Source organism: Canis lupus, chromosome 26 (genome assembly GCF_011100685.1).
Source record: "Canis lupus familiaris isolate Mischka breed German Shepherd chromosome 26, alternate assembly UU_Cfam_GSD_1.0, whole genome shotgun sequence".
Classification (NCBI taxonomy): domain Eukaryota; kingdom Metazoa; phylum Chordata; class Mammalia; order Carnivora; family Canidae; genus Canis; species Canis lupus.
Window position 1 is genome coordinate 38,939,715 of NC_049247.1, and position 137,590 is coordinate 39,077,304.

Consider the following 137,590-nt stretch of genomic DNA (forward strand, 5'->3'; position numbering starts at 1 on the left):
ATTCCACAGGACACATAGAGGACACGGGGCATCTCACATCCTTATTCCTTTAAATCAAGTGGGTTGAGCCTACTTTCCGAGGCTTTGAAGAAATCCAAGATTGCTCAAGCTCCCTGGGGTTTCCCCTGCCTTGGGATACACCAGAACCCTTGGCACCTGGCACACATCACTCTACGCCTGGGAGCTACCATGGTCATTAGCATCTTCCTTATCATTATTCCAAAACGTGCCAACACAAAGCGTGGCAGCTTGCTGAAGTGTACATTCCCCACACTCACACCAGAGCATGTGAGGACCTGGGGAGCTGCGTGGTGATAAACCCTCCAGATGATTCTGAAGCTGGTATCCACGGCCACTTTGAGAAAGGGTGATTTTTGACCTTTCTGATCTAGAAGCTCGAACAAGAAGCATTTCTCTGGCTCCAAAGGCAGTTTTGGACTCGTATGAATGCGTTTGTGGAGTGCCCGGCTGGCTCAGTCGGTAAAGCACGGGACTCTTGATCTCGGGGTCATGAGCTTGAGCCCCACACTGGGTCTGGAGCCTACTTTAAAAAAATTAATAAAATATTTAAAATAAATGAATAAATGCATCTGAGTTTGCAAATCTAGAAATTCTTCACATAAAATTAAGGAGGCTGTGTGGCACGTGGGTGGCTCAGTCAATTAAGCATCTGCTTTCAGCTCAGGTCCTGACCCCAGGGGTCCTGGGATCAAGCCCGGCATTGGGCTCCCTGCTCAGGGGGGCGTCTGCTTGTTCCTCCCTCCTACCCATTTCTGCTCACGCTCTCGCTCTCTCGCTCTCTTTCTTGCTCTCTCTCAAATGAATAAACAATATATTTTTTTAAAAAAATAATAAAGCTGTAAAACAAATAATATTCCTGACCTTAATGGCTCTACTCTCTCAACAGTGACACTTACTTCTCAATAGGCAATTTTCTGGCCAGAACTATCTGCTCATTTCTATTCTCGGCACAAAACCTGAAAAAGACCTTATGGTACACAACCCATGAAATAGGAACAGATTCACGCACGTGTCTGAATTGCTGCTACCGGAGTTCTGACCTACTACATTTTCTACCCCAGATTTTTCTTCCTTGGTCATCAATATTTGCTTGTTTCTTTTATTTTAACTACTGTGTGCTCGATGGGGATGATATCACTGCCTCCTTCCAGCAAAATTACTTCTTGGAGGGAGAAGAAAAATTGAATTTTTATTAATATAGCCCAGATATAAATGCAGTACATAAAGGGATATTCAGTGTATCTGTGCTGCTACAGTTTCATGGAGAAGGGTCAATTAGGGAAGGATGTCTACAAAGTTTCCTCAAAAAGAAAAAGGAAGAAAAGTTTGAGAAATACTGCTTCACTTGAATTCAATCTTAGTTTCCTAATTTTTAAAATAAACAACTTTTATGGAGCCCCTGGGTGGCTCGGCCGGCAAAGCGCCTGCCTTCGTTTCAGGTCATGATCTCACGGTCCTGGAATCGAGTTCTGCATCAGGCTCCCTGCTCAGCAGGGCATCTGCTTCTCCCTCTCCTTCTGCCCCTCCCTCTGCTGGTGTTCCCTCTCCCTCTCTAACAAATAAATGAAATCTCTAAAAAGAATGATATAAATAAACAAATTTTAAATTTTGGAAACAGAGAAGAAACTACTTTCTAAGAATCCTACCTGTAGCCGTATCAAACACATGGTTGGCACTCGGTGTTGCAGGGGGTAGTCTGAGCCCTTTATATGTATTAACTCCTCCAACAGGGTCAACCATCCATGACCACATTAAACCCAACAACGGTTTAACAGATGAGGAAGCTGAGGGACAGAGGCATAAGGAACTCGCCAGGATGAGACAACTAATAAATGGCAGTATGAGGGTCAAAACCCAGGGCGCTTGGCCTCAGAATCTGTTACTAGAGCCACACTGTGTTTTCTGGCCTCTCTTTGGGCATACAGCCTTCCAATCTTTCCATGGGTGTGTGCACACCTCAGCTCAGGGCCTGACCCCGGGGTCCCGGAATCGAATCCCATGTCGGGCTCCCTGCATGGTGTCTGCTTCTCCCTCTGCCTGGGTCTCTGCCTCTCTCTCTGTGTGTGTGTCTCATGAATAAAAAACGAAAATCTTAAAAATAAAAAAAAAGAAAGAAAGAAAGATAAAAAGAAAGCAATCAAACCCAGCAGAGCCGGGAAAAGCTCTTTTACTTCCCTATTCACAGTAACTCAGATAGAGGACTTGCTCTAGCAAGAGGGCTATCCCTACTGATAACTGTGCTGTGGTAGGAACCAGGCGTGGTAGCGGGGAGGGACCCAGCAAGGGCCGTTTGATCAAAGTCCTCTGGGTCTTGTGGTTTCTGAAGGGCCCAGTGCGCATTTGCTCCTTTATCTTCCAGTGAGTTGCATTCCTTCCCTTTGAAGTCCCAGACCTCTGTCCTGTGTTCCTCAGTTCGAACTCCCATAGATACTTCATTTTGCCTGTCTTTGGAATTTCCACAACTGTGTGGATTCCACAAACTCATAAATTTAAGTGAGTAGTTTAATTTAAAAATTAAATTGATTTTCTCCTGTTGATCTGTCATGGGTCAGTGTCAGTTTGATTCCTCTTCTAGCTGGAAGGACCTTGAAAGGCAGAGAGAGTTTCTTCCTCCCAACATCAGTGAACCACACAAGAGGTTCGAGGATCCAAGATGGAAGATTCTATTCATCTTCAGACATTTGATGTCCCTCAAAGTTTAACCCCAGTGCAGGTGGAGGCCTACAATGTTACAGCCACTCTGGAAAATCTTCTGGAAGTTTCTACTGCACTTCTACACGTGAATATCTTACAACCAGAAAATTTCACTCTTGGCATATACTTACCCAAAATGTAAGTAGGAAAGACAGAAGAAAAGTTCAAGTGGAATTATTTGCAATGGACAAAAGTTGGACTCCACGGACTGCAGAAGAGATACATAAAATCTGGTATAGCAACATAATGGGATACCATACAGCAATACAGAGGAGCAGACTATTGTCACATGCAAAAGCATGGGTGAGTCCCAGAGCCATAATGTGGGGTGAAGAAGCCAGACCCAGAGGGTGTGTACATACAACCCCATTTTTCTGACGTTCAAAAGGGCGAACTAATGTACTAGCATCAGAGTAGTGGCTCTCTTTGAGGAAGGGAAGGAAATGGTAATTGGCAGGCACTTGAGAGGGTTTCTGGGTATCGGCAAAGTTTTAGTTCTTCACGCGGGGCACGATTTCACAGGTATATTCACTTTAGGGTTATTAATTGAGCTTATAATCCACACACTTTTCTACACGTATGTTACTCTTAAACATAACATACTCGTCCAGATTTCTACAGAACGAATAGACTAAAATCTCCAGCAAATATGGTTTTCTAGGACCCTCTCCCCTCCGAGCTGCTTCCTCATTCCCACCTGCGCACCATCCTCTTAGAGAATGTTCCAATCTCCAGGCTTGCCTTCTCCTTGCTGCCCCAGCTGGTGGCAACTGAGTCACTGCCTGCCGTTATGGTCGGCCTCGCACACCTGTTACACACACGCTTCCTCCCAGCCCTGAATCACCCAACGGCGTGAGAAGTCATCTTAGTTGAGAAATATGATAGGAACAGCTGGAATCTGGCCACATTGATCTTCTTTTCCTAGAAGGATTCTGCTGTGCCCAAACAACGCACCCAACACAGTTAGGGAAAAGCAGAACTATAATTACTACTAAGAGTGCCATCTGGTGTATTTTTTGCCAAGTGGCACCAACATCTCCGCTAAGAGCTCTGGAACTTAAAGCCTTTCCCTAAAGAATATCATACATCTCTGTCTTTGGATTTAACCTTTGACAAAGTCCTAAGAATTCCCATTATATTGAGAAATATAGAATAACTACTTAATAATGGACCTTGGTCTGTTGTTGTTTTTGTTGTTGTTTTTCCTGTCATCCCAATCAAGCTATGTTTGGGGACTTTTCCACTATGGAAACTGTAGGAAAACAAATATTGGATTTCCCAGACTCTCTTTACCTCAGGCATCACGTGACCTAGGGGCCACCGGTTAGAAGCACCTGTCACCTGAGCTTAGAATTGGAAGCTCAGGGGTTACCTGGGGGGCTCAGTCGGTGAAGCAGCTGCCTTCAGCTCGGGTCATGATCTCAGGGTCCCGGGATCGTGTAGGGCTCCCTGCTCAGTGGGGAGTCTGCTTCTCCCTCTCCCTCTGCCCATTCCCTGCCCCATTCATGCTCTCTCTCTCTCAAGTAAATAAATAAAATCTTTAAAAATGAGGAAAGAAAAGAAATAGATGCTCAGAAGAGAAAAAGCTGAGACTGCCATTTCCGTTCTCACGACTGTCTCCCATCTAAAGACAGCAATGGCAGCGATTCCAGCAGCAAGCGCAAAAACTAAAAGATAGGAGAATTTGCCCTACTTGCAGGCTAATAGATTCGTCTGCCACAGTTCCATGGATGCAGCTAGGAGACACTACGTTGGTCAGAGACAATGGACTCTATCAGAGCATGGCACATCAGCAGCGTGAATATCAGCATATAAACGAGTTCCCCGTGGCCCTAATTCTTGTGGGAGCAAAGCAGATGGGCCAAAGAGATGCCTGGGCACACAGGAGAACACACTGGATCTTTTATAATGGGCAGTAGTCACGTCTACCCCTTTGCTCTGCAGGGAAATACAATCTTTACCTTCCAAGGCCTCTGCTGTGCAAGCATTCTTTTCTAATTTTTATTTCTATTCAGTTAATTAGCATATAGTGTATTATTAGTTTCAGAGGTAGAGTTCAGTGATTCATCAGTTGGATATAACACCCCGTGCTCATGACATCATCTTGCCAGACACGTCTCCAAAGGCAAGGGAAACGAACGCAAAAAAGAACTATTGGGACTTCATCAAGATAAAAAGCTTATTTCGCACAGCCAAGGAAACAGTCAACGCAACCAAAAGTCAACACCCCACAGAATGGGAGACGATATCTGCAAATGTCTTATAAGATAAAGGGCTGGTATCCGAGATCTATAAAGAGCTTATCAAACTCGACACCCAAAGGACAAATGATCCTGTCAAGAAATGGGCGGAAGACACGAACAGAAATTTATTCAAAGAAGACCTACAAATGGCCAACAGACATACGCAAGCACCCTTGACGGATGGTCTGGAACAAGGGCGGCCAATGGAGAAACGTGTCCTAGCACAGGGTTGACGACCGGTGTTGATGAAATCGGAGGTGTTAATTGCGGTGACTCAACTGAACAATGGTGCCAGTGGTGTCTCCACCAGACCAGTTCTGCAGCATTATCTCCAGCATGGCCCCGGCTGCGTCGGCTACACACCTGGTTCTTGGACCCATCTGGAGTTAGTCAGCTCTGGCGGATATTTTCTTGGCTTCTTTCACTCACACCTGCCTACCCTGACTAACACACTGAAGAAGCCATGACTTTTCATTGGAAAATGCCTACACGTGCCCAACTCTTGCCCTTTGTTTCGGTTGGTTCCTTTAGTCTCTTAGATATTAGGTAAACCATCTACCCATCCACCAAAGCCAGGTGTGAGATCTCTCCGGAGTCCAGTCTTAAAGGGAAATGAAGTGGGATTTGTACGGCCCGAAGATCCTGCTCCTGAGGTAAGATCCCCTGGTCGTACGCGTTCTGAACGTAGGATCCCCGGCCTGCAGGTTTCTAGGACCTGGAGATTTTGTCTTAATCTAGGATGTAAAGAGACGCAGCCTCATGAGGCCCGCTGATGAGTCTATGCATGTGTTGATGTGTACTCCCCAGCAGAGCTCCCTAGGATAGTGTCTCACGGTTCTTGCCTTGTGATTCCTGGATGGCTGGATAATGACCAAGTTTTCACGTGTCTTGGTTAGTCTATGCTTCCTTTGCTGAGAATCATTAAAAAAAAAAAAAAAAAAAAAGTGATGCCTGAAGGATTGTCTCCCAAACAGTTCGTAACTGGACATTGGTTTTCTTACCCAAAAATGTTACAGTTTTTGCATTGTCCTGATAGTAAAAAATACTTTTCCAGCAGGTTCCCGAGATGGACCGTACATACTGCGTCATCTTGCCCCTGCGGTCTGCTGCCTTGATGATATTTGAACTGCACATTTCAAGTTAATCGCATATCAAGTTATTCGCCCTCTTGTGGGGACTCCTAAACTGCTGGAGCAGGGAGGGGCTTACGGGGCCGTCTTCCGGTTTACTGCTCAGTTTTAAAAGAAGGACGGAAATCTCACATGCTATATACGTTTTAATGCCTTTTGTTTCCTTTAAAAACATGCCATTTGTTAAATTTATTTTGAAGCAGTGAAGTGATCCTTGCTTATTTTTTTTTATTGGAAAATAAAAGAACCTGTTTTTAAAAAGTCATCCCAACAGTATTGGCTATCCATGCCTACAAGCATTTTTTTTTCCAGACGCTCATTTCTGCGTGTGTATTTTTACATGCTTTAAATAAAAGTATATATTTCACTTACTTGTTGGTAATTTCTCCACTCAGCTGCCTGTTATTACTTCTTTTTCTTAACATGCTCACCGCTTCTAAAGATGACCCCCTTCTTTCCCGAGTGGTGAGGAAGGTTAATGCTTTTATGAAGCAGTTTTCAGATTTTTTAAAAAAATTGTATTTATTTAGTTAGTTTTCAGATTTTAAGGTGCTTACAAATTTATTTCTCATTTTCATGTACAGAGTCATACACACGTTCGGATGGGAAGGTAAGGAGTACAATGCATGTGGCTGCGAGGAAATGTAAAGTCAGGCTTACGTGTCCGAAATGATGTAAGTGAACGCTGGGCTGGAACTTCTAGACCAACATGGCACTAATGTGCCCCAGAACTATGCGTCTGCAGGAAGAGAAAAGAATACAAGCATTCCTACTGGGAAATGGACCAGTCATGCAGGATCAGGGTGATAGACGTCCCTGAAAAGTGTCGAGACCAGCACTATTTAAAATAACAAAGCTATCTAATCTTTGTTGAGTGTTCACTCAGTGCCAGGAACCTGCCTTAAATGCACTGCAGTATTTAATCACCCTCAAACATTAAACCAGGTATTATCACCACTTGAGGCTTAGAGAAGTTGAGTGGCTTATCTTAAAGCGCTTGCAAGTGACCCAGCAGGACTCTTATGGCATCTGCCGCAGTGCTGGCGCTTAAAAGTCACCCCGTGGCAACCTGTGGAGCTGACCCAGTTGGGTGTAAAAATTATATTGTAAGAAGTTATGTTGTATATTTAAAGGGGCCCCTGGGTGGTTCAGTCGGGCAAGCGTCTGACTCTTGGTCTCCGTTCAGGTTGTGATCTCAGGGTCATGAGATTGGGTCCCTCCTCTTAGTGCAGAGTCTGCTTGTCCCTGTTGCTCCCCCGTCACAAATGGTCTCCTGTGCCCCAAAGCCTGGGGTGACAGGGGAAAAAGGATCCTCTTGTCATAAGGAGGCTGCTGTGGGAGGCAGATGTGAATACTAGACACACACAGAGAGGCAGAGACACAGGCAGAGGGAGATGCAGGCTCCATGCAGGGACCCCGACGCCAGACTCGATCCCAGGACCCTGGGGTCACGCCTTGAGCCAAAGGCAGGCGCTCAACCGCTGAGCTACCAAGGCGGCCCTTAAATTTGTGCTCTTATACAAGTAATAGATGTTCTTTGCAGAAATGTTGGGGAAAACGGGAAAAATAACACAGAAAAATTACAGAGGGGGGAAATAAAGATCACACACAAGTCCGTTCCCCACCCACCGTCCAAGTGCTTCTGGAATTGAAATCGTCCCGCGGGCACCGGCGTCGTGGTAGGGACGTGATTCCTCCTGCGCGGCCTCCTTTAGGCTGAGTCAGTACAGACGTAATCAAGCCAAATCAGAGCTTAAGGAAGCACCTGCTGAAAGATGCCTGTGTCTCCTGAGCGCGGCCCGCGCCGCCGACATCTCCTTTTGGCTCCGCCATCGGGGCTGGAAGAGTAACCAGGGCTTCTAAGCAGAGCGCAGCGTCGTCTAGGAAAGGGAGCTCGGGTGTCTGCACGCTGGATGGCCCCGAAGTGCCGAGACAGACCCTGTCCTCTTCTACCCACCTCCCAGCGCCTCCCTCCTATCACCGTGGCTAATGAACTCGGGGTCACCCAGGGGTGTCTCTCCGCTGACTCTGCCCGTCTCGCTGGCTAATCAGGAAACCTCTCCTACGACCAGCTGTGATGAGAACTTTGCACCGGGGCCACAGGAGCTGATGACCATGCCGAGCACCAGAGCAGCGAATCCTGACAAACTCCCCGTGAGGTAGTATGACTATCCCTGGCCTTGGTTTCTGTTTTGGTTTTTTCTTTTCTTTTCTTTTTTTTTTAAGATTTTATTTATTTATTCATGAGAGACTCAGAGACAGAGAGGCAGAGACACAGGCAGAGGGAGAAACAGGCTCCTTGCGGGGACCCCGATGTGGGACTCGATTCCAGGACCCCGGGGTCACGCCCTGGGCTGAAGGCCATGCTAAACCGCTGGGCCACCCAGGCTGCGCCCCCCTTTTTTTTTTTTAAGATTTTGTTTATTTATTTGAGAATTAGAGAGAAAGAGAGAGAGATCCTGAGCTGGGGGGGTGGGAGACAGAAACAATCTCAAGCAGACTCAGTGCAGAGCCTGACATGGGGCTCGATCTCACAACCCTGAGATCATGACCTGAGCTCAAATCAAGGGTCAGATACGCAACCAACTTAGCCCCCCAGGCATCCCTTAGGATCCTTGTCTTATAGATGGGAAAACTGAGATTCAGAGGAGTTCACTAAACAGCTCAAAGGTCGCAGAGCTGCAACCTGTGGAACCCAGATTCAAACCCAAGGCTGTCTCACTCCAAACGCCTGCTCTTAACCGATGTAGGTAGCAGACTCTCTAGTAAATAGACTCACTTCCTACAGACGTGGCACATGTTCTAACGGCCCACGTAGGAGGACAGCCCTGGACCAAGACCGTTGGAGGACGTCATTCACTCAGCCTTATGTCTCTAAATATCCCACCTTGAGACTAAAATCCACTGCTATAAGGTCAACAAGTGCTGTTTGGTCGAGTACAGATGCTGTCGAATGCTTTTCCTGTGTCCCAGAAGCACCTCGGCCTGATGGACTCTATCAAATCAAACCACTCGGTGTGGGGATGGCCACAGTGTATCCTTGACTCCAGACTTTCCATCCTTTCCTTGTGTCTCGGATGAATCGTGTGCGTCAAGGATGCAAATTCATGCATATTCTCCGGCTCCCACCAGCTTCTTAGTCTTGGAGACGTAGCAGGAGGTGGTGAGAGGCCCCTCGCTTGCTGACTTCATCCTGGTTTCTCTTTCCTTGGAGGGAATCTGGGTCCCCCGAGAATAGATCAGTGGAAAGAGTCTAGGAAGCCTTAGAGATTTATAGCAAAGAGAGGGGCCTGGTGTAGATGAGGAGCACAGCGTAATCCTAGAGGGATCGCCGTTTATAAGACATTAAGAATGAGGAAAAAAAATAATCAACATTGTGAAAACGACCCTTTTGGCGTTTTTGTGACACACACGCAGCGATGCTTTAGATCCTACTTCAAGTCTGGATGCGGGATGGATATTCCTTTGGATGTGAAAGTGTGCTGGGAGGTTAAGGAAGTCGTGGAACATGATCGAGTTCGGCCTTCTTCCTCCAGAAGAGGAGTCCTCGCGGGAGCCCGTCCCGACTCCTTCAGGATCTTACTCTTCGCCTTCTCTTTTCCATAGTCGGTGGCTGGTGTCTTCCTCTTTCTACAGGCTCCTGCCCTCAGCCGCCCCTCCTCGCAGGCAGAAGCCGCCAGGCTCCGAGGACCCTCTGACTGCCAACCGGTCTCTTGCCATCCGTGGGGATACGGGTCCGTGGTTGGCACCGCAGTCCTACCCCAACCCTCGCCCCGTCCCCTGGCCCACGGGCCCACTGCTCCCCCGGAAGCGTTCGCTCCTGCGGCTGCCCAGGGCCGTGGACATCGGTGGAGGCTCAGGCCTTGCTCACGCATGGTCCCTGAGGCTTTCACCCACTGTCTGGGTCTCGCTCATCACTCTTCAGCAGGGCACCCCCACGTCTACATTTCAAGGCTAATTCCGTGGGGTCATGAGGTTGGCACGTCCAGCTGGCTCTTCGCCACGTTACGCGGCCTGTATCATGGCCCGCCTCGGAGACCTTGGTGCGACCCCTCCTGTGCTTGGTGGGGCGCTACTCGCTCTCCCCACCTGGCTTCACTTACCCTGGGACTCTGACTCCATGAGCTACTCAAGCCGCTGGGGCCTGGAGGAGCGAATGGACTTGCCTTTGGAGCCCAAACCGTCCCCCAGTCTTTGCGATCAGTGACTCTGCCACCTAATCCTCCACTTCCACAAATTCACTCAGTCCTTTGTAGGACGTAACAGATGCCCCTCGTCTCTAGGCGGCACCTGAGTCCCACCCCGACCCTGATCTCTACTGCCCCGGGGTTTGCCCATTTGCAGTGCAGCCCCCACGCCCTCTGGGGTCCATTTCTAGACACACAAGGAGCTTCCATCCCTGCCTGCGCACCCGGCCTTCCCCCCGCGGGGCTGCTGAGAGAGCCCACCGGCGTGATGTCGGGGAACGTCCATGCAGTCAGTCAAGGAAAGACCCAATCACACGGGCTGGGGGCGAGCTGACCACGTCTCCCGACGGTCACGGGACAGACGCACACAGTCCTCAGCGGCCTTGACAAGTTACCGCCACCTTCTAAGATTTCGTCTCCTCCTCCGTGAGCAGGAGGCTGGGCCGGCCCGCGTCCGTGGTACCTCCCGATTCCCAAACTCAAAGACTCTGCTGTTCAGAGTGCACTGTTTTCCACCTCAAGGAGTGATAGATTTTTCTGATTAAAATAAAAACAGTAAGTCAGAGAAAGGCAGTATCACCAAGCTTCCTCTCTCAGGAAGGGGCGTGTGTTTCTCTGTGTTCAGTCTCGGGCGTTTAATCAGAGACACTGGGTAAGTACAAAGAATCCTGTAGCTTCTAAGAGACTCAGGGGAAACTATGCGCTTCCTTATTTTTTCTTCTAGCATTTTTTTTTAATTCATAAGAGACACAGAGAGAGGCAGAGACCCAGGCAGAGGGAGAAGCAGGCTCCCTGCAGGGAGCCCGACGCAGAACTCGATCCCAGGACCCCAGGGTCACGCCCTGGGCCAAAGGCAGACGCTAGCCACTGAGCCTCCCAGGAGCCCCTAAAATAGAATCTAAAAAACCAAGAAGGAGAGAGAGATGTCGCTCGCCCCGACCCATGCGAGGACACAGCAGGAAGCTGAGCCTCTGCAAGCCAGGAGGGGAGCTCCACGGAAAGGAATCGGCCGGCCCCTCCACTGTGACTTCCGCTCCCAGAGCCGAGAGAAGAGACTTCCGTCGTCCAGAGCCACGAGTCGGGGGTGCTCTGTGACGGCAGCCGAGCAGGCTAAGACGGAAGTGTCACCTCGCTTGCCAGCCTGAGTCGTAAGCCCAGCAGCACATGCATTTAGAGATCTGCTATTTTTGCTACGTGTCCTTGGAAAAGGTCATGTCTTTGCTTATATAGCCATAGATTGAAGAATTCTGTTTTAAAATTGTACTATTAAAAAATACATACATACATAAAAAATAAATATAAACAAATATAAATAAATAAATAAATAAATTAATTAATTAATTAAAAATCGTACTATTCACTCCTGTAAAAACTTCGGTGCGTACTTTTTTTTTTCACTTCTATAAACAGAAGACAGCTTCTTTCTCTGCTGACCAAAGGAATTTTAAATTTAAAGAGCCAACATAAGGCCATCCTGTGTGTTTCTCTGTTCCTCCTTCAGAAGGACACCGCTCGGGCCTACTGAACAGCTCTTAACGGTCACGGCCTGCCACGGAAGGATCGTCCCAGGGGACAGGCCACCGTCGTAGGGTAGGTGTGACGGTGAGGGCCAGCCGCTGTTGGACCGCTGCCCGTCCCCTGCACCTTCCTGTCCTTCCACACGCATTCTTTGTATCTGTCAACGAACGAGCCTGCAGGAAAACAGGTGTTTAGGAAAAAAAAAAAAAAAACCTAACAACACCGCAGACACTAATATTTTTTTCAAGTAGGCTCTATGCCCAACGTGGGGCTTGAACTCACAACCCGGAGATCCGGAGATCAAGAGTCACATCTCTACCGGCTGAGCCAGCCAGGTGCCCCTAGTAACATTGGACAACATCTCTGGTCCCCAAATCCAGGGATCAGATAACATCAGCCGAAGAGAGAATTTACGTTTTCGTCAAAGGTCTGCTTGGGTGTCGAGATGTCTGACAGCAAGTCTTAGACCCACGAAGTACACGAGGGCTTGCAGGATGCTGGCGTAGTCACTGGCTGCTTCTGCGCTCCCCGAAGCCTGCATTCCCATATTTCCAGGGGAAAACCAAGCTCAGGAAGACAGAAAAGCCCCGGATCCGGGAATTTGCAAGGCTCACCGGGTGTGCATAGGCCCACAGGAGCCTGACGGACATAAAATAATCCCAGCCCGGAGCAACTACCCGCAAGGGAGCTCTGAACTCTCACAGACGGGAAAAGTCAAGTGTGCCCGCAGCGCCTGTTTTTGGAGCACTTACGTCCTGGGATCCAGGACGCAGACTGGTTGCCTCGTTCTGATAGGATTCCTCAGACGAGGACTCGGTCGTTTAGAACCTCCTGGCTCCGCGGTGTGCGGGACTTCCTGGCACGCTCTTCCAATGACCCTGCAGACCATCGGGGACTCCAGGGAGCTTTGAGGGCCACTGGGATGAACAACAGCAAACCCCCTAATTTTAAGAACATGTGGTTTTGGAACGTGATGATGCCCGAGGCGCACGTTTTTAGGCACATATTCCCTGGGGTGAACGTACCTCCCAGTGGAAGCGTCTGAGCACCAGAGCTCTGGCCTTTCCCTTGACTTGGCAGCCAGGACGTTGCAGACAAAGACCAAAGACTCCAGGCCGTGCAGACTCAGCAAGGCCCCCGGGTGAGGATGGTTGTCACCCGGCCCCGGGACTATTGCTTTACGTGCAGACGCCGGCCACAGGGGTGCGCAAATGTAACTGTGGTTTCCTACCTTCAACCCTTAATCTTTGTACCGTGAGTTCCAACAAATAGGATTCTCGGAGGAGGTCAACAGATGTGGCCATTAGCGACCCTTCCAAACTCTTGGACTCTGGGGGCCGCAGAGAGGCCACACCCCACAGAGCAGCCACCCAGCGGCCGACGAGGGCGTCTTGGTCTTGACACCAGCGTCCTGTGGTTCCTCCACCTTCTCAGATCTACCTCCCACATCCCGGGACCGGAAAGTACCTGACGGCGGACTCCGGGTTAGTCCTCCAACAAGAAGGACGGTCAGTGGGTTGCCACATGCCGCAGTTAGAACGCAGCCTTACGTACTAAAGCAACGGCCAAGGCCTCGCTTCTCTGCGTGCCATCACCTCAGCAGGCGGCAGAGGAATCTCAGTCCCTGAACTCATCACCGTGAGGCAGGGCGGCCCCTCCTTCCTCCCTCCCTCCCTTCTTTCTAGGTCCGTTCCTACCTCAAATACTGATTATGAGCCCATGATGAATGAGGCCCTGTGATAAACAGAACCTCATATTTTTTCAGGCTACCAATTCTGTTTATTTTTAATTATTAAATATTCTTTTTTCCTCCAGAAGAGGCAGGCAGGCCCTTTAGAGGACATGAAAGTCCTAGTAAAGTGCAAAGCAGGCAAGCATAATTGCCCGTGGCCGATCTCCAGGGGTAATTTTAATAAATTCTAGATTTTCTTCCTGTGATTCGACCTAGTTGGGGCCATACGCGGGCGCCATCTTGTATCATTACCGTTGGATCACGGGCAGCCGCAATGTCGTTTGGAGCTCACCATAAAGCTGACTCGAGCCTAAAGCTGATGAGCAATGTCTCAAGGAGAAATCTTTTTTTTTTCCCAAGGAGAAATCTTATTTCCCGTTTCAGATTTCCATAGGCCCAATGCCTTCCTGGAAGTGGAATTACTTGGGGGAAAGGCTCCATTTCCCAGCTTCTGTTAACAGACCGAGACTCCTCTCCGCGGCCGTGCATCAAAGGCTGAGGGGCTCCTTTCCCTGCCCCCCACCAGTACTGAGGGGGTGTTCATTTACACACCGTCCTCGCTAATACTGTTATCCTACATTAAAAAAAACAATGCATGTCGGACTCATAGTGACATGAAATCTTTAAAAGTGCATGTAAAGGGGAGCGTGGGTGACTTGAGGGTCGAACATCTGACTTCCTTCCCCTCTGGCCAGTCATGTCTCCGGGTCCTGGGGTCAGCCCCATTCAGCAGGTGGGGTGGGGTGGGGTCCTTCTTGTCCCTCTTTGTCTGCTCCTTCCCCGTTTGTGTTCTCTCTGTCTCTCAAATAAATAAAATCTTTTTTTTTTTTAAGTGCAAGTAAAATTATGGAACACTTTAAAATTCCAAGATAAAAGCTGAACAAATCTACTTGTGCCCACTTCTCATTAATTCCATTAGTGAAAAGGAGGCCGGGCTGACACATCCCGAAAGTCACTGCGTCGGAGTTTTGGTGGCAAACGCTGAAACCAGTTCCGATGACTTCATCAGAAGAGAGACGTCTTGGAGGGGCAGCAGGTAGGAGACCCAGGTTCACCACACAGGCAGGGGAACTTGGTAGTTGGCATCCGAACATGTCACAGCACCCGGGACGCCACTGGTATCGCCACTGGGTTTGTCCAAATGTCACTTCTGGCACCGCTGCCCAGGGCCGCAAAACCCCCCCGTATATAATGATGATACTTTTTCCAGAATGTCTGTTGTTTGAGTCATAGACTCTGGCTTCAAGGGCCTGGATGGGAATCTCCGATGGGATGGACTTAGGTCACACGACAGCGCCATCCATGCTGGAGGATGGAGACAGGGAGCCTTGGGCCGTTCTGGCTTTTTGGAGAGTTTGGAGTCTGGGTAGGAAGCCTTGGGTCAATGACCACTCTGAATATTTATGTAAACTTGTTTGTTTCATCATATTTTGTTAGAAATCTGGTTAATCTTAATCACAACTGATTTTTTTTTTTTTAGGTTGTCTGATAGGTCATGGGATGTCTAGTCCAGAACGGCAGACTCCAGGGTGAATCACATCCTCAAAAGTCAGTGGGGCGGGGGGTACAGGAGTGGGGGAGACCGTGGAAAACCCAGGAGCATCCTCCCAGGGTAAAGGGGACGCCTGCATCCGGCTCTGGCTGACCGTTACTAGAACCCCCGTGAGCCGAGGGTCACGGCTTGTTCAACGTTCCAGAACGTGCGGAAAGTCTGAGTTTCTGTGAAATTCTCTGATTTTAAAATTTGGAACTGAATCCGAAATCAGAAGAGCAATGACACCGTTGCTTTTCAAAAATGAGGGCTGCAGGCCGCCTCCAGGAGTTTTTTTATTTTATTTTTATTTATTTATTTTTAAACCTTTGCATTTTAAGAGTTGAAGGGGGGGGGTGGGGACGGCGGGGTGGGGCGGTGGAGCCTCGGCCTTTGGCCCAGGGCGTGACCCGGGTCCCGCATGGGGCCTGCTCCTGCCTCCGCCTGGGTCTCTGCCTCTCTCTGTGTGTCTCATGAATAAATAAGTAAAGATATTTTAAAAATACATTAAAAAAGAAATGCAAACGCGGGGACGAGGCCCTGGAGGTGGCCGTGCTGGGCCCGGGCCGCTCAGCCGCTCAGCCGGGCAGCCCCGCCGCTCCCAGGGCGCGACCCGAGGGGCCAGGAGGAGCCGCGCCGCGGGGGGGGGCCCGGGGGGGGGGGGGGGGGGGGGGGCGGGGGGCGGGGCTCCCCGCGTGCGGCACCTGCGACCTCGGGGGGGGCGGGGGGGATCGGGACGCGCAGCCACGGCCCTCCCCGCCGCCCCGCCGAGAGCTCTGGGGCCCCGCCCGGCGCGGGTTCGGGGCTGGGGGCGGGGCGGTCCTGCAGGAGGCCGGGCGGGGCGCGGCTGCACGGCCCGGATGCGGGGGCCCCAGGGGCAGCGCCGCCGCGGGGAGGAGCCGGCGGGCGGTGAGCGCGCGGGGCCGGGGGGGGGCGGGGGGGCCCGGGGGCGACCCCTCGGCGGGGTGGGGGGGCGGGGTCGCGGGGACCGGGCCGGGCCGGGCCGACGCTCCGCGGGGGGGTGGTCCCCGGCCCCGACCCGGTGGGGCCCCGCGGGCGGGCGTCGCTCTGTGCCCCCCGGAGGCCCCGGCGCCATCCACGCGGCCGAGGCGGAGCCGGAGAGGCCAGGGCAGGGGCGCGCAGGGGTGCGCAGGGGCGCGCAGCCAACCACCCAGGAGCCGAGCGGGGGGCGGGGGGCGGGGGCGGGGGCTCCCGGGACCCGGCCGAGGTCGGCAGCGCAGCCCCCCGCGGGGCGCAGGCCCAGGGCGGGGGCGGGGCCGCCGCGCTGGGCCCGGGGTCAGCCCCAAGGTCACCGGGGCAGGCCTGCGCCGAGCCCCCTGGACGCCGCCTCCTGCTCTCCTGCTCCCGCGGGGCCGCCCGTTCCGGGCCCCTCGCCCCCCGGCGCCCCCCCAGGGTCCGTGTCCGCGCGTCAGGGCCTCGGAGGAAGAGGCTCCCCGCCCCCCGCTCCCCGCTCCCCGCCCCCCGCTCCGGGGCCGGCGGCAGGTCGGCGGCAGGTCCTGGGGCGCAGCTGACGCGACTGGCCTAGATAGACGTTGGTGCAGCCGCTGCCGCTTTTTACTCTTTGACTTTCCGTGCACGGGACGTGGCTGAGCAGGGCTTGGGCACAGCCCCGTACGGACACTTCCCAGGCCTGCTTGACGGGCACGACCCAGGAAGTCAGAAAGGAAAGAAAAAGAAAAAGAAAAGCCTGGTAGCTCTTGCTCACTACAGGAGGGGAGGAGGAGCGTGAGAGGCGCCGGGGATCCCCCCACCCCCAAAGGTACGTTCACCAGCAAGACGCATCTTCCTCCTCTGGCTTCATGACTCTGCGACACCAGCGCTCTTTACTCCAGCCTGTGTGGGATTCGCGACTACCAGGGTGGGAACGGTGACAAATGACTCAGTGTGATCCTCGGGAGTATTGGAGTCAGCGTGAGGTCCCTGGGGCTAGACGGTCACAGCTGCCCGGCCAGTGCTGGGGACTGACCACCCTCCAGTGCGGCTCGTTCCTCGCCCCAACATGCTACAAGGTACCCGTCACCTCCTCCAACCGGAGCCCGACCCACCCAGGCCAACCTCGTCAGGACCCAGGACCCCAGGCCCCAGGCACGTCAGGACCCCACCAGGACAAAGGCAGCGGTCAGCACCCCGTGGGCACCTGTCGCCTGCCCGTTCCAGCCACCCACACGCAGCCAGGCAGCAGGACACATGAGCAACGTTCAGAAGCCCGGAGCTGAACCAGAACATCAGAACATCCGGCTCGGGAATGATCTGGATGCAGCCACACCGGACGCTGTTTGCATTTGCAGGCAGATCAGGTGAACTTCCAGTACAGTCGTGCACCCCCGCGCGAGTGGGGAGCCAGGTAAGCGTCTGGCGGACTGCTAAGTCCGCCCAGCACGTGGTGTCTGGCTTTCAAAAATTTTAAATGAAGTCCGTGTTGTTTGTCCGTGGATGCGGTTGCTCTAGGGACCTTAGATCCGACCGCAGGTTACTTGGTGGCTTACGGTTATCAACAGCAGCGCCTCGGTGTAAGTGCAGTGATTCATATCCGCCTTGGTTTGCTCCGGCCTTTTTTTTTTTTTCCAAAGGTTTTATTTATTGATTCATGAGAGAGACAGAGAGAGAGGCAGGGACCCAGGCAGAGGGAGAAGCAGGCTCCCTGCAGGGAGCCCCATGTGGGACTCAATCCCGGGACCCCAGGGTCACGCCCTGGGCCCAAGGCAGATGCTCCACCCCAGAGGCCCCCCTGCCCCCCCCCCCCCCACGCCGCTCTACTTAGCCGTTTAAGGTACTCATGGAAGTGGGTGCGGTATCTGAGCTCAACTATTAAGGCTGTTAGACCTTTTTTTTTTCTTTCCTTCTTCTTCTTCTTCTTTTTTTTTTTTTTAAACAACGTCAGTTTCCGTCCCCAGTCCCTAGATGTTTGCCCTGTGGCTCATGATCTAGTTTCAGGGTCAAAGGTCAGAACGCTGCCTGAAATGTCCCCGGATGTTAGGGTGTTAGCCTTCTAGTGCGCATCAAGAATGTGCATTTTCTCTGACGTCCTTCCCCGTGTGTCTTTCACTCAAGCTTGTTTCATTCTGAGCAAAAAAAATCAGGTGAGATCCTGAAGCGTCTTCTGCTGGGCTGTGTGCGAAGTAAATATGTCAAATAAAACATCGCTCATCACCGTTTGGAGGTAACATAGGAGCCGCTCTTGGCGCAGCCATGGGTGGCCGGTGAGCACCTGCTGGGCCCACAGGCACTGCAGCCCCGTCCCCGGGCAGCCTGTTTGTCCCCTGCCCCGAGGGCCCTGCGTGGCCCGGGAGGGGGTTTCAGGAGGTGAGGCGGCCAATTGCCGGGAGGTTCCTTGAGAGATGTGGGCTGACACCACAAGATGTGGGTGGCCTTGCAGGGGACGATGGTGGCCTTGCAAGGGACAGTCTGGCAGGGGGAGGATGGAAGGGAGGGAGGGCGGTGGGATGTCGCGTCGCAGAGTGACAGGCCTGCCGGGCATCCCAGCGACACTGGGGAGGGAACCACCCAGACCTGCCTCAGTGCCCGGCAGGAACTTGCCGTCGCTGTCCCCCGGCCGGCTCGCAGATGCCTGGCAGAGGCCTAGGAAGAAAGGGTGGCCCTTGGATGTGTGGCAGAGCCGGACGCTGCGCAAAACCGTCACGCGCGCCACCTCACGGGCTGCCGAGCGCCGAGAAGCTCGAGTCTCTCCTGGCGCCGATGGCCACGTGTCCTCGGGCAGCTCACGGGCGCCTACGAGCCCGGGCCTCTTCGTTTCTCGGCCGGGTGTCCCGTTGTGTGTCCCCAGCCTCAGGGCAGGGCTCGGTGGGCGCACAGGGAAGGGCGTCTCGGGGTTCCCGGCGTCCTGGGTGCTGTCGGCGTTGTCACCGTGGCCCCTAGAGCGATGGCACGCAGTGGGCGTCCCTGACGGATGAAGAACCCGCAGACCCGAGCACCAGGCCACCTAGGATGGCAGTGGGCTGTGGGCAGACGGCGGCCCGGCCCTGGCCCCCCATGCGGCCTGCACACGGGCTGGGCCTGCACACGGGCTGGGCATGCACATGGGCCGGGCCTGCGGGCTCCGGCGTCCTGTCACTTCCCCCGTGGAGTAGGCCGTGTCTGCGCAGCATTGCTCTGGGGACCACCGCCGAAGCCCCCGCCAGCTGTCCTGGGCGTCCGGGTGTTGTGCGGGGAGCTCCCGGTCACGAGGCCCCACGTGTGTTCCCACATGGGCTTGGGAAGCCGCTGGACTGCGGTTGGCGTGGGCCCTGGTGCATCTCGGCGCCCGGGCTCCTGCTGGGGGGGCTGCACACGAGGCCTCCGTGGTGTGAGGGAGCAGTGTCGTGTGCGTGTGTGCGGACACGGTGTGACGCGTGTCGCATGCTGACCGTCCTCTGACACGCTCACCTGTCCGGGCCGCGCACTGCTGCGTGTCTGTGGGGCGGAGCCGTCCGTGCCGCCCGCCCGTGTCCACCCCAGCGCCGCGCACCCTCCCTTCCTGGCCGCGGTGGCCTTACGAGGACGTGTCCTAGCCGTCGTGCCCACGGCCCCCGGCGCTCAGACCGCCGTCGTGGTCACGGACCGAGCCTCGCGGGGTCCGCGCAGACCCGCCCCCCCCACGCTCACTGGCTCCTCTCCCTCTCCAATCAATTAAAAAAAATAACCGTTTTCATTCAGAATATTATCTGGACTTAGAGCCGAGCGATTTTAGCTATTTTTAGACTCGTGGAAGTAACGCGGTTTAGGGGTAAGAGGCGCGTTCTAACGGGGGAGGCAGCCAGACGGCGGGTGGGCAGGTGGGTCCGCGGGTGGCCGCTCCCCTGAACCACTGGGCCTCAGGCCTGTTCTCACAGCGACTCCCAGGCAGCGCCTTGCCGCGCGGTCCTGCCTGCTCGTGGACGGGGTGACGGGGTGACGGGCGCTGCTTCGGGGAAAGCCCTCACGCCTCGAATCTCACCTGTCCCCACACCGCGCCGCGCGGCCTCACGTTCCGCATCAGTCACACGGTCCCATGTCACGGGCGTTCAGTTCTTCTTAAAGAGCTGTGGGGTCTCGTTTTTGTTTTTTTGATTTTGTGAGTTTAAACCCGACGTAAGAAGACGGCCGAGCTTCCCCGCAGGCTCCGGACGCGGCCTCCCGGGCGCCCACCCGCCGCAGGGCAGGAGCCGCGGGGCCTCGGTGTCTCTCCACACTCCCGCCCCGCTTCTGGCCCCTCGTGCGTCGCTGGGCCACAGGCCACACCAGCCCTCATCCCCACGGCCCCCAGGACGCCAGCGAGGCAGGAGCCAAACGTCTCCTAAATCAAACAGGAAACCTTGTTAAGGTTGAAGGAATTTGGGCGCCCGGGGGCTCAGCAGCTGAGCATCTCCCTGCGGCCCAGAGCGTGACCCCGGGGTCCTGGGATGGAGTCTCACGTCGAGCTCACTGCAGGGAGCCTGCTTTTCCCTCTGCCTGCATCTCTGCCTCTCCCCGTGGGTCTCTTAAAAGAATAAAATAAAAGCATGTCAGACTTCTAAAAAAATACATGGAATTTCTGTATATCCTTTATCCCCCCTCCTCGAAATATTAACAGTCTACGTGATCACAGTAGTTCTCAAAATCGGGAGAGTAATACCATCCCCTTGTTATTGTCCGATGCACAGATCTTATTCGCATTTATTTCCCCAGCGTCCTTCCGATCCAGGATTGGGTCCCCTGCAGGACTGTGCCTGGCATTCAGTTGTCTCGTCTCTGTGGACTCTTTTATTTTATTTTATTATTTCTTAAACATTTTATTTATTTACTCATGAGAGACCCAGAGAGAGAGGCAGAGACCCAGGCAGACGGAGAAGCAGCTCCCTGCGGGGAGCCCGATGCAGAACTCGATCCCGGGCCCCCAGGGTCACAGCCTGGGCTGAAGGCAGCCGCTCCCCCCTCCGGAGCCTCCCACGGGCCCTTAGTGGTGTCTTTGAATCTGGAACAGTCCCTCCCTGTCTTCCATCATCTTGACACTTGTGAAGAGCAGTAGCCGTTGGCTTTATGGAACGGCCTCCACCCGTGTGGCCTGACGTTTCTTCATGAGTGTGCGAGTGCGTGCGGTGCACAGCGGCAGGCGGGTGTGGACCGGGCGGCGGGCACACGGAGCTGTCTCCAGGGCTCACCAGGTTTTGTGCGATTGACGAGCGGTTGGCGCTGTTCAGGAGGAGGGGACCTTTCCTCGGCACAAGTCGCAAGTGCCACCCTGATGTGGTGACTGTCTGTGCCAGCGTCCGCGCCGGCGGTTCCGCTGCCTGCTTTTGCTCCGGAACCCCAGGAGGTCCGCTCAGCTTCCAAGGTTTGGGGCTCTCCCACACTCCCCCCAGTAGCTGCGTGTCCCCCTCCAGGCTTCGCGTCGCAGAGTTGCGAGTTACATAAGAAGCTCAGGGTAATTGAGGCTTCGCCTGATGCAAAGGGAAACTGTAGCCGTGTCTAAACTCCTCGCAGAAACGTGAATTCCACACAGATTCAAAACTATCCAACCGTGGGCGCCTGGGGGCTCCGTCGGTGAAGCGTCTGCCTTCGGCTCCGGTCATGCTCTCGCGGTCCCGGGTTCGAGCCCCGTGTCGGGCTCCCAGCTCAGTGGGAAGTCGGCTTCTCCCTCTGCCTCTGCCTGCAGCTCCCTCTGCTTGTGCGCTCTCTCAGATAAATAAACGACATCTTAAAAAATATACACAAAACTACTGGAAGAAGAGATTGGTGAACCCATTAAGGAATATTTTTGGCATTAGTGAGTTTGAAGACCTTTTATAAAAATGATGAAAAAACTCAGATACCATAGGGAAAAGATGGAACCATCTTACAGGCTGAAATGTAAACATTTTGTACAAAACTTAAACATCCTTCGACCGAAAATGCCACCTAAACTAAGAAATGTCGGACGGAGGATGGAAATAGAAAATGCACCATTTTCAGACGCACGGTAATCATTGTTCAGGCAACAATCACCTTTCGATGCTAAAATTAGGGGCCAAGGTGTATTTGCAGGTTCCTGAAGTTACTCACAAAGGAAAAATATAGAATCTTTACAAGGAAAGGGCCTGGCAGCCGTGATTTAAACAAGAGATCCAAGTTGACGTCACCAGTGATGGGGCAAAAGCTGCCTCCCCGTGCACTGAGGAGGACACGCTTGTTTCTGAAGGTTTGCTTTGTTTTTTTTTTCCAGAAAAAGAATGCATAGCTGTCTCTGTTTCCTGTATTTTGTCTCAGTAGCGGTTACCATGCATCTCTGCCTCACCCTGCCCCTCGCAGAATGTTTGTGTCGGAAGATCCATTAGGATCTGTCTCTCTGGTCACTGTTGCGTCGCTAGCGCCTAGCACAGGCCGTTGGTTCATAAATAACGTCGTATACACAAACCGACGACTGGATTTACTGGGAGCCAGCGGTATTTGCAGGAAAGATGTAGTTAGCCTTGGGGCATCCCGGGTGCGAGATCAGTTGGGTGTCCCGGTGGAAGCAGATGGAAGAGATTTGAAGTCACGGTGCTGAGGCTCAGATGGAGCGTCAGTCCGAGTCATGACAAGACGTGTCCCGGGGAAGGAATGAAGGTGTGTTAGCAGGAAAGGCAGGACACGGAGAGTTGAGATGCAGGGTGAGGACGGGTGTTGGGGGACAGACACCTCTGCTTCGCAGAGCCCACGGCAGGAGCTTGTTCCACGGCAGAAAACACGCAGCTGATCCAGGCCAGGCTTTCAGGAGGTTGCTCGTAACTGCCTTGGAACAGTGTGGCCGATGTCGTGAGCCTCGGGTCTGGGTGTGCGTCCAGAACTGCTGGGCGGCCTGATGAGAATAGAGACCTGGCAACCACTCTCCTGCTCTACCAAGGAGTTGTGGTGGAGGTGGTCGAGGAGCCACACTCGGAGGCAGCCCCGCGTCAGAGCGGGGGCGTCGGCCGTGGGCCTGGAGACCGGAGGGGGTGAGAGCTGAGCACACAGGCCCGGCAGCTGAGGCCACGTGCGGGGCTCGCTGAGCACCATCAGGGGGGTGGCCAGGCCAGCCTGAGGAAGGACACGGCCTATTTTGCGTTGGCCTCCTGCATCGATGAGGTTTTCTCGTGCAAAACCCAAACCGTGAGAGCTGCCGTGCGGGGGACGCGTGGAACGGCCGCGGTTCCTGTGGTCGGGGAGCATCGGAGACCATCGGAGACGTGCTCCTCCATTTCTCCAAAAGGAGAGCTTTTGCTTTTGAGTAGTCGTGCCGGGCTCAGGGCATCTTGGTCATGGCCCGTCCTCAGGAAATTCATGAGAATGAAATTAAATTGATTAATAATGCCCGAGCACTGACCTTGCATCTCTGAGCTTCAGGCAACTGGCAGGCAAAAAGATGATGTTATTTTAAAAATTTATTCTGACTCACTGTGCCTCGTGGAATTAGATAACTCCTGGATGGTATTTTGTTACAAGCTTATTGCAGCAAAAAAGGGAAGTATGTTAAAATATACATTAAAGCTGAGTGGCTTACGGGTGGCTTCTTTTCTTTTCTTTTTTGGGGGGGGAGGTGGCTTATTTTTAGAAGGCATCATTTCCAGGAAATTTTAGTACCTCTCTAGAAGAATAACAAAATCAACATGCTCATGTGGATTTAAGATGACAAAATAATTGCGCACAAATGTGAATTTCTCCCCGAGAGCTCAAATTCATTCTCTTAAGTGTTTTATGATGCGTATCAATCAGACCGTCTCATTAAGGGAAAAAAAAAAATGGAATCCTAAATTAGCACATTTGTGAGCACATGAAATGCCCTTTGAGCACTGAGGGGGGCTCTTGATGGGATGAGCACAGGCGGTCAGTCCACAGCCAGCCAGTCATTCTGCATAAAATATAAGTGAAGGGAATCAACACCCTTTTATCTTTTTGGCAGAGAGAAGATTGTGGATCAGATAGTTGTTATGCTGAACTGAAATGTCATCTCTTCCTTTTCTCTGCTTAAGTACATTTACTGGCAAATCATAGAACATAGACAACTAGGAACAATCCTCAAGAAGTGAGGATTAAGGGTCTCAGTTGATTAAGCACCTGCTTTCGGCTCAGGTCACGATCTCAGGGTCCCGGGATCAAGCCCCACGTCGGGCTCCCTGCTCAGCGGGGCGGCTGCTTCTCCGTCCTGCCCCCACTCAGACTGTCTCTCAAATAAACAGAATCTTTAAAAAAAAAAAAAAAAAAAGTAGCTAAAAATGAACTGGTATCTTAATTCTAGATATGGTGAGAGTAATGAAATAATAAAAATAAGGACAGAAGTTAATAAAAATAAGGTTGCAGGATGAACCAACCCAAAGTTAATTCTTTGAAAAACATTTTCCAAAAAAAAGAAAAGAAAAAAAAACGTTAGCCAAGTAGCTAAATTTCTGACAATGTTAACCCAGGAAGAAAGAGGAAAACCCATAAATAGCATTAGGAATGAATAGGGAGGCATAACTACAGACCCACTATTTACTTATTTAAAAATCTATTTATTTGAGAGCGAGTGGGGAGGACGGGGCACACAGAGAGAGCATCTCAAGCAGACTCTCCCCGCCCCCCCCAGCGTGAGCCTCATCGAGCCCGTGACCCTGGGATCACGACCTGAGCTGAAACCAAGGGTTTGACACCTCACCGGCTGAGGCGCAGGCGCCCCGGGACCCGTGAATAATTGAGACCCTCTGAGGAGAGCTCTGATTATCTGCATTTGAAAAACAGATAAAATGGGACACAATTAGAAAACTTGAGCTAACTAAAATGGGCTCCAGGAGAAAGCAGAAAACCTGAATATTCCAATGACCCTTAAAGCATCCAGCCAATCTGTGACGTTTCTCCCCAGCCGCCCGGCCCCCCACGCCGCCAGCCACCTCCCTGTGTTCGTGGTCCAGGTCATCGAAGGCGTGACATGTCACGTCCGCATCCTGTCATTCTTATCCAAGCACCAAGACCGGCCTTGCCCTGATTTCAGCATCAACTATCAAATGCTGCTTGAGCCGACGCCAGGGATCCTCTGCCCCTACTTCGGAGTCCCCGCCTCGCCACTTGCTCGGGTTGCTCACCTGTTCTGCGCCTGGGCTTCCTCACCGGGGCACGCGGATGGTGCTGTGGCCCGTCGCTGACACCGAGCATCGGGCTCTGGGTTACACAGCGTCCTTTCTCCTTGCCTGCCCTTCTCCGCCCCTGTGCAGGGGGAGAGGCTGCGGTCCTGCAGTTTGTGCCTGGAGCCCGGGTGGGAGCCCCGGTGCTGGGACCCTGCACCTCTGGGCTCCATGGGCCCGACCGGCTCAGGCCTTGGAGCCTGGGTGGGAGCCCGATGTGAGACTTGATCCCAGGACCTGGGGACTCGGCCTAGGCCCGAGGTGGACATTGCACCCCGCAGCCCCACAGGCACCCCTGACGCTCCCTTTTCACCCCAGGGTGGCATCTAGAGCCGCTGCCACCCTGCCCTCCAGGGCCATGAGCGACACTTGGACCTCCCTTTGGGACCCCAGGCTCCAATTCAAGAGGAATCGTGCTCTTGGGCCGTGACTCTGGGGAATGTGAGGTGTTGGCTGGGAGGCGGACCTGCCCCGTCCCCCCAGTGGGACCCGCCTGTGCCGTCGCCCTGGGCCCAGCTGGGGGTGCTCAGGGCTTCCTGCGGCTCCTGCCCGGCTCCCCCCTGCGGGCAGTGCTCACAGCTCAGCTCGACTAGCAATCCAGGCCCCCCCGCCCCCACCCCTGTCCCCCTTAGAAGGCCGTGTAGGCAGGAGCGAGCTGGGTGTCGGCGGCCACGCGGGGAGGGGCTGGGGCAGCAGCGGCGCTGGGTGCGGTGAGGTCACAGCCAGGTGCCCCCCAGGGTGCAGGGAGGTAGGGGCGGCTTCAGGTGACCCTGGGCACTCCTGTGGAACGCTTGCCGGGGTTGGAGCCGCCGCAAGGGGCACCCTGTGTCCGTGCAGACCGTGAGCCTGGAAGAGCACGGCAGGTACCCACGGCAGGTGGACGGACGGGCAGGTGGATGGGGCGGCTGCGGGGCAGGCGGGGCCTTGAAGGCCGTGTCACCCTGCCTCTGCCGTCACCCTGCCTCCGCCGAGCCTGGAGCCTGCACTTCCAGAGGAGCCCAGGTGTGACTGCAGGTGGTGGCAGCACTGCCTCTCGCCCCAGGGGGTCCTCCCCGCCCTCCGCATCCTCCCCGCCCTCTACATCCTCCCCGTCCTCCCCACCCTCCTCATCCTCCCTGATCTTCTCCGTCCTCCCCAGGCTCCTCCTCATCCTCCCCTGCACCCGGCACCCAGCGTGCAGGTGGCCCAGCGGAGCACCGGGCAAGGGGGCCTGATGGAGGCCCTGTTTGCTGGTCCTGGGTGGGGCAGGACGGGGATCCCGCTGCCCCAACGGACCCGGCCTCGAGGGGGGGGGGCATCTGTGCGGCGTGGACTCAGCTAAGCCAGTGAGACGCTGCCTTTCTCTTCTTGCTTTGCCACGGCTCGGACTCCTGATGGGCGTCCCTGCCTGCCTGCTCCTGCTCCCCCCTCCCCTCCTCTCCCTCCTCCCACCTCCCCCCACTCCCGTCTCCCCACCCCCGTCTTCTCACCCCCATCTCCCCCTCTCCCCATCTCCCCTTCTCTAACCCTCTCTCCCCCCTCCCCCCTTTCCTCCCCCCTCCCCCTTTCCTCCTCCCCCTTCCCCCTCCCCCCTCCACTTCCCCCTCCCCCCTCCACTTTCCCCTCCCCCAGGCTCCATAACGGTCCCAACAAAAGCTGAGACTCGTCACCTCGGGTGTGCAAGGGACTTTCCCGGGCACCCCACTCCGCACCCCACTCCGCCTGCTGACCCGCTTGAGTTCTCGGGAGGCCCTGAGTCGTTCCTGCCACCGTCACCTGCACTTACTACCTGTGGGTTTGTAGCCGGGTCCTCCGCTCGGTGCCCACCTGGGGGACAGGTGTAGGGGCTCATCGGGGCTGTTTCGACTCCCGAGGGGCAGGGGGGTGCATCCGTGATCCTGCAGCTGAGCAATGTCCATGGCTGAGTCTGCAGGGCTGGCAGGGGAGCTGTTGGGCCCCCAGAGCTTTCACCTGATTAGGCCAGGCCCGCCCCGAGCTCTCTGTAGCAGGAGTTGGTGCGCTGGTTAGACATCCTCCTACATCCACACAACCCCTCATCCGGGGCGTCACACCAACATGCAGGTGAGGTCCCTCGGTGACAAGTCGGCCGCCTCTCGTCCACACTCAGAGGGAAGGTGCCACACCCTGGGGACCCGGAGGCAGGGCTCCACCTGCCGGCTCCAGGCTCCCGGCCCCCACAGCCTGGCCTTTGTCCCTTGGAGCCACGTCCTGAGTGCGGGAGCACAGCAGCGTGCCAGCAGGCCGCGTGTCCCCCGGCCGCTCCTGAAGGTCCGCTTGGAAGAGGGTCCATGGCCGCCTGCGGCTCCGTCCCGGGCTCCATCCTGGGGCTCCGTCTTGGGGCTCCGTCCTGGGGCTCCGTCCTGGGCTCTGTCCTGGGCTCCATCCCGGGCTCTGTCCTGGGCTCCATCCCGGGGCTCCGTCCCGGGCTCCGTCCTGGGCTCCGTCCTGGGCTCCGTCCTGCGGTTCCATCCTGCGCTCCGTCCTGGGCTCTGTCCTGCGGCTCTGTCTGGGGTCTGTCCTGGGTTCCATCCTGCGTCTCTGGCCTTGGCTATGGCCTCGGCTCCGTCCTGGGCTCCGTCCTGCGGCTCCATCCTGTGGCTCCATATGGGGTTCCATCCTGGGCTCCACCCAGGGCTCCGTCCCGGGCTCCGTCCTGCAGCTCCGTCCTGGGGTCCATCCTCGGCGCGAGGCCCCCACAGCCGAGCACTCAGGGCACACGGTCCCTGCGGTTTGTGTTCCGCAGTCAGATGCTCAGAAAGTAACTGTGGCTCTGCTTGTCTCTGCGCAGATGAAGTGACCGGGACACAGCGCGAGTGGGTCCTCTGCGGCCGACGACATGGACCAGCCGTTCACCGTGGCCTCCCTGGTATGTGGCGCCCGCTGCTGCCCCCGTGGGGCCTAAAGCCCCAGCGACCAATCGGCAGGTGCGAACCGAGGTGGTGGCGGCGCGGCGTCCACCCTGCGCGCAGCCCTCTGCCAAGTGGCTCCTGAGCCGGCTAAATAACTCGTTTTGATCCACAAGAGTGCGAGCCTGCAGTGGACCAGGCCACCCTCGGGTGCCGTCCTCTGTCCCGGCCGTGGGTGCCTGCAGCGCAGGCTGTGCGGCCAGCCTCTGACCCCGCGGCCCAGGGCTCCGGGGCACGGTGGGACCGTGTGCCCACACGTGTGTCGCGCTTCCCTTTATGCCCATCATGCCCGTGCAGTGGCTGTACAAAGAGCAGGAGCCCGAGGGCGCCGGGCCGGGGGCTCAGGGACGTGCGGGGGGCCCAGTCGCCCCGGGGAGGTGGCCCGGTTCTGCACACAGCACAGCCGAGCAGTATGTGGGACGCCCTCAGCCCATTGGGGCCTGATGGACGCACGCGGGCCTGACCGTCACCCCTCGACGGCCGGCAGGATCGGGGACCGCAGAGCAAACAGGCCCCGGCCCGCGGCGTCCTCAGGATGCTCGGTTGCCCCTGACGCTGGCAGCTGAGCCCCATCGCGCCTCCGGCGGCCGGCGGGTTTCTAGGGGGTCCTGCAGGGACGATGAAATGTTCACGGCTGGCCACCGTGAAGGGAGCACGAAGGCCTCTCCCCGGGAGATTTTGTATTTTCCTTCGAGATCCACGAACCCAGCTTCTAGGTCGATGGAGACACTAGGCTCTTTCCCAGTTTCCTTCTGAAATCACTTCTGAGTCTGGGAAGCTAGGACCAGTCAGTGCAGGAAACGGAAATCTTACTTTTACTTTCAGGGAGAAAGAGAACCCGGTTCTGTCCGCCTTGCACGTCTCCGTGTGTCCCTCCGTGCTCAGCGCCTGTGCTGCGAGGGACGGTCCTGGGGAGCAGGGCTGGGTGGACGCTGTGCACAAATAACCACTGTTCGGGGCAGGCCGTGCAGTAGTGAAAAGTGAGCAGACCACTTGTGCGCGTCCCGGGGGCTGGAAACCCCCTTTGGAAACGTGCTTACTTCCAGAGTTAGTTTTTTTAAAAATTTCCGATCATTTTCTGATGTCACTGGGGCCCTGCGGTCGGTTGAACCGCGAGGGGCAAGCGGTGGCCCAGGCCACGTGCAGCCCCCCAGTGCCTGCAGCTGCACCCCTGCCCGGGGCAGCGTCCGGGCCAAAGCCTGTGGGGGTGCGGCAGGTTGGCTACTCGGAAGCGTGCCCCGAGCTGGGGTGGCGCCGGAGGAGGAGCTGCTGTGGGTGCTGCGGCCAGCACCACCCCCCGCACCGGGCCTCAGTTGCTTCCAGGTGCCGGAGTGGGGATCCGGGGGCGCCTTGCTGTCGGTGATGGAGCCCTGGAAGCTCCAGGTTGCCCCGTGGCCGTGAGGGGTCGCAGGATGCCTTCAGGGGAGGCAGCGGGGCGCTGGGGCCGCCTGGGCTGGGGACCGGCAGGGGTCCTGGGCACGCCTCCGCAGGGGTCCCTCCCCGCCACCGCAGGGGCCACCGAGAGAAGCAGCTGTCGGGTCTCTGGTTCTGTCGCTAGGGGGTCGCCGCCCGGGTGCAGGGCCGGCTCACGACACGCTGGGGGGTGTCTCCCGGCCCCCGTGCCGCGCCGTGGGTGAGCGCAGCCGGTCCCCGGCCTGAGGGTCGCACGTGGCCGCCGCCCCCCGCAGGGCTCAGGCCTTGCTGCCCGGCCCGCGAGCCTGAGGTGCCCGCCAGGAGGCCGCCGGCAGCAGGAGACAGAAAGCTGTCGGCCTCGGCCTTCCCGGAGGCCGGCCTCTGCGCTGAGCAGGTACCCTGGGGCGCACGTTGTGTTCTCCCCGGACGTGTGCAGATGCTATTTTCACGCACAAAACACAAGCGTGTGACCTCGTGTCACTGGTTCTGCGGGCGATCCCGCGCATTGTCCCCGGCCAGGGCCTGTGCCCGTCACGGGCTGTGAGCACTCGGGCGCTCGCAGAGCCTTTTTATGTTAAAAAGAAATCGGAGGGGGGCGGCCACGCGGCTCGGCGTCTGCCCTGGGCGCAGGGCGTGACCCCGGGGTCCTGGGATCGAGTCCTGCCTCGGGCCCCCCCGCTTGGGGGGGATCCGGCTTCTCCTCGGCTCCCGCCCTGCTCGTGCCCTCCATCCCTCGCTCTCTGTTAAGTAAATAGACAAAATCTTTAAAAACCAAAAAAAAAAAAAAAAAGGAAGAGGAGGTGGCCCTCTGCCCAGAAAGGCTGCTCTGGGACTGGGCGGGGGGGCTCAGTGGCCGAGGCCGCAGGGGTCCCCAAGGCGCCTGCTGTGCAAGGGACGCCCATCCCTGGAGACCCTGAAGGAGACCGCGGCTTGGAGGTGCCCCGGGCCCCGCGCAGGCGACAGCCCCCCACCCCCGCCCGCCCTCTTCTCCCGGCCCGGGGGGCTCACCTGTGAGGACATGCGTGGCCGCGCCCGCGCCCCAGGGGGACGCACCGCAGCACCTGCGCCGCCACTGGGGACCCTGCTGGCTCCCCGGGGTGCACGGCCGCGCCTCCCCTCAGGGTCCCCCCCTGCGCGTCCCGAGAGGCGCGGGGTCGCCGTGCCGCGCCGCCTGCTGGGGCTCAGGGCCTCTGGCCTTGCCTTGCAGAGGAGGCTGGCGGCCCTGCCCGACCACACGGACGTGTCGCTGAGCCCAGAGGAGCGCGTCCGCGCCCTGAGCAAGCTCGGGGCCAACATCGCCATCACGGAGGACATCGCCCCGCGCCGCTACTTCCGGTCCGGGGTGGAGATGGAGAGGATGGCGTCTGTGTACCTGGAGGAGGGGAACCTGGAAAACGCCTTTGTCCTGTACAATAAATTCATAACGTAAGTCTGGCCTGAGAAGCCTGGCCCAGGGCCGCGTGGGGGGCAGGCGCCTTGCTGGGGCCGGGGACGCGGGACGACCCTGAGCCCGACCCCGCGGCCGCGACCTCCAGACGCGCTGAGTGGCGGGGTTTACGCTGCCGGGTACTGTGCGCAGGGCCCCGCGGCCTCCCTGGGCTCCGGGACCGCCGTCCCCTCGCTCGGCCAGAGAAGTGGCTTCCAGGGCCCTGCCCTTGGCGGCCTCCCGGGGAAGCGTGTGGCGCGCTGCTCTGCGCACGGGAGCGGGAGCGTCGTGGGCAGGAGCTTATCCAGATGCGGCCACGGCGCCCGGGCCGCCGCGGACCCTGTACCCGCGCTTGTAGGGCTGGCGCCGGGCCGCGTCCCACCACGGGCCGATTCCGGGCAGGGAGCAGCCCTCAGCTGCCCTCTAAGTCAGTGGGTTTTTAAAGATTTATTTAGGGGCACCCGGGGGCTCAGGGGTGGAGAGTCTGCCTTGGGCCCAGGGCCTGCCCGGGGGGCTCAGGGGACGGGGAGGGGGCGTGGGTTGGGGTTGGGCTCAGCGGTTGAGCATCTGTCTTGAGTTCCAGCCATGACCCCCGGGTCCCGGGATTGAGTCCTACGTCGGGCCCCCAGAGCGTGCTTCCCGTCTGCCTAGGTCTCTGCCTCACTTCGCCTGAGAACACAGAGGGGGATGGTTGGCAGCACTCGCCTGCCTGGGCAACCCCTGGCTTCTAGGGAGCCCACAGGTCGTGTGCAACGGGAAGCAGCTGGGCATCCCTGACAATACGCGTTACCCGAGAACCTGAGTTTCTGAGCCCTAAGTGACCGATTGCCCGGGTCTGGTTCCCTCTGCTGGCGTTTTTGCACATGTTCCCGGGGGAACTAAGCAAGAGGACACTGGCGACGGAGGCATCCCCATTAGTTGAGCAGAGATGGCATCCGCGGCCCATCGTGATCCATCGAGGAAGGACTCCTCAGGCCCCGAACAGATGTCTACTGAGTGCAGATTGTGGGCTGGACGCTCTTCTACGGGTTAGGGCTGCTCAGTAAGGACCAAACCCCAGAATCCCTGCGCCTGGCGATGCAAATCTTCATTTCATGGGGATGTGATCCATGTGGTTTGCTCTAAGGATTTCCCTTCACCTCTGCTGTCCTTTGTTCCTCGAAAAGGTGATGAAAAGTAGTGGGCTCCTAATTAGCACCTCGTAATCCACTAGGGACTCTGGCCATCGTGTCCCTTAGTGGGCTTCCCGTTAAGGATCCGACACAGACCCCAGGCCGCTCCTGCTTCGTCAGGGGTCGAAGTCTTTTTCAGTGGTGAGCACAGATGACCTTGGTCTTCCCGACTCTTGACATTTCTACAAATCCTCTGTGTTGCCAGCGGCACATGTGTGCGGGGTGCTCTGGGGGGCATCAGGGGGTGCCCAGGACCTGACAAGGGCCAGGGCGTGGGGAGCATCCTGACCCTCTTAGTGCTTCATCCGCTGAGCTTGCTCCCCTGTGACACCAAGATCACACCCACCCCGGCCCTTGGTGGAAAGGCTGATGGAACGAATGTAGGTGAAACAGTAACGAGTCAAGGATGTTCTTTTAGAAAAGGAGTGTCGTTCTGTTAGAAACCGTCACAGATGGTATGCCTGGCAGCTCAGTCAGTTGAGTGTCGGACTCTTGATTTAGGCGCAGATCGTGACCTCAGGGTTGTGAGTTCGAGGGCTCCGCACTCAGCAGGGAGTCTGCTTCTCTCCCTCCCCACTCCCCGGCCCTTCCCCTTGCTCATGAGCAGCCCCCCTCTTAAAATAAATGAAGTCTAAAAAAAAAAAACCCTAAAAACAAAAAAATTAAACTATCATTGAGCTCTTTTCTTTTTTTTTAAGATGTTATTTATTTATTCATGAGAGACAGGCAGAGACCCAGGCAGACGGAGAGGCAGGCTACATGCAGGAGCCCAACGTGGGACTCGATCTCAGGACCCCGGGGTCACGCCCTGGGCTGAAGGCAGACCCCCCACCGCTGAGCCCCCCGAGGCGCCCATCATGGAGCTTTTTCCCCCACATAATGCTGAGGATGTGTTCTCTTTGTGTAGCTTGTTCGTGGAAAAGCTTCCCAGCCATCGAGATTACCAGCAATGTGCGGTCCCCGAGAAGCAGGATATTATGAAGGTAGGTGGGGTCGATGCTCCCCCGGGGGATCAAATGCTGCAGGAGGCTCCCTTATTGATCTCCTCCTCCTCCTCCTTCCCCTCCTCTTCCTCCCCTCCTTCCTCCCATCCTCTGGGGAGTTCGAGCACAGAAAATTCATTCCATTAGCCAAGATGTTTCGATTCCTTCTTGGGCCTTTAATCACTGAACGGAGCCAGCATGGGATGTCTAATTGAATCCTGGACGGGGTCGGGGGAGAGAGAAAAGAAAAAATCAAGAATGTGCTCAGTGGCTTTGTGGTGTGAAGAAGGAATCGCTGGCTGTTCTCCCCACAGGCGGCGAGGAAGGTGGTCCCAGGCCCCAGAACTGTCTGAGAGTCACTGTGGCTGGGGTGGACTCTTCCATACGGTTCTGAGCCCAAAAACCGTTTGAAAATCGGTGTTGATTATTAAGGCGGCCCCGAAGTTCTACTTCTTGTCCTGTAGAACCCCCAAAGCAGGGTGTTATGAAGGTCCTGTGGGGGACTGGCTGAAGGCGGATCAAATATTTGAGGGGTGCCCTAAAGGTCTCAAGGAAAAGGAAGATGGTAGTTGAAAAGTTACGTATTCACCGTCCACATTGGCCACTGATGGAGCTTCAGGTATTTTTAGCTGAGACTATAGCCTTTTAAATAATATTTTTAAAATGTTTCCCACCTGTCTGTCTTTAGTTTGGGTCACTCTTACACGGGGTAAGACAGTGGGCGCAAAGCCGGCCACAGCACGAAATCTTAGCGCCCAACGACACGTGGCCTACAGGTAGTGGGAGACGGGCTCTCACCAGCGTGTCCGGCCTGGGGCTGCCGCCAGGAGCTCAGATGCTGTCAAACGGTCACCGCCGTTTCCTAAATTCCGGGAGACGCTGATCTGAAGGGCCACTCATTGCAAGGCCTCGTGTAGCATTTCCACTGAGTTCTCTCGTTCGTTCAAGCCCACGGGGGCCCCCAAGCCGACTCTCCTGCTCTCAGTTAGTTTTATTCTTATTTTTGTCCGTAGGATAAAGCTCTCCCAAAGCTAATGGTTCATGCCTGTGGAGTGAAGGGGGCGGGCGGGTGACGAAAGATTAAGAGAAAGGAAGTGTTAGCGGAAGAGCCTGGCCAGAGTCAGAGGACTTGGATCCTGGTGGTAACGGGCAGTCGCTGCTGCGCAGGACCTGGAGTCTCCGTGGGCCTCCGTTCCCTCGTGTCTGAGAAGGAGGGTGGTGCTTGGATGAATCCGATTTTCTCGGAGAAGGCGTTTGGGATCTGGATCCCCCGCCCTTCCCCTAAGCCTGTCGATTGAGGGGACCTGGGAGGCGGCCCGGGGTATGTGGATCCTCAGGGGCGTCCGTGCCTCCTCATGGCCGAGCCTGGCGGCCCGGCCCCCGGGGCGCCTCTGTCCCTCCTGGTGCCCCGCGGACCGCACGCGGTGAGTGTGTGGCCACAGACCCGCTGTCCGGGGACGGGTGCCGCGCAGACCGCCTGCCGGCCTCGCAGAAGGGGAGAAGGGGCGCCGCTCTCCCCGGCCTCTCCCCGGCCTCCTGGGTCGTGTGCCGGAGCCACGGCAGACGGGCTCCGTTCCCACCATCACCTCCGGTTACTCGTGTCCTGATGTCTAACGCACGTGCCAGCTGTTTTTCTTTCTCAGCTGATGACCTGAGAGACTGTACCGAGGATCCCGCTAACCAATGTGTGTACATATATTTTTAAAAGAAACTGAAGGAGATTGCATTCCCGAGGACAGATGAATTGAAAAAGGACCTTTTAAAGAAATATAATGTAGAGTACCAAGAATATTTGCAAAGCAAAGTAAGTTCAACTGGTATATTTGTTTCGTGACTGTTTTCTGTGCGAATATTTTTTGAATTTCATTTTCATGTGAGTTTTGCAAGTGTCATGTGCATTTAAATTAAAAATTAAAGACGCAGTGATGGAAGAGCAATAAAAAATTCATGTCGACGTGCAAGTTAAGCGCTTGCACCAAACATGGCATAATTTTATTTCCCTGCAATATCTGATCATGTGATGCTTTAGAAAATAAATTTCCTACAGTGATTTAAATGGAGCCTTTGACCAACTCTTGCCGCTGGGACCATGGGGCGGGCGGCGGCTCTTTGGTGGTGACTGGAGGCGGCGGAGGCAGGGGAACGGGAGGTGGTTTCCAATGCATCTTATTATTTTGGCCTTGGAAACGCCAAGGTTGCCTTGAGAGGGAATAACCGCTGACCATATGAGATGTGGTCGTAGCACCAATGGCTGGTGGCTTCTGGGTCGTCACCACAGAAAGAGGGACAGCGACAGTGAGGTCTCGGGTTGAGAGGCCTTGGAGATGCCATCGGCCCGTCTCTAGGACCTCCAGTTTAATGCTTGAGCTCCTCCCGTGTTTGCCATTGTTGTGTAGGTGGCTCTGCTTTTCGTTCCATTGCGCGCTTGTGTGCTTTGGACTTGTCACTCGTGCTGTCACCTTGGCTCAGTGTCATGAACTGCGAGCACGGCCCGGGAACATCGCTGCGAGTCAGCTGGGAGTGCAGGGCTCGGCTGTGGGGCAGAGAGGGCGTCCCTCAGGTGCGGAGGGTGAGGACTCGGGTCGACTTGCCCGGTGAAGAGAGGAGAATGATCTCGGAGGCTTAGGCAAGGCGACCGCGCGGAGAGAAGGGCCCGGGCCGGTCCCCCTTCACGCCGGCGAGCGCAAGGTCGTCCCCCCGCAGGGTCCCGGGCGGAAGGGCCTGGCCAGCCCTAATGCTGCCCGTGTGTCACAGTGGCCGGCAGGATCCCCGGGGCTCCCTCGGGAGGCGTCTCGCAGAGACGGAGCACGGCCCGGGTGGCAGGCGTCCCCCGGGGCTTGTTGGACCCCTGCGCCTGCTGAGTCAGGCCCGGCCCTTCCGACCAGACCGCGGTGGCTCGGGGCCGCCAGGTGCTGCGAGGGGGTGCCCACCCCCCTCAAGCTAGTTTTCATCAGAAACACCTGAGGAGCTAATTGAAGATTCCTAGTCTCTGACCAGATACTGCCTGGAGGGGTTTGGACCCCGCGATGTCCTTGGGAGCCCCGGGGAGCGGAGGGCTGGGCGGCCGCGGCTCGGGGGATCTGGGCGGCCTGGGCCTGCTGCCCTGAGCAGGTGGACGGCGTTGGCCGTGGCGCTCGCGTCCCCACGGGCACATCGCAGCGTCTGCCTCTCCGCCGCCAGCCTGGAACCGGCTGGTCCCAGTTTGGTGACGTTGCCTTGGAAACTAACCTCTTGTTCTGCAACCCCGTTTTCCAGAACAAGTATAAGGCCGAAATCCTGAAACAGCTGGAGCATCAGAGCCTGATCGAGGCCGAAAGGAAGCGGGTGGCCCGGATGCGGCAGCAGCAGCTGGAGTCGGAGCAGTTCCTGTTCTTCGAGGACCAGCTCAAGAAGCAAGAATTAGCTCGGGGCCAGATGCGGAGCCAGGAAGGCCCGGCGCCGCCGGAGCAGATCGACGGGGGCGCCGTGTCCTGCTTCTCCGCGCAGCGCGAAGAGTCCCTGCTCGGTGCCTTCGCAGACCTGCCCGCTCCCAGCCGCGCCGCCAGCTGTGCCGGCCACTCTCCGCCCGTGACCCGGGCCCTGAAGCCTGCCGCCACCCTGAGCGCCGTGCAGAGTAAGTGACCGTCCCCGGGCGGCCCTCCCGGGACCCGAGCGCGCAGCGGTGTCGTTGCCCCTTGGCGCAGCCCTCGGGTCGCGGCCTGCAGCGTCCGGTACAGAGACGGGGGGAGGGGGCGGGGGCATTGCAAGCCTTCGGTTTCTGGCCTGTGTTCAACCCCGAGCCGCGGGAGCGTTAGAGGCGAACACCCGCAGGCAAGGTGCTGGGCAGGTTGCGTGACCTTCGCTTACACCCGCAAAGCCGGTGCCCAGACTGCCGTGCGCGGGGGCTGTGGCCGGCAGGTGGCCTGCGGGGGCCCGGCTTCGCCCCCTTCCCGGAGCCCAGCAGTGGCCGCCCCACCCGAGACGCGGCCGGATGGCGTTTGCTTCCGGTCGCCTGAGGAGTCAGGAGAGGCAGCCGCTTAACGCGTTCCCCTCCCGCCAATCGCTGCTAAGATCAGCGCCCCAGTACCGACCCCGGCGTCCGCGGAGACGCAGGGTCACAGGGGAGCCGAGCGGGGAACGTCCGCCGTAGGGGCAGAGCGGGCCTGGCTTGCGCCACCCGCGTGGTCCCGGCCCGGCCCCACCGTCCTCGCTGAGCTCGCCTCTCGGGCTGCGGAAGTACAGGGAGCACCCGGGACGCCACGTCCCTGTATTTCTCTTGGCCCCGTCGCGCCGACGCAGCTCTGGTGGCCGGGACGCGGGAACGTGTCTTTAGCTCTTTCTGCCTTTGCTCTCTCGTAGACTTAGTGGTTGAAGGCCTGCGGCGTGTAGTTTTACCGAGAGACCTTTGCCACAAATTTCTGCTGCTGGCGGAATCTAATACAGTGAGAGGAATAGAAACCTGTGGAATTCTCTGTGGAAAACTGGTACGGCCTGTGTTCCTGTCCTCCCGCCCAGCACACACGCGGGGGCGCCACTGACGGGTGACTAGCACGGCAGGGTAGAATCACCCCGAGGGCCGCACACATGACGACGTGGCCGACGTAGTCCACTGACAGCTGTCGTCACTAACGGACTGACGCTTCCGGGACACGGGACGCAGGAGCCAGTCGTAAATGCATCGAGCCACGTATTAAGTCTCGGTCTAAAAAAATGAGGGACCCGGGGTGCCTGCGCGGTGCAGCCTGTTGAGCGTCCGAGTCTTGGTTTCAGTTCAGGTCATGATGTCAAGGTCGTGGGATCCAGCAGGGAGTCTACTTAGGGTCTCTTCCTCTGCCTCTGTCCTGAGCCCTGCTCGCTCACGCTCTCTCTCTCTAAGATAAATACAATCTCTAAAATAAAGAACAATGATGGATGTCAGGTCTTCGGATTCCCTAGACCACACCCCCGCCGCAGCTGTCACTGTGACGGACGGTCACGTCGTTAACTCTGCAGGCGTCGTCTGGCCTCCCTTTCGCAGAAATGCGCGGAGTAAGACCAGGGTTTGGCTATTTTCCTTAGTTTCAGGTGGTAGTTTCGGCCAGCTGACCTCTCAGCACGGGCCCTATTTACGTTACGGAGGATTTTATCCAAATTATGTGATGAAAGATAATGTGAATATAGAAGGAGGACAAGCGACGGAAGACACGTTGGATCTGCACCTGCAAGGAGGGCGAGTCACGTCTTGTGGAAAGTGCCCTTTGTGGCGTCACTTGGGTCCGGGCACGTTTTCCCCCTAAACACTGAGCCGGGGAACCGTGACTTAACTGACCGTTTCACTGAGCACACGTCCTCCCTGCCGCACTCCCGCTCCTCTCTGGTCCTCCAGGAGACAGGGTGACAGCAGCCGCACACCTGCCGCGTCCTCACCCCCACCTGGTTCGCCTCCCCGGCGGCGTGCGGTGGATGCTCCCTCAAGACATAGGTCCTACCTGGTTGGCTTGATGGTGCATCGCCGTCCACACGCCACTCCCTCCTTCATCACACAGCCGCGCGCGAAGCAGCTGTCGGCGGTCGTAGCCTCGCGTGGCTGTGACCTCGGCCCTGCGGTGCCCCGGGGGCGCCTCTGAAGGAGCGGCTGGGTGCCTCCTGTCGGCGGGGCTGGCCTGCTCATGGGAGGACGGGGTGGCCCGGCCACTGGGGACTGGGCGCTGCTCTCCTCTGGGACGTCGGGGCGATCCTGAGATGGGCCGTTCGCCCGGGCCCGAAGGCATAAAGTCAGCCAGGACGGGGTGACGAGCGCGGAGGCGCGGAGGGGAGAGCCGCAGTGGAGGCCGCAGGATGTGCACCCCGTCTGCAAGAGAGCCCCAGCCCCAAGGGAAGGTGGCGCGGGGGGGACAGCCCGCCCGGCATGAGCACCCCCACCTGAGCCCCCTCCACCCCTTCCCCTGAAGGCAGTAATGTGGGGGCTTTCCTTTTTCTCTAAATGCAAACCCAAAACATTACCTTAATGGTGGAGAACTAAGTCCCTGTGAGTCCACTCAGTAGCAGAAGAGATTTGGGGAAGGACGTGAAGTTATGTACAGTCACATACGAACGAGACCTTTGACCCCGCACACCGCTGAGTGCCCCCAGCACAACCACGGACTCCCCATAGCATCCCCCCTCCAAATGCACTTGCTGTTTTGTTGTGATCTCTGAGTTTTTCCACCGCAAACGTAACATATCAAGACGTTGTTTGTTGACTGACCCCTCGCAGACCAGCCCGGGACGCTCACTCCTGTCTACTGTACGTTTTCCATCGTGAGAATAGGTTTCGGGCCCCCGAGAACGGCCCCCAGGCTTCTGGCAGGTCAGCCACTGTGACGTGTGAGGCTCTCAGGGTCCGCGGCGGGGGGCTGCGGGCTGCGGGTCGTCTCTCGTCTCGCCGTGAAACGCCCTGCTTCCAGCTCAGCCTGCGGGGTCTTGCCGTTTTTCCCTCTCAGATGCTGGTTATTCTTTCCGCTACTTGTTTTTCAGATGCACAATGAATTCACCATCACGCATGTGATCGTGCCAAAGCAGTCTGCGGGGCCGGACTACTGCGATGTGGAGAACGTGGAGGAACTATTCGGCGTGCAGGACCAACACGGCCTCCTCACGCTGGGCTGGATCCATGTACGTGGGGCCTCGGGGTTCGGTGTCTTTTCCACGGGTGTGGGGGGGCGGGGGCCGCGTTCCTCGAGGAAATGGAGCTTCCTTGGAATCGTTTCTTCTTTCTGGGTTTCAAGCACCATGAGTGTCTCCACGGCGTCGGGCTGGGTCTGCTGCCAAGTCCGATTGAGCAGTGCTCTGCTCTGCTCTTTTCCCTCACCGTCCAGTGTCGAGACAGAGAAACAGAAATTGGGTGACCCCCTTCGATGATTTTATGTGGCCTGACGGGGACCACGTCAGGTTTTTAACGGACTTGATGAGACACGTATTGATATTCTCTTTCTCTTTGTCGTGGGCCAACAGTGCGTTGTTCTAAGAGAACTTCCAAAACATTTTTTTTGGTATTTTATTAATTTATTCATGAGAAAGAGAAGCAGAGGGAGGAGCAGTCTCCCCACGCGGCAGGGAGCCCATGCGGGACTCAATCCCAGGACCTGAGATCACGACCTGAGCTGAAGGCAGACGCTCCCCCCACGGAGCCTCCCAGGTGCCCCGGAAAAAGTTTCTTTTAAGCAAATGTTTTTATATATCAAACAGGGGCCATTCATCCTTCTGCTTCTCCCCCGCAGGCCAGGGAGGAAGGTACCACTGTGTAAACAGCCGCGGTGGAGCAATCCTGGGTTCCAGCACCTACCAGGCCATCGTAGGCGTGAGAAAGAGCTTATGAATTTTTTTTTTAAAGACTTATTCATTCATGAGAGACCCAGGCAGAGGGAGAAGCAGGCTCCCTGCAGGGAGCCCGATATGGGACTCGATCCCAGGCCCCCGGGGTCACGCCCTGAGCTGAAGGCAGACGCTCAGCCACGGAGCCCCCCAGGCACCCCGAAAGGGCTTATGAATGAAAACACCCACGTTCAGATCTCAACTCTGCTCAGAATTCATTACAGGAACGTGGGCCCGTTAGGTAAGCGATCCATGCATCTGTGTCACCATCCACAGAGCAGCCGTCACGGTAACCAGCTTACCCCGGCCTGTGTTAGAGGAGAGGAGTCCGTGAATTCCGTGGCACGATTCCTAGGTGAACACAGCACTTTCCTCGTGTCTAAGAGTCGAATGAGATAACATGTGGGGTGACCTGCTCAGAGCCTGGCCCGCCATCGCAGCCAGTGGCACCTGCGGCCATCAGCGTCCAGGGCAGGGCCATGCCTTGGTCCTTCTATCCGTCGGGGTGGCGGCTGCATCGCTCTCCACGGAGGAGCGGTTATTCTGGGGTGCACGTGACTGCTCCTGGCAGAAAGAAGGGGCTTGGGCATGTGCCGTGCACATTCAGTCTGCGAGCCCCGGGGCCGCCGGGCATTGTGTGTCCGACAGTCGCTCGCTGCCGCCCGGAGCCCTGGAGACCTCTGGGCAGTTTGTACCCCCACCCCTGCTGGCATAGATGGCTCACGTGGTGACAGCGGGTTTGCACAGGTCAGCAGGCGGGCAGACCCTCGTCCTCAGTCTCACGAATGCTCTGGGTTAGAAAAGGTGGGATAATCCCGGTCCTCAGTTGGCCTGTGTCTTTGTAGACCAAGACAATATTAAAATAATGGCAGCAAAGACAGTAACAGATGCAGCGGACGATTTTGGTTCCTTTCTGTGTTAGGCACTGTCCTGAGGATTTTACGTGGATGACCACATTTAATTTTAACGCAGCGACCTGATGAGGAAATACTGTCTTTGAGCAGCCCAGGAAATGGGCATGTGGGGTTAAGTGGCCTTCTCAGCGTCACACAGCCAGTGAGCGACGGGCGCAGGACCCAGACACTGCTTGCTGGGACCCAGGTTTCCTGATTAAACGGGTCCCTTTCCTTTTTCAAGAGTAATTGGGGCTGACTGTGAATTCTAAGATCATGATGGGTGCACGTGCGTTTCACACTCGTGTGAGCCTCCAATCCGTGTCTTGGAAGCACAAGTCTGCATATGGCCCCAAAGCTGGAAGGTACACTTCCCAATGCAGACCCCGTCCTTGTCACCGTGCAAGTGTGCACTTGCCGGGGGGATGAGCCCCGACCGTCTCCAGGCACCCGGAGGCTTCTGCTCTCCTGCTTGTAGGGAATGACGGCCCACGGACGGCGCGCAGTGCGGCGTGGTAACCCCGCGAAAGGCCTTCCTCTCGCGGCCGCGGGTTTGCCAACAGTCGCTCTGGGTTTCGACCCCAGCTGTGCCGCTGAGCGGCTGTGTGAGGACGGGCAACTGACCCCGAGGCGCCGGGCCCCTGTGGGAGACGGGGTGCTGGGGCGACTCCCCCGGCTCCTGGCGTGGCGACCTGGCCTCCCTAGTAAGCAGGAAGCACGCGGGCACGAGCCAGGGCCCCCCTCCCCGATCGTGGTCGTTCCACGGGGGCGCGAAGCGTTTGTAAAAGTCCGATTTGATGAGTGACAGTCAAGAAGGACAGGCTGGTCCCTGGAGACTTCTTGCAGGGCGGTGTGGCCTGGGCCGCGACGACGACCCGGTAAGGCCCTCCTCTTTCCTGTTGGCAGACGCATCCTACGCAGACTGCCTTCTTGTCCAGCGTGGACCTGCACACCCACTGCTCCTACCAGCTCATGCTGCCCGAGGCGATTGCCGTCGTCTGCTCCCCGAAGCACAAGGAGTAAGTGCTGGCCGCGCCTGAGGGGGCGTGGGCTCTCGGCTGGGGACGCAGGGTCTCCGCCCCCACCTGCGGCTCTGCAGGCTTGGTGTCACTTAAGGTCCTTTCCGCAGAATGCCCGGGGCTCCTGGGAGCGTGATCGCCAGCTGCATAAACGGGGTTATTTCCCAGCCTTAGCTCGTGACCTCCAGAGCCTGTCCACGGGGTTGGAGACAGTGACCGCTAGGCACAGATTATGAGCCGAGGAGTTGGACAACTCCGGGTGGAACCTTGGCTGCGGCCCCGCATGCGCGAGGCCAGCAGGACACCTGCCCCTGGAGCCCCAGGCCCCTCGGGCCCGCCCGTCGGGAGGGGTGGGAAGGAGCCGCTGCAGGGGGTCGGCGAGGAGAGCTACGCCCAGGTCTGGCAGCCGCCGCCACTCACGCAGGTGCTGCTGCTTTGAACGGCGTGCGCATGATTACAAACAGGAGCTGTAGGTGCCGCCTGGGGTCTCCTCCCACGGGGCCTGCTTCCTCTCCGGCCTCACGGGACAGTTCGGGTCCGCGGCCCCCACCCTGAGGCCCAGTGGGCGCCTGCAGCTGGTGTCAGCCCCCGGGGACTCCCCATCTGCACCCCTGTGGTAAAGTCGGCCTGAAAGACCACTGTGAGGGCACGCAGGTGGCTAAGGTGGTGAAGCGCCCCACTCGCGCTTTCAGCTAAGGTCATGACCTCAGGGTCGTGGGACCCACCCCGCGTGGGGGTCTGTGCTGGCCGTGGGACTTGCCTATGACTCCGCCCCCCGCAGCCCAACGATCTCTGACTTTGTCCCTTTTGTTTGCACCCGGAAACAGCACTGGCATTTTCAGGCTCACCAACGCCGGCATGCTTGAGGTCTCCGCTTGTAAAAAGAAGGGCTTTCACCCACACACCAAGGACCCCAGGCTGTTCAGCGTGAGTACACTGTGCTGGCTGTTGTTCACACTTACTTTTCACCTCTTCATTTATTGTCCTTACGGATTCGGGGAGGGTGCGCTACGGCCTAAAACGCTGCACTGCTTCGCCTGGAGCTTCCTGACCCTGAGAGGTCATCGGTCTTTGTAGTTACTCCCGATTTCTTGCCCTATTACTGCACGTGCAACACCAGTATCCCTGCGGCCGGTCAGTCATGCACGAGCCCCCTTTCCATTTATGTATCGTCCTGACGCTTCACAAGCTAGTTTCCTCAGACCCCGGGAGGAAACGATTAAAGAAAATGAGATGACTGTCCCATGGATCCTTCTGCTCCGTGTGGACAGATTAATGTTTCCGTAACAGTGAAAACTGCAACCACACGTCTGGGCTGGCTTCCTACAGCCCCAGAGGGACACCCGACTATATCTTTTCTAACTGCTCACGTGGTGCTTCTCCAGCCGTAACATCACAGAAACATTAAAGTCAGAATCTACCTAAAATGACAGTTACTTGGCAACCTCTGTATGTGTGTGTTTGTTGGAAGTGAATGAACACCATTTTATTTGTTCTGATCGGAAACATTTTCAAAAATTAGGAACATTTTAAATTAGGAAATTCATATTCCCTTTCTGCAGAGAATCATGTTAAACATTCTGACGTAAAACCAATTATTTTTTTTCCTAGGTCTGCAAACATGTGTTGATAAAAGACATAAAAATAACCATGCTGGATCTAAGGTGATGTGTTCTGAAGACGAGCACCATTGACGCCGGACACCGGTCCCTGGACCTGAGGTTGCGGGATTTTCTTAAGACGTTTCCTGAAATGACTGATATTTTATATTTATACATTTTAGATCAGAACGTTTGATATTTATTGTTCTTGCGCATTTTGAAGTTTTTCCTTTCAGGTTGCTCTGTCTGCAGGGCGATCACAGTGGTGTGAACTTCAGTAACTGTGAACGCGCCAATTCCATGACCACACAATAAACGATGCTGCAAACAGTGTGTCTGTTAGTCCTAGAAATGTCTGTGCACGTCTTCAGGGCTTTTGATGCTTCCCTGAATTTAGTTTTCCCCTCGTTCCTATAAAACATGATTCTAAACAAGAAGTTCTGAGTGCCAGGCGGTCTCCAAGCCCAGCCCTCTGTTTCTGCCACCCTTCCCTGAGGTCGAAGATGAGCCGTTTCCACCTGTGAGAGGAAACGCGGCTGCAGCCAATGGGGACGTCCTGCGTTGAGTGTCGGGCAGGTCCGGCTCGGAGCTGCATCTGTGGTGGACCCCAGGGGACGGAGCAGAAGAGCAAGCCTCTGCTCAGGAAGCAGGTGCCAGACGCCTGGGGTAGCACGTGATGCCTTAACCTGCTGAGACGAGAAGCAGAGACGCCTGAGAGGAGGATTCAAAAAGCTCAGATAAGAGCGTACGGCCTGTTGCCGTGAGAGTCGGGGTGACAGGGAGAAGAAATGAAGCGAGAGAAGGAGCTCCTACCTCGCAGCCCAAATGATTAACAGATTTGAAAGGTGCACCTGCAGTGGAAAGGGTCTGTCTACGAAGCAGGGCATGGGGACTACAGAAAAATACGTTCAAGCCGAATAAGGGAACATAAATACGACGTTAGGTTTTATCAAGGCGTGGGTGGGGACTTGTGACCCGTGTCTGGATAATAAAAGCGTTTACCTGGATCAAAAAATATGGATTTTTTGATCAAACAGAAGAACGGGAGGTTTGTGTACTATGTTGGCACGTTGGAGGAGTAGGAAAAACCTAGGAGTGGTGACCGCGGGGGACAGAATGTGACCGCATCGGAGGTGGGACGATTAAAGAGGTGATTCAGGTCAACTGAGGCCACCGGGCCCTGACCCAATGTGACAGGTGTCCTGTGAGAGAGGGCCGACCGGGCGGACACGGGCAGAGGACGCCCCCTCCTGAGGCAAGATGCTTCCAAAGAAACCAGACCCTTGATCTCAGACTTCCAGCCTTCAGAACGGTGAGAAAACCGGTTTCTGTCGTCTGCACCACTCAGCGGTGGTAGTGTATCGCGGCAGTGCAGCGGCCACACACAGCACCTCGTAAATATTTGCTGAAGGTGCTGCTGGTTTTCTGGAAAGGACTCTCTTGGTTGCCAGGCAGGGGTCACCCTCTTCCCTGCGGGCCTTGGCCCTCGCAGGACAGCAGGACAGGGCGTCCGTGGTCATTCTCCGCTCCTGCAGCGGCTCCTGGATGCTGTTGCCGCTCCCGTGGCTGGTTCTGGGCCTCCCCCAACCTCGTTCCACGCTGTGGACACGCAGGTCATGATGGAAGCTGTGCTATCACAACTGTGGGGACCAGGCCTGGGGTCATGGTTGGGAAACCAGCCATGGTGACCCAAAAACGTGGAGAGCATGTCACATGCCTGGCATGTTGTGACGGGATCACATTGCGAGAGAACGTTTCCTGTCCAGAGGATGCTTGAGAAACGTCGTGTGCTTGGCGTTGATCGAGGAAGGGAGGGAACATGCGGCTCCGTGTTCCTCATAGAGGCACCTGCTGTGTTCTCTGTTCCAAAGACAGCAGAGTCTCCTTCAAGGAATGTGCCTCCTCTTCTAGCGTCTGTGCTCCTTGGGGACGGCTGCATCAGGGGTCCCAGAGATTCATCACACTCACGTCCAAGGAGACTCCTCAGTGAGGGAAGGCGTATCCCAGTGGGTTGCCCTGATCAAAACACCAGACATGGGCGCTGAGACGACAGGTCGTTTCCCACAGTTCTGGGGGCCTAGGGTCAGGCTGGCACATTTGGGGGCTGCGTGGGGGCTGGCTGCCGGGTTTACAGACGGCCACATTCTCATGAGGTAGAGAAAGCTCGTCTCCCCAGAGAAGGACACTAATCCCACCATCAGGGATCCCCCCTCGTGGTGCAATAGGCCGGAAGGCCCCACCTCCACACTCCGTCACACTGGGGACTGGATTTCAACATGTGGAATGGGGGGGGGGGGCGTACAGGCACCCACATCACAAGGCAGGTGCCAACAAGCAAATACCTTATCCGTTTGTCACGCTTTATGGAAGTGCTGTTGTACACGCCCGGAAAGCCCACGATCACACGTCGGTGAGAATGTGGAAGCTGTTACTCTCTTCCCCGTGATCTGGTGCTGAAGTGCCTTCAAGTGGATTAACGGGCTTACCCACGGAGAAGGTAGGATCCCAACAGTCACCAGTTCAGGAACTCATACTAGGTACTGGTTGCCAAGAAAAAAAATCTCTCAAAAGAGAAAGGTTTTTTTTTTTTTTGGGGGGGGGGCAAATCTTTAAACCCATATATTTTATATTTATGTTTTATCCGTATGATTTTAATTTTATACTGTTTTTATAATTAAAAGGACTTCATAAAGCCCATATTCCTGTGTATGCTTGAATAATCAGGGAGAAGCTAACGAAGTGGAGGTGGTGGCGAGAATCCAGGGGGGGGAGAGTTTCCCTATTTAGCGAGGAAGGTGCCAGAATCCGGGCGCAGCCGGGGCCGCGCGAGGGCGAGGGCGAGGGCGAGGGCGAGGGCGGGCCGGCCCGGGAGGTGAGCCCCGCGGACCCCGCGCACCCCGCACCGAGCGCGCCTGCGGCCAATCCCTGGCCGTGGTCCGGCCCCAGGGCCCTTCGGACTCCGCGGAGGCACGTGTCCGCGTCAGGGGGGTCGCCCGCTCCGCCGCCCGGGCGGTACTCGCCTGGGTCCCCGGGGCCCGGAGGGGCCGTCACCCCGGCTCGCGGGGCGTGCGGACTTCTGTGCGGGGGCAAGGCCGACGGCGCGGCGGGGCGGGGCGGGGCGGGGCGGGGCGGGGCGGGGCGGGAGGCGTCTGTGCCCGGCGCACCTCACCCCCCAGCGGCCTCGCCCGGGACACGCGGCGGGACTGAGGCGGCGGCGCCTTCCCTGCCTCAAGGGGTGTCGGGAGCTGCTGCCACGGGGCTGCTCGCGGCCGGGCCTCCCCCGTTGCGCCCGCCGCCTCAGCCGTCCGCTCCGCGGTGTCCCGGCCTCCGACGCGCCCCGGTCCTGGGCGTGACCCCGCGGTCGGGCCCGGCGGGGAGGGGAGGCCCCTCGGCCGCGGCAGCCCGTCCCGTCGGTGACCTGGGGTGTGCGCACGTGGCGGCGGCGCGGGCGCCCCCCCCCCCCCCCCCCGGCCCGGCGTCCTCCTGGGTCACGGCGGCCGCTGTCCGTCCCCGCAGTCCGTGCCCGCGCCGTCCCCGCGGCCCCCCGCGCCGCCCGGGCCTCCGTCCACACCGCCTGACGCGACGCCGACCCGAGGCCCCGGCCGCCAGCCGCCCCAGCCCTCGCTGAGGAGCCGTCCCGCCGGGAGGAAGGTCGCGGGGTCGCGGGCCAAGGCTCTTCCGGCTCCTCCGGCTCTTCCTTCCGGCCGCGGGGGCGGGGGGCGGGGCCCCGGGGCAGCCTGCGCGGCTCCTCAGCACTTCCGGGCGCGCCGGGCTCACGCGGGGCCGCGGCCTCTGAGGATCCGGCGTCCGACCCCGCGCCTCCGAGGCCGCGACGTCACCTCGAGAACGTTCTAGAACGGCTGAGCGGGAGGATGCCCGTCCCGGGGACGCCCGCCCGCGACTCGACCCCACGGGCCGCGCTCCCGGCACCGACCCGCGGCCCGGCCTCCCCGGCCCGAGGCCTCTGCGGGCCCGCACCTCCCAGGGGGCTGTGCGCTCCGGGCGGGGGGAGGGGCGGGGAGGGCAACACCCACCACACCCAGCCTCCCCGCCCCCTCCTCCCTCCCCCCTCCGCTCCCGGGGGCTCCTCCTCCCTCCTTCCCGGGGCTGCCCCCCCCCCGACCCCCACCCCGAGCCCGGGGCCCTCACAGCGGGTGCAGCCTGCCCTTTCCGGACCGTGTCCTCTGGCCTCGTCCTCCCTGAGGAGGTGCCCTCGGGGCAGCCCCTGGGTCACCCTGGTCCCCGGGGATGGCGGGACCGCGCGTCCGGTTGTCCTGCTCTGACGGGGAACAGCCGCAGCCACGGCCGCCCCACTCCCGCCTCCTCCTCCCCCTCCTGCTGCTGCTCCTCTTCCTTCTCCTCTTCCTCCTCCTTGTCCTCCTCCTCCTTTCTTCTCTTCTTCCTCCTTCTGCTCCTCTTCCGCTTTCCTTTTCCTCCTTTTCCTGCTCCTCCTCCTCTTCCTCCTCTTCTTTCTCCTGCTCCTCCTGCTCCTCCTCCTCCTCCTCCTCCTCCTCCCCTCCTTGTCTCCTTGAAGAAGCGCAGGTGCAGCGGAGGCTCCTGGTGGGCCCATGCGTGTTGGCTCCGCCGGCCTCCTCCCTCCCTGCAGCCAGGCCGCTGTGTGTCGCAAAGCCCGGGAAGATGCTCTCGTGAGCCTGTCATGGGGGTGATCTGTGGTCCCAGAAGGGTTTGAAAGTCTCGTTACTTATTATTAGGAGAGGAAGGGGATTCGAGAAGCAGCCAGGTATACACCTGGTCGTGTGTCCTAAGGGGCTCGTCCGCAAGACTGTGCCACCCGCCCAGCCCTTCAGCGCACTGGACGTCCTGCAGACTCGGGAAGAGGTGTTGACTTAAGACTGAGCCAAGCGCTCAGGCCCTAAAGCTGAGCGCTCACACGGAAGGACCACTTCACGGACGCCCGTTTGCTGAATGGTCCTGGTTCCCCCGCTCGTTGCCTCTGGCCGTGGTCTCAATCCTGCACCCAAGAGCTCGCATCCTCCGGTGGTGGATGCAAAGTGCCCTGGCGCCGCAGATTGGTTGTACCTGGGTGAACCTTGCAGAGACGACGGGAGTGGTCGGTGATCTCTGCCTGAGTTCCAGAAGCCTCCTGGCCGCAGGTATCCGCACTAAAGCCCCAGCTTCTGTCCTAGTAGGTCTGGAGAGCCCTCGCCTGGTAAGCGGAGATCTAAATTGGGAGCGCTCACACGGGGAAGGACCACTTCACGGATGCCCATTTGCTGAACGGTCCTGGTTCCCCGGCTCGATTGAGGAGCCTCAATCGCCACACGGGACACCACATGGGACGGTGGTTCTCAAACTCTGACGTGCAAAAGGAGCATCCGAGTGATCTGATCGGCGCCAGGGACTCTAGCTCAGCAGGCTTCGGCTATGATCCAGGAACTGCCCGCTTCCAGTGTGCCTCCGCCGAAGCTGCCCTGCGAGGCCTATGCCTGGGGATGCTGGCCCAGTGGCTTAGAGTTGGGCCTGGAACCAAGGTCCAGGGGCCCCTCTCTGCCTGTAGGATATGGTAGCGGTAGGTCCACCCACGGTCTCAGTCACTCCACCCAGCAAAAGGCAGTAAGAAAACCACCTCCATAGGGTCGCTTCAGGATAAAACGAGGGCGTCCTATAGAGGGCTGGGCCCGTATCCCGCACCTGCCAACTCCCACTGTTCTAGGATTGGTGTTAATTAGCTCAAGCTACCAGGCCAGAGAAGACCACGGAAAGCTTGGATTTTCTGGGTCAAACAGGCATTAAATCTTGGGTAAATCTCTGAAGGAAGATGCTGCATTCGACAGAGACCCCACCCCCCAAGACTCTCACACACAGGAGGCCCTCACAGGTACAGAAGGTGTTTCCGCGCGTCTTTAGACCTCTCGGGCAGAGCGGGTAGAAGAGAAGGTGAAGGTGATGGCTCCGCTATGTGATGATGTCACGGGAGCACTTGGTTTCCTCATCCGTACAATGGGCAGGGTGAGCGCGTGCCCACATCGTTCTGAAGAACGGATGAGGAGGGGACGTCTAAGGCCCTAGTGTGGTCATGGCACCAGGGGTCCTCGGGGGGCCCGTTGGCTTTCCCATCCCGGCCCTTCTGATGTGTGTCTGTAGCCACTTATTCAAACAGACGTTGATCGGGAGAAAGGAACCGATGAGCTTTCACAGCAGCGTGTCCTGCTTTTTTGAGAATCTGTTTCCCTGAAAGACGTAAAGTCCTACTTTCAGTACCATGGCTTAAGATTTTTCGACTTTATGATGATGTAGAAGCAAGGGGCATGCGGTAGAGACTGTACTCTGGGTTTGAACCTGGCTGTCTGCTGAGGCTGCGCGGGGACACGGCCCCCAGGGCCAGCAGCCAACGCTCGTCCCACTGTTTGGGACCCGCGCAGCCGTCCTGTCTTTCACTTCGCAGTATTCCGTAAGCCACGGGCTCGCCAACGCTCCGCTCTGTAAGACAGGCTGGAGTCAGGGGGCTTTGCCCACCCGGAGGCCACTGTCGAGTGCTGAGCACCCCCCGGCTGCCGGGCCCGATCCGCCACGTTCGGTGGGTCAGGTGCCTGAAGCGCACGTCGACCAAACGGTGGTTTAACTCAGGTTGGGTTTGTCGGATGCGACCCCACCGCAGGTGGAGGAAATGTGTGTATTTATTGTTTCGTGTGCATATTGACGTCGTGCATCTGCGTACGTGTAACACGGAGTTACTGCTCCTGCTCGCCCGGGCCCAGGACCGAGCCTGCAGGACAGCGACGCTGGGTCACGGCTGGCAAACGGCAAGTCAGCCCGGGTGGTCCTGTCCGTACGCCTCCATCCACGTTCCCGTTTACACACACACACATACACACACACACACCCGTGTACTTTCAGATCTTTGCGCAGCCACGTTTAGCTGGGGGAGCCGCGTCCTAGCGGGCGCACCCCGGAGGCACCACGAGGGGGAGCCCCGGCTGCACCTTCAGAAGCAGGTGCGCCCCGCGCCGCCAGAGGCCAGGCCTGCAGGTAACCAGTAACGTACTGCAGATTTATTAAAAAAAACACACAGGTAACAAGTCAGAGCTTTGCTGGGAATGATTTGGAAAAGGATGGAAGGCATTATTCCACAGAACGTTCACAATCGCGCGCCAGACACAGAGCAAGGAAGCGTCTTAGAAGCATTTGCGGTGCACGATGGACGGGCCGGCCTCGTCGTACTCCTGTTTGCTGATCCACATCTGCTGGAAGGTGGACAGCGAGGCCAGGATGGAGCCACCGATCCACACAGAGTACTTGCGCTCCGGAGGGGCAATGATCTGCAGCCGGGGCGACAGAGGAGCGCGGTTAGTGCGCCCGACGGGGCTGCGTTCCCCCGCCGGCCAGGCTGCCGGACCTCGCTCAAGTTCCGGGGACGCGGGGACGGCGGGCGGGGGGCAGCCGACCCTGACCCCGTCCTGACTCTACCCAGCTCGGCCCCCAACCCCAGGGCTGAGACTCTCCAGTGAGCACGCTTGTTTCTGCAGCTTTACACGACCACCTCCGAACACCGCACCGCCGGGGTGCGCCTACCCCCTGCACGGCCTCCCCCCAGAACCCTGACAATGGCTCTGTCCCCCTAAGCTGTGCCCGGAACTCAGCACGACACGCGCTCTCCGCAGAGACCAACAGCGGCACCTGAGCACCCACTACCCAGGGCTTCTCCCACCGCTTCGAGCCCACTGGGATGCACCATGTCCCATGGCAGGGCTGGGTTCCCCAGGTCCCTGGGGTGGGTCCCGGGGAGCCGCACTGCCAGCTTTCCATGCTGCACCGGCCTGACCTGCAGGGCATGCTCATGTCCCTTGAACGGTGGATCAAGCCAGGTGCCCCAGCTGTGTGCGGTGACCCCCAAACACAGCGGCAGCCGAGTGAACCCCAGTTCCACTCCCGACTCAGACACTTCAGTGGAAACCAACGTGGACGCCTGGGCAACGGGCCCGGGTATTTATGGAACCCTGGGGGGAAGGCCTGATTGCTGTTCACCGCCCAGCTCTGCCTGGACGCTTATTCTGCATGCAGGTAGCTGAAAGCGATGCGCACCTACTGCGTGCCTGGGCCTGTGCTAAGCGTTTACCCGGGTCGCCTCGAACTCCAGAGAGCATTGGGTTCAAGCTGATTACACAGGGACAGAAGGCCTGAGGGAAGGGTCAGTAAGTGACAGGGTCACCCTATTAGACTCCTAGTCACACCCGGACCTCGCCCGGCTATTGTTTTGTTTTGTTCTGCTTTAGAAGCAAACTTTTCATTTGGGGGTAATTTTCCTATATTTTTATATTTTTAAGATGTTATTTATTTATTCATGAGACACACAGAGAGGCAGGCTCCTTGCGGGGAGTCCGACGCGGGACTCGATCCCGGGACTCCAGGGTCACGCCTTGGGCCAGAGGCAGCCCCTCCACCGCTGAGCCACCGGGGGCCCCAGATTTTTAGTGAGTCTCCTCTCCTTGGAGCTCTGAGTTCCACGTTCACTTTATTTGAGAAGCCAAGGTTGGAGCAGCAGGCCTGGCGGCTCTGGCTGCCACCGCGTCTACACCACACCCCACCCAGGCCGCTTCGTCATGAGCGCAGCACTGGGTGCGAGTCTCGCCCGCAGGCGAGGGAGGGAGGGGGCGTCCCGGCGGGACACCGACCTCTGGAGGCAGCGTCCTCTCAGTGTGTGGGGGTTCAGAGCCTGGGGGCGGGCCGACGGCCCCGGTCCAGCTCTCTCTGTGCTGTGTCGTCTGCACACAGAGGAAGCGAGTGTGCATAACGGGGACTGTGATCTGGGTCGTGTGTGTCCCTCCCCGGGGCACGGGGCGCAGTCCCCGCCTGGCTTGTGGCATCACATGGTGACAACAGCTTCTGAGAGGCCACCGGGCCTCCAAGGGCACTCTGATGTCTGAGCGCCCTCGGCCGGACTCACGGCACACGGTGTAGGGGCTCTGGGGGCTCTGGGACCGGGTGCAGCCGTCGGGGGGTCCTGTGCTTCTGTCACCCACACCAGCAGCAGGGCCGCACAGAGCGGCAACCGTCCGGCAGCCCCCGGCCCCTGAGCCGTGACCAGTTAGTGGAAAAGGGCAACAGAAGCTGCGGCTCTAAGCCTCTTGGGCGGTAGGTCTGGCTCCCCGATCACTCGTGCTGTTTGGGATGGGAGAGGAGCTAGTTCTGTGACGGGAAAGGGACATAACATGATGGAGGGACGCCCGGGGGGCTCAGGCCGTGACCCCGGGGTCCCGGGATTGAGTCCTGCATGGAGCCTGCTTCTTCCTCTGCCTGTGTCTCTGCCTCTCAGTGTCTCTCGTGGATAAATAAATAAATCTAAATAAAAATATTTAAATTAAGTTAAAAAAAAGACAGGTGACAGAAATCATCAGGGCGCGCTGTGCCGACTGCGTCACAAGTGCAACCGTGAATCGTGTCGCACGCCTGCATCTAACAGACGTCTCCATAAAGCGTCAAGGGACCGGCACGCGTGGGCGCTCCACTGCACCTCAGTCCCGACGGCAGCTGGAGGACAAGGGTGCCCGGACTGAACCGTGGGCGACACAACCTCGCTTCCCCTGGGAGTGGGACTGAGTCATCACAGCGCCTGAGAGGCGGTGGCGCTGCGGGCGGCCCTGCGTGGCACCCGCCCCCGGCCCTACCTTGATCTTCATGGTGCTGGGCGCCAGGGCGGTGATCTCCTTCTGCATGCGGTCGGCGATGCCGGGGTACATGGTGGTGCCCCCCGAGAGGACGTTGTTGGCGTACAGGTCTTTCCTGATGTCGATGTCACACTTCATGATGCTGTTGTAGGTGGTCTCGTGGATGCCGGCAGACTCCATGCCTGCGGGTGACACGCGGGCCATGACCCAGCCCCGTCCCGGGGCCCCCTCCCCGTGCTCATGGGTGCCCAAGATCAGTGTAAGGCGGGAGGGGCCCCCTCGCTTCTTCCCCAGCCCCCGTGCCTCCCGACCTCCGGGCACCCGGCATGGCCCTGCCCTGTCGTCCATCCGCACCCTCGTCTGACTTGCTCAGCGTGCCCCCACGTCACGGGTGCTTTGGGTGGGACGGGACACGGACCCACTCGCCCAGAGAGAACACCGCCCTGGCCTCCTGTTCTCCCCAAACGCGACGCTTCCCCCCTTCCCTGGTTTGGAAGAGCGCCTGGCACGGGCCCCACTCGCCAGGCTGCTCACGGCCACGGGCACAGGCGGCTGGCGTCGCGGGGGGATGCGGGGACCTACCGATGAAGGACGGCTGGAACAGCGTCTCCGGGCAGCGGAAGCGCTCGTTGCCGATGGTGATCACCTGCCCGTCGGGCAGCTCGTAGCTCTTCTCCAGGGACGAGGAGGACGCGGCCGTGGCCATCTCGTTCTCAAAGTCCAGGGCCACGTAGCAGAGCTTCTCCTTGATGTCACGCACGATCTCCCGCTCGGCTGCCGAGACACAGACAGGGGGGCTGGTGCGGCCCTAAAAGCCCTGCTTACTTGGTGTCTCCGACGGCGCGGCTCCTTCCAGCCCCGGCCCAGGCTCGGGATGCTGAGGCCCAGCATCCGGGACGGCAATGACCTGTGCGTCCGCGGGGAGTCCCTTCCATCCCCAGCACAGGGCTCGGCCCCCAGAAGGGTTGCGGGGGCGCGCAGGCCGGGGCCCAGGGGGCCGGCTGGAGGCACAGAGCGGGGCGTCCGTCCCTGTTACATCTGAGGCCCTTTCCTTTCTTTTCCAGGACTAACTGTTCCCTGTGTGGTGTCGTTGTCCTATAACCGCTGGTTACGCGGGGTTCTCGGTTATCAGGTGGTCCTATGCGCCCCCCATCCCCGCCCCATTTTCATAAAGCCCCAGAGCCCTCCATGCTCCTGTCGCCGCCCGGGAGGCCGAGGCCCTGGCTGGGGACCGTCCCCGCCCGGGAGGCTCCGGGACCCCTCCGGGACCCCTGCAGACCGAGGTGTGGGCACCAGGGGCGAGGAGCCCCCAGATGCCACGCCCTGAGCCCCTAAGCTACGGTGCCACACCAGCCCCGCCCCGTTAGAGACCTGGGTCCTCGCTGGAGCAGAGGCGGCGCGTGGGGAGGACCCCAACTCCCTGCCCGGGAAGGGGCGCTGCCACCAAGGGGCTCCAGCTCGGGCCATAGGAGCCCCGGGCACGTCGGGAAACACGTGGACGCCACCAGATGGACGAGGGGCAACAGGGACGGCGCGTCAAATGCCATCATTTGTCTACGGATCACCCCCTGGACACTGAGCTGAGAGAGATTGCTAGAATTGACTTTCTCTGCTTCTGTTTGCTCCCGCAGTGTGGCTACGGGCAGGACACGCAGTCCCTCCAGGCTCCTGTCCTCCTGCCCCAGAGCCTGGGGGAGATGGGGGGTGCAGGGCCCCAGAGCCCAGGGAGGGATGGGGGGTGCAGGGCCCCAGAGCCCAGGGGGGACAGAGGGTGCAGGGCCTCAGAGCCCAGGAAGGGATCTGAGGGGGTTCAGGGCCCCAGAGCCCAGGGCATAACCCGGGGGAGTGCAGGGCCCCAGAGCCCAGGGAGGAATGGGGATGGGGTGTAGGGCCCTAGAGCCCAGGGGGGGACGGAGGGGGGTGCAGGGCCCCAGAGCCCAGTGGGGATGGGGAGGCACGCTCTGCTCTGGGGTTTGCGTCAAGCCTTGGCATCTGTGCCCCCCATCCTCTGCCTGGACGGCCACCGCGGCCCCATGCACCCCCGTCACTCCGGCGCCTCACCGGTCGTCACAAAGGAGTAGCCGCGCTCGGTGAGGATCTTCATGAGGTAGTCGGTGAGGTCGCGGCCGGCCAGGTCCAGGCGCATGATGGCGTGCGGCAGGGCGTAGCCCTCGTAGATGGGCACGTTGTGGGTGACGCCGTCCCCGGAGTCCAGCACGATGCCTGGGGGCCAACGCGCACCGTGGACGTCCCCGCGGCGGGTGCCTGGGCCCTGGCGGCCGCGGGGAGACGACGGGCAGGAGGGGCTCCGGGGCCCAGCTCAGCGGGGCTCTGCCTCTTCCCCGACCTCTCCCCCACCCTCGCTCCCTCTCTCTCAAATTAATAACAAGTCCTGCTGGAAATGGGGCCAGGAGGGGTCCATTCAGGGCTGGGCCGGCCGCCTGCCGCCACCCCATCCCACACTGCAGCCTGCGAACCCCGCGGTGCCGCCCCAGCCCAGGCGCGCCCCTCGGCCACCTACCCGTCGTGCGCCCAGAGGCGTAGAGGGAAAGCACCGCCTGAATAGCCACGTACATGGCTGGGACGTTGAAAGTCTCAAACATGATCTGCGAAGCGACCGGGCAGCGGGGTTAGAGATGCCGCGGCCTCAGCAGGGAGCTCCGGAGCACGGCCCTGCAGCTGGGCTCGGGGAAGGGGCGCCTGCCTGGCTCGAGGTCGCCCGGTGGAGCAGGGTCCCCCCCGGCCGCTGGCAGGCATGTGGGGTCCAAGTGCGCCCTAGCTGAGCTCCGCACCCCCGCTGACCCCGGGGGCGTCACCCCGCCTCCACTGCGGGCGGAGGGGCTTGCGAGCTGCAGCGTGAGCGGCCTGGGGCCCCATGGGTGACGCCGGAGCCCAAGAGCAAGACAGGACGGCCCCGGGCTTTGGCTTCTCTGCTCTACGGAAGGCGACCGGCTTGGGGTCCAGCCAGGCCGCGGTGTCCGCGGCGCCACTGGGCTGTCCAATGCCGGCCCTGGGATCCGAGGCCCGGGGCCGCAGCGGGAGGACCCTGGAGGATGGCCCCTGGCCGCTGGCAGTGGACGACACACATGGACACGAGGGGCCCCCTCAGCTCCCGCAGGCTGGGGACACGGTGTGAGCTGAGCCCCTGCTGGCCACGCGCGGGAGATGCCTCCGGGCCTCCACCTGTCCCCCGGCCAACCCCCCCACCCCGCCCTGTTGGTCCCCCGGGCCATCTGAGGCCATCTGCCGGCGGCCGGGCTTCCCATCACGCTTCCCCCTGACACCAGCCACAGGGATGGGACTGGCTGTCGGGGAAGATGTCGCCTGCCACATGGGTGACTCCCAGGCACGCACACATCCCCCCGGCAGAGGACAACGCGAGCGTGTTGGTGCAAACCAGGAACAGGCCCTGCAGGACTGGCAGGTGTTCCATCAGGGCCCAGGTCGGCTCCAGGCGCTGCGGCTTCTGGCCGGCGACCTGGGGAGCCCCCTGATGCCCAGGGGCCCGGATTGTTCACTGCTTTTCCCGGACACGCCGTCGTGCGATGGCTTACGTGACGCGCCACTGTTCCAGCACGACCTGCTCCCCGTCCTTAAGACCCGGAGGCGATGGCTCGGCGGCTCCCAAGCACAGGCCCGCCTGCCTCCGGCCGGACGCCCCTCCACACGCCCCCCGCCCGCACCCCGCTTGGCCTCCCTGACCTTCATGTCTGCACTTGGAGAAACACCGGCACTGGGTCTTTCGGGGGGGGGGGGGACGGAGGAACCAGGAGGAGGGAAATGGAGCAGACTCGCTTGCAGGGCAGGGGACATGGGGCCAGTTTGCAAACCCAGCTCGGACCCAAGGACCAAGCTCCTGCCGGACGTTGCCCCGCAGGTTGACACGGTGTAACCTCGCGCGTCCCACCGCGGGACAGAGGGCAGCCCCGCAGGCAGGGGGTGAGCCCTGTGGAGGCGCCCGCGCCCGGGGTCCCAAGGTCCGGAGGCTGTCGCTGTGCGAGCAGGCGGCAGGGCTGGGCCTGCCCTGCGGAGTGCGGGGTCCCGCAGCAGCCGCCTACCTGGGTCATTTTCTCCCGGTTGGCCTTGGGGTTCAAGGGTGCCTCGGTGAGCAGGGTGGGATGCTCTTCGGGGGCGACACGGAGCTCGTTGTAGAAAGAGTGGTGCCAGATCTGGGGGGGCCAAGGAGAAACACGGCGACGTGACCCCAGGGAGCGCGGACCCCGCACGGGTCCAAACGTCCACGTTTTTACCGACTCAGAGACCGGGGCTCAGACTGCGACTGACCTACCCACGACCCCCATGGAGTGGGTGCCCGAAGCCCCCCAGCCCTGGCCTGTGGGCAGGACGCGGTCTGCAGAGTTGAACCCAGGTGCAGACCCCGGCTCGCCGCTCCCGGCCGTGAGCTAAGGACTGTCGCCTCCTCGTGAGCAGGGACCACGGGGACAACCGGGCGTCGCGGCCACAGCCCGGGCGGCTGTTCAGTCCAGCGCCTGGCCCACAATAAGGGGGGCCGTCATCCTTCGGCTCTGCGTCCTTACAAAGTGATGTCGACGCCCGAAGTGGAGTCTGACCTCATGACCCCAGACCCTGGGGCTCGCACTCTGCTCCTCGGACTGAGCGGGCTGGCCCGGCTGTGTCCTCCCCGACCCCAACCGCCTCGGGCAAGGCTCACGGGGACACGGCTTCCCTTAGCAGGGAAAGGACGAGCCAGGGATGCATGAATGGGTGGAAGCAGGAAAGTGGCCTGAAAAGGCCAGATGCCATTTTTTTTAATAGAGGTTTTATGGATGTTTTTTTGTTTTTAGATTCAAAAAATTTTTTGATTTATTTGACAGAGAGAGAAAAAAACAGAGAGCACACTGGGGGAGGGAGATGCAGACCCCTCTGAGCAGAGAGCCCGACCAAGGGCTCCACCCCAGGACCCTGGGACATGACCTGAGCTGGAGGCAGACACTGAACTCACGGAGCCCCCAGGCCCCCGCTAGTGACCATTTTTCTTACCTTTTGGGAAAATTTCCCTGCACAACCTGATAGGGACCCCAGGAGAGACCCTGATAGGGACCCCGGGAGGGTTTCCTACTGCATCAGAGCCTCTCCTCCATGCATGTGCACGCGTGTACCTACAGGGAACTGACCAGTGAAAGCCAGATATCGTGGTTCTAACCCCTTTTGCTACACTAAAAAAAAAAAATAATGCCATTTTCTCATTAGTCTGTCTAATGGTCCCAATCACTTGTGTTTCTATGATGCCTAATAATACACATTAATATTCTAGGATTTGGTGGCACCCGGGGGGCCCAGCAGTTGAGCGTCTGCCTTTAGCTCAGGACATGACCCTGAGGTCCCGGGATCGAGTCCCGTGTTGGGTCCCTGCAGGGAGCCTGCTTCTCCCTCTGCCTGGGTTTCTCTGCCTCTCTCTCCATCTCTCATGAATAAATAAAATCTTTTTAAAAAAATCCTAGGATTTGGGGTATCTGGGCAGTTCGGTTGGTTAAATCTCAGACTCTTGATTTCTGCTGGGCCATGACATCGGGGTGCTGAGCTGGAGCCCTGCCTCTCCCCCTCCCCTCTCCCCCCTTCTCCCCTCCGCAATCCCTCTCAATCTAAAAAACAGAAACAAAAAATCCCTAGGACTGAACTCTTCTCATAAGCTCTTTTATGTGAAATCGGGAGATAAGGTTCACCCGCTGCCACACGGAGACACGCTCTCTAAAATATGCCTTTAGGAACGCTCCTCAGTGGCTTGCGCCTGCACATGCTGGGGATGGTTCGGGGACAGTTCGGGGACGTATCAAATCCACACTGTCTACAGTGTGAGAACCAAAACACTTAAAAAAAATGTTCAGGGTGAGTTAAGGGGAAGCCTGGCCGTGCAGTCGGGCTGCTGCAGCTCCTATGCGCTGGGAGGCTGGGCCTGGGCCCCTGGGGAGCCTGGTGGGTGGGTGGGGGGCTCCTGGCTGCAGGCCCCGGAGGGTGGGGGGGGGCTCCTGACTGCAGGCCCCGGAGGGTGGGGGGGGGGGCTCCTGGCTGCAGGCCCCGGAGGGTGGGGGGGCTCCTGACTGCAGGCCCCGGAGGGTGGGGGGGGGGGCTCCTGGCTGCAGGCCCCGGAGGGTGGGGGGGCTCCTGGCTGCAGGCCCCGGAGGGTGGGGGGGCTCCTGACTGCAGGCCCCGGAGGGTGGGGGGGGCCCCTGGCTGCAGGCCCCGGAGGGTGGGGGGGGCTCCTGACTGCAGGCCCCGGAGGGTGGGGGGGCTCCTGGCTGCAGGCCCCGGAGGGTGGGGGGGGCTCCTGACTGCAGGCCCCGGAGGGTGGGGGGGGGCTCCTGGCTGCAGGCCCCGGAGGGTGGGGGGGCTCCTGGCTGCAGGCCCCGGAGGGTGGGGGGGGCTCCTGGCTGCAGGCCCCGGAGGGTGGGGGGGGCTCCTGGCTGCAGGCCCGGAGGGTGGGGGGGGGCTCCTGGCTGCAGGCCCCGGAGGGTGGGGGGGGCTCCTGGCTGCAGGCCCCGGAGGGTGGGGGGGCTCCTGGCTGCAGGCCCCGGAGGGTGGGGGGGCTCCTGGCTGCAGGCCCCGGAGGGTGGGGGGGCTCCTGGCTGCAGGCCCCGGAGGGTGGGGGGGGGCTCCTGGCTGCAGGCCCCGGAGGGTGGGGGGGCTCCTGGCTGCAGGCCCCGGACAGCCCACCCAGTGTCCCCGCGACAGACCCGCAGTACCCAGCACTGGCGAAGGACTGCGTGCTCGTGGGCAGCACAGCTCCCTGGAACCGCTTATGCACCCGCTTGGGCAAGGGGAGCGTCTCAGGATTTATTTTTCACCAGTAGCCAGACGTTCCGAGCCACGGAAGGTGATGGCCTGACGGCTGCACCCGCAGAGACCCTCCCGGTACCTTTTCCATGTCGTCCCAGTTGGTGATGATGCCGTGTTCTATCGGGTACTTCAAGGTCAGGATCCCGCGCTTGCTCTGAGCTTCGTCGCCCACGTAGCTGTCCTTTTGTCCCATCCCCACCATCACTCCCTGCAAAGAGCCACAGGGCATGAGCCTGGGAAGCCGGCAGCCGCCAATCGCGAGGGAAGCCCTGCCGTCGAGGGTCCTCCTTGGGTGCCAGCCACTGGCGCCCTGCCCGAGGCCACTGAGCCGTCGGGGGCGCCCGACTGGGTGTCCAGGGGACCCAGGGGCCCCGCGGGTACAGCACTTTACGCTGGGGCTTTTGGGTTTCTAACAGCTGAGTCCACGCCAATCAATGTTAAGACATTGGCCAAAAAAAAAAAAAAAAAAAAAAAGACATTGGCCTAAACTGCTCAGAAGTATTTTTTGATCATCAAAGTGAAACTTTAAAAAAAAAAAAAGGCAACACAAGAAAGGGAATCCCCGTCCCTGGATGTGTGATCGCCCCACAGCGGAGGCTTCAGAGTCGCCTAGCGGTGGCAGGTGCCAGGGCACCACGGCGGCCGTTCCGCGGAGACGGGCCTCAGATTCCACGCGGGGGAACAGGCCGTTATTCAGGCTCAGGGTCGCCCGCCGCGCCGAGGCCCGAAAGTACCGGGCAGGCCCGGGAGCCGCGACGTTTCTGGCGTCTTCACGCCGTGGCCGCCCCCAACACCTCGCTTACACAGACGGTCGGTGAGCTGGGCCGTGTGTCTCTGCACGTCGGCGCCACCGACCCTAAAACACGCGAGATTACATCTGGCAGCAAGGCCTCCTCTCTTCTAAGGTCCAGATCCCCGCCAGGGAGCGACCTCGGGTCTTTTTAATTTTTTTTTATTTTTAAATTTTTTTTTTTTAGCAGTCTCGGGTCTTATTTTAGCTCCTTTCCAAAGAGCAGCTGTGGTGCCCTCACTGGGGCTGCGTGACGATGATGCGACGATCGTCTTGAGAAAAACAGGAATTGGGGGAAAACGGTGACATCATAGCACCCCCCCCCCCACCCCCCAGCAGGCAACCTGTCTCCCTGGTACTTGAAATCTGCACTTACTAACCTCATCAGAGCTGCATTTTCAACACGGCCCCGCCATTTCTGGGCAGAGTCTGGACACTCGCGGACGCGCAGACGTAGGGGCCCTAATCTATAGCCCTGTTTCTCTCTATTCCAATCGGAGTTTTTTTTGTTTTTTTTTTTAATTGCATGGATTCGAGGTGCAGCGCCGGGTGGACGCGGGCAGCTGCTACCTCGGTCCACCTGCACGTCCCCCGGTGGTGAGCGCGGCGACTGAGGACCACACGGTGTTGCTCACCTGATGTCTGGGGCGGCCCACGATGGACGGGAACACCGCCCTGGGCGCGTCGTCACCCGCGAAGCCGGCCTTGCAGAGCCCGGAGCCGTTGTCACACACCAGGGCGGTGCTGTCCTCTTCCTCACACATGGCGGCTGCAGCTGCTTCACCGGGTCCTGGGGGGACGGAGGGGGGCGCTGTCACCGGCTCTCAGGGCCCGTGGCTGCCGTCTCCTCCTGCGGGTGCCCCGAGAGCGCACACCCCAGCCCCCCTGGGTCTCCAAGCCACCAGCCCCCCAGTGTTGTACAGGCCGAAGCCCAGGCGGCCCCATTCACCGACCGGCCCCCGACCGGCCCCGGCAGCCGGCTGGTCACGCGTGCTCCGAGGACGTTACACGACGGCCACGCCCGTGGGGGCCCGGCTGTGGGCAGGGACGCGAGGCACCCGTCATCCGTTGCAGGAGCCTCTGGAATTCGCTCCCTGAATCAACCCAAACGCATTTTTCTAGACATGTTGTCACTTTGATGTATTTTCTTAAAAAGGTGCATTTTGAGGGACGGGCAACATGGGAAAATTTGGAAACGCTGCAGCGATGGGATGCTTAATGTAAAGTGTTTAAGAGGAAAGTCTCTTTTGGGTCCAGAGAACTTTCATTTTACCTTTGGAAAAAGATTTAGAGCCGATGGAATGTGTCTAAGGAGGTGCTTTGGGGTCTAGGGGCCCCGGCTCCTAAGCTTGGATCCCGTGACAACATCTGCAAGACGGGAGCAAACGCGGCCACTTTATGGGTCTGGGGGACTGAAGGTCCTACAAAACCGTAGGACCGTTTTCTTTCAATGTCTCATTTTTATTAATGGGAAAACCCAGAGGCGGGGTTTTGCTCAAGGGCACGTGGGCTCCGAGCTGAGGGAGAGGCGAGGTCCTGGCCTCCAGGTCACAGTCCCTCCACTTCCCCCAAAGCTGAATTAGGTGGGAATATCCCACACAGAGGGGGACGCGCAGGCTTCTCGGCTCGACTTTGAGGTTGCAGGAGACGCCCCGCTGAGCAGGGGCCCAATGCGGGACTCGAACCCGGAACCCTGGGATCATGAGCTGAGCCGAAGGCACACGTGTCAGCCCCCCCCCCCCCCGCCCCGGGCGCCCAGGACGATGCATTTTAAAATCTGGGACCAAAAATAAAAATAAAAATAAATAAGATCTGGGACAGGGACTATTCGCTCCAATTGACAAACAAGGAAATCAAGACTCAAGGAGCTGGTGTGACCCGTCCAGGAGCCGATGACGCTGGGACCTCGGAGACGAGTGGGGGCGCTGGGCGGTGGGCTTGCGCTCTGCAGGCACAGGGGGGGCGCCTGGGCCCCACACACAGGCCGGCCACTTCCTGAGCCCCCACGTCTCGGAGTCACAGCTTCCCTCTCTGCCCAACGGCGAGGACGCCACAGGCGCTGTGCAGAGGCCAGCGTGGGAGCCACACGTTTTAAAAGCACGTGGAATAATATGCAGTGGTGGGGACCTGGGGGCTCAGGGGCGGAGCGCCCGCCTGCGGCCCAGGCCGTGACCCCGGTCCCGGGATCGAGTCCCGCGTCGGGTCCCCGCGGGGAGCCTCCTTCTCCCCCTGCCTGGGTCTCCGCCTCTCTCTCTGGGTCTCTCAGGAATAAATACATAAAATATAAAAAAAAAAAAATGCGATTTGCAGTGGCGCACGCATGAGGAGCTCTCCCCACACGTGAGATTTAACGTTACGGTTATTAGTGTCATTACGTAATTATTGCCCAGATCGCTTCACTTCTCGTCTTTGCCTGCAGCTGTGGCGCGGAGACCCCTGACCTGTGGACCCCACTTGTGAGAACGCAAGAGGAGCCGCATGGACGCCGGCTCTTCCCATCCCCACCCTCCCTGCCCTTCCCCTCCCCTCCCTGCCCCGCCCTGCCCTTCCCAGACACTGGATTCTGTTCTGCGTTCTTGGGATTTGGCTTCCGTCCCAGCGGGAGTAAGAGGCTAGAGGAGGAATGAGACATGGGGACAAGACAAAACCCGCGGGAAGAGCCGGCGCGCGTGTGGGAGGCGGCCAGCTCCGGCTCCAGGCTTTCCGCCGATGCACTAAGCAGATTTTCCAAACCAAAACAGTTGAGAATAGGATGAATTCTTTGGAAATAGGGTCCCCCGAAGCTGTGAGGAGATGCACTCCGTGAGCGCGCCCGTCCCTACTGAGTGCTGTCTGGGCCGAGGGCTTGGGGCGGGGTGCCCCCTGCACCGCCCCTGCACAGCCCGGCCTCAGCACCAGCAGCATGCAGGGGGGCACCCGACATCAGTAAGCCTGCTTTTATTGGGCAAAAAAAAAAAAAAAAAAAAAAAAAAAGTGCAGGAGGGATTTTCTGACCATCAGAGGGGAAGTCTCTGCGTCCTCAGAAGCCCTGCCGGAGGTTTGCCCTCCCTATCTGCAACCTGGAGGAGCCGTGGGGTTGGAGCGAAGCATTTCCTAATTAGGTAAAACACACTCAGTGTCCCTTTGGAGCTGCCCCCAGCTGGGAGGGGCTGCTCCCAGCGCCCGCGCAGCTGGTGCCAAAAATGAGTAGTTAGTGTCATGGGGGGGAGGGGGGGGCTTGGGTTCCCAGCTCGTCCCTCCTGAGATGCAAACCATATTTAGTCATGGATCGCAAAATGGCAGGAGAGGGTCAGCGCAACAAGAGTGGTCAGACCCTGGGGCTTAGCTGGGGTGCACAGGGTGGTCAGCTCCCAGGGCTCAGCTGGGGTGCACAGGGCAGCCAGACCCTGGAGCTCAGCCTGGGGTGCAGGGCAATCAGCTCCCGGGGCTCAGCCTGGGTACAAGGCGGCCAGACCCTGGCGCTCAGCTGGGGTGCAGGGCTGTCAGCTCCCGGGGCTCAGCCTGTGGTGCAGGGCGGCCAGACCCCAGGGTGCAGCCTGGGGTGCAGGGTGGTCAGACCTCAGGGCTCAGCTGGGGCACAGGGTGGTCAGACCCCAGGGCTCAGCTGGGGTGCAGGGCAGCCAGCTCCCGGGGCAGGTGCGGGAGGCAGGTGGCCGCCCGAGGACCCGCAGCTGTTGTGCAGCCCCCGCCCCCCGCAGCCACAGGGCAAGGCTCCGCTGGCTGCCGCCCCCCTGTGGCCCCACAACACACCTGGAGACGGGCCCTCCCCGCCCCGCCGCTGTCAGAGCCACAGGGACTCCGACACCAGAGGCTCAACCCCAGCGCCCGGGCGCCGCCTGCCCCCTGACGGCCGCCGCACAGCGACACAGTCGGGGCGGGAGCCGCAGCCGCGCTCGGCAGCCCCCACCCTGGTGCAGGCGACGGCGTCCTGGGCACCCCGGCCGCGTCTCTGGGCCCCGCTGCAGCTGCGACGCTGCTGGCCCGGCGCCCCTGCCCCCGCCTCCTGTTGCCTGTCGGGGCTTTCCACCCCAGCCCCGGCAGCAGGGGCCACAGCCGTCTCGCCGCAGGACGTTCCTTCGGGGATCCCCGATTGCCGCTGGCCTGCGGGGGGCGGGGGGCCTGGGCGGCTGCCACTTACCCCGACGGCGGCGCTGGCTGGGCTGGGCGGCGGGTGCGCGGGCGGCCGGGCCCCGGGGTTATATAGCCCCTTGGCCGGCCTCCCTCCCACTGGCTTCCCAAACAAGGAGCAGAGCCGCTCGGGCGCGGCCAGGCCAACACGACCATATAGGGGCCTCGGCACGAAAGCCTCCTCTCTGCGGGGCCGGGTCTGGGCTCTTCCACCGCATTCCACTGCTGGCTGCCGGCGCCCGGGGACCAGGGCCCGGGCCTCCAGAGCCGCCGCCGAGGGCCCAGGGCCACGAGCTGGTGCGGGGGCACACGCGGCCCGGGGCGTCCTCGGGGCCCAGCCACCTCCCCCTGCGGCAGCTGCGCCCCCGACAGACACACGGCGCCCACGGCTCCTAAACACGCTGACGGCGGGCCGTGATTTCACGGTGCCCAGCCCCGGGGCGCGAGGGGCCCGGCCATCCACGCGCTGACACGGCCGAGGCCCGGCTCCAGCAGCGCCCACGCCGCCCTGTCACGAGGCAGCTCGGGGCCTCTGCCCCCCGACCCCCCGGTGCCCACGCGGGCCCCGGCCACGCTGCCCGGGTGCTTGCGAGCGCCGCCGCGCCGGGACACTCCAGGGTGACCGGGCCCTCGACGGCCGCGACCCCTGTCCACCGCGTGCTGGCCCACAAGTGGGGCGCGAGCCTCCCCCTCTGCCTCGTCCCTGTCGCCAGCACGCACACGGCCCGGGTGTTGAGGCAGGAGGGCCGCAGGGCACAACGCGCACACGGAGCGTCCGTAAGAGCAAATGGAAACATGTATGAATGAATAAAAATGAAGAAGCAAAGTGAGGCGACGCACGTGCTCACCCAGCGGGGGGCCTCTCCTGCCCGTCTCCCATCCTCACACCCGCACTAGGCGAGCTTGCACGTATGTCTGTGTGCACGTGTGACAGTGAACTTTGTCGATTATGATTCAAAAATAAAACAATAAAATTGGAGACACTAAGTCGATGGCTTTGAGTCCCAGGGCCCGAGCGAGGCAGGACGTCGGGTCTCCCTGGTGAGAGGACCCGGGCCTGAGGCCGCAGTCGCCTCCAGCCGGTCTGCGAGGGGCCTGGCGACTTCCCGTGGACGCTCCTCCAACGGCCACGCACGAGCCGAGCCAAGGGATCCTCGCCCTCTCGTGCCCACCCGCTGTCCTCTTCGTTGGGGCGGTGCGGGGGCGGGGGCGCGGGCGAAGGACCCTGGTTCGCTTTGCCTGGGGGTGTTTTCCCTTCCCCTCCTCTCTCTCCCCTCATTCCCTTCCCCTCTCCCTTCTTTCCCTTCCCCCTCCCCTCTCCTTCCCCTCTCCTCCCTCCCCCTCCATCCCTCCTCATCCCTCCCTCCCCTCCCCTTCCATCCCTCCCCTTCCCTCATCCCCCCACACACTTCCTCTTCCCTCCTTCCCTCCCCTCCCCTCCCCTCCCCTTCCCCCATCCCCTTCCCTCCCCTACCCTCTCCTTTTCTCCCTTCCCCTCCCCTTCCCTCTCCTCTCTCCATCCCCTCCTCCCTCCCTCCCTCCCCCTCCATCTCTCCCCATCCCTCCCTCCCCTTCCCTTCCGTCCCTCTCCTTCCCTCATCCCCTCTCCCACCCCTCCTCCTCCCTCCTTCTCTCCCTTCCCCCTCCCTCCTCCCCCCTCTCCTTTGCCTACCACCTCCCTTCCCTTTTGCCCTCCCCTACCTTTCCATTCCCCTCCCCCTCTCCTCCCCTCCCCCTCCCTTTGCCCTTCTCTCTCCTCCCCCTCTCTCCTTCATTCCCTCCCCCTCTCCCTTCCCCTTTGCCCTCCCCTCCCCTCTCCTCCCATTCCCCCTTCCCTCCCCCTCCCCTCTCTCTCCTCCCCCTTCCCCTTCTTCCCCCTCCCCCTCCCTCCTTCCTTCCCTCCCTCTTTCACTTCCCTTTTGCCCTCCCCTCCGCTTCCCCTCCCTCCTTTCCCTCCCCCTCCCTCCCCTTTACCCTTCCCCCTCCCCTCCCCCTCCCTCCTTTCCCTCCCCCTCCCTCCTTTCCCTCCCCCTCCCTCCTTACCCTCCCCCTCCCCTCCCCTCCCCCTTCTCCCCTCCCCTCCCCTTCCCTCCTTCTTTCCCTCCCCCTCCCTCCCCCCTCCCTCCATCCTCCTCTCTCTTCCCTACCCCCCTTTCCTTTCTTCATCTATGATACTAACCAGGGAGGACCCATAACTGAAAATAAATTTCCAAGCGAGTGACTGATGGCCTCCTTGTCTGGCTCTGTCTTACACGCCCCGCTCAGGTCCCTTGGCTGAGAGAACACAGCCCCGCGTGCGTAGGCAGCGCCAGGAGGAATCTCCAGCCAAGTGGCCACACACCTTCCGCATCCGAGGAGTCACGAGCCCATCAGAAAAACACTAGTGTCCGATGAGTTGGTCGCAGTTCAGGAAAACTGTGAAACAAACTCCAGGCCGCGAGCACACAGTCCTGGATCATCTCCAGACATGCTGTTGTGGAACGTCACCCGCCACCTCCCTCTTGTTATCCAGGGATCATCTACTGCAAACCCTTACGATCTGGGGCCAGTAGGATCCTCTCCGGGCCCGTCTGGAGCCGAGGAAGCAGCGCGTGCTCCACGTTTCCCAACAACTTCTTGGTGGCTCTGCAGCCCGTCACCTCGTGGCCGAGTCGCCCGTGTCAATCCTGCCGCACGTCCGCACAATCCGGGTCCGGTAAGGAACCTGATCTGCTGCTGCTGTTGAAAATTGGGGCCGTAGGAATCGCTTTGTCTACACTGAAGACACTCCCTGGCTCGTTCGTACCGTGTTCGGCTCCTAGAACTACAAGTCCACGCCGGGTCTCACGGGCCAGCATCAAGGCGGCTGCGGATCTTTTGGAAGCTCTGGGGGGACGCGATTTGGGCCTCTGGTTTCCAGAGGTGGGATGCGGTCCTCAAGGCCACCGCGGAGCGTCCGCAGACCTCATTTTCTGGCTCCAACCATCCCGCCTCTGCCTCTGAGGAGGCCTGTGGTCCCACTGGGCCCCCCGATGCCACAGGGCCGCCTCCCGCTAGGCACCTCCGCGAGGTTCCTTCACGTGCCTGTTCCACCTCAGGTGACTCCCGGCTCGCCGGGGCCCCTCCACCCCTTCCCACCCTGCCACGCGTGCTGCCCCCCGTGCCCCCAGGAATCGGCAGCACCTTCTCCATTTAGAACATTTAGAACGTGGCCCGAGCGCCCAGTGCGGTCACGGTCACGGTCACGGTCACGGTCATGCTCACAGGGAGGAGACGGCCTGCAGCGCCTCCGCTCACTTCCACTTCATTGCGGTGCATTGGCCGAAGCACGAAAGACTCGCCCCTCCCTGCGGGACGTTCCCGGGTCCTCAGAGGCGAGGCTGACCCTGGCCAGAGGGAGCGGGTCCCCGGGTCCCCAGAGGCCGGAGGAGAGGCTGACCCTGGACGGAGGGAGCTCGAGCTGGGCCAAGTCTGGGGGGAGGCCGCTCTCTGCCACCTGTGCCTCACGTCTCCGGCGTCGCCCTCCGACCTCCTGCCCTCCACGGACCCCGCCCCTCCCACTCCGATCACCCTGGATGGTGCACCCTCTGCCTCCCGACACAGCGCCCAGCGCCCAGCACACAGCTCAGGGCCTTTGCTCGTGACCCCTGCCCACTTCCACCCCCACCCCCACTCGCATCCTGCTGTCCACCCCCACCCAGATCCCCCCTCTCCCACCCAACCTCCTCCCCCACCCCCACCCCAATGTCCACCCCCACCCTGACCCCCACCCACCTCAACCCCCACCCTCACCCCCACCCCGATGCCCATAGCCCCGGATCCCCATCCCAGCCCAACCCCCACCCTGACCCCTACCCCTCCACGCCCACTCCGACCCCCACCCCAACCCCCTCCCAACCCCCCATCCCAACCCCCACCCTTGCCCCCACCCCCACCCCAATGTCCACCCCCAACCCCCCAACCCCCCTCTCTCCTCCTCCCCCCACCCATACAGAGCAGCCTCCTCCAACAGAACTTCCCGCCACTGGTGATCACTGACCCCTGAAATGTGGGGACGAGTTGAAATTTTTATTTTATCTTAATTTGAATAGCCCATATGTGGCTGGTGGCGGCCACACTAGGAAGCACACGTACAGGAAGTGACTTTTGTTTCTTTTTAAAGATTTTCTGCATTTATTCATGAGACACAGAGAGAGGCGGGGACACAGGCTGAGGGAGAAGCAGGCTCCCTGTGGGGAGCCCGATGCGGGACTCGATCCCAGGACCTCCTGGAGGGCTGAGTATCTACAGGAATCATCCAGAACGGAGCCTATGTTTGCTTGGACCCCTAATGACTCATATCTGTAGACAAATTGGATATCACGGGCCCGAGGGGCAGGATCATGTGTGTCCTGGGGTCCTTCCCACCTGGTGACAGGTGCGCCGGGTGTGCCTGACCTGGTGGACAGGCGGGTTTGCTGGGCTCAGGGGAGACCGCTGGTCACTTATTTAGTCTGGAGACCACGTCACGGATCCTCGGGGCACTAAATAGTGAATAAATACAGGATTGTTGGTGTTGCCACCGTGGAGCGTTTGGGAGTTGGAACAGTTCGCGTCGGAGGGGGGGTGGGGAGGAGAGGCCGAACCAGGCGCCAACCCGGGGTCACACGCTGTCGGGGACTAAACACGGAAAGGGGGCTGCTCCGCGGCAGCCAAGGGGCCTGGGACACGGGGGTGGAAAGAGAGGTTCCTTAGCCGTCGGTGGCCGAGGGCCCGGCCCAAACCGCGACCATGTCCGTTCCTGACGCTACGAAGCTCAAACTGAACTTCAGCGACCTCCCCAAGGTCAGAGCAAACGGAGTCGGGTCCGAGCTCAGGTCCCAAGGACCTCAGGCCTGGGCGGGAAGCAAAGGACGGGGACAGCCACACTCTCGGAGGACCCGTGCAGCCCCCGGGGACGCGGATGAGGGGGGACCCGGCCACAGGACAGAAGCAGCCCCGTTCCCACCCGGGAGGGCAGAGGGCGGAGGCGCCCCAGCTCCGTGCAGGAAACAGAGCCTGAGGCCGGAACCAGAGCCCCAGGCTGCCCGCAGGATGCGCCGCTTCTCAAGTGAAGGTTTGAGGGGCTTCTCGTGTTTTCTGCCGGGGCTGACGTCCCATGCGGGCTTCCCCTTGTCCCTCCCTTCCGTTTGCTGAGTCTCAACGAGAAGGAACCGGGCGTCCCCATTGGGTGAAAACCACAAGAAGCCTGGGGTTTGCTGACGGTGCTCCAGAAAATACCATCCACGAGGCTGCTCCTGCCGCGTAAGGGACCCGGTGACTCACGCGTCCCGGCGTCAGCATGGGTGCCAGGTGCCCCTCATCGGTCCGGGGCTCAGAACTTAGGGCAAGTCCTGCAAACCCAGATCCCTCCAGAGGCAGAGGTACCTGCAGATGGCGATGCCCTGGGGCCCCAGGCGGCCGGCGGGGGTCAGCTGCCCCATGTGCTCGGTCAGGCTTGCGGGGTCTCCCGCTATATAAGACGAGGCCGAAATGGCAAGTTTCATGTGCGACTCCCTTGTTTTTCAATGTAGGCAACTAATTCACTTTATTTATTTATTTTCCTTTTTCTGATTCACTTTAAAAGAAAAAAAAAAGCAAAGGGGGCCAAATGTATCCTCCTGTGGGCCTTCAGTGGTAAACTGAGGCACAGACAATCATAACCAATCCCATCGCAGCTCCAGGGCTCCCGGGAGCCTGACAGTGTTTCATTGGATCATTAATTCTAGAATGAGTGAGGGGAGTGGGAGTGTAGGTGCCACCAAGACTTAGTCCTAAAAAGCGGCTTTACGTGCGAGGCGCCCGGGTGGCTCCGTCCGCTGAGCCTCTGACTTTTGGGTTCGGCTCAGGTTGTGATCTTGGGGTCGTGAGTTCGAGCCCAGTGTCAGGCTCCCAGCTCGGCGTGCAGCTGCTTAAGATCCCTGCTCTCTCTCTCTCTCAAATAAATAAATAAAATTTAAAAAATCACTTGACATCCTCTAAGGGAACGGGGTAACAGGGCATCAGTCCGGCGGACGGCCGTCTGCACGGAGAATGCCTCGGATCCGCACCCCCGGCCACGTCGGGACAGAGGCGGCCCACGAGGGCGGGACGGGACTGCGGGAGACTGGACCGGAGCGGGGCCGGGTCAGGGCAGCGAGCGAGGCCGCCCGGCTTCTCCCCATGGCCGGCGGGACACCCCCACCCGCGGAACGGCTGCTCCTCGGTGGCACCTCGGGGTCGCCGCTGGTGCTGGCCGATTAGCAGCTCACCGAGGGCTGGTGCATCGTGCTGCGGCCCGGCTCTGAGCTCCCTGCCCGACTTTCAGCCTCACGTCCACTGTCCCGAGGCGCGGCCTCCGGCACAGACCCGGGCGTCGGATCCCTTGAGACCCGAGCCCGGTGTCCTGCGTGGGGCCGGGCCGGGGTGTCGCGGCCGCCCAGCTGTCAGAGGCCTGCAGAAGCAGGGAGGCCGGTCCTCCGGGGCTCGTCGGCACGTCTCAGGGCTCAGGGGCCGGCACCGCCCTGGAGGGCACGGGGACACCCGGGGGGCGGCGGGGGCGGCTTTGAGCAGATGGCCCGCCCGTGAGTAGAGCTTGTGGCCCTGCATGTTTCAACGTCCTGTCACTCAGCCTGGCCCTAAGTCGCTGAAGGCTCAGACATGGAGCACCCGCTGCCTCTGGGGGGTCCATCCTGCATCGGCCACCCTGCGGGGCCCCGAGCGCACCCCGCATGCGACACGAGGACCGTCCAGGGGTCTGGAGCCTGCAGGGCGGCCCAGGGCACAGCCCGGCTGTCACTCGGGTCAGAAGCCACTCAGGCAGCGGAGATGCTCCGCGATGACCGTCCGAAGGGACGTGGGGCCTGGGAGCTTCCACTTGAAGGCTCCACAGGGAGCACCGCGGCCCCGGGGGTGCAGGGGGTGCACAGGGCTCTGCTTAGCGTCAGACGCACTTCAGCTCCTAGAAAAGAGCATGAACAGGAGGGACCCTGGGACGGTTCCTCAGTTCCTCGGTGCTGCAGGAATTCCAAGTGCTGTGCCTTGGAATTCCAGGCATTCACTTCCTTTTCCACCCAAACTGAGACCCTATAGGGTAATTTCACAAGGAGCAGCTCCCGCTCCTTTAAAGGCCGGACCTGGGGGAAGGTGGCACGGCCCAGGCGCTCACCCCCTGCACCGCGGAGGAGCAGGCCCCGGCTGCACCCTTGGCTCGTGCCCCAGCCCCAGTTTTCCAGCTTCTCCTGAGGCTTCTGCACACGGGGAACGACGCGCCTCTGCCTGCGGGGCCTCCGGGAGGAACGGGACGGTGACGTCTGTCCCCGCCGTGCGTGACCCCACAGGGACCCAGCTGCAGCCGCCGCGTGCTCCGTGCTCCACGTCCCCCCCACGCGCAGGGCCACACTCCTGAGCTCCAGGGCTGGGGACGCTGTTTCACGCGCTCCTCCCTTTGGGTCACGTCCCCCAAAGGCCGACGGAACCTGCGAGCGTCGCCTCAGCCCGCCCAGAGGCCTGGGCGTCCACGCGCCTGCACTCGTTTTATTTATTTATTTCCTGGTTCTTAATTTTTAAAAACATTTTATGTGTTTATTCATGAGAGACACACAGAGAGGCAGCGACTCGGGCAGAGGGAGAAGCAGGCTCCATGCAGGGAGCCTGACGCAGGACTCGATTCCAGGACCCCGGGGTCACGCCCTGGGCTGAAGGCAGACGCTCCACTGCTGAGCCCCCCGGGCGTCCCCTGCACACGTTTTAATTGTCACAAAATAGGAAGATGGTTGACAAGGGTCTCCTCTCCCCTCCCTCCGCTTTGGGAAACTCCCCGGAATATGTGTAATTTGGAGTTTTTAAAATGAGACATCTCAAGGTTTTGTCGGGATGATCCTCATGCTGCAGGTTCCTATTTTACCCCGAATGCAAATGACCACGGGGCCCACCGTCCGTGCGCCTCACCCGCCCTCGCCACTCGTCTGCCCAGAGTCTTGGGTCGCCTTAGGCTCCAGGCTCACAACAATCCAAAGCCTGTTTGTTCTCCTGAATCCACGACAAGGACGACAACTTCACCCAGAAACCCCCACGGCGGGTGCGGGGGGCCGCGGGCCTGGAGGAATGCGGGCAACGTCTGCGCCGCACACACACATGTGTCCACCGAGTGCTTTTTTGGGCGAGACGAACAGAAAACCCAGGCTTCTTCAGACAGACGGTGCAGGCAGCCCCTCCTCCCCAAGTAGTGGAAATACCAGTGGGGAGAGCCTTGCTTTATAAGGGAAGGCAGCTCCGGAGGCGCAGAGCGGCCTTTCCCGCTTCATCCCCTGGAATGAGGCTCCGCTAAATCCCGGCAGCGGCTGCCCAGGAATTTCCGTCAGTTGTCTGGCCCCGACCACCGCGGGGAGGCCAGCAGCTCCCGCACCCCCCAGGCCCTTTACGCCTCCTTTCTGCAAAGTGGCCACCGCCGGGGAGCCTCTCAGACCCCAAAAAGGGAGAGCTCGTCCCTCAGAACCCGGGGCAGGGGTGGGATGTGGGGTCAGCCGTCGCCTTAGGGTCTTAGTCTCCAGACCACAGAGGGATGGAGCCGCGTCTGGGTGGAGGGTCCTCCTGGACCAGCAGAGCCCCCCCACCTCGTGCGGCAAGAAAGCTCTCCTCCGTATTGCACTCGGACTTTGGTTTTTTTATTTTTTATTTATTTTTATTTTTGGCCCCATACCCGAGGCGACTCAGTGAGTGGGATCCTGGTGGTTGACCACAAAGTACCACCCTCGGCGGTAAGACTGGAGGAAATCGCAGCACAGCGTTATTTCCACAAGATTAAAATAGATCGTTCCCAGGCCCTGCTGGCCCTCATTTTTCTCATCTTCCAGAAAAGTACGCAGACTTAAATGTCAATAGTCCATTCCAAAAAAAAAAAAAAAAAAAAAAAAAAACTCTCAAAATCCAAAACCAAAAAAAAAAAAAAATCCCAAAAAAGTCCAAAAAACTGCAATGGAAGAAATGAATATTTCCACGTGCTGGCGTCTGTCCGGACCATTTGAGGGGGCACAGGGGGCACCCCACCCGGGTTTCCCGGACCCCTGGCACAGCGGGTCTCCCCAGGACGCCTCTCCCCGAGCGCCCGACGCCCGGCCACACCTTCAGAGCGCCTGACCTTCCCCGGCCTGTGGAAGGGTGTCCCCCTCTCCCCTGCGGGCCCCGGCCCCGTTCTCCGTGGCAGCCCAGCATCCAGGGCCGCGCGGGGGTCTCTGCCCCGATGCCTCTTCTGGTGACCGGCCTGGGCTGTCGCTGCATCAACCCCTACAAAGAAAGATGAACCTAGAGGAGTCTTCAGACCCGAGCGTTGTTTGCGGGCTCAGGCCACACGTGCACCCCTCACCTCTAACTTAGGGAGTAAATAGGGAGCTGCAGAAAACCCTACTGTCGGAGCTGGAGAGGACGGCGGTCCCCCTCCCTCTCCCTCCAGCTCACGGCCTCAGCTGCGGGACTCCCAAGCGTGTGGGGTAGACGCCGCCAAGGAGCAACCCGGCCCAGGGAGTCAAGCCCACAGCGCAGGGGGCCGCGGGCCCGTCGTGGCTTCGTGGCTTCGGCAACTCCGTGGCCTCTTCCCTCCCCCGCGCTGCCTCCGACCCCATAAAACCATAAAACCGCGCGGGGTGAGCGGTCGGGGTGCTTGGTCCCGGGGAGCTGACGGGCGCACCTGTGGCTTTTCCAGCACTTGGTTTAAGCCAGATTTCTAGTTTCTGGGGCGCCGGGGGGCTGCTGCCCGGGACCGCCTGATAGTTGTCCACTCCGCGGGCGATGATGCCGCAGGGTCATCGGAGGAGGAGAGGAGCCTCCGCGCAGCTGTTCTTCAACAGCAGAAAAGTAAGAGACCGGCTACCATTATCCCAATAGTGACTGACGTCAGAGTGCTGGAGTCTGGGGGACAGAGCGATTAGGAAGACGGTCAATCCCCACTTTTCAAATTCATTAACCTCTGATGTCATATTTGGTGCGGTTGGATTCCACCCTGCCGTCCTACGGCTCGTCTCCGTCTGTCGCCTTGGTTTGCTTTCTCCTCCCCGACCTGTCCTGTGGGATCTGGATGTTTTCTAAACGTCGTCTTACCGCCTCCGTCTTTGTCCCAGTGCTGTCTTGTTTGCATTCTGTGTGAGCAGGGGCCTCGGGGTTCACAGTATACGTCCCTAAACTGCCTCCGTCCACGTAGGGTGGATGCTGTACCCGCGTGGGAAGCGTCAAAATCTTCCCGGTGTCTACGTGCATTCACCCCTCATCCTGTTACAACGTATGTGACAAATCGACGCGGGACTCGATCCCGGGTCTCCAGGATCACGCCCTGGGCCGAAGGCGGCGCTAAACCCCTGACCCACCGGGGCTGCCCCCCAATATCCATTTTAACTGAGAACCCTAACCCAAACTCCATTTGGAGTATTCGAGGTGTAAATGGCTGATACCCACTCCGTGTGTGCACGGAGCTGTCGCAAGGTGCCACACAGGGTACCAAAGAGAGCAAACCCGTACGGGGTTTGTGGTCGGTTTACCTTAAAAGCTAAATTTCTAAGTCCTTCGTTTTTTCCAAAAATGAAATTCAACGTCTATGTGTCATTTTTCTATTTGCATCTTGCCAGGACCCCCCCCCCCCGCCCGCCCTCCCCACCCCCAACCCCACCCCCTCGGCCCCGTGTGACCCACCGAAGTAAAAAATTCCTCATCGGGATAATTTCTGGCACTGCTGTGGACTCGAGAAGGATTGACCCTGCAGATTCCTGCCTGGATCTACTGGAGCCCCGCTCTCCGCGTCCTCCAGGTCATTGCCCTCTGAGCAGGGGTAAGAGAAACAGGAAGCGGGATGTCCTAGTGGGGGCTCACAGGGCAGCCCCGGAGATGGGGGTGGTGCGGACTTTCTTTCTTATTAGAAATGATGTCTTCTTCTCCCCTTCCTAAAGAAAAATGGATTGTGTCATCCTGGTGCATCGATTTGGCAGGTACTCATGTGCCCTGTGGGTCCTTGCTAGGCTTGTCCACCAACCTCTGTGCCCCCAAAGCCTCATCAACGTGGGCTGTTCTCTCTTCAGGTAGGAAGCTCTGGGGGCACCTGGGTGGCTCCGCGGTTGAGCATCTGCCTTGGGCCCAGGGCGTGCCCCCGGGGTCCCGGGATCGAGTGCCGCATTGGGCTCCCTGTAGGGAGCCTGCTTCTCCCTCTGCCTGTGTCTCTGTCTCTCTCTCTGCGTCTCATGAATAAATAAATAAAATCTTTAAAAAAAGAAAAAAGAAAGAAAGCTCTTGACCTGCATGAACCTCAAGAGGCCTCCATTAATTTGCAGCCATTTGAATAAAGTCTGTGCTCATTTTTCCCACTGAACCCAAGTCACCTGGCGGATTAGTTTCCGTCAGGCCACACGTGAGCAAGAACACACGTGCATACGTGCATATTCACATAAACAGCGACCTTTGAGCTATAATATCTGTTAGATGTTCACAGGGGGCTCGCCCGGTGCTGCGGTGAACTGTGAATAAGTCGCCCTGCAGTGAGACTTCCCTGGGCTTCGGGCTTCGATAAGGAAACAGCCTCTCAAGACCCTCGTGGAGGAGACACTCAGCAGAGAGAAAAATGTTCTTGGCATCTTTCCCCAAAACACATGTCCAAAGAATCTGCACTTTGAACTCCATCCTTGCCTTAGGCTTCATGGATTAAAAGCCAGATGAAAGGGCAGCCCTGGTGGCACAGCGGTTTAGTGCCACCTGCAGACCGGGGTGTGATCCTGGGGTCCCGGGATCGAGTCCCGCCTCGGGCTCCCTGCATGGAGCCTGCTTCTCCCTCTGCCTGTGCCTCTGCCCCCCGCCCCGTGTCTCTATGAATAAATAAATAAATAAATAAATAAATAAATAAATAAATAAATAAATAAAAGCCAGATGAAAACGAACGCCCTGCCCAACTTACTAGAAAATACGGAAAAAGCAACCGCCATAGCATACGGCTTATTACACGGTGGTGGCCTTTGGCAAAAACGGATTCCTCTGGGCCAGCAGGATCAGTTAGTGCTCATTAAGTAACAAACATGCGTTCATGAATCCCACCTGATCTTGGCATTCGTAGCCCACTTAAGACTCTATTTGGTAAAACGAATCTGTCTCCTTCTAATTAGGAAGCATTTTTGGGAAGCTGACCAGGGCTCTAACGCGGTGGGGTGAAAACTATGTGGAATGTTGCCCCCCTTTGAAATAATATTCCTAGTGATGGCCGGGAGCCGGGTAACTTTCCAGGAGAGAAAGCGGAGGGCTGTGTGTGGTTCAGGGCTCAGCCTCGGGAGTCAGCTGAGCTCATTCCAGACCCCGGGTCAGCAACCTGCTGGCCTCGTGACCCCCGGACTATTTACTTCACCTCTCAGAATTGTGTCTTTTTATTTATTTATTTATTTATTTATTTATTTATTTATTTATTTATTTAGATTTTATTTATTTATTCATGAGAGACATACAGAGAGAGGCAGAGACCCAGGCAGAGGGAGAAGCAGGCTCCATGCAGGGAGCCCGATGTGGGACTCGATCCCGGGACCCTGGGGTCATGCCTTGGGCCAAAAGCAGACGCTCAACCACTGAGCCACCCCCCCATCCCCCCCCCCCCCCCCCCCCCGCCCCCAGCATCCCAATTACTTCTTTTGTTAAACATCGGCCCCTCTCAAAGGCTTTAACCGCTACTGTAGCTTGTGGAACACAATTACCTTATTTGAGATGCTTTCCTGTGCTTTAGGGAATTTTGCCCAGATTCCTCTGGATGAGTCGTGGAATGTACTCCCATGGACCCCGAAGGAGAAGATCTATTCCTTGCACGTTTGGTCCCTAATGGATTGATACTTTTGTGATCATTGAAAAGCTAAAAGAAGCCTCTACCCCCCCTTTCGGCTAAATTGGGGAAGCTGAAGAAGCATAACCGCCAATACGCTTGTCAGGCCCTGCACTGGCCGCGGTCCTGCTTCCCCTGGCACCGGGAGGGCCTGTGCCATCCGCTCCCGCCGGTCAGCCTGCCCGCAGCCGTGGGAGAGAGAGAGGATTCAGCTCTATGGGGACCCCAGCCCGGAGGGAAGAGGTGACGCCGGGCAGGCTCCTGCGGAGGCCTGGGGCTGGCCACGCTTGGTCTGGTGCAGTAGAACACCAGGGACCCGCGCAGTCGGGGGGGCCCAGCATCGCCCGGGGGGCCTGTTGGTCAGTGGGCCCCTTCCCACCGCACAGACGGCACGCCTCCTCCGTGAAGCCGGCCGGGCACCCGGAGCGGGAGGCCACCGTCTCGCTCTTGGCTCTCTTGGCAACTTCACGTCGCTTGCGGTGACAAGAACACGCGTAGGAGCCGATGCTCACCAGGAACCGTGTCGGATACGGTGGGCGGGTCCCACGGCTGACCGACACCCCCATCCGAGCGTCTACGCTGACCTGCTGTTAGCACCGTCACAGACAGGAAGCCAGAAGCATAGGGAGCTGCTCCGCGTCCACAGATCTCCTGTGTCTGCAGCCGGAGCCGACCCTGCGGTCCCCCCCCCCCCCCCCCGCCCTGCACCTACAGCCCCCGCCCACCTCCGCTCTTCTGGGGGACGGGACCACTTCCCCCGCGTCTCTGTGCCCTAAGTCTCTCTGCTGTCCCGCCGCTGCAGGGACAGTGACTTGCCCAAAAGTCGGTGCATATTTATGACCCTAAAGCCAGGAAGTGAATCGGCCTTCAGGGGCTCGCCCGGCTTCCCCTGCTTCCTGGCTGAGGAACGTGCGGGTGGCCTGAGCCGTTGGGGGTGAGTTGGGGTGAGGCCGTGACCTTACAGCACAAACCACCAGAGTCACAGGCCAAGGGACAACCGAAGTGCGGCTGGTCTTCGGGGTGACCCGGAGAGCGTCTACCCCCCAGCTCGGGTGTCACTGGCCACCCGGGGCCTGCACCCAGGCCCCTACATCCCCCGTAAGGTGGCACCGGAGTGTGGGCAGAGCGGGAAGACGTGGCTCTACAGGCGGGGTCGCCGTCCTTCGCGGGTGCAGCCCCTGACAACGTCCTGGAGCACACGCGCGGACACAGGGCTCCCCTTGTCCTCATCCACAGGCTCGCGAGGCCACTTGTCCCCTGTCTCCTCTGTTTGCTGAAGGAAGAAGCAGCATGACCGGAGGCAGAGAGAAAAAAGAAGAACCGACGTCCCTCAAAACCCGGGCACCGGGGAGAGGCACCGAGGATCCCGCGCAGTCCCGGGGGCAGGAGCCCGGTCCGCGGCCGCACGTGGGGCCCCAGCGCGACTCAAGCCAGAGATCCTCTGGCGGCTCCGAGGCTGGTTGTAGGGAGGGCCGGGGCGGGGTGGGGGGGTGCTCCAGGCCCCGCAGCCCAGAGGCTTGGCAGCCCGTCTCCTGCCGACGCCAGGCCTCGTGATTCATCCCCCACCGGATGCCGCTGGCTCCAGAGAGAGACGTCGGCTGAACGTGCCAGCGCTCAGAGGAGACGACAGGCCGCCTAAATAATCCTCAAGAACCTTCAAGTGCAGGCTACTCATCTTGGGACGGATTCAGGCTCTGCTTAGTGTAGGTGGCGGTGGCTCCGGAAAATGTAGGGAAGGGAGCATGATGCTCCCACGCTGAGACTAATGTCTCTCTATCACTGTCTCTCTGTCTCTGTCTCTCCTGGTCTCTGTCTCTGTCTCTGCCTCCCCATGTCTCTGTCTCTGTCTCCCTGCTTCTGTCTCTATATCTCTCTGTCTCTGTCTCTCTACCTCTGTCTCTCCGTGTTTCTTTCTTTGTCTCCCTCTGTTTCTGTCTCTCTCCATCTCTCCATCTCTGTGTCTTTTTGTGTCTGTCTCTCTCTGTCTCTGTCTCCATCTCTCCATCTCTGTCTCTGTCTCTATGTCTCTGTCTCTCTCCATCTTTCCATCTCTGTGTCTGTCTCTGTCTCTATGTCTCTGTCTCTGTCTCTGTCTCTCTCTGTCTCTCCATGTCTGTCTCCGTCTCTCTGTCTCTGTCTCCCTGCCGTTGATAACGACACTGTGGGTCCTGCGGGCACGCCTGCCGTCCCTGAGACACGGGGAAGGACAGCACGGATGTCACCGTTTGGACCAAACCCTTTGTGTCCAAACTCAGGAGTGATGCGAAGCCCACGCGGCGGGAGGTTACCGGGGTCCGGCCTTGCGGTTCGTGGCTGCCGGGTCCTGCCTGCGCGTCCCGTGTCCGGTGTGTCCCTACCGAGGCCGCGAAGGCCCCGTCCAGCCCCACGTCCTGATCACCTGCCCACGCGCGTGCAAGGCTGCAGCAGCCCCGGGGTCGCGGGACGGGGGCTCCCACCCTCACACATGCAGCAGCGCCGCTGGCACAGCCTGTGGCTCGGGAGGCGGCGGGGGCCCGACACCCACGGGACCCTCTTTCCACTGGAAATTTTACTGTCTCGTCAATTGGGTTCACGACTTCCTGTTTGTCCTCCCGTTGGGTCGACAACGGACAGTGAAGGGCTCGCGTGCACACGCACGAGGAGCCGAGGGGCCACGCGGAAGATGAGAGACGTCAGTGCGGTCGGGGAAATACCGCCTCATCCCAAGCAACTCGCTCCCCGATTAGTGTCCAAAGTCTCGTGTCGTTGGGGCTGGGGCGTGGTTCAGCTCCACGTCCATGTGGCTTTGTCTGAAGTGGGAGTATTTATTTATTTTATTTATCTATTTATCTATTTTAAAAATATTCTATGTATTTATTCATGAGAGACACAGAGAGAGAGGCAGAGACACAGGCAGAGGGAGAAGCAGGCTCCCTGCGGGGACCTCAGTGTGGGACTCGATCCCGGGACCCCGGGGTCACGCCCTGGGCCGAAGACAGCCGCTCAACCCCTGGGCCACCTGGGCTGCCCTGAAGTTGAAATTTTTAAAAAGAAAGCTAATTTCAGGGAGACTCCAAATAGAAAAACCAGTGTCGCTCACTGCCAGAGCACTGAGTTTGGAAAGGCCACAGGGGGGAGCGAGCCAGGAAGGCTCCAAGGGCTTACTGCTGCTTTATGTGAAAAGTGGGAGCTGGATTTTCCAGGTGGAGAGAGCGGGTCCGTCCCGAGGGGCCGTTGGGGCCACAGGGTGGGGCCAGGGTGGGGGAGGCCTCTGGGAGGAGGTCAGCGCGAGTCAAGGGCAAGAGCGCACACGGCCCAACAGGGTGCGGGACCGGCTGGCGGAGGGGCCAGTGAGGGGACACGGGCCTGTGCCCCAGCCCAGCGCCACCGCCTGCTGCCGGGGGGCCTTGGGCACGTCGGCCCGGGTCCTAATCTGTAATATGACGAGGACATCACATGCGCCGGTAACATGTGGGCCCCAGGAGACGGTGCTTCTCCCTCTGCTCGCTCTCTTGCTCGCTCTCTGTCATAAATAAATAAATAAATAAATAAATAAATAAATAAATAAATAAAAATTTTGTTTTTCAAAAAAAGAGGCCAACCGTCTCGATCACGAAGAAGGGAGGCGATGCCCAGGGGCTAGCCGAGAACGCAGCTTCAGAGACACGCAGACCTGAGTCCCTTAGTTCCCTCGGGAACTTGATCCCATTACCTGTTCCTGCGGAAAAGAAAAGTCAACCTTCCCTCTGGGCGTGGATATGAGAAGCGAGGGAGTCACGCCCGCGGACCAGCCCGTGGAAGTGGATGCAGGCGAGTGTGCAGGCTCAGGAAGGGGCAGCCTGTGGCCCAGGGCGAGCAGCGGCCCAGTGTCCGGGTGCAGCCCCTGCTCTCCGGCGTGCCCACGCGCGACCGCGGCCCCCGTCCCCTCTTCCGGCCGCGGGGACCCGCCCGAGCGCCACACGGGAGCACGTTCATACAGAACCCGAGGCGTCGTCCGTGCTCGCAGCCATTAGACACCAGCACCGGGCGAGGAGAAGCTGCAGGCCGTGAGCACCCTTCAGCATCCAAGACCACGGACTTCGGGCGAGCGAGCCGCGGAGCCTAGTGTCCCGTGCTGGGCTGTGCGTGTGCGTGGGGCTGTAAAGCGCGTGTCCCCGCGACACAGATAGAGACGGCCGGGGCTCACCGAGGGGTGAGCGCACACTCAGGCACGGGGGCAGCTCCAGCCGGGTTTCTGGCCGTGGCCGTGGTGGCAGCTCCGCGGCTTGAGAGCCAACGAGGCTCGGCCCTTTACTGCTGGGAGGGCGTGTGGTCAGGGCACGCTCGCACCTGCTCAGGTAGGACTTGGCCCGGGCGGCGTAACGTGAAGGTAAATGGAAAGGGGTACAAAATGCGCCCGGTGGTTCATTACGTCCATCTGGTTGGCTGGTTTCCTAGGGCCCCCCTCCCATGCCCTAACGGGGGGCTCGAATAACAGCACGGCCCGCCTGGCTGCGCGTGACCGGCTGCCCCCCTCTGGACGAGGCCCAGGCCCCGAGCCAAGCACAGCACAGCTCGCTCGGGCGACAGCGTGGTCGTTAGAGGGGAAGAGGGGCTCAAGCAGCAAAACGCGTCGCTCGTGAGCTGTCGGCACAGCGGGGCTCCCTTAGCTCACGGAATCATTTTCTTGGCAAAGAGCGCCGGGAATGTAAGCAAAACAAGGACAGACGCGGGGCCTTAAGCAACGGGAAAGCCTGTGCTCGACGGGGCAGCGGCACGAGGTGGCACGCGGCCTCGCGGTGCTTCCGTCTCAGGCGTGAGGCCCTTCATGGGACTTTTTGGAGAAGAAGCGGATTCAGCAGGGTAAGTAACCACGTGAGCCGGGCGAGCTGCTGCTGCGAGTTGCCCGTGTGGACAGCGAGGGTCACAGGGCCTAGTTGGAGGCGCCCGGGACCGAGTGCGGGGTCCACGCGAGGGACCCGGCTCCCGGGAGGGCCACGCGAAGCACGGCTCTTTGCAGACCTGAGTGAACAGGTGTGCGTGGTCCCCGGCACCGCGGGTCTCGGACGCGCTGTGAGCGATACGGGACGTTTTGTTCGGGGTCAGGATAACCTTCTCCCCAAACAGCTGCTCCCCTCCTCCCATTTTCCTGGTATAAGGACAAGTAAACCTAAAGAAGCACTTGAAAGAACATCGATCGATAACCTCCCCCCCATCCCCCTGCGATGACCTGAGGATTCCAGGGGGAGCTCAAAGCCGGGATACCCGCCCCGCAGAGGCCGCGGGCCCGATGTCGGGGCGTCAGGCTGACCAGCTCTCCTCGTGGCCCGGATGACGAAACACTCTCAGGACGCAGGTTTGAGAAGGGTTTCAGTGGCCCGACGCCTCCTCCAGCCCGAGTCCGAGCCGGTTCCTACCACCGGCCTTTCCGGCCTCTCCAGGGGCTCCTTCGACCCGACCCCGAGCAGTGCTCTCCGGGTGAAGCTGCTGAGCCCACAAACTGCAGGAGCGTGTCGCGGAACGGAGAACTTCTAACCACCGGACAGTGTCCCCGCGTGGACTGAGCCCGGCGGGCGGCCTGGAGGAGGCAGCTCCCCGGCGGGCTGGGCTGACCCAGGGCGGCCGCTGCAGCCCGGGTGCCCCCCCTGACATCCTGGGGCTGCCGCAGGGGCCTGCAACTGCCCACGCTCACAGCCAGGAAGGGCCTCGCCTTGGCGTCTGGACGGCAGCTCAGCTGAGCTCCCCACGGAAGCCTCAACGCTCAGCGTCCCCCTCGGTTTCCACCAACCCACTTCGGGGTCTATGCAGGTTTCCGCGTGGCTGTAACGCGCGGGAAGGGCTTCCAAAGGCAGATGCGGCCGCGTCCTCCGCGCCGGGCCTCCCTCCACCATGCACCCGGCTCTCTGGGCTCCACTGTCCCCTTGGTCCACGCGCCGTCGGGCCCTCCCGCTCTTTACAATCCCACAAGCTTATTGCGATTTGTCCAAAAGCAGAGGAGCCATCAAACGGGGCTCAACGCAGAGCATCACGGACACAGTCTGATCCCTTGATCCCTTTCTAGTTCTTTCCTGGAAAAAAAGCTGAGAGTATCATCTTCGCCGTGGGGAAGCCACGCTGCTAGGCCGCAGGCAGTGCTGCTTTCTCTTGTCCCTGAGAAAGTTCTGGAGGCGAAAGGCGCTGACGCTGGTTTACTGGGGCAGGGCCCACCTACAGCGTCGCCTATAAAAGGCATCGGTGCCCCACAGGGTCTGGCGTGGACCATCTGCAAATCGTGAACATGAAATGAAGTCAGGAAACGCAAGACCGATTCCCTGGAAAATTGTCTGAGACATGGGGGCCGAGAGAGGTTCAGTGTCAGGCCGCGCACGGAGAACTCGGTCCCAGCCTGGCCTCCTCGCTGACCCCACTCTCCCCCCCCACGCCCCCTGGCACCTTGCAGAGGACGGGCAGCGCAGCAGCGGGGCAGGGCCCGCGGGGCCTCCAGGGGCCGCGCACCTGCCGTTCTTTGACCCTGGGAGACGTCACGTGCTCCCGGGAGAGGAACTGGCCGGTGGCAGTTCACAGGTGCACACTCATCATTGTCCCTTTGGGGCACGAGCGGCACGTCCCATCTGTCCCCCCGGCTGGTGGGTGGAGCTCGGCGGCCCTTCGGGTCCCCAGGGCCCAGCCCTTGGGCTGCCCGGCAGGCCTCATCCTCCTGGTACCTGCAGGCGTGACAGTCACCCTGCCACAGGTGGCCTTGGCACCGGGCGACTTCTGCTGACCCTAAGCGCTGGCAAAAGGCGGCCAGTGGGAGCGCACCCAGTGGGCATCTGGATGCTCCACGGCCCCATCCCCGGGCCCGGTCAGCCAGGACTCAGGTGACCCTGGGCATCCGGACGCTCCACGGCCCATCCTGGGGCCCAGTCAGCCAGGACTCAGGTGACACTCGCAGGCTCTACCTGGCGGCGGGTTCCTGCTCAGCCTGCAGTGGCCGTGCCTTGGACAATGGCGGGTCCACAAGCTCGCACGGCACCCCCATGGGGCCGCACCCCGCATACTCTTTCCCTCGTCACATTCAGGGAAGAAGAAAAGGTGTTTGTGTCCCACTGTTCCCCACAAAGGTCCCAAGGCTCACGCCAACAGAATGCGAGGGGCTCCTGCCCCAACCAGATGTTGTTCCCTCCCGCTCCCTCCCCGACCTTCACCGACGCGGGCCCCGCGAGGGTGGATTTTATGCACCAACCTGCAGAGGCTACAGTACCCCGCCACTTGGTGCCTTTCTAGATGTTTCTGGGAAGGTACTTTAGGTGCGAGTCAAGCCGTGCTCTCCACCACGTGGGTGGGCCTCACCCAATCCGTTGAAGGTCTTGCCCCGAGAGAGGGGGACCTCTGCCCTTCTCCCCTGGGCCCAGCCCACCAGCGTAGCTTGCAGAGTTTGGATTTGCCAGGCTTTATAGGTACAGAAACCAGTTCCTCAAACTACAGCTCTCTCTCACCAGAGAGACCGCTATCTCCGGTTGGTTCTGTTTTTCTTGAGAACTCTGACTAATACAGTCACCACATCAAAGAGTCCAAAACAACGGGGAGCGGCAGGTTTTCTAAGGGCAACTTGGACGTGCTGTTACTGGGAAGTGGGAGAAAACGCGTAGGATAAAGAATCAGGGGGGATCCCTGGGGGGCCCAGCGGTTGAGCACCTGCCTTTGGCCCAGGGTTCGACCCTGGAGTCCCGGGATTGAGTCCCACATCGGGTTCCCTGCATGGAGCCTGCTTCTCTCTCTGCCTGTGTCTCTGCCTCTCTCTCTCTCTCTCTAGGTCTATCATGAATAAATAAATAAAATCTTAAAAAAGAAAAGAATCAGGGATGCTCGCTCTAGGTGGGAATTATTAAAGCCTAGTTTTGCTATTTAGTAAGAGCACTTTGGTTGACAATAGTTTTTAAAACATTGGGTCCACGGGGAGAAAGAATACAAGTAGTTTTGGGGGTGAAAAGGTGTTTTGAAGTTTCTCCCCACCCCCCAACCTTTTCTATAGTCAGATGTGTGTTTAAACGTTGTTCCGAATGCGATGCTGAGCGGCAGGGCCGACTTTAGAAGAGAAACGCCTCGACATATATGGCGTGGTTTGAGCAGAACCATGACGATTGTCCAAAATATCTCCCACGTCTGGTAGACTGCCTGAAGTTCTATTATTAAAATTGCATATTTTTTTTTTGCCCTTGAGGGCTTGGAGGCCCTTAGGAATGTGCTGTTAAAATAAAAATAGCTTTTAGACATTTCCAAACTCTTTTTTTCCTAGAACATCAGCGTTCATGAGGTGTTCATTCAGCAGGTGTTCTCCATGGGACATGAAAAAGACAAACAAGTGTGGGCAACAGTATATATCACCCCCCCCCCTTAGACAGTGCACACCAGCATAGTAAGGTTCTGGGAGGTCTTGGATACGAGGCCTGTTTAAATTTTTTAGATCTAGAATATTCTAAGATCATTTCACCACGAAACACGTGTCTCCCCGCAAAGCACCTGTTACTATGTCATTGAACCTGAGGCTCACCGTGTGTTGTTGGGGCCGGGGTACTGGGGGGGGGGATAGAAGGACCAGGGCCCGGGAGCAAAAATACCAAAGTTGAACTCCTGGCTCTGGTACTGATTAACTAACCAACTTTGCCGACGACGCTGACACGTTTTTGGCTTCAGTTCTTTACTTGAAAAGCCAGTTTAATCAGCACCCTCCTGCCTGGGACTAAAATGATAAATATCGAGTAAGGAAGAAAGGTTTGGGAAAGTTGCTGCGTCATAATTCACACCCAGGAAGCCTGGTTTCGTCAGTCGTCCCCTCTGCTTCCTCTTTCCCTCTCTCCCTCTTATGGTATTTTTCTATTCCCATGAACTTTGTATTTGAGGATGTTTTGTATGTGCAGGAAGGTTGCGAAGATCATTGGGGTCCCTGGTGCCACCTCCCACCCGCTCCCCGTTTGTTTGCTTCTTCTGCGTCTGTTCTGTGCCCGACAGTGGCCCACCGGGGTCCTGGGGGCGGGGGCTCCTCGGAGACGGTGCAGTGGAGGCTGCGGCAGAGGCAAGCGGGTCCCACCTGCAGGTCTGGGCCCCGAGACCCTGTGCCGGGCAAGCCCTAAGGGGACGGAGGGCGCAGGGGTGCCCTGGCCCAGGCCTCGGGTCACCCAAGTGTCCCCAAGGCCGAGGCCCCGAGAGCAGAGAGCGGGCCAGGGGCGGGCCCTGCGGACCGCGTGGGCCGGGGCAGGGGGGGGGACAAGAGGGTCTGGCCTTGACCCGGGCGCGGCCCTGAGCGCCCGAGGCCCTGCCCCTGCCCCTGCCTCCTGCCTGCGCCCGGCTTCGGGGTCCCCCGTGTCACTGCTCACACGTCCCTGCGTGAAATCCTTGCAGGCCCCCGCGAGCTGTTCTCGCAGACCAGACCCGCGGCGACCCGGGCGCGCAGCAGCCCCCACCCAGCCCGTCCTCAGGAGGTCGCCAGGACCTGGGCGGCGGGGAGGCGCGGTCCCGAGCTCCGCAGCTCCTGGCGCCCGCGGCCCCCGCGTCCTGCCCCGCGCCCGGGAGGCCGCGACCCAGCTGAGCGCCCGCGGGCCCGGGGAGCCGCCTGGACGCGGCGCGCAAGGCCTCGGGGCCGCACCTCGACCCGCCGCCCGCCCGCAGCTGCGGAAACGCTCCGCGCGGGGACGCCCGCCCCGCCCCGCCCCGCCCCTCCCCTCCCCCTCCCCCCCGGGCTTCCCCCCCCCCCCCGCCCCGCCCGCGCAGGTGCTCGAGACTTCCGGGACGGGCGGGGGCGGGGAAAGGGGCGGGGCTCGGGCGGGAGGGGCGGGGCTAGGGGCGGGCGGGGCGGGGCCACGAGGCGGTCCCTCCGGCGCGCGGCGGGGACGCGGAGGCTGCGGCGGTCGGGCGGGAGCGCCCGCGACCATGTGGGGGGCCTGGGCCGTCCGCTGTCTGGTGAGTGGCTCCCGCGGGGCGGGGGGCGCGGGGGGCGCGGGGGGCGCGGGGGGCTCGGTCTCCTGCCCCGGGGGCGGCTGCGCTTGGCGGGGGCCGGCGGCCCGGCTGTCCTCTAGGCGCGCTGTGTCCCGCCGCGCGCGGGTTCGGGTCGGGGGGTGTGCGCGCCGGGAGGGGACCGAGCCCGGGGAGGGGATCGAGTCCCGGGAGGGGACCGAGTCCCGGGAGGGGATCGAGCCCGGGGAGGGGATCGTGTCCGGGGAGGGGATCGAGTCCGGGGAGGGGGGTCGAGTCCTGGGAGGGGATCGAGCCCGGGGAGGGGACCGAGTCCGAGGAGGGGACCGAGCCCTGGAGGGGACCGAGCCCGGGGAGGGGATCGAGTCCCGGGAGGGGACCGAGTCCCGGGAGGGGACCGAGCCCGGGGAGGGGATCGAGTCCCGGGAGGGGACCGAGTCCCGGGAGGGGATCGAGCCCGGGGAGGGGATCGAGTCCCGGGAGGGGACCGAGTCCCGGGAGGGGATCGTGTCCGGGGAGGGGATCGAGTCCGGGGAGGGGGGTCGAGTCCTGGGAGGGGATCGAGCCCGGGGAGGGGACCGAGTCCGAGGAGGGGACCGAGCCCTGGAGGGGACCGAGCCCGGGGAGGGGATCGAGTCCCGGGAGGGGACCGAGTCCCGGGAGAGGATCGAGCCCGGGGAGGGGATCGAGTCCGGGGAGGGGACCGAGTCCCGGGAGGAGACCGAGCCCGGGGAGGGGATCAGTCCTGGGAGGGGATCGAGTCCTGGGAGGGGATCGAGCCCGGGGAGGGGACCGAGTCCGGGGAGGGGATCGAGTCCCGGGAGAGGATCGAGCCCGGGGAGGGGATCGACCCTGGGGGAGGGGACCGACTCCGGGGAGGGGACGGAGCCCTGGAGGGGATCGAGCCCGGGGAGGGGACCCACTCTGGGGGAGGGGGATCGACTCTGGGGGAGGGGACCGACTCCGGGGAGGGCACCGCGGGCCGCGGGCGCACGTTTCCCACCGGCTCAAAGGTGTAAGGAAGAAAGCGCCCCCGGGGGCAGCGGGGAAACTCGAAGCTCCAGACCTGACTTTTCCGGGCAGAGTCATCCTGGGGCCGCAGAGCCTTGGAGGCCTGTTTACCTTCCTATCACCGCGCAGAAAAAGAAACTGCTGTTGTTTCCCTTCCGGGAATCCTGCCCCCGCGGCCCGTGAGCCGCCCTCAGGCCGGGGCGTCCCTCGGTCCGTCCTCTCCCCCCGCAGCTCCGCCTCCGCCACCCCGGGAGCCGCTGGCCCGACGGCGTCTCGGTGGCCCGTGGAAGACACTTGGTTCATCTTTGTAGAGAATATTTTATTTATTCACGAGACACACACAGAGGCGGGGGCCCAGGCAGAGGGAGAAGCGGGCTCCCTGCGGGTCACGCCCTGGGCCCGAGGCAGATGCTCCTCCGGGAGCCCCCGGGCCCCAGACCCCTCCTGGGGGTGCGGAGGCCCTGAGCATCGCGGGTCCTCACTTTATCGGGATCCACCCAAGTTCCCAGCAGGGCGCAGGACGGTGCACAGGAGCCACCTGAGGCCAGTGTCCCAGCCCCCTGGGGGGGGGGGGGGCTTCATCTGCATCTTCCAGGGGCCGAAATGGAGGCCAGAGAGCCCGGGGTTGAGCCGAGATCACACAGCTGCCGGGAGGGGCAGCGCTGGGGTTGATTCAGACCCGGCTCCCAAGTGCACCAGCCAAGTGCACCAGCCAAGTGCGCCCGAGGCGAAAGGAAAGAGATGGTGATGCCTGGAACGGTCTTAGGATTGGGGGAAAAGGAGTGGCTCAGCGGTTTGGCGCCTGCCTTTGGCCCAGGGCGTGATCCTGGAGACCCGGGATCGAGTCCCATGTCGGGATCCCTGCGTGGAGCCTGCTTCTCCCTCTGCCTGGGTCTCTGCCTCTCTCTCTCTCTTTAGGTCTTTCACGAATAAATAAATTAAATATTTGGAAAAAAAAAAGGATTGGGGAAAAAAGAAAAACTGGCGGGCTCCTTTGGGAGTCATATGCAATATTTGGGTCCCTTTTGAAACCCTTAGAGAAATCTCAAGATTCAAAACTGAGCTATTTGTACAGCGCAGACTCGCTCTTTGCTTCCTGTGCTTAACCCCCCTGTACTGTGTTGGTTACTTTGAAAAATCTCAGCTCTGGGGACAGCAATATGGTAAGTGTAGCAGAATTATCAAAGCCCAGAGGGAGCTACCCTTGTTCAACTTTTCTGCTAGGCCCGTATTTAAAACACCAGGGACACTTTGTATGTACCGAATATGATGGTGTCTGTAATGTGTGTTTATTTATGATTACATAATAAATGGCCTAGGAGCTGAAGAATTTTAAGTTTTATTAGATGACATTTATAAAGGCAGACAAATAATTCTTTCTCCTGAAAAAAATCTGACACAACCCTATCATTTAGATAATCACTGTCTACATTTTGTAAACTCTGCTCCACTTTGCCCCCCTGACGTGACCCTTAAGTGTAGTTACACAGAATCCTTCCTCGCACCCGCCACATGCCCAGTAGCTCACCCCTATTATTATTATTATTATTATTATTTAAGATTTTATTTATTCATGAAAGACACAGAGAGAGAGAGAGAGACACAGGCAGAGGGAGAAGCAGGCTCCATGCAGGGAGCCCGACGTGGGACACGATCCCGGGTCTCCAGGATCACACCCTGGGCCAAAGGCAGGCGCTAAACCGCTGCGCCACCCAGGGATCCCCTCACCCCTATTATTATTAAAGAAGTTTCCACGCTGTCATGTCATCTCGTGGGTGTCCAGCAAACACTGGCTTTTGCACCTTTGCACTTAATAGTCGCAAGGTTAATAAAATGAGGGTGGGCCTGCCAATCACATGGAACCCAGAAGCAGATGGGTAGCATGTTGGGGGGCTGGGGGTAGATGGGACGGAGCTCCCTCATTTTCCCTTTCCGCCTTCTCCGCCTGGTCCTCCTGCCTCTGTTGCTGTCCCCTGTCCCTTACTCTGTGCTTCTCTTCTTCCCACCTTCCTGGAGTTTGTTTTCCCTCTTCTAGTTTCTAGCTGTTGTATCCACGGCACCTACAAGAAATCAGTTTGAAATCCCCAAAGAATTTACAAATGTCTAACGGAGATTTTCGAAAAAGCATCACGTAATTTAGAAATTTGTGTGAGAAATAGCTGTGGGCAGTGCTTTCTCTCTTCCTACCTTCTTTTCTTTCTTTTCTTTTCTTTTTTTCTTTCTTTCTAACCACATGGCTCTGGTAGGTTTTGTCATGTACTGTTGAGGTCTGTGGTCAGGCAGTTAAGTTACTAGATGCCCAATTTCTTCTACGTTTCTTAGAACACTTGTCTTAAAATTATGCTGAAGGGAAAGGAGAGGACATTTGGGGAAAAAAATCAACGTATTTATAAAGAATCATATGAAAGATTTTCAGTGGAAAAAATAAAGAACAGTTGTTTAATTTATATCATGTAATCATTTTCCTTAAACCAGCCTCAGAAAGATGAAATGAGTATTTTTTTAAAGTAGGCATTACTTAGGTCACAGAGGAGTTGAAAAGTTTTTAAAATGAAGCAAGTTTACGAAACTGTAATTTAAAACAGTACCAACCTGGATGGAAAGACACAAACTCGTGAATGATGTCAGGATTGGGAGGCAGAAATGAGATTGATACAAGGAGCCCATCGAGCCACCATATCGGCTCCAGTGAGATGAAGGAAGTCTCCTCTGGCGGATTAGAGTTTATTCTAGAGGAAATAAATTTTATTTCTTGCCCTAAGTTTAGAGGGGGGGAAAGCAAAGTAAGTGAGAGGCAAAGGAGACCAAGGATTTGGATGCAAGTCTCTTTGGGACACTGAGGAGTCATTTACTTCTAAAGGACCCCCTTGGTGGGACCCTCAGCATCTGCAGGGAAGGCAGCCGGGGTGCTGGGGGGGAGGGGGAGCCAATGACTGTGGTACAACTGGCAGTTGGAGAAAATAGCCAACACTTAAGAGATGTTTAAAAACCTGAGTAAGGAAATCCCCCACTCGAAAACCCCTAGTGAGCAAACTGTCTTTTGGTAAATTATCTCAGGTCCCAAAAGTCCCTCAATAAGCACATGTTTTGTAATAGGTACTAAAGACTGTCACCTTGTGATGAAAACCAATAAAGGGGCCTGTACTAAAAAAGTGGATCCAGAAATAAAAAGCAAGTTGAGGACAGTGGATCTCTTTCTTCTCCTTCAGTAGATACAGGTAGAGAAATTGGCCAGATGATGCCAAACAGTGACTTTTGAAAAAATAGAGTCATTCTTTATTGTATATCACCTAAAACAAGATTTTTTTTTTTTTTTTTTTTTTTTTTTTTTACGTTTTACTTATGGCCTTTTAGTTTTGTCCACACCTGTCCATAGTTTTGGACACACAACTTTAATCTTACAGTTTGTAGTGGATGCATGTACAGTGAAGGCTTTTATTCAGTGAACCTGAATTTCTAGAATTCTTATCATTTATTATTTATTAATTTTTGGGTGATCTACTGTCGTAACAAAACCATTTCTAGTAGTGGAGTCTATCTGTATTTTATTCCTGAAAAAAAAAATTATTTGTAGGACCAGTGTCTGTATCGTAGTGCTTAGTATTTATTGCGTTGTTTTTGCTTATCTGTGTGTATCTTCACAAAAGTTGGAAAACAGCATTTAACCAGCTAGAAAATCCTTTTGGTTTTCTGGAAGACCCTTTTTTTTTTTTTTTTTGGAAGACCCTTCTTTTAAAAAGAAAAATAAAGCACCCGTCACTTCTTAAATGGCTGGACTGCTGCCCCCAGTGAAGCCTCTTAAAGAGGAACAAATAATTCCATCTACTTGCCAGCCTTTATTTTCTTTGAAGTGAGGTAGAAGTAGTGGAGCTCTAACTAGACAGAAAGACGGATCCCCGTGAGATTGGCAGCTCCGCCTTCACCAGGAGGAAATGAGCTGGTTCTGCCCTTTGAGCTCTGCTTGCTTCTGGTTTTGGAACGCGCTTCGTGCAGCCACGCCGCTCCCATCCCTGGGCATTTAGAAACAGCCGCCTCTGTTGGACGACTGACCCGAGTTCCACCAAGGATGTAAGGATGACCGTGAATTTAGTGTGGAATCGGGGCATTTTGAGCAAGGCCGGCCTTGTAACTTATAAATTACCAAATCGGACTACAGCTCACTGGACGGCTGTACGCAGCCCCCGAGGCAAGCAAGCCTGTGCCGCAGGTGTTGCTCAGCTGCCCACTGGGGTAAACTTGCAGGATCGGAATGAACGTGGCCACGGAGCCGTGAATGACGGACTGTCCTCCGGTCCAGTGATGCCAGGTCCCAGATTTACTCACGTCTGCGTTCTGGGAAGCAGTACAAATGCAGGACGTGAGAAACATCGATACTTTTGATTTCTGAGGGCAGAGGCCTTGGAAGAGAGAGAGAGAGAGAGAGAGACCGCGAGGGCTCAGAGCGCGTGGCTTGTGCCCTTGCCCCTTGCTGGTGACCGAGCTTCCGTTTCCAGCCACCCCCCCCCCCCAAAAGAATCCTTGATCAAAGTAGACTTCCCATGGGTGTCTGATTGGATTTAGGCCTGATTCCCGAAATTGAGCAGCCATTGCCCCAGACTATGGTTTTTTGTCTGTTTAGCCCACGCGGGATTGATACGTGCAGTAAATGCACACAAGTACCTATTTTGAATATTGGTTGCCCCCTGAACGTTGGAGGATTTTGGTTGCTCCTGAAAAATGGAAGACCTGGGCCCACCCGCCGCGTGGCCCCCACTCCCCTCACCTCCCCGTTTCCAGGAGCCGCCTGGTCTGTGCTGCGTCTCCGCCCCCGGCCCCTGGGCAGTGACTCTGCGGCCCTCCCATTATGTTTTCTCCACCAGGATGATTCCTCTTCCTTCAGGCCAATTTTTGGAATCCTTATTTCTCCCCAAGAAGCCTTGGCGATTTGCAAACGCGGAGCGTAGAGGCTGTTGGTCTGTAAACCTCCACAGCTTCTCCCCTGTGACTGTGGTGGCGGCTGCCCTAGGTCTTCCCCTGTCTGTCCTCGGGCTGCGGTGAGCATCCCCCGAACTGGGAACTTGCCAGGGATGATCTCAGGGACCCTGATTCTTTACGTCCGTGGTGGGACCTGCACCATTTTTGGGTTTTTCTTGTTTTTTGTTTTTTGTTTTTTTTTCAGGGCATCACTCCCTGTGATTCTGAGGTCTGTCACAGTTTTGAAGACTATTTTTTTGTGATTCTGAGGTTTATCACAGTTCCGAAGACTATTTTGCAAACTGTAGCACTAAAATCAAAATCTAATCCCAGGTAGAATTTTCTAGATTCCCTCATTTTCCTTTATTGTTGCTTGATCACTCAGAAGTCTAGCCAGTCCCGTCCCTTATGCCCACTGCCTCGACTCGCTCGCTCTCTCCTGGTTTCCCCAGAAACTGGCCTTAAGGAAGAAAGAAGATGCTCCTGGCATCTTCTTCTGTATTTTTATGTACACATTTAAAAAAAAAATAAGAAAAAAAAATAAGAAAGAGTGGATCTTCACTCCTCGCTTCCTGTGGAAAAACATATTTCATTTCTCTGTATTTCACTGATGCACCTGCTACAGAATGTCACTGCTCTTTCCTTATTTTTTACACTAATAGACTAGAGATGCCTCCCAGACTTGGTTACTGGTCCTGTTAGAATTTCTTTTTCGTCACAGGTTCTAAATAACTAAACGTCAGCCAGCCAGCAAGCGGAATTAGTCAGCGCAGCTCCGTTTCTTGTGCCGTTTACAGGACGGGGCTCAATCTAGAAAAACTTCACCGACTCTTCGAGGCGCCTGTTAGTCATTCTTGCCGTTAAAGAGCTAACCTGTTTCGCTGCCTCGTGTCTTTTTTCTTTTTTTTAAATTTGCTGCTTTAAAAAATTATTTTCCTGTTTGCTTTGAGCTTCACTAAGAACAGAAAAAAAAAAAGGTGATGATTTTTTTTTTTTTTTTTTTTTTTTACTTCCTTTTCAAATCCTAGCTCATCTCAGGGCATCTGATTCTTTGGTGCAACCCAAAGGGTAGTCCCAATTTTTTCCAGCCGGTGGCTTCATCCAGCCCGGGGTGTCACCCTCGCTGGCGTGTCAGATGTCCCGTGTTGGCCGTCCCTGGGGGCTGTCCTCCGGCCGGCTCTGCCTGCTTCATGCCTCGTGCGGAATGAGCGAGACCCGCGGGCCCCGAAGGCTCAGGGCCGGTGCGAGGCTTCTAGTCGGGGGGCTGCCTCGTGGAAGAGTGCAGTCCCGTGGGCGTCGTGGCTGCTCTGGGCAAGTCCGCACCCTCGGGAGATGGCCGGGTGCACCCCACTCCTTCCTGAGCTGCAGCCCAGGGCGATGGGTCTTCCTGGGGAGGGCTGTCCTGCCCCCGCTTTCGGACCCTGGGGACGTGGCCTCGCCCTCGGGGAGCTCCCATCGCACCTGCCCCGCACCCCCACCGTGCACTTGCTGGAAGGTTCTCCGTGTAATCAACACCCGGGCTTCCGGTCCTGCTAACTGGAAACGGAGTGAGTGGCTCATGCTCCAGGGGGGACGGAAATGCTGAGGAGACTGGCCTCAGTCACTGGGCCCCATGCCCCTGACCCCGTGGGGCTCACCCCAGACACTGTGCCCCCGACCGCCATGGGGCTCACCCAGGGCCCCGTGTCCCCGACCCCCGTGGGGCTCACCAGGGCCCCGTGTCCCCCACCAGGCAGAGTCGGCGGGTGGGCTGAGCCCCGCTCCACATTCCCGTGGGTGAGTCACAGGGAAGCGCAGTCTCAGATTTGCGGAAAGCATCAAATCCTGTAGATAACGAAAGACTCCAGACGGTCCATTTGTTGAAATCCCGTCTCCAGGCCGAACAGGAGCGCGGGGTCCCTCCTGGCTGGGCCATTCCCTCCGTCCCTGCGGCGTCCAGCGTCCCCGGGTCTCCCGCCGCCACCACGCTGCTGACCCGCGTGGCCCAGGACGGTGATCTCTGTGTCTCCGTAGCTTAGCCGAGGACCTGAGGGCCTTCCAGGGTCCCCTGGGGGTGACCTGCCTGGAGACCCCTTCTCGAAAGCCACCCAGCAGCTCCTCCCCGGTGGCTTTCCCCGCTGTGCGCACACGCCCTGTCTGTCGGGGCCTTCCCGACACCCCGGACCCCCATCCCAGACCCCGATCCCAGACCCCGATCCCAGCGGCTTGCCCCTCTGCAGGCCTCCAGCGCTCGCGTCTCTCCCCGTGCATCTCCCCGTGTGTGTCCGAGCATCTCCCTGGTGCTTCCTTGCGTGTGTCACGGTGACTGGGCCCCGGAGCTCAGACTGCTCACTCCTTCCCCGGGACGACTTTGTGAGGGTGTTTCTGGTCTTGGTTTTCTGCTGCTGTTGCTTCTTGGTGAGACGGCGTTTCGGGGGGTGGCCCCCGAGTAAAGCAGGTGGGATCCCCGACACGGGTGGGCTTCCTCGGGCCGCTCCAGCCCTCAACCACACAGACCGCGGGCCCCGGAGGAGGAAGAAATTCGGCTGCAAGCGAGGCTGCCCCTGGACGTGAGCTGCACCCCCCCCCCCCCCCCGCGACTGCAGCCTGGGGTCTTGCCGGGGTTTGGCCGTGCCCTGCCTGCCCCTCCTCTCTCTCTGCCCCCCACCCCATCCTGTTTCTGTTTCCCCAGAGAACCCTGTCGTGCCTCGCTTGCACGGACAGTGGGAGCCGCCTTGCTCTGGCCCACGGTCGGTTCCCAGGCGCCCGTCTGGCACATGGGGGGCGCCCAGCGGGGCGTCGGCTCGGTTCATTATCCGACTAATGGATTAGCGGACATCCCAGCAGAATGGACAGTCGGGGTTGCTCTCCCTGTTTCATCTCCAGGATGAGGGACGTGTAAAACTATTCTTATTCCTCATTTTTCCCCCAGTTGGTTATCCTCTGTTTCGTTTATTTGCATTTTTCAGACCTTTCATTTCATCCATTTTCTGTCCTTTTCAGCTCTTCTGAAAACAAGGGTTTTGAGCACTCGGATCACTTCATTCTCTGTGGGTTTCCTGCTTTGTCAGAGTCAAAATGCCCCAGTTCCTGCCTGAGCAGTTTGGGTTAAATCTTTGCATAGTGCAAACTTGAGTTAATGCAGCAATTGAAAAGCAAACACAAGCTCTGTGGGCCACTGGCTGCATCACGTCATGCAGCAGCCACTCTGTGCTCTTCAGGCCATCTTCCTTTTTCATACTTAATGTCGTTTTTTTTTTTTTTTTTTTTTTTTTATGCTGAACTAAGTAAGAAATGTTTCCAGAATTTCAGCTCTGTGAAGCGGATGTGATCAGATGTGAGAGGAGTTGGTGCTGAAGTCACTGCCCCTCGGCCAGTGATACCCACGTCCTCCAGGTTTCTGCCCCGGGCTTCGCGTCCCTCAAACGCCAGCTGGATTTTGGTTTCCAATGAAAAACCTCAAAACGAGGGAGAGTATACATCTGACTTGTCACCTAAACCAGGAGTTAATAGGGTCTCAGGAATCCGGGGTGGAATCAGGGTGCCAAGCAGGAGAGGGGCCCCGGGTCGCAGGAGCCGCACCCACAGCATCGGGTTCCGGCTTTCCGTGCTTTTCAGCGGTTGAATCTGTACCATTTTCTTCAGTTTCTGGTGAGACGTCAGAGTCGAACGAGGGGAACATTATTATGTCCCTGTAAACCCCCTCTTCGCGGCAGTGGGGTCGCGGACCCCAGGCAGGAGTCGCTTCTACTCAGTTTGGGTGCTGAGGCTTCGTGTTCCATTATCTGTTGCAAACAGGACTAACGGGTCTCTTCCAGGTATGGACAGATTTTTTTTAATTTTTTATTTTATTTTATTATTTTTTTAAAAAGATTTTATTTATTTATTCGTGACAGAGAGAGAGAGTGAGAGAAAGACAGGCAGTGGGAGCAGCAGGCTCCGTGCAGGGAGCCTAACATGGGACTCGATCCCGGATCTCCAGGATCAAACCCCCAGCCGAAGGCCACGCTAAAACTGCTGCGCCACTGGGGCTGCCTAGATTTTTTTTTTTTAAGCAAATTTATTTTATTAGAGAAATATGCCATCACGTCTTTATTTCCTAGCACGCCCGATGCAGTTGCTACGCATTGGCGATCCTTCTCTGATCTAGAAGAGGAGCTGATATTAATGGGATGATCGAATGACCCACAGATAAAGCAAGAAGTGGGGAACCGTCGCCGCCAGAGAGAGACTGATGCTGATAAAGATCTTTTGCTCCAAGTTGCGTGTCATGCCTTGGACAAAGGTCATAGATTCAGACGTGTTTTTTAAGATTTATTAGAGAGAGAGAGAGAGAGAGAGAGAACAAGCATGTGAGCACGAGTGAGGGGAGGAGCAGAGGGAGGGGGAGAGGATCCCAAGCAGACCCCAGCCCCGCCGCCGCCCGCCGAGCCCGGAGCCCGGAGCTCAACCCCAGGAACCTGCCATCCTGGCCTGAGCTGAAATCAAGAGTCGGAGCCTGAACCGACTGAGCCGCCCCCAGCGCCGCAAACTTGTTTTAAAAAATAAGAGTCGCGCAGATATAAAGCGTAACCGCCCCCCGACCCCATCAGTGCACTACAGGTAACCTGCCCGTGGGTGAATCTGCTTTTGGAGACTTCATACCCACTTTCTCTTACAGCCAGTGTGTTCCTTGCCTTGTAGTCGCAGAACCTGGCACATAGTAGATGCTCAAGAAATGTCTCTTGGACCGAAGAGGCAGGGAAGCTAGTGTGCTCGGCAGTGTCCCTGTGACCGGGGCGCCGGGCTCGCTCGTCCTGTACACACAGTTGCTCACGCACAGGAGGGCAAGCTGGGGCCCGGGCTCAGGCGTCTGGTCCCTCGGGTGCAGGGAAGGAGAGACTGTGAACGCTGCTGGGGAACTCGGGCCAGTCCTAGCTCTGCCTTTTGCTGGACAGTGTCCCTGGTCAAGGACATATTTTCTTGATACTTTGGTATCGCTTTCCCTCTCGGAAGACTGAATGTTAGGAATGTTTTTTTTTTCTTAAGATTTTATTTATCTATTCATGAGAGACACACAGAGAGAGAGAGAGAGAGAGAGGCAGAGGGAGAAGCAGGCTCCATACAGGGAACCTGATGCAGGATTCGATCCCGGGACCCCGGGGTCACGCTCTGGGCCGAAGGCAGGCGCTCCACTGCTGAGCCCCCCGGGGGGCCCTAGGAATGCATTTTTACAGACATCCATCCGGAATAGAGGCAGGCAACCACATCTCCCTCGCCCCTCCATCCTCGGGGGTCCCGTGACACCTGTGACCTGAAGGGGATACAGGCCTTAGTGACAGAGGGGGAAGGGCTCGGAGGGAAGAGGCAGGAGCACCCGTGGCAGTGGTTTCTACATGAAGAACATTTAGTTCTCTCGACTTGGAAGATGCTAGTATTATTACTGTACCTTAAAATAGGGGAAAAAATAATATGTGCCATAAAAACCGTGAACAAGGATCTTAACAAAAATCCTCAGAACTAATACTTAAAATTATTTGTGATGCTTGGCAATAGACTTTACATATTCCACCTAAAACGAGAGATTATTTATGTTTATGGTTAGACCAAAGAAAAAAAAAAAGCAATTTAGGAAACCAGAGAGAAGAATCCATCAGAGACCGCCCCCAAATGCTTCCATACGTCTTAAAGGGCTCATTTTTCTAAGAAATTCTAGTCGATAACTCAGATAATTCTGACGTAGTATCGCTTAGACTGATAAGCTTTTATCTGTGGAAGAAAGGGACCCAAAATAGATACAGCTTGGTTTCCCCCCTGAAAGAAGTTCACCTTTTTTTCTGAGCAAAACATGAAGAAAATCCCAGCTGAGTCATTGTGGGGTTGGTTAACCAGACAGGCTTGCAACCCAATTGCGTATTCTGTGGTCGCTTTATAAAATGGGAAGAGATAAAACATGTCACATCATGAAACAAGAAGAGATAAAAACCCAAGCACCGGGTTTGGGAGAAATTATCACTCACTTTTTATCCTCATAATAACCCTTCAAGACGGAGCGCGCTCTGGCCACTTGCGGGTCGCAGTCGAGGATCAGCTGGTTCCATGACCTCCCTGAAGTCGTTTTGAACTTTCTTGGTTTTTCCTTCTTCTCTTGTTCCTCCCTAGAGCTTCATGGCGGTGACAGTGATAATAACAACATAATAACCATGCGGTGCCTGCCCCGGGCGCCTGCGTCTGCTGCGCGGAGCTGCAGGGCTTTTATGATCCCAGCGGACCCACGAGGAGGCGACCGTTTCCGCTTTATTTTATTTTATTTATTTATTTATTTTCCGTCTCCGCTTTAGAGATGAGGGAACAGGGTGACGGGCACTGAGGGGGGCACTTGGCGGGATGCGCACTGGGTGTCATGCTCTGTTGGCAAATTGAACTCCAGTAAAAAAAAATAAAAAAAAAAAAAAAATAGGGCAGCCCCGGTGGCTCAGTGGTTTAGTGCTGCCTTCAGCCCAGGGCGTGACCCTGGAGACCCGGGATTGAGTCCCACATCAGGCTCCTTGCGTGGAGCCTGCTTCTCCCTCTGCCTGTGTCTCTGCCTCTCTCTCTCTCTCTCTGTGTGTGTGTGTGTCTCATGAGTAAATAAATTAAAAAAAAAAAATCTTAAAAAAAAAAAAGAGATGAGGGAACAGAGACTTGGGGAGTCCGGGTGCCTCTGCCCACAGCGACGCACGGGTGGCAGCCAGGGTCCCCTTGGAGCCCAGGGCCCGGCCCTCCCATCCGCGATGCTCTTCCTAGGGTGCTTGGGCGCGTGGGGCCGTGGGCGTCGGCAGGTGCAGCCGCAGGTGCGGCCCTACACCTGCTCCCCGGCGGCCTCCCCCGCTCACTGCAGCTCTCCTGCTTTTCCTTGGCAGACGCTCGCCTCCATCGCTGGACCGTGGCCCAGGGGGGTGAAGGCTCAAGTGACCAGCCTCAGCTACAAAGTGTTGAGATCGGGTAGGAACGTCACCATGGGAGACGTCAGGTGCTGGGAAGACCCGCTTCACGGGAACAGCCTGTGCTGTGACGCGTGTCCTCCCGGTGAGTCCGCAGACCCCCGAGGCAGCTTGAGCGTCGGGCTCAGGAGGGGTCGCTGCTCCTCCGGCGCTTGGTCCTCCTGCGTTAGGACATTATCGGGGGAAAGAAACAACAACTAGGTTGTTGTTCACCTCTTTCCTGCGTGGCTGCCGTGGACGCGAGGACAGGGCATTCACAGGTGACGGGTGCCCCTGGAGGGAGAGGCTTTCTCTCTCTTTATTTTTTGTTAAAAATATTTTATGTATTTATTTATTCATGAGATTGAGAGAGAGAGAGGCAGAGACACAGGCAGAGGGAGAAGCAGGCTCCATGCAGGGAGCCCGACATGGGACTTGATCCCTGGACTCCAGGATCATGCTCTGGGCCTAAGGCAGACGCTCAACCGCTGAGCCACCCAGGCGTCCCTTTTTTTTTTTTTTTTTTTTAAATATCTCTCTCTTTAGCTCCACTTTTCAGTGGCGAGAAAAGACGGTCGGAATTTCAAGCTTCTCACAACAGAACTGATTAAATGTATCCTCACAGCTGGAGCTCGGACAACGAGGGACCCCCACCCTCAGGAGGTGGATCTCTGACAGCGAGGGACACCCCCCCCCCCCGCCCGCCCTCAGGAGGTGGATCTGGCAATTCCCCTCAATCAGGAGTTCTCTGAAGCCTGCAAAATACATTTGCATTTTTTGCAGCTGAAACTAGACGAGCTAGAAGAGCAATGGGTGCAAACCCAACGGTCTTTTAACCCCAGCGGTTTGAAATGCAAACCAATCTCAGATCGGAAATCCTTCGAACAGGAGCAGATGGGACGTTTCAAAGTGTCGTCGAGCGGCCCTTTCCTGCATCTGGAGCCGAGCTGGCACCAGCTTGCGGCGTCAGCGTCTCGGCTGCGCTGTGAAGTGGGACGGGGACGTCCGGGGAAGGCCCGTGGGAGCCGCCGCGGGGCCGTGGGCAGCAGGTTGTGGGGCCCCCAGCAGCCGAACGGCTCAGGGCCTGCATGCGGAGATCCTACCGGCCCCCTTGCAAGGCCCCCCGTCCAGTTGTTAGTGACCCTCAGGGAAGCTCTGCCTTGCCATCCAGCCCATTCATACTTAAGCCTATTCACGTGTACTCTCCTCCGGAGAGGAATCCGGAACGGCTCCCTGGCTTTCTTATAACTTGCCAGGCACCATCTATTTGTCCAGGAGCTAAGATCCTCCTTCATATTTTTATTTATTTATTTATTTATTTATTTATTTATTTATTTGAGACACAGAGAGAGAGAGAGGCAGAGATGCAGGCAGAGGGAGAAGCAGGCTCCCTGCAGGGAGCCCGACGCGGGACTCGATCCCAGGACCCCGGGGTCATGCCCTGGGCCAAAGGCAGGTGCTTAACCGCTGAGCCACCCGGGCTGCCCTCCTTCATATTTTTAGAACTTAAAATGCAGGTTCAAACAAAATCAATCTGCTTTGCCCATCAAGCTGCCAAGGATTTGTGTCTGTTTGCTTTTCTTTTATTTTGCATTTTTTAAAAATTTTCACTTAAGACATGCCTTCAGCCCTGGTGGGTTTGCCTTTGAGATAAGAACCCTCATAAACCACGATGGGAATGTAAGTCGTTGGAACCCTTTAAGAAAGAAATTCGGATAGGTGGGCCCAAGACTTGAAACCGTTCATGCCTACTGATGCAGCAGGGTTATGGGGGACACGTATTCAAAAGTAGTCAGAAGTCAAGGAAAATGTACGTGTGACGTTCCGTTGTGATACCCAGGGATTCGGATTGTTTTGGGGGAATTGGAGTCTTCAAGAGTTGGAATGTCTCCATCCATCAACTATGTCATGTTTTCTGACGTAGCCTCAATGTATAAATTCCCCGAAGGAATTTCTTTTCTGGGGTGGGGGCAGGTGAGGGGGAGAGAGAATCCAGAGCAGGTGCCACGCCCAGTGTGGAGCCCAACGCGGGGCTCAATCCCACAGCCCTGAGCTCTCGACCTGAGCCAAAACCAGGAGTCGGACGCTCCCTGATGGGAGCGCCCCAGAGCCCCCCGAAGGGGTCGCTGGCCCACCTACCTGCTGGATTCACGACCCTGCTCCATGCCCCAGCGCCCTGGGGTGCTCGGCACACACTAACCCGCTTCCTGCTCCTGGTCCCTCTTGTGGGGCTGTAGGCTCGTCCCTCTTCCAGCTGCTTCCAGGTCTTTATGCTCGTTGGTGTTGTGGAATTAATACGTAATTTAACAAACTATTATATAAGCCAATGCTGTACAAATACAGAGAAAAGACAGATTCCTACTTCTGTGAAAACTCATTTGCATGTTTGGAGGATTTTATTCGGGATGAGCTGCTAACGGAGTTGTTGGTGAATGAGAGGAGGTCAGAATCAATGGGAAAAAAAAATCACAGACCCCTTGAAAGCCTTTCATATAAATTATTGGTACCTGGAAGGGATTTTTCCATCAGAAAGAGAGGAAGCAAGGAAAGAAGGGAGAGAGGGAGACAAAGAAGGATGCAGGGAGGAGGGAAGACAAAGAAAAACAGGAAGGAGGCGTTTTGAAGGTCACCTACATGAGGAAGAATCTGGAATGCGTATTACTCTTTCTTTCGCCGCAAGGCTGGCCGATAATCACTCAGTTATATTTCACTGATTAAAATATTCACAGTATGGTTTTCGATGATACCCTAGGTGAACCGACAGTTCTGATTACCTGATCGACAACTGCTCATCACCCACCTTACCCAATAAGAAGGATTCTGGGGCACACGGCACGCGTGGCACACCTGCGTATACTCCCACGTGTACGGGGTCCCCGCGTGGATGCACCAAGATAACCGTGACGCTCTCGCAGCGGTTGACATGGAATTCCTCCTACCCTCCCCCAACTTTTCCAGGTTCTATTACGCTCAGAAACAAATGTATTTTTTATTTTTTTTATTTTTTAATTTAATTTAATTTAATTATTTTTATTATTTATTTTTATTTATTTTATTTATTTTTATTATTTTTAATTTTATTTTTTATTTATTTTTATTATTTATTATTTATTATTTTTATTTTATTTTATTTTTTATTTTTATTTTTTATTTATTTTATTGTATTTATTTATTTATATTTTTTTACTTTTTATTATTTTTTATTTTAGAAACAAATGTATTTTAAAATCTCATTTTTCAAGACAACAGGAGCGCCTGGGTGGCTCAGTGGGTGAAGCAGCAACTCTTGATTTCGGCTCAGGTCGTGATCTCAGGGTCGTGAGATCGAGCCCCGCGCTGGGCTCCGCACTCAGCGAGGAGTCTGCTTGAGAGTCTCTCTCCTGCCCCCACCCCGCTCGCTCATGCTTTCTCTCTCTAACTAAAACAAATTTACTAAAGAAACCCAAAACAACCACTCATTTTTTATATTTTGATAAATTTGGGTTGTGTATGTTGGAAGAGAGAAAACCCCGTGTTTACGGTCGTGCGGTAGGCATTGTGCTAGGCGTGTTCTGCAGGGTAATTATTTAAAGGGGCCAATTCGTCTAGAAACCACAATAATACCACTGGCAAACCAGCAAAATTCGACAAAACTGTTCTTTGGCTCAGCGCTCTCAGGCATTGCCGTGATGTTCCACAGCCCCAACGCATGGTATTTGAATTTGGTGCCGGGTTTTCGGAATTCATTTTGTTTTCTTTGTTGACTACACAATATCACACCTGTCTCCATCTCATGATTTGCTTATGTAGTATTTTGTTTTCTTCAAAAGAATGCTGTGAGGTTATTGAGAACGTCGTGTGCCCAGGAAGGAGCAAACGTGTGGGGCCGATCACACTCGGCCTATTCTTTTTAATTAGTTACACCAAGAATAATCAGAGCCACTAGCCATGCTTTCCTCTTAGATTTTCCTTCACGCTTTCTGTCTCTTTCTTCTTCACCCTCCGTCTCCTGGCCCTAATCCCCAAGGCACATACCACCACTTGACATCATAGATTGGTCCAGGCATTGCCTGCGTCCTCCCTGGAAACGCGAAGCCTTCGGAGACCTAGACGTTGTCATATTTCCTGCAGGATCTCTGGCTCCTGAAAGGGCCTGACCCACAATAGGCATTTAATAGACACTTGCCAATTAAGTGAATTTTCAGCATAAAGCATTGTCATCCAAGGCTTCCCGACACCAATACAATGACTCGCTTTATTTGAAAAGTAAAGCAAATGTATTACTTATAAAAAAAAAATGTATTACTTATAATCGTGTGAATTAAGACAACAAACCTCATAGCAAATTTTGTTATAGATATGCTCATGCCTTCCCATCAAAACACACTCTGTGCCTTAATGGCAAAAAAATATAGAAAGAGGAATGGATGTGAACCTCTGCCCTCTTTGCAAGAAAGTTGCTATAGGCTTCTGTGCATGTGGTCATTCCGTGCATTAAAAATAGTGTAGCTCATCCTCCGGTGTCTGTAGGCACAGTTGTTGGGTGACTCTTTGGGCTTTCGTCTTGGGAGACTTCCCGTGTGTTGACATGATTTTTATGATGACCGCCCCCCCCCCCCGCCACTGTGTTTCTATACCATTAGTCTGACGACCCTGACTCCCGCTCCTCGTCACCCCTGCATTTCTCCCACGCTGTTGCACGTCCACCTTGTGTTCCAACGCCGCCTCCATTTTTCTCTTGGGCAGGCACACGGAAGGAAAGTGACTGCACGTCTTATGCGGGTAAATCACACTGTGTGCCCTGCCAAGAAGGGGAGGAGTACACAGACAAGACGCATTTGTCTCCTAAATGCAGGAGATGTGGAATCTGCGATGGAGAGCATGGTAAGTGTCTTTGAAGCCATCAGAAAGGCCAGTAGTGCCACTCCATGTAGAGCCATGTATAATGCACTTTGAGGTTTTGAGGTTGGGACCTACTCCGGTGCCGGATTGGCGTACGGGGGCGGGCAGGATGGAGCTGGCTGGAGTGAAGCAGCGCCAGGTACTGAGCTAATCACTAGTCTAGACATTTGCGGGTCAAATCTAGGCAATTTTCCCAGAATGACGAAATATGAACCTGGTGAACAGGTGCGTAAATTTTGTTTTCCTGCCTTGATTTGCGTTCTTGGTATAGCCGGCAAGAGCTCAGGAGCCTTCTGATACAAGGACAGAGGAATCCAAGAGGTGGGTGGGAGGCGGGAGGCCCCCTCCCCTTTGGAGATCTGTTTTGTCTTGATTAATTCTAACTGAGGACCGGAATTTTTATGGATGCCTCAACCTATCATGAGAGCCCGGATCCAGATGTAACAGAAAAACTCCCCAGTTTCATTTCATATCAAGAAATCCCAGGACATAAAGCTTTTCTTGTCCCTTTTTGGGCCCTAAAGCAATGTTTCTCCACCCTGGCTGTATGTTAGGATCACGCAGGGAACTATGAAAAATGTTCACATTTAGGTCCCACCTCAGAGCAATTAAATCAGAATCTCTAAGCAAGGGCTTTGGCATTGGTCTCACTAAGTGTTGATGAGGGCCTGATACTCTGCATTTCCTTTTTTTTTTTTTAAGATTTTATGTATTTATTTGCAAGAGAGAGCGAGCAAGCATGAGTAGGGGAGGGGCAGAGGGAGAGGGAGAAGCAGACTCCCCGCCGCCCCCAAGCTGGAAGCATGACATGGGGCTCGATTCCGGGACCCTGAGATCACGACCCCACCCCCCAAGGTGGGTGCACAAGCCATGCCCTAAGTAGCCAGGCTGTATAGGAACGGGGCAACCCTTCCAGCAAAAGTGGGGCTATGTTGGTTGCTGGACTGTCTGTCCTTTTCAAACCCTGCCCAGTGATTTCAACTGCTTCACCTGGGGTTGCCTCTTTTGCAGGTGAACGCTACCTGTGTGTTGCAGGAGGTGTGCTGATGTAAGGGTAGATCGCGAATCTTCTCTTGCGGCCCTTGCTCATCAGCTGTTGTAACTAATAGTCTGCAAACTGGCTTTCTAGGCTTAGAAGTGGAAAGAAACTGTACTCAGACCCAGAATACCAAGTGCAGATGTAAACCAAACTTCTACTGTGACGTCTCTCCGTGCGAACACTGCAACCCGTGTAGCACGTAAGTTTTCATCTTTCTTTTTTTTTTAATTTTTATTTATTTATGATAGTCACACAGAGAGAGAGAGAGAGAGAGAGGCAGAGACACAGGCAGAGGGAGAAGCAGGCTCCATGCACCGGGAGCCCGACGTGGGATTCAATCCCGGGTCTCCAGGATCGCGCCCTGGGCCAAAGGCAGGCGCCAAACTGCTTCCGGCTGACAGTAGGGTATTAGAGTTTCCGCTTCGGGGGCGTCAGCAGCTACTTGAGGATCATCAACTATGTGGGGACAGAGGGGAGGGTCAGGGCCCCGACCCCCACGTGGTTCAAGGGTCGGCTGTAGTAATAGTTCTAAGTCCTTCGTAATCTCAATCACCGGAACCTCCTTGTTGTCATGTTGACTCCTTGTCATCGGTGAGCAAACAGGCTCACAGGGATTAGGTGACTCGCCAGGCGCGTTGAGTTGGGGCAGGGCTGAGCCAGTCTGACCGTCGTGCTCAGATACCGACACTGAGGGTTTCCTCCCGCGCGTCCTGCCCACCACGGGACGCCGGAGCGCAGGCTGGGTAGGCTTGCTGAGCAGGGTCGAGGGCGGGGCTGTCGACCCGTCGTTTTATTGTTCAGTGGGACTGTTCTGAAATAGCTTTTTGCAGTTTATGACTTTAAGAACATTGCTTTACTCCCAATTTTATTTTTTATTTTACTCCAAGTTTATTACTTTTTAAATAATTTTTTACTCCCAATTTTATTTTATTTTTTAAAGATTTTATTTATTTATTCATGAGAGACAGAGAGAGAGGCAGAGGGAGAAGCAGGCTCCCTGCGGGGACCCCGACGTGGGACTCAATCCCGGGACCCCGGGGTCACGCCCTGGGCCGAAGGTAGATGCTCCACCGCTGAGCCCCCCAGGAGCCCCATTTACTACCAATTTTAAATCTTTGTCTGTTTCATCCTTTTTCCAATTTATCAATATTTTCATACCTTCCTTTAACTCTTGATATCTTAACAACAAGCACAGTCACTCTAGGATATTTCTTGTCCAAACATCCAAATTATGTTATGAATTTGTACCAGCTTTATTTATTTTTTTATTTATTTTTTATTTTTTATTTGTGCCAGCTTTAGATGCTAATCTAGCAATACCCGGGGGGAGGGGTTTGTTTGCGGGAGATGCAAAGATGACTAAAATGGCCCAGGATTTACAGTGTGGTGTCCTTGCAGGTGGTCAAGGAGTCTGCCCACCAGGCTTTTTAAAATTTCCTCTGTTTTTTTTTTTTTTATTTTATTTATTCATTTTGAGAGAGAGAGAGTGTGTGTGTGGGTGTATGCACATGTGCACGTGCACGTGGTGGGGGGCAGGGGCTGAGATAGAACCCCAACAGCCTCCGAGCTGAGTGTGGGACCCCGATGTGGGGCTCGATCTGTGACCCAGTGATCATGACTTGAGCCAAAATCAAGAGTGGGACACAAGCGGCCGCACCACCCAGGCTTCCCTGTTCCTTTATTTGTTGTTTTTTTTAGGTGTGAACATGGAATCCTTGAGAGGTGCACACCGACCAGCGACACCAAATGTGAAGAAGGTCATGATTTCTCTTTATGACTATGTCCTCCTTTCTCTCATCCCTGCTGTCAAAAATATGAAGAAATTTTACTCTTCGGGAGTCCCGCGCTCGGTCTCCCGGGTTGCCTGTGCTCACGTTCGCTCTTCAATGTGGCTCCTACAGGATCCAGCTCCAGATACCTGTGGTTTTGCGTCCTCATCCCGATTCTGACGTCCGTGCTCGTGTGCTGGTGTAAGTGCTTACTTTGTTCAGACCGCACATTGAAATCACTTGGGAAGTAGAATTCACCAGAATTCCCCCGCATACTTCCCATGAGACGGCTCCCACCGGGCAGGTAGCTCTCACGTTAAGCACCGGCCCTAACCGCACCCCTGCCAGGTGCTGAGAACTAGGTGGTACCATCCGCCAGCTGCTGTGTATGAGCAGTTCCCCTGGAGCTCGGAGCGGGTGGAAGGTCCCATCCTCATTATGGACGAGGGTTGACCGAGGATCAGAAGCGATCCCTGCATGCTCACCGAGGGCCCCACGGGAGGCAGGATCTTCCTGGGAAAGAGGCAGGGGACACCTGACACCTCTGTGCTCTGTGCCCCCTGTCCCTGGGTCAAACGCCACAGTCTTTGGGGTTTTATTTATTTATTTATTCTATTTTTTGGGGATCTTTTTATTTATTTTTGCCCCTTAACTTACGACACCAAGGCAATGGAGTTAATGCGAGGGTTATAGTAAAGCCAACAGGCGAGCCCCGCCTGGGCATGATCGTGATTGCCATCGAAGGTCCCTCGGAATCACTCATAAAGCACGGAGAGGTGACAAGTTTTAATGACTTGGATTCCAGGCCGCGGAATCCAATGTTTCACGCCCTGTGGCTCCCGCGTCTGCCTCACGCCTGCCACGTCCGTCCCGGTGAAGGGGGCAGCGGCGGCCGTGCCCTGCGTCATTCTGACGAGGCCGGTGTGCTCACGGGGCGGCTCAGTTAGGACGTGACGTGTCTCGAGAACGTTTGGCCTCGTGGGGTGGGAGCCTGGAGCGCCGGTGCCTCCGTCCTTCCGCGTCACCCTCTCCTTGGTGGGACGGTGTGTCCTAGGGGCTTCCTCCAAGGCTGGGACCGGAGCCTGATAGAAGTTTCTTTGATCTTCCAGGGCTGTTCAAACGGCGCAGGACAAAAGGGAATGTCACCCTGGGACCCACACCGTCCCCTCCTACTGTAGGTGTTGGAACGTACACGCGCTTCCTTAAGAAATTAGGGAAAGCGGCCATTCGGCTTTTTATTTGCATTTATCGAGAGTTTGTGGGCCCGGGTCGGGCCGCGGGGAACGGCGCCCGGTTGACAGGAGGCTCCCACACAGCTCACTCGAGGACGAACTAACCGGGCGTGAGACGCACACGCCGTGGGAGCTGGCGGCGGGATGGGGCCGAGCCTGTGTCCTGTGCTGGTGTCACCGCAGGGACGCGCGCGTCACCCGGGCCCCGTGGACCGTGCGTCGCCGCTTCTCTCTCCAGCGTGAGAGCAAAGCGTTTCAAATCTTGAAAGATACGTTTGGGAGAGAAAGCAGTTCGCTCGATGAGCGACGATTTCTGCTTGGGGCCAGGGCTCTTTGAACTGCTCCACCTTAAACTGTTTTGACATGTCAAAAAAAAAAAAAATAGTTGCTGTAGAGAAAATTTGAAAAAAAAAAAAAAAAAAAAGAAAATTTGAGAATTATGTCCCTTATGTTATTTTCTCAAGTCTGTATGAAAAGTCATCTCGGCAAATTCCATGAATCCCTTCGATTCTTTGCATAAAAGATAAGCTCACACGCCTTAGTTTCTGGCAAAGCTGGAACTTTGCAGAATTAAAATTTCAATGGGAAAAGAATCCTTTTTAAGGACACAGTTTAGCTGATTCTGTGCATCGTGCTACTGGCTGTATTTCCTTCAGGGTTAAGGACGAATTAGACAATCAGATTTAGACTGTTCTAAATATATTCTTATTTATCATGTTCTTTCCATTTTTTTTTTTGTCTCCCCCAGGAAGTGATACCAATAAACTGTGCAGGTAAGGCTCCCGTCCTGTAATTGCACGGAGACGCTTCCTTCGAAGGTAATGGGCTGACTTCGGGGTGGACTGACGCCGCTGCTTCCGGGTCGTGTTCCCGCCCTTCCTCGAGCTCACAGGCCTTTCTGCTCGGCGCCGAGCGCTTATCGGCGGCTCCGCCGTGTAACTAATGCTCATAGTTAGAAGTGAATCGGGTGCAGCGGACACGGTCCTGAGGCTCAGGGGCGGGACGCGGCGTCCGGGGCTCCGCCCGGGGCTGCTTGGCCTGCGAGTCACAGACAAGGTCCCCGGGTCGTTGCCCGCCTCCTGGTCTCTGGGTCACGGGTTGGCACATCCTAAGAACGTCAGCGGGCATCTCTTCCAGGCCTCTTCCCTCCTACGTCTTGCCCTGTTGTGAGCAAATTACTGGGGGCCCAGGAGGGGTCAGGCTGGGGGCTCAAGCGGGTTTCTGGCTTTGTGTCCCCCCCGCCGGCCAGTGCTCCCCATTTCTGGGACTTAACTGGTGTCCCCAGCACTAGGAGCAGAGGGATCCGCGTAGTTCTCAATGGTGACAATTGCATTCAGCAGGACGTGTTGTCAGAGACCGTCCCCTGCCTTTCAGACATCGACCTGAGCAAATACATCATCGGCATCGCTGAACAAATGAAAATAAAACAGGTCAGGGAATTCGTTCGGAAGAACGGGATCAACGAAGCCAAGATAGACGAGATCAAGAACGACAACCTGCAGGACACAGCGGAGCAGAAGGTGCAGCTGCTGCGTCACTGGTACCAGGTGCACGGGAGGAGGGGCGCGTATCACACCTTAATCAGAGGCCTCAGAAAAGCCCATCTTCGCGCGCTGGCGGAGAGGATTCAGGAAACGATCCAGAAGGACGTTGCCAGTTAGCTTGAAAGCGGAGACTTCGGGCGTGAAGGTAAAAGCGCCAGCCTGGCCAGAAGCGGAAAACGGGCACCGAGGCCCGGGTACGCGCCCAAGGGGGCAGAGCCCGGCGTCCAGGCCGCTTCTTCCGCTGTGCACGGGGCCGCCCTGCGCCCTTCGTTCCCTCCGTGGGGAGCTAAGGTCTGCGTTTGCTGGATTCCTGGAGTTTTCGTTGCATCTGTTGATTCTCGGGCTCATGTGCTTGCAGGTCCAGAGGGTCGCGTGGATCGGACTTGGCGCTGCGGGGGAAGACGTGGCTCAGAATCGCGTGTGCAAGGACGCGTGCAAAGGACAAAAGATAGGAACACGCTCTGGTGCCCGAGGGTGTGGGGTGGATTCCGTCCCGACCCAGAGCGGCTGCGCCGGGCCGTCCGCAGCCTCGCCTGTCCCTGCTGTGCCGCCTGGTCCCGCGACCCTCGGGATGGGAGCACATTTGTGGCCTTGGCACCTCGGGGAAGAGAAGCCCCGGGGAGCTCGGTGCACAGCTCGCGGCGACCTGCTAAGCTTCTGTCCCGAAGATCTCTGCGCAGATTCTGGGCATCTGGGCGTGACGTGCTTCGGCCTGGAATTTGCACAGGGGATGCTTGGGTGTCCTCCGCGTGCTCGCCCCTGCCCCGGGCCAAGCTGACCCGCTTCCCTCTGATGTCGCAGCATTTCATTCCCACGAGGAACGCTCTCGGGGGTGCAGCCCTCGTGCCCCCTGCAAAGCGCTGCCTGAGAAGCACGCGGGACCCACCGGCCGCCAGGGCCGCCCCGGGAAAGTGCCGCGGGCTCGGAGGCAAGCGGCCCTTCGGGGAGGCAGCGGGGCCTGTCGGGCCGTGGAGCCACCGGGGCTCACGCCGCTGCCGCTCCGGGTGTCCTGGTCCTGGGAGCCTGCTCAGCCGCCCCCTCGTGTCCTCGCTCGCTGCCCCCCGGCAAGGGGGACTCCCCTCCAGGGTTCGCGGTGGCCCCGGTGACTGCCCGCAGCTCCCGGCCCCAGCCAGGGGCCCTTCCCACTGCGCCCCCCTCACTTTCCCATTTAAACACATCTGAAATTTTGTGTCGAATGTGAATCAGTAAATACTATTTATATTTATACAGACGGGAACCGAGAATGGAGACAAACCGAAGTAGGATTTACAACCATCAAAAGAGCTTAATGTTCGGAAATAGAAAATATTTAATTAAAATAATGTTTTCGGCGTTTCTGGTGATGTCTTTTTTTTGGTGGGGCCTCACGTTTTGTTTTTGTTTTTCTGTGACCTGTTTATGTATCTCCAATTCTCTCTTGGGTCTCAGAAAATACTTCCTTTTTATTTATTTTCTAAGATTTTATTTATTTATTTATTTATTTATTTATTTAAAGATTTTATTTATTCATGAGAGACACACAGAGAGAGGGGCAGAGACACAGGCAGAGGGAGAAGCAGGCTCCCTGTGGGAAGCCCAATGCAGGACTCGATCCCGGGACCCCGGGGTCACGCCCTGAGCCCAAGGCAGAGGCTTTGCTGCGGAGCCGCCCGGGGCCCCAGCGTTGACTTTAGTAATATGTCCTATCTAACCCGTGATCCCGAAGTGTTCCCGTGTGGTGTGGAGTCCCGGGAGGCGGCTGCCGCTGTTTTGCAGACAAGCCTTCGGGAGCTGGCGTGTGTCCTGCTGATGCTGAGCGCAGGCCGTCGGGGCCGCAGAGGGCTGGGGCTGCAGTGTCAGGCCGGGCTGGTCCCGTGGGGCAGGCCCCTCCCGGACCCCATGGCCGCCTTAGCCCCGCCACCTCCCGGGTCTGGTCACCCAGGCCCCGGCCCCTCGGCGTCTCCCGTCCCTGCGGCAGCTGCAGGTTCCCGCTCGCAGTGCCTGGCCCTCAGGGACATCGCCCTGCATGTGTGTGGCAATCACTGACCTCTTCCCCGAGGGCCCCCTCCTCCCAGCCCTTGACCTGGCCCAGGCTCTGCCCCCACCCCCCTGCAGGAGCTCCCAGGGCTCCGGTCCCCACTTCCCCTCCCTGAGCCACCCTAGGCTGCGCCACCGGCCCCCAGTGTCCTGCTTACAGAGGCAGAAGCCAAGTGGACCAGCGCAGCCTCCGTGGACCTGCAGAGAACCGCGCGGCCCCGGGTGCGTCCCCGCCGACAGCTGGGGGCTCCTGCAGACACGGGGCGGGAAAGCAGTCGGCTGTTGGGGTGCTGGCTTCTCCCCCGGGTCTCACCTGAGCCCCAACCACTCCGTGTGCACACCCCTGGGCCTCGTTGCTGAGCACGGGGTGACGCCTCGACTCCGATCACCCCACCCTGCTGCACCTGCCTGGTCCCCTCCCGGTGCCTGGAGCGGCCTGGAGGCCCCCCCCACTGCCCGGCCTGCCGCCAGCATGAGTCCCCTTACCTCTCTGGCTGCGGACCCCTCAGGCCATGACCCCGGGGTCAGGATGGATTCCCACCTGCTTCTCCCTCTGCCTGGGTCTGTGCCTCTCTCTGTGCCTCTCATCAATAAAATAAATAAAATAAAATAAAATAAAATAAAATAAAATAAAATAAAATAAAAATCACAATCGACGCAAAGTAGATATTCATTCAATCGATATTTTTTTGGCTGAATCCGTGAACGAAGGAGTAAATGCAGATCTAGTCATTTGTGTTGGTTGGCAGCTGCCTCCGGTAGAAAAATCACCGCTCCACAGGGAGGCCGACCTTTCTTCTTAAAAACTGACCACGTCCTTACATCAGCCCCTGGACCCCACTGGCTCCTCAATGCCCCAAACGCTGCTCAGCACCGCTGGGTCGTAGGCTGCCCCTGCCTGTCTGGCACCGGCTCTGCCCCTGCCTCCCAGAAGCATCTCGCCAAGCCCCACCCTCCTCAAGGGGCCAGGGACGCCGAGCTCCCCTGAGGAGCGCTCACCAACTCCCCCAAAGCCTCGGGTCTCCTGAAGTCACAGTGACTGTCTCCAGGACCCCCCCTGCCATCGCAGCAGATGCCCCCAAATAGTGGACTTGGTGCAAATGTGCACCCACGTGTCAGGTGCTTCAGGTGCTTCGGGGAGCAGGCTCGGGGCCAGCGCATGAGCATCTCTGCCACTGCAGCCTCGGACCCGCCACCTGGGACCAGCCCGGGCGCCGCCCCAGGCCGCAGGGTCCCCCCTGGAAGGGCAGGTCCCCCCATGCCGGCTCCGAGGCAGGCTGAGGCAGGCTGGATGCTGCACCTGGGCACAGGGTGGGGCCGCACCTGGGGAGCACACCCCAGCTTTCCTGGAGGAACTTGCGCTCCCTTGGAGGACCTCGTGCTCCCCTGGAGGACCCTGTGCTCTCCTGGAGAACCTCAGGCTCTCCTGGAACACCTCAGGTTCCCCTGGAGGACCCCTCGCTCCCCTGGAAGACCCCACGCTCCCCTGGAGAACCCCGTGCTCTCCTGGAGAACCTCGCGCTCCCCTGGAGGACCTCAGGCTCCCCTGGAGGACCCTGCACTCCCCTGGAGGACCCTGCGCTCCCCTGGAGGACCTTGTGCTCCCCTGGAGGACCCCGTGCTCTCCTGGAACACCTCGGGCTCTCCTGGAGGACCTTGTGCTCCCCTGGAGGACCCTGTGCTCTCCTGGAACACCTCGGGCTCTCCTTGAGGACCTTGGGCTCTCCTGGAGGACCTCGGGCTCCCCTGCAGGATGTTGAGCTCCCCTGGAGGACCTCAGGCTCCTTGGAGGACCTCGTGCTCTCCTGGAACACCTCGGGCTCCCCTGGAGGACCTCCGGCTCTGGGGTGGCCATGCCCCACCATGACTCATGCCCCCAAGTGGCCCCCAAAGTGGCTGCTCCAGGAGACCACATTCGAAACTGGCGGTGTTTGGGGTGCGTCCACCGCTGTCCCCGAGAGGGACCGAGGCTCAGGGAGCTAGGACACAGGCCTGCAGGGGACAGCGGCGAGGCGGCCACTAGGCGGCAGTCAGGGAATACGGCCAGGCCGGCGGTGGGCGGTAAAGATGCGCCTCCCTTGCGGGCTCCTGTCCTTGCTGCTGCGGAGCCCTCAGTGCGGGCACCTGTCCTAGCCACCGGGTAAGGACGCTGGGGCTCGAGCCGCAGCCCGGGATGTCTGTCCTCGGGGGCATCCTCCGCGGCCGCCGCCCGCTGTCTGAGCAGCAGCTCCCACTCTGGACACCAGGAACCTTTTTAGATCTAATTCTATTTAATTTAAACAACATCTACACCCAGTGTGGGACTCGAACTCACGACCCGGAGACCGAGAGCTGCATGATCTCCCCACTGAGCGGGCCAGGGGCCCCCAGACGGCAGGACCTTCAGATCTGTCTCTGAAACCCGGCGCCCAGGTCCCCAGTCTGCTCCCAGCTGGTTGCAGTTGGAAGTCCCCCCAACAAAGTCCCCAGCCGGGCAGCTCTGTCCTAACGGGTGCCCTCCCGTGACCTCTTCTTGGACTGCTTTTCTCCTGGAATTCTCTCCCATGTGGAGGACATCCCGGGGGCGGTGACACAGCCAGGTGTTCCTTCGGTCATGACCTGGACAGATGCCGTTAGGAGAAAGAGGAGGGCAGCTCGACGGGGGGAGAGGCCCGGTGTGCGGGCGAGGCGGGGAGCCCGGGGGGCGGGGGCTGCAGCCCCCCCACAGCCGCACAGCCTCAGAGGGTTTCCAGGCCCAAGGCCAAGAGTCGCACAGACCTTATCCTCATTGCTTCGGAGGTGAGCTGCTTCCTGTGCACGCGGCCGGGTGACGGGCCGTGGGCCTTGCCGGCGACCCCGGGGCCCCTCCCAGGCATCTGCAGAGGTCCCTGCGGAGCGGAGGGGACGGGCCCCCATCTCCATGTCCCCGCAGCGCCCTGACGGTCCTGTTTCTCAACACGCAGACGGCACCTTGGTTTGGCAGAAAGATCTTGTTGCGATGCTTAAAAAAAAAAAGAAAATATTTTAAATAGGAATTGTAAAATGAAGACTGAGCTTCTGGAGGTACAGGGTTTGTTGGCTCGGAACGGTTTCCCCGGGGCCCCTGGTCGCTCCGTGGCCTCCTGGCCCGTGAGAACCCGGACCACGGCTAGAAGCCCGCCGGCTGGTGCTCCGCGCCAGTGAGGACGGCTCAGCTCGGATCCATCCATGGACCTGCCCGGCGGCCACCAGCGGGCGCGGCCTCTCCAGCCCCAAGGGGCCTCGCGGGTCTGGAAGGTTCCGGATCCCTGTGAAGCGCGGCCCAGTCACTTCCCAGTCCGGTCCCCTCTCCCTTGCAGGAGGGGCAGGTTGGGCCCTGGATCCCATGTCACCGGTTCCTCGGTTCCTCGATGGCGTCTCACCCACGGCTGCCGCTGTGCAGGCCAGGAAAGCACTCACCTCACCTCGCCGTGTGCGTAAGAAGCGCCGGCGGGGCATTTGGATTTAATTTTTATTTTTAAAGACTTCACCCTTTCATTTGGGATCGAGAGCGCGGGGCCGGACGGAGGGAGAAGCACGCTCCCCGCCGAGCAGGGACTCGGAAGCCGGGCTCGACCCCAGGACCCCGGGATCCCGACCTGCACCTCCCGCAGGTGCTTCACCCTCCCCGACCCCCGAGCCCCACCCCAGAACGTCTGCAAATGCACAGCCGGGTTGCGCCCCTCGGGATGCCTCGGGGAGGCGGGAATGCCGACCTAGTTCGTCCCTTGGGCAGCAGAGCCAGGCTTTGGGAGCTTTCCCTGTGACCAGCAGGCCCGCGGCCTGGACAGCGTCTGGGAGCTTCCCCCGCGCGCCTGTGTCGGCCCGTAGGGCTGGGGCTCTGCGGCCGGCTCCGCAGGTTCCGTTTTGCTTCCAAGTAAAGGCCTGGAGCCTGCGGGTCACGGCTGAGCGGGGCCTTCGGTCACCCGTGGGAGCGGGCAGGGGGCTGAGCAATGACCTGGCACGACCCCCGGTCTCTGCGCGCCCCCCCCCCACCCCCCCCCCCGCGTCCCCGCGTGCAGCCACCGGGCCTTTCAGCCAGTACTGGCCAGGTTTTCAGAGCATCTCCTGAGCCCCAGGCCCCATCCTCCTCGGAGGGTCACCCCCACCCCAGGCCCAGCACAGGAGGCCTGAAGCCACACGGGGCACGGGGAGGAGGGAGCTGCAGGGGGACGTGGGCCCCCCCGGAGGAGCCGGGATTCCCTGCCTTTGGCACGGGGGCTCCTTCCACGTGTCACTGCGGGGGACAGTGCGCAGGCCTGCAGCAGGGCCACGCGGGGACGTCGCGCTGGTGGAGAACAGGGTCCAGCACCAGCAGAGGCCTGGGTCCGGGAGGACCTGCTGCCCGGCTGCGCCCCCGGAGCCAGCCCCCCCCCCAGGCTCCTCGCTGCAGGCCTGAAGTGGCCCGAGGCCATGTCCGTGGAGCTGGGGTTCCAGCACCAGGAGGCCCAGCGGGACAATCGGGGGCGGGGGGCCAGGGACCGCCACTGTGGGGAAGGCTGGACCCAGGAAGGCCCTGGGGCGGCGCTGTCTACACCTGCCAAGGACTCAGCATCCCTTCGACTCCTCCAGCCCCCGGCTTCCCTATGCCTCATTCCTTACTCATCTTCTCACTGAGAAAGGACTTTCTTAACAACTTGGAATTTGGAAAGTCCCCGCCCCCCCGACCCCGGCTGCCCCTTCTGCCTCCATGGAGGTGACGCTCGCACAGCCCAGGACCAGCCCCAGGAGGCACACAGCTCGGCGCGGGCGGCTCCCTCCGCAGGTGTAACCAGCCACTGTCTACGTCCCAAACCTTTCACCCCCTTCCACCTCGGAAGCCGGGGCTCACCCTGCCCCCCGCAGCCTCTGGAAACCCCCGCGTGCTCCCCGCCTCGGGGTCGCATCGCGTGGGGTGCTCTGTGCCTGCCACCTGCTGCCTGCCACCTGCCGGGCACGGGTTCGAGCCACGCAGGCCAGAGCCCAATTGCGGGAAGCAGCAGCTTGGTGAAGCCTCGAGCTCCTCAGGGTCGGGGGGGACGTCCCTGCTGCACCTGGTCTGCTGCGGGTGAAGCTCCGGCATCCAGCTGACGGCAGCAGTGGTCCCTGCCTGGAGGGACAGCCGGGCTCCAGCAGGGATGTTTGCCAAGGTGGTCTCGGGTGGGAATGGGGGTGGGGCGGAGGGTCTCCAGGTGAGGGTCTCCAGGTGAGGGTCTCCAGGTGAGGGTCTCCAGGTGAGGGCCTCGAGGTGAGGGTCTCCAGGTGAGGGTCTCCAGGTGAGGGCCTCGAGGTGAAGGCCTCCAGGTGAGGGTCTCCAGGTGAAGGCCTCCAGGTGAGGGCCTCGAGGTGAGGGTCTCGAGGGGGTCTCCTGCTTCCGTCTATGCAGTGCTAATGCTGGTCCCTGCAAGGACACTTTCTACTCCTGTTTTCACAAAAAAACAAAACTTTATCTTGTATTTATTATTTTCTTTGTATTTATTCTCTGACTTTCAGGCAGGTGTTATTGCTCCAATTTTATTTTTATTTTTATTTTTTTATTTTTTTAAAGATTTTATTTATTTATTCATGATAGTCACACAGAGAGAGACAGAGAGGCAGAGACACAGGCAGAGGGAGAAGCAGGCTCCATGCACCGGGAGCCTGACGTGGGATTCGATCCCGGGTTTCCAGGATCGTGCCCTGGGCCAAAGGCAGGCACCAAACCGCTGCGCCACCCAGGGATCCCCCAATTTTATTTTTTAAGATTTATTAATTTATTTTAAAGACGGGGAGTGTGGGAGGAGCCCCCTGGGGGGCTCAGGGGTTGAGCATCTGCCTTTGGCCCAGGGCGTGACCCCAGGGTCCTGGGATCGAGTCCCGCGTCGGGCTCCCTGCATGGAGCCTGCTTCTCCCTCTGCCTGGGTCTCCGCCTCTCTCTCTCTCTGTGTCTCTCAGGAATAATTAAATAAAATCTTTAAAAAGAGAGAGAGAGCACGAGCGCGAGGAGGGGCAGAGGGAGAGAGACCCTCAAGCAGACCCCCCGAACGTGGAGCCCGCTGTGGGCCTCGATCCCAGAACCCCCAGACCGCGACCTAAGCTGAAATCAGGAGTCGCAGGTGTAACCAACGGAGCCACACAGGCACCGTCCTCCTGGTTTAAAGAAGACACGCCGGTCCCCGGAGGACGACGCTGGGGCACATCCTGCAGCTCCCTGCTGGCCGCTCAGGCTTTGTGCCCCGGGGGGACTCCTCAGCACTGCGCAGGGTGGTTTGTGGGAACACTGAGCCACACGCCCCCCGGGAGCCAGGGAGGCCTGGCGGGGGCAGCAGGTGGGGCGGCAGGTGAGTGGGCCGGAACCTCTGCCCGCTGCCTCCTTCCCCGACCGCGCCTGTGCACGTGGGAGTTCTCTGCGCTGTCTCAGACTGACAAACGCCGTGGTCCCTGGTGGCAGCTAACGTGGCTGTCGTTGAGCCCGCCCCATTCCTTCGTGACTGCCCTTGATGCGGGGCCCGGGGTGGCGGCCCACTGGCTTTAGACGCTCGTGCCCGTCCGCACACGCCGCTGGTTAACTCAGGACGAGGTGCTGAGCAGGTGCCTAGTGATCTCCCGGGCACCCGTCTCACTTGTAGGGTCACCGTGCGCGAAGGGTGGACCCCTGAGTTCGCCGTCTGCTGTGATTAACCGAATCCCATATTCTCTAATAAGGGGCATCGAGGAGCCCGCGTGCTGCGACCTGGGGTAACGGAGAAACCTACTGAGCGACGTGGGGCTGGGTGACGGGGGAGCGGCACCAGCGTGTGTCCTCCCGTATCTGGACGGATCTCTCCATAGATGTGAACACACATCCACAAAAACTGAAAGAGGATCATCTCCTGGCAATGGGCTTTGGGATTATGTGGGATCATTCTTTTTCTTCCGCAAAACGTGTATTTTTTATATATATAAAAATAGGTGCTTCCTATGCAAATAAGGTTCCTGCACGTTTGCGTGGAGTTACAGTCAAGGAAAATCCAAGCAAATCCATCGCGGGGTTACACGGTGCTGGTGTCGTACCCGTGGCTCTGCAGCTTTGAATGAGTAGAGACCTATTTGATATTCACAGAGGAATTTAGGAAATCTGAAAAATTTTGTTTTTCTGAGAAATGGATCACAAAATACCCATCACAGGCTCAAAAATGGACAGTGTCCGCTGGACACTAATTGAAGCCTGTCCCAGCAGCAGCCCGGCTCTTCCCCAGAGCACCCACGCTCTCTTCCTCTGAAGTCAATCAATCAATCAATCAATCAATCAATCTTTTAAAATCCACGTTGAAAATGTGTTAACAGTTACCTCCTTGGACAGTAGAGATTGCTGCGCTTCCCCAGTGCCCCGTCCTCACCTGGGCTCACTCCCTACGGTCTTTAATTCCAACAAAACCCTGTAAACTGAGTATTCTACAGATCACGGGCCTGAGGCTGAGAAACCACATCTGCCCTCCTCCTTGCAAAGCCCCCGGACAATTCACATACGCTTGACGCGTCTGGTTCCATTTTTTTCAGTCTGTCACCACCATCCAAATCTGGAGCCTTCCATCACCTCCCGCCCAAACCCCGTACCCAAGAGCCATGTCCCCGCTTGCTCCCCCGGCACCCAAGGATCCAGGCCGATGGACCCTCCTGCACCCCGGACCTTGTCCATCAGCGTGCTCGTGGGCAGGTGCCTCCCGTGATGGCTGTGTCCCCCGGCGTGATGTCTCCAGGGTTTGCCCGGGCATCTGTGCATCGACACGTCACCCGCTCTTGGGGATGCGGGATGGCCCCGTGCGGACGATGTACTGGTGGGCGGACGTGTGGCCGTTCCCACCGTGCAGTGATTATGAATGTGCCCTGGGGGCCCCCGGGGCATCTTCTGCAGACACATGCATCAATACCTCTCTCTCGGGGCGACACCTGGGAGGGCGCAGAGCGGCCGGCTTCTACGGTAGCTGACGGTGTCTCAGATTTCGATAAACTGTCGAACTTGTCTGCACAGTGACTGCACACACTTCACAGCAGAGGGCGCAGCCCAGCGTCCCCCGAGCACCCCCGACGCCGGCCGCTGCCTGTCCTGACCAGAGCAGTCCAGGCGGGTGTGACGTGGCATCTCACTGCGGTTGTGATTGGTGGTTCCCCGAGGACGAAGAATGTTGAAAACGTTTTATGAATGTGTCTCCTCTCTGTACATCTCCTTTTGAGAGATGTCTACGCAAATCCGCTACCAAATCTGCTTGTCTTTTTATTATTGAATTGTAAGAGCTCTTTACGTACCGTGGCTGTGACTTATTTATCAGGTATATGATCTATGACACTTCTCCTATTCTGCAGGCTGTCTTCTCACTTTCTTAGCAATATTGTTTGCAGCATGAAAGTTTTCTCTTTTTTAATTTTTTAATTTATTTTTATTTTCTAACTTATTTTAATTTATTTTATTTTTAAATTTATTTTAATTAATTTATTTATTTTAATTTATTTTATATTTATTTTTATTCTTTTATTTATTTTTATTTTTTATTTATTTTTATTTTTTGTTTATTTTTATTCTTTTATTTATTTTTATTTTTTATTTTTTATTTTTTATTTTATTTATTTTTATTTTTTATTTATTTTAATTTATTTATTTTAATTAATTTATTTATTTTATTTTTACTTATTTTTATTTATTTATTTACTTTTATTTTTATTTATTTTTATTTTTTATTTTTTAATTAATTTATTTATTTTTTATTTATTTTTATTATTTATTTTTTAATTTATTTATTTTTATTTTTTACTTATTATTATTTATTTATTTATTTTTATTTTTTACTTATTTTTATTTATTTATTTACTTTTATTTATTTATTTATTTTTATTTTTGTTTTTTAATTTATTTTTATTTTTTAATTTATTTTTATTTTTTAATTTATTTTTATTTTTTTACAGGACCTCTGGGCAAAAAGAGCTGAGCATGAAAATTTTCAACTGTAATGCAGGTCACTTTTTTTCCTTCTCTTGTCATTTGTGCTTTTGGTATTTTATCTAACCACCCATTGTTTCACCCAAAGTCACGGAGACTTGTTTCTGTGCTTTCCTCTACGGATATCACAGTTTCATGTCGTGCACGTAGGCCTGTGTGCTACTTTGAGTTAATTTTGGGATGTATGTGCTGTGACATGGGAGTGCAATTGATACATCTGCCCTGGAGAGCCAGTGGTCTTGGTACCGTTTGTTGAGAAAACGACTCTTTCCCCTCTGAGTTGCCTCGGCTCCTTTGTCAAAAATCGATTGATGATAAATGCAAGGATGTCCGTACGAGCTCTTAATTCTCTTCCCTCGACCTACGTACCCATCCTTATGCCACAACCTTTATCACGGAACCTGCTTCTCCCTCTGCCCCTCTCTCTGTGTCGCTCATGAATAAATAAATAAAATCTTTAAAAAAAAAAAAATGAAATAGGGGGCAGCCCTGGTGGCTCAGCGGTTTAGCACCACCTTCAGCCCAGGGCCTGATCCTGGAGACCTGGGATCCAGTCCCGCATCGGGCTCCCTGCATGGAGCCTACTTCTCCCTCTGCCTGTGTCTCTGCCTCTCTCTCTCTCTCTCTGTGTCTCTCATGAATAAATAAATAAAATCTTTAAAAAAAAAAAGAAGTAAGAAAATACGTGTTCTTAACTTTGTCCCCCCCCCCTTTTTTTAAAGATGGCTTTGACTCTCTGGGATGTTTTGCATTTCCATATAAATGTTAGTTTCAGCTTGTCAATTTCTGGGGAAAAAAAAGCCATGCAACTGCCAAGCAAATGTATTCTTTATCTTCCTTTTCTTGCTTGATATTAGACTCAGAGTATATAGGTCTTTGGCAGGCATATCTGTTATCCAGGCTGCTGTGTTCTTGGATGATGTTCCCACGGTCAATTTTCACCGAGTCACCACTGACACAAAAACCCAACTATAGCAGTCCAAGAAGGAAAAACTAAATATCTGTGAGTTTAGATTTTCGAAGCTATTGGTTGGAGCTTAGTAGCTTACTAAGTGCGATATTCCGAAGTCTTGTCTTCTATCCTGGTGACTGATGACTGCATGAGGCCTAAGGTTGCTTGCTTAGAGGCTAACATTTCAGATAAGAAAGCCAGCTGTTTAATTCTTAAAATGTAACTGATTAACTCATGAGATTTTGCTTCTGGCGAGCATTTCTTCATAAATAACACATTTGGATGAGAGGAGTATTCCTGCCAATGAAAAATCAAGTTACATGACTGAGGCTCATTTTTTTTCTTTTATTTATTTTTTTTAAGATTTTATTTATTCATGAAAAGACACACACAGAGAGAGAGGCAGAGACCCAGGCAGAGGGAGAAGCAGGCTCCATACAGGGAGTCTGACGTGGGACTCAATCCCGGGACCCCGGGTCACGCCCTGAACCGAAGGCAGATGCTCAACCACTGAGCCACCCAGGGACCCCCTTTTTTTTTCTTTTAAACTATATTTCTCCACTTTCAACAGCATCCTGAGCCCTGAGATCTTGAATAATTACACAACAGGAAGTTGAGAAGGAGGGATCGCACATGTAACCCCGTTTTCCTGCTAATGGGGCATCTATGTCCTAAATTCCTTTGAGTCGGACCATTAATTCCAGGCAGCAGGGCAGGCCCTGTGCCATGGCTGGGGGTGTAACGGGAGCGAACCGGACGCCCGTGGTCATGGGAGGACTCTGGGTGGTGAGTCCTCTCCTTCCTCTTTCCTCGGAAACACCGTTTCCCTGGCCCGAGCGGACATGCCCCTGGCGGCTCCGGGCCCCTCGTCCTGGGCGGAGCGCAGCAGCAGCTCGGGAGGCCTCGCCTCCGTCCTTGCCGGGGGCCCCACAGACGCGCGTGGGCTGAGGTCACGGAGAAATTCCCTTGCCCTTACCGCCTTTTTTGGTCTAAGACCTTTATCGTGGGGATTTGGGGTAAGAAATTGCCAGACCAATGACCCAGGCGGTGGTGGTAAGCGGACAGACGACTCACCCCTTGAGCATCCACCAGATGCTCTGAGACACTTCTTTTCATAGGAGGCTTTCTGGAAAGCTGGAGATGCTCAGACGACCGGAGACGTCCCAGCTGTGCTCTGCCGAGCAGTGCGTCCAGCTGCAGCCTCCGGGCGTCCCGCGCTGGTCCTCCCGGCCCTCACCCCACTGTCCTCGGGCTCGTCTGTGCAGCCTAGTCACTGTTTAAGTCCACTTCCTCGCTTTTTGTGGCTTATCCACCTCAGACTCTGGTCTATCCTTCTAGACAAACTCCTCCGAGATGCCGGACAGCCGGCCTCCGAGGTTGCCCTACTTGAACCCAGTCTCCAGATTGCTTTCAGATCTGTCCATTAGACAGCTGGCCTTTGACTGTGCTCGCGAAGCCTCAAGAGCTCCTCGATGTCTTTTAGGGGCAACCTCCAGGTTAAACCCACTCGCGTCTACGATCTATTCTGTGATCGCCCGCGCCGCCCCCTCCAGCGGCAGAGTAACTGCAAAGCTGAGGGACAAAGGCCAAGGAGGGACCGGAGACCGGGGTGGGCGCGTCACACTCCAGCGAGGATGTGGGCCACACCGACAGCTGAGCCTGGTCTCTCCTGACGTGAGACCCAGAGGGAGCACAGGCATCGAGCGTTTGCTCCCGGTGCCAGATAGATGGTTCCCCCTGGTAGACCAGATGATCACTTGGCCCTTTCTGGGGCCCTGGTCTGAGTCCGGAACAGAGAGCCTGTGGAGTCCAAGTGCAGGCCCCAGGGTGCACCGGGACTGGGCAGAGACAAGAACCCCACCACCGAGGTCTCTGCAGCCTGGGTGGCCCGTCGCCGCGTCGCACTGGCAGGCCCACACCTGTCCTTTCCGAGGCTCCGGTTCTCGGTCTCTGTGGACGTGCACCCCAGGGTCTGGAGTTCGGAGGACTCGGGAGTGGCCCCTCTCTGGAGCAGAGAGGCAGCTGGGCAGCCGCGGGCCGAGCAGACCCAGCCCCCCACTCGCAGGCCTGTGCCCGAGGCTGCGGTCCCGCATCTCAGCTGGACGGGGGCCGCGGCGCCAGCATGCAGCTGATTCCAGCTGCCCTTCAGCATCCTCCCAGCCCAGGCGGGTGCACCACGAGCACTCCAAGAGGGGCAAGCAGAAGCTTGAGCCCCGTGAACCCACCTGGCCCAGAGGTCATAGAGAGTCACTTGTGTAGGATACACGACTCCGGAAACAAGAGCAAACCTATGAGTCCGGGTTCTCCAGAGAAGACAATTCATGTAAAGGCAGGATTCCTTCTGGGGGATTGACTCGAATCTGACACGGTTCTGTCCCCGGAGCCTTGTAGACTCGGATCAACAGAGAAGCCTCCTGACCCGCAGATGTCACACCTGCCGGCGTCACCCTTTGCGAGATGAGAGCCAACTCCTCCTTGAAGCGCTTTCTGCGTCTGCTTGAGACTCTCTCCCTCTCCCTCTGCCCCTCCCACCCATGCTCACTCGCACAAGCTCTCTCTCTCTCTCTTTAGAATAATAAGTAAAAAAAATAAAATAAATAAATAAATAAATAAATAAATCTTTAAAAAAGGTAATCTGTTCACGGGTATTAATGAAAAATGGCTATTTTACCAAAAAAAAAAAATTCATAGAGCGGTTGGAACGGGGGACGTTTATAATGCACATTTCATTTAATTTAAGATACTCCAAATATGATGAAAAAATCAAACCCAACTTTGTTTCATGGGAAACAAAGTTAAATTCTTACAGAGTATAGAGGCAAAGGGAAAAATAATCAGGAAAAGTTAAAGGGAGCTGACACATATTTGTCATCAAGATGACCTGTGGGCACGAGCATCGTGAGCCTGCACCCGCGGTGGGCGTGTCAGCGCTTGTGCATGGGCTCGACCCCTCGGGCCTGTGAGTTCCGCGGCCTCGGCAGGCGTCGTTGGGCCGTGTCTTCTTCAGGCGGCTCCTCTGCGGCCTCTGTATGGATAAACAATTTTCAACCCTAGAAAATCAATACTGAAGCATAAATAGAAAATGTGGATTTACCATTTGTGAGTTAGGCTCAAGACTAAGTCTTGCAATCAGTGGACTAGCTTCTCAGTATTTGAATTTGAAGGGTTTGCTGTGTTCAGGAGACTCCGACCTATGAACCTACATAGATCCCTAATAAACTGTATGAGTGAGCTTTGAATTTAAGCTGAATCTTATAAAATAATTTGCCAAAATACATAAACTGTATTGGAATGTTTAAGGCAATTTAGGATTAACTATATTTCCACGTGAATTCATTAGGTATATATTGTCTAAGTATTGGGGAAACCCTTGATATGAGATTGCAAAATTTAAAGTATTTACCAAGAGATTTGAATACAGTGATTATAAATAAATTTAAAACTTTTACGAGTTGGACACCCGGGTGGCTCAGCGGTTGAGCATCTACCTTTGGCCCAGGACGTGACCCCAGAGTCCCGGGATCGAGTCCCGCGTCGGGCTCCCTGCATGGAGCCTGCTTCTCCCTCTGCCTGTGTCTCTGCCTCTCTCTCTGTGTTTCTCATGAATAAATAAATATAATTTTTTAAACGTTTAAAAATACCGTATTTAAAAGACCTAATTTACTAAGTATGTAAATAGTTCAATATGTTTGAATTGAGGTTATTAAATATTAACCAAAGCCTCCCTCAGAAATAACAGTTTGTTACTTAACAGTTTATATAACATGTACCCAATTGGTAAAAATATTGACAAAACATAAAGGCTCAAAGAAAACTAAGTTTCCAAATTTTGATTACAATATTAAGACCCAAGTAGCTTTAAGTAGTTTATTTAAACTTGAGCGCTCCTCCATGAAGACAAAATTGACATTGATAATCTGGAGGTCAGACAGTAAGTTTTCAACTTAATAAGGATATAGGGGATTCCAAGTTGGAAACCATCACACCTGGAATCAAAGTAACCTCACATGTAACAGAAGTAAACTTTCCTGAGTTGAGTAAGTAGCTAATATGTAGGACTAGCGGGGACCAGAGCTGTGCCTTCTAGTTCTACTTTCTTGTCAGTACTGAAAATGTCATTCTGGAACCATTATTCTTTATTCCTTTAAGTGGTTGAAATCCTACACCATTTTCTGACGAATAATCCTACTAATAATAGGGATTATTTTATCCCTATTAAAATAATCCTACTAGGGAACCCTGGGTGGCGCAGTGGTTTGGCGCCTGCCTTTGGCCCAGGGCGCGATCCTGGAGACCCAGGATCGAATCCCACATCGGGTTCCTGGTGCATGGAGCCTGCTTCTCCCTCTGCCTGTGTCTCTGCCTCTCTCTCTCTCTCTCTCTCTCTGTGTGACTATCATAAATAAATGAAAAAAAAATGTTTTAAAATAATCCTACTAGAATTTCCTGGTGAGTAGCTCTACCTCGACAGCGGCCCATGTAACCCCCCGGTACTGGTCTGTAGGAGTCGCAAAGAAGAGAGTCCGAATTTCTGCTGTCAAACACCCTGCGAATTTTTTTGCATGACAAAAAAGTTATATCGATTTGAGTCGTTGATCACTCTGCTTCCTTATTTATTTATTTATTTATTTTTATTTTTAAATTTCTAAAAAATTTTTTGCTTCCTTTTTTTTATGATAGTCACAGAGAGAGAGAGAGAGAGAGAGAGAGAGAGAGAGGCAGAGACACAGGCAGAGGGAGAAGCAGGCTCCATGCACCGGGAGCCCGACGTGGGATTCGATCCCGGGTCTCCAGGATCGCGCCGTGGGCCAAAGGCAGGCACTAAACCTATGTGCCACCCAGGGATCCCTTTGCTTCCTTTTTTAATTGGAAAAAAAACTAACAAGCCATTCGGAGATAAATATTCCGCTTTATCAAGACCCTTTCCATATCGTGTTCTTCTGAAGACCAGACGATGTGTTCGGCTTAAATTCTCAGCATGATCTCTAAATACACTTGTAAAAAGTAGAAAGCATCAAGCTAACGTGTCGAGCCTGAGCAGTACATTTTACGTGATTTTAGCTTCTTATGCCTTTTGTGTTATCATGGAGATTATCTCTCATAAGTATATATTACATGTATGATCCAAACACATGAAAAATTTTATTTTTATTTTTATTTTTAAATATTTTATTTATTTATTCATGAGAGACACACAGAGAGAGGCAGAGACACAGGCAGAGGGAGAAGCAGGCTCCATGCAGGGAGCCCGATGTGACCCCGGGGTCACAGCCTGGGACAAAGGTAGATGCTCAACCACTGAGCCACCCGGGTGTCCCCACATGAAAAATTTTAAATTGATGCTTACAGTGTTCTAACTGCCATATAAGATAGTCATCCTTAGGTAGAAACATGTGACCAGCAGGAACTGATAAGGGGCTCCCAGTGGCCAGAGCCGGGGTGATCTGAGCAGCACGGAACAGTATTGAATCCTAATTCAAACTCTAGAAGTGCGTAGAAGTCCATAGTGACGTGGCAAATGGTGGCAGAAGCACCGCTTCTGTGCAGAAAACTGCAAAGTAATTGATGGGATGCTCCCTGCTTCACACACCTTCTTCCAGGAGGTGGGCCAGGCAGTGGGGAGCGTGACCGCGCGGCGGAGAAGCTGGGGGGCCTGCCCTGGCGGCCCGAGCCCACGAGGTCCGTGACCCGGGTGCTCCGGTCGCAGCGGCACTCCGGCCTCAGACGAATCCCGAGTGAGACACAGCCGACAAAACACCCTACTGTCCCCCCACCCCGAGTCTGTCAGGGTCGTCCAGACCGAGGAGACTCCGAGACGCGCGACTCGCTGCGACACAGCGCTCTGGGCCGGGCCCGGAACAGAAGGCAGCGGCAGGCGGGAACTAAAGAAATACGAATAAAATGTGGACTTGACCTCATGGGCCGTATTCACAGTGCGTGGCTTGCTTCAGCAGTTGCGGCGAACGTGCCACGCTCACACGTGGGTAAGAGGAGGAACTGGGTGCGCGGCCTGCGGCCACCTCCGGGGTGATCTTCTCAACTTTCCCGCATTTCTGTCCTAAAAAAAAAAAAGTCTTTTTTTTAAAAAAAAGAAATGTTTCACTGTCTTCCAAACCCAAAACTTCTAAGCCTGGAAACCTCTGAGGGAAGTTCGGGTCCAGCGGGTCACATCCCCAGGCCCCAGGGTTAGGGTTCGAGGAGGATGCTCACTGGGACAGCGAGCGGCTTCCTGAGGGCGAGGCCTGGGCGCCAGGTGAGGAGGAGAGCGGCACGGCGGACGCCGTCGGGGGACAGCTCACCTGCACGGCAGCTCCCCCGCTAACCGGACGGGGGCCTGTCCTCCCCCTCCCGGGATGCCGCCTCCAGCCCGAGTGACTGAGCCCCCCCCATGCTCCAGCCTCACTTTTTTTTTTTTTTTCAGATTTTATTTATTTATTTATTCACGAGAAACACAGAGAGAGGTAGAGACCCAGGCAGAGGGAGAAGCAGGCTCCATGCAGGGAGCCTGACGCGGGACTCGAACCCAGGACCCTGGGGTCACACCCTGGGCCGAAGGCATATGCTCCACCCCTGAGCCCCCCGGGCATCCCCCCAGCCTCACTTTTTGATGCTGGATTCCAGATTGTAGTTCTGAGCAGGGTTCCTGGGCCAAGAACTGAGAGTGCTGTAACCGGGCACCAAGTTTATTTCTATTTTGAAAACTGTAAATACAACACAGCGCCCTACAGATTATTCCATAGCCGTCACTACGCAGGTACCGCACCTATGACACGACACAGTGATGGAGCCTTCGTGTGCCTGTGACCCGAGTAGCAAATACCAGGGTTTGTCATGAGTGTTTCAGAGATTTCAATAAAAGAAAAAAAAATTAAAAATACAGGCCTGGTGGGGCAGGGACCGCTATAAAAATACTCATACACGCAGAAAATTCCATTCTAAGAATTTTTCACTGTACCTTGAATCCAGTAGGAAGTTAAGATGCACAGGAAAAGAGACCGGAAAATTCTAGTGCAAGGCTCTGAGACATAAAAAATTAACAGCAATCTGTACCCGTAAAAGCGGGGATGAGTGTCAGGGACAGTCCCCTGTGAGCTTCAGGGGGCAGTGAGCACAGAGAGCAGGGAGGACGGCAGGCGGCCCGGGACCCCTCCCCTGGAGGAGCCCACCTGCACACCCGCGGGCCACCCCAGCCTGGACTCCCTGGAACCTCCCAAATCACCCCGAGGTCGGACCGGCCTGCGGCGACCCGCGGGCTCCCCCGTCTAACCGGCCAGCGCCTCTCCCTTGCATCGGGCTCCCAGCATGGAGCCTGCTTCTCCCTCTGCCTGTGTCTCTCCCTCTCTCTCTCTCTGTCTCTCATAAATAAATAAATAAAATCTTTAAAAAAAAAAAAAAGTCCATCTGAAGCCTCTATTCTGAAAGAGGCCTTTTCTGACCTTCCAAACCACAGACGTTGTCAGTTCTAATCCCTACAGTTCATTTGGGACTTTTCCAATTCACCAGAGACTTTTGGGGGGATAAGTCCTATTCTGGTTTATGGAGTGCATTGCACTTACATTTAAATTGCACTGGAAAGGGGCCCCCGGGGGCTCAGGGGTGGAGCGTCTGCCTTTGGCCCAGGGCGTGATCCTGGGGTCCCGAGATCGAGTCCTGCGTCAGGCTCCCTGCATGGGGCCTGCTTCTCCGTCTGCCTGTGTCTCTGCCTCTCTCTCTCCCTCTCGGTGTCTCTCATGAATAAATAAATAAAATTTAAAAAATGCAACCGTATATAATACAAAATGTCTATTCCAGGGCACATTGTTGGCCTTGGCCAGCCTTTCCATCCGCCGCGGATTGCCTGGGCTCTCCCGGGACAGTTTCTTTCTGCCTCTGAAGGTAGAAAACCCCCAGTCCAGTCCTTACTCCCTCTTTCCCCCAACGCCATGTATTCCCTGCGTGGTTCTTACCTTGATACCCACTTTTTTGTGCACCCCCCGCCCCGTGCTCTGCTCCCCTAGACGCTCAGGCACATCTGTGTATTGTCAGCGTGACCATCGTTCACCCGCACGAGCCCAGCACCCCTTTTGCAGCCCTTTCTGAGAATTAGCCTATGGGAGCTGCACACGCAGGCTGGGCTCCTGAGTCCCCTGTGTGAGTCCCCCTGGGGACAAAGGGATGCACCTGCCCCCACTGCCCTTGTAATGCTGATAAGGAGATTGACTCCCCCCCCACCACCACCACAGTGTTAAAGGGACCCTGGCAACAATACGGGGGAAATTCCTCCCGGGAAGCAGAGAGTGCGCTGGCGCCTGGGGAGAGCGAGTAACTCCTTTGGGACAGAGCACATTCCTAAAGCACTGTTTCTTTTGTAAGATTTTATGTATTTATTCATGAGAGACACAGAGAGAGAGGCAGGGACACAGGCAGAGGGAGAAGCAGGCTCCATGCAGGGAGCCCGACGCGGGACTCGATTCCGGGACCCCGGGGTCTAACCCTGGGCCAAATTCAGCTGCTCAAGCACGGAGCCCCCCGGGGGCCCCTTAAAGGACCTTCTTAAGCAGGAGGGTGCTAATATTTGAGCACATAGGAGTATTTGAGGGCAGAGACTCACAGAAGGGGTCTGTTACAAATGCAGATTTCTTGCTGGGACAGTGATTTCCTGGCTGGGGGACTCAGGAATCTGCATTTCCCTGTCCTGAGTCTCCCCCACCCCATTCTGTTGATGCAGCCTGTCCTCTGGCCCCAAGGCGGGGAGAGCTTCAGGCCCCCAAGGGCTCTTGTCTCCGCACTGGAGCGCCTCCCTGGGCCCCAAGGGCCACCCCGAGGGCCACTCCGAGGGCCACACGAATCCCAGTCGGGCTGGGGCTGAGGCTCCCCCGCTCAGCTGGCTGCTCCGGCGACACTAATTCTCGCAGACCCAGAAGCGATCAGTAGACTCGGTGAGTTCGACCCTTCGGAGCTCACAGGGTGCACTCGAGGCCACAGAACTCTGACCCGTGCCGCAGGACGCTGGTTCAGTGTTCCGGGGGGTGGCCCAGAGACGAGCAGCTCCAGATGGTGAAGGGCCTAGAAACCAGGACCCGAGGCCCTGGGGCCGCGGGAAGGGGGTGTCCCCCCCCGTGAGCTACTGTGCTTCCCTCATGACTCGGTGGGCCGACAGGGATCCGTACCATGTGGCTCCAGAAGGCAAAATGCGTTTCTCCGTGGCCCGCAGCTCCCTGAGCCGTCACAAACATCACTGCGACCATCAGGTCAGCCCCATGAAGCAATCCATTTAAATGATCAAAATGTGTTGAAATCATTGAAGCCGAGAATAATACTTTCCTCCCGAGAAATTGCGAATTATTGACCTCTCTTCCCTCCGTCTCCAGGTCTTTACTCAGTTTCCACTCACTCAAGCGTCTTCCCTTCCACGTCTCCACCTGGTCGCCTCCGATTTAGTCTCTACGCTAGACAACTCCTCCGGGAAGTCCTCCTTGATCTCCCAGCAGGGCTAATTCTCTACGAGGTTCCACATGTCCTGTGAGGGAGGCACCAACTGTCCTTTGGTCTCTGGCTGACTTTTCAAAGACTTGACGGGATGAGCACTGGGTGCTATTCTATATGCTGGCAAATTGAACACCAATAAAAAATAATTTTATTAAAAAAAAAAAAGACGTGCGGTGAGCAGCCTTGGGAGACGGACACAATGCATCCACCTGCAGAGCTTACTGCTTCCTGTGAAGTAGGAAGGGTTTAGGTGCCCTAAATTCAAGGACCCCAGCCGTGCCCAGATAATAGCTGGACGGAGGGAAACGTGGCAGACGTGACGTTCATGGCTGTGCATGTGTGTGGGGTCCCTTATCTCTGACCCACGCGGCTGGTGTCTTCTGGAAGCTTCCATGAGACTGTGTTGGGCTATTTGTTCACGTGCAAGGAGGGCAACAGCTCAGGCCCCCACAGTTCTCCATCAGCTGCCCCCACTGATGGCTTTTATGAGTGTTACCCGTTGCCTATTTTGAAATAATCGGCCTCAAGAGACTTGACTGTGCCCTACTCCTCTTTGCTTTACCAGGACCCAGTGCACGGCAAAGCCTTCTCCTTGCAGAAGTCTTCAGAGGCTCGCGTACAAGCTGCAGAGTTAAAGTGACCCTAGCTGGCAGGGCAGGCAGCCCGTTCGTGGTGGGAAGAGTTAATGTGGCTTCGCTAGGGCATGTGCCTTGTGTGACTCCGTGCCAGTTCGTAAATTTAAAAATTTATGATTAGAGGGATCTGGTTGACTTCAACTGAACTGAGTTGAGTGCTCAGCGAGTGGCATGGGGTCAGAGTATTGTTGTTTGCAATTCCCCCCCACACACACACACACATACGTCCTTGTTGGAAGCAAACATCTTCGAGGGGAAAAGAACAGGAGGGTAAAAGGTGAGGGTGAAGCCATGAAAACATCAACGGCCATTTAGGGACGCGCATTTGGGCTGGGAAAGAGGTCTGTCCCTCGCTGCCTGAGACCTTGCGGTTCAAGGGAACGTTATTAGGTCCGCCTGACCCAAGCACCCATCGGGACTCCCTGCCCGTATCCACCAACTGCCTTTCACCTCTGGACGTCTCGTAACAGTCATTATCATCAGCCTCCCTTGTCTTCTCTAGCTTAGCTCCAGGAGCAATAAGAACATTTGACCCCCGCCCCCCCGCCCTAGAAAAAAAAAAAAAAAGAACATTTGACCCAAAATCAGGAATATGCTTCCCTCGACACACATCCCTAATGGATACTGATCAAATATCCTCCCTCTCTTCCCTTCCAAGCCAGGTGGCGGCTTCTGCACCCAGTCCTCTAGTTGCCCATCACCAACCAAGGCACGTTGCTACGGGTGTTATCACTGCAGACAAATCCTTCTGGATTAGCTTTTTTGGAATGAGATATAAATAAATGATGAGTCCCCTCGCCAAGAGTAGCCCCAAATGGATGATAAGCCTACTCACGGGGCCCTGCAGAAGAGCACTCAGACAGTAACTTTTTAAAAAAATTATTTATGTATTTTAAAGAGAGAAAGAGAGAGAGAGAGCAGGAGGAGGGGCAGAGGAAGAGGGAGCGTCCTCAAGTGGACTCCCCAGTGGGCAGGGAGCCTGGCTTGGGTCTCGATCCCAGGACCCTGAGATGGTGACCTGGTTGGAAATCAAGTGTCAGACACTTAACCAACTGAGCCACCCAGGCGCCCCAGACTGTAACTTTTATTTTTAAAACGTTTTTTCAAGATTTTATAAATTTATTCATGAGACACAGAGAAAGGCAGAGACCCAGGCAGAGGGAGAAGCAGGCTCCCTGTGGGGATTCGATCCCTGGATCTGGGGTCACACCCTGAGCCACAGGCAGGCGCTGAACCCCTGAGCCCCCCAGATCCCCACCAGACTGTTACATTTATTTATTTATTTATTTATTTATTTATTTATTTATTTAGACTGTAACTTTTAAAATCAAGACTCAAACTCCCCCAGAGCTGAGCTCCAGATTCTATGCCAAAGTCAGACACACTTCACCTCAGCTGCCCTACGTCTCCGGTTCATCCAGTCCCTCTGATCCTTCAGTGCTTTCTCCTCACTGAAAAAGGAGGAGAAGCAGAAAGAAGGGGAGGGGTGTTCCTATAATGTGAGAGACCCTCTAGAGAACTTACTGTAAAGCGCTACCCCCTAGAAGCCCCCCTGGAACAGTATACACGACGCCTGAGGCTTCCAGGAGCCTTGGGGGGGGGGGTGCACTGCATATTCCCGGGGAAACTTCGAGTGGCCGTCCCACCATCTGGTGCTGGTGCAGACGGGAGAAATGGGGAGCTGGGGTTTCCCAGATGACCTCGCCGGCCCGGTCCGGCTCGGTGTTCTCGCAGGCGCAGGCGGGAATGGCAGGCTTCCCATGGAGGGCGGTGTAGACCTGCTGCATCTGCTCAGAACCCGCCCTGTCCTCACCCAGAAGGAGGCACTTTGGATAATCACCCGAGAGGCTGTGACCCTGGTGAAGTGGCTGGGCCTCCAGGTCGCGTGTCTTCCCTGGGCATCCTGGGGATACATCAGGAGTTGCCACGTAGGGTTTAAAGATGACGTCCTTGCCAAGAGGACAGCTGGCAAGAGGAACCCCAATATTTTTCAGAGAATCTTGCAAATCAGGCACAAAAGCAAATATTTATTTACAAGAAAGTTTGCTCCAGTATGACTCAGAATGAAAAATAATCTGCAAAAAGTGTGAATTACCGATGACAGGGGCTTTGTTAAATAGTTGATTTGATGTCAATATGTTGGAATAATACTACTTGGGTATTTTAAAAATCACATTCAAATGGAAATTTATTCAAGTGAGAAAATATCTCATTGAAATATTAAGAGACAATGTAAGATACCAAAGAATGTATGTGACATCTCTATTTTATGACATATAAGGATGATATTTAGATGGTTAAGATCATGAATGAATTATTGATTTTTTATCTCCTCTTTTTATAATTAAAAGGTTTTTGTATATTAAATAATTATTACTGGTGCAATCAGAAAATGAGTGAATTAATAAAATAGTGATTATTTTTAGGAAAAATCTCCTGGGAAGGGTGGTGAGGGCCTTTTGAGAAATGAGAGCAAGTTTGAGAGAAAGCTGAAAGCCTAATAAAGCAGGTGCTAAAACCATACTAGTGGCCAAAAAGACTCAATACTGTAAATCATAAACATTTCACTTCTCAAATTGACCTGTAACCTCAATGCAAACCCGAGCATGTTAGGTTCTGAGCATGTTGTGTGCATGTGTCCACGTAGAGCTTAACAAGAGGCTTCTTTCATTTCCGTGAGAAATGCAAAGATCCAAGAGTAACTAAGACAGTATTGGCGTCTAAGCACAAGCGCGACAGTTGTACACCCCGATGTGAAGATCCCTTACGGAGCGGCTGAGCCGCATCGGAGCAACCGGGCCAAGGCCAGGGGCACGGAGAGGAGCCCCAGCCTCCGGCCGTCGTGGGTGGCCACATGGTGACCGCAGTGCCGGGAAGCGGAGCGGGAGGGGCTGTCTTCTCGGGTGCCGCCGTCGAGGGCCTACCCGGGCACAGAGGCCCGCTCCCAGCCTCGCTGCAAGCCACGCTGCCTCCAGATGCCCAGAGGGATGATAAAATAATGCTTCTAAGGTAAAATATAGAAGAATGTCTTTGTGACTTTGACGTAGGCAAAAACATCCTCGATGAAGCCCGTGGACAAGCAGCAACTACAGAAAAGATACCTTAGGGGGATCCCTGGGGGGCTCAGCGGTTTGGCGCCGCCTTCAGCCCAGGGCATGACCCCGGGGTCCTGGGATCGAGTCCCACATCGGGTCCCTGCATGGAGCCTGCTTCTCCCTCTGCCTAGGTCTCTGCCTCTCTCTCTCCCTCTATGTCTATCATGAATAAATAAATAAAATCTTAAAAAAAAAGAAAGAAAGAAAGAAAGAAAGAAAGAAAGAAAGAAAGAAAGAAGATGAAAGAAAGAAAGAAGAAAGAAAGAAAGAAAGAAAGAAAGAAAGAAAGAAAGAAAGAAAGAAAGAAAAGATACCTTGGCCTGCATTGTACTATCCGCTCACCGGGGCGCCTGGAGGGCTCGGGCCACTAGACGGGCGATGCCCGATGTCAGCTCAGGTCACGATCTCGGGGCCCTGGGGTCTGGCCCTGCACCGGGCACCGGGCTCACGGCCTGGGGAATCTGCTGGGGCATCGCTCTCGGTCCCCCTGCCCCTCCCGCCCCTGCTCCCTCCCTCCTTCTCTCTCAAATAAGTAAATACATCTTTAAAAAAAAAAAAAAAGAATATCAGTTCATCAAAACGAGCTATAGCATGGGAGAAAATACTTGCAAAGCAGGTACCTCAAAAGCATTCATATGCAGAATATATGTATTCATTCATATACGTGGAAAGCTCATAGACATGAAAGGAGAAAAAGTCCGAGAACACAATAGAAAAAAGTGAGTGAAAGACATGAAAAGACCCTTTTCAGAAGGAAGCGTTCAGATGAGCGGTTGTCACAGGAAAGCTCTCGGCCTTGGGCGTTGCTGGGGAGCCGCTCACGGGACGCATCGGATGTCCCTCCCGGGACTGGGACAGGGACAGGGACAGGGACGAGCGGTTCCCAGGCTGGTGATGGGAGGCCCCCGGGAGCCCCACCCACAGGCGGCGGACGTTGGGTTAGCAGCTCGGGCCCCGGACGAGGGCAGGAGCCTTCTCCACGACCCAGAGCTTTCTTTCGTGAAAATACTCCCAGAAGAAACACACGCAGAGTCACCGTGAAATACATACAGAAATGTGTGTGACACAATTATCGAGAGAGCCCCACGCGGCCACCCACTCACACGTGTGTCAGGAGTAGAATGGAGAGATGCACAGCGTTTTCATCCAATGTAAGCAAAACAACGCTGTGTGCAACAAAGTATGGGGTTTTCAAAAACATAGTCCCGAACAAAAAGAGCCAACGTATGACTGTATTATTCCA

The 137,590-nt window shown here is 57.0% G+C and overlaps 4 protein-coding genes and 2 long non-coding RNA genes across 11 annotated transcripts; 2 read left to right on the forward strand and 4 right to left on the reverse strand.

Moving 5' to 3' along the window:
- Nucleotides 1–15,862: 15,862 nt before the first annotated feature.
- On the forward strand, nucleotides 15,863–44,182 carry STAMBPL1 (STAM binding protein like 1). 2 transcript variants are annotated; one of them, XM_038576071.1, is made up of 11 exons: nucleotides 15,863–15,965; nucleotides 27,912–27,989; nucleotides 30,650–30,867; nucleotides 32,948–33,023; nucleotides 34,732–34,827; nucleotides 36,279–36,636; nucleotides 37,362–37,486; nucleotides 39,498–39,635; nucleotides 42,134–42,246; nucleotides 43,074–43,173; nucleotides 43,858–44,182. In XM_038576071.1, exons 2-11 carry the CDS (start codon nucleotides 27,960–27,962, stop codon nucleotides 43,912–43,914), a joined length of 1,311 nt encoding a protein of 436 aa, XP_038431999.1. In that variant the 5' UTR covers nucleotides 15,863–15,965; nucleotides 27,912–27,959; the 3' UTR covers nucleotides 43,915–44,182. The 2 variants fall into 2 exon arrangements, with proteins under 2 accessions (XP_038431999.1, XP_038431998.1); XM_038576070.1 differs by lacking the exon at nucleotides 15,863–15,965 and adding an exon at nucleotides 16,511–17,421.
- Nucleotides 40,130–47,072, reverse strand: LOC111092516. Of its 3 annotated transcripts, none has more exons than XM_038576073.1 (3): nucleotides 47,012–47,072; nucleotides 46,190–46,387; nucleotides 40,130–45,863 (listed from the first exon to the last, which is right to left on the reverse strand). In XM_038576073.1, exon 3 carries the CDS (start codon nucleotides 42,137–42,139, stop codon nucleotides 41,192–41,194), a length of 948 nt encoding a protein of 315 aa, XP_038432001.1. In that variant the 5' UTR covers nucleotides 42,140–45,863; nucleotides 46,190–46,387; nucleotides 47,012–47,072; the 3' UTR covers nucleotides 40,130–41,191. The 3 variants fall into 3 exon arrangements, with proteins under 3 accessions (XP_038432001.1, XP_038432002.1, XP_038432000.1); XM_038576074.1 differs by lacking the exon at nucleotides 47,012–47,072 and having other exon boundaries at nucleotides 40,130–44,533; nucleotides 44,850–45,863; nucleotides 46,190–46,693; XM_038576072.1 differs by lacking the exon at nucleotides 47,012–47,072 and having other exon boundaries at nucleotides 46,190–46,693.
- Nucleotides 47,073–50,838: 3,766 nt separating this feature from the next.
- ACTA2 (actin alpha 2, smooth muscle) lies at nucleotides 50,839–65,324 on the reverse strand. 2 transcript variants are annotated; one of them, XM_038576076.1, is made up of 9 exons: nucleotides 65,197–65,324; nucleotides 61,694–61,848; nucleotides 60,348–60,476; nucleotides 57,532–57,642; nucleotides 55,995–56,079; nucleotides 55,535–55,696; nucleotides 54,056–54,247; nucleotides 53,474–53,655; nucleotides 50,839–51,127 (listed from the first exon to the last, which is right to left on the reverse strand). In XM_038576076.1, exons 2-9 carry the CDS (start codon nucleotides 61,820–61,822, stop codon nucleotides 50,984–50,986), a joined length of 1,134 nt encoding a protein of 377 aa, XP_038432004.1. In that variant the 5' UTR covers nucleotides 61,823–61,848; nucleotides 65,197–65,324; the 3' UTR covers nucleotides 50,839–50,983. The 2 variants fall into 2 exon arrangements, with proteins under 2 accessions (XP_038432004.1, XP_038432003.1); XM_038576075.1 differs by lacking the exon at nucleotides 50,839–51,127 and adding an exon at nucleotides 51,815–51,985.
- An 8,482-nt stretch (nucleotides 65,325–73,806) lies between these two features.
- On the reverse strand, nucleotides 73,807–89,041 carry LOC119866258. Its single transcript, XR_005379575.1, has 4 exons — nucleotides 88,970–89,041; nucleotides 77,873–77,990; nucleotides 75,843–76,090; nucleotides 73,807–75,068 (listed from the first exon to the last, which is right to left on the reverse strand). It is a non-coding gene; the product is annotated as an uncharacterized LOC119866258 (long non-coding RNA).
- Nucleotides 87,788–112,587, forward strand: FAS (Fas cell surface death receptor). 2 transcript variants are annotated; one of them, XM_038576079.1, is made up of 10 exons: nucleotides 87,788–87,891; nucleotides 100,728–100,893; nucleotides 105,513–105,650; nucleotides 106,798–106,906; nucleotides 108,406–108,464; nucleotides 108,609–108,677; nucleotides 109,586–109,650; nucleotides 110,457–110,481; nucleotides 111,083–111,397; nucleotides 111,611–112,587. In XM_038576079.1, the coding sequence occupies exons 1-9, from the start codon at nucleotides 87,862–87,864 to the stop codon at nucleotides 111,367–111,369; spliced, it is 948 nt and encodes a 315-aa protein (XP_038432007.1). In that variant the 5' UTR covers nucleotides 87,788–87,861; the 3' UTR covers nucleotides 111,370–111,397; nucleotides 111,611–112,587. The 2 variants fall into 2 exon arrangements, with proteins under 2 accessions (XP_038432007.1, XP_038432005.1); XM_038576077.1 differs by lacking the exon at nucleotides 87,788–87,891 and adding an exon at nucleotides 97,982–98,131.
- On the reverse strand, nucleotides 98,914–100,102 carry LOC119866259. Its single transcript, XR_005379576.1, has 3 exons — nucleotides 99,846–100,102; nucleotides 99,655–99,752; nucleotides 98,914–99,139 (listed from the first exon to the last, which is right to left on the reverse strand). It is a non-coding gene; the product is annotated as an uncharacterized LOC119866259 (long non-coding RNA).
- Nucleotides 112,588–137,590: the final 25,003 nt, after the last annotated feature.

What these genes read in the sequence shown, in the direction of transcription:
- STAMBPL1 (XM_038576071.1), top strand. Translation starts at nt 27,960, where the DNA reads ATGGACCAGCCGTTCACCGTGGCCTCCCTG. An exon ending in GAATTCTCTGTGGAAAACTG is followed by an intron (nt 37,487 to 39,497) that starts GTACGGCCTGTG and finishes CTTGTTTTTCAG; the next exon opens with ATGCACAATGAATTCACCAT. An exon ending in TCACGCTGGGCTGGATCCAT is followed by an intron (nt 39,636 to 42,133) that starts GTACGTGGGGCC and finishes TCCTGTTGGCAG; the next exon opens with ACGCATCCTACGCAGACTGC.
- LOC111092516 (XM_038576073.1), bottom strand. Translation starts at nt 42,139, where the DNA reads ATGCGTCTGCCAACAGGAAAGAGGAGGGCCTTACCGGGTCGTCGTCGC.
- ACTA2 (XM_038576075.1), bottom strand. Translation starts at nt 61,822, where the DNA reads ATGTGTGAGGAAGAGGACAGCACCGCCCTGGTGTGTGACAACGGCTCC. An exon ending in CTACTCCTTTGTGACGACCG is followed by an intron (nt 54,248 to 55,534) that starts GTGAGGCGCCGG and finishes GTGTCTCGGCAG; the next exon opens with CCGAGCGGGAGATCGTGCGT. An exon ending in GTTCCAGCCGTCCTTCATCG is followed by an intron (nt 53,656 to 54,055) that starts GTAGGTCCCCGC and finishes TGTCACCCGCAG; the next exon opens with GCATGGAGTCTGCCGGCATC.
- FAS (XM_038576077.1), top strand. Translation starts at nt 98,081, where the DNA reads ATGCTGATAAAGATCTTTTGCTCCAAGTTGCGTGTCATGCCTTGGACA. An exon ending in AATCTGCGATGGAGAGCATG is followed by an intron (nt 105,651 to 106,797) that starts GTAAGTGTCTTT and finishes CTGGCTTTCTAG; the next exon opens with GCTTAGAAGTGGAAAGAAAC. An exon ending in CGACACCAAATGTGAAGAAG is followed by an intron (nt 108,465 to 108,608) that starts GTCATGATTTCT and finishes TGGCTCCTACAG; the next exon opens with GATCCAGCTCCAGATACCTG.